Here is a 114,476-nt window from a genome sequence, read left to right as displayed (position 1 = left end):
TTAATGAACCCTGAGTCCTGGGTCTACTCAAGGGTTGAAATGCAGAGCTGCAGGGGGAGAGGAGGCTGTGGAAGGGGACACAGTGCTCCTGAAATACTGGCTCAAAGCTCAAAACCTTCCTGTTACCCACAGCCGCGCTTAGCGGGGAGAGGACGGAGCCGCCTTCTCAGACAGACTGCAGATTGAGGCTCAGAGATGGGCTGCCGGCAAACCCTGGCTGATACGGCTCATCTACAGCTCTTGGAAGCCCAGGACTCCTGTACCTGCCCCTGGCCATTTCCGCGGGTTGGTGTCCTATCCCACCCAATGCTGGGCTCTGCAGTCCCCACAGACGCGGAGACCCTGGGCTAGGAGTGCACAGAATCAACTGGGCTCTGCCTCCTTTCTCAGACTGGGATCTCCTAGGACTGGATGGCTTCTCTAGGAGTGCGCACCCCAGCACTGGCTTGGCTGGGCCTCTCCTCTAAGTCTAGGAGCCCCAGCCTGAGCCCCGCAGGCTCTACCAGACTCAGATACACAACTTGAGCAGCAACCACACACCGCTGTACTCCCCTCTCACAGATTTTTCTGGTTCTTATTAATGTAAATGAAATCTGCTCAGCGTCCTTAATGGAAAGCGTTCCTGGAATTTGTGCACACGTGGTGGGGGTGGGTGGGGGAGGCGGCACCCTGAGATTAACCCTTGTGTAGCCAGATAGAGATTCATGCCTGTATAGTGAACCCCCAGGCCTCAGGCTGGGGTGGGGCTTGGCGGAACCAGGACACTCAGCCCCTTCCAGAACTGTGTGCCTGCAGCATCAGAAGTGGCAGAGCACCATACATGATCTACCTTCTGCCCTGAGACCAGAAGTTCCCGTCCAAAAGTTTATCAGAGCCTGAGAAAGGTGGCCTTGACAGGAAATGCGGAGCCCTAGAAAGTCCTTGATCAGGGAGGGGCCCAGCCAAAGACTGGAGGGGGAGGGGGTGAGGAGGGGTAGCAGCTGCCAGCCGGGCTGCCCTTCCTGTGTTCCTCTAGCTCTGTCCTGAATTGGGAGGGAGGATCCAGGCAACAGACCCTGTCTGAATCTCCCCACCCAGCCGGGAGAAGACCCTGCCTCTGTGGTGACCGCCCCCCCGCCCCCAACCATCCCTCTTCCACCCACCTTACTTCTGTGATAGGACAATTATCTTCATAACTTGGGGGTGGGGGGCCAAGAGGGAAGCTGGAGAGCCCAGGGTAGGTGCCTAGAGAGGATCAGCTGAAGGGGTAGGGGGGCAGCAAAGCCCTGGCCTGGAGCCCACACCAAGCCCCGCCTGGCTCCCTCCCCCAAAATCTGGATGCTTGTTCTGGCACAGCCCTCCGCCCGCCGCCGCCGCTGGGCCCCAGTAGAGCTGTGTTTTACTGCCTTTCGTGGCCCGGACAGGGGTGTCTGCTTCATTGGCGGGGGTAGAGGAAGAGTCTAAGATTTCAATTTCTCCCAGGTGTGGCTCGGTCTGGAGGATGCCTTGGGGAGGCTGACTGAGGGGCCAGCACCTGGGGGAGGGCAGCACAGAGAGTAGGAGGAGCTCTGGAACAGGAGAAGGGCCCAGAGGGGGTCTCAGAGAGGAACAGGGGGCTCTGGAGGGTGGGTTGGAGGGGCGGGGGACTCGAGGAGGGGGTTGACGGGAAAGGGGTCTCGTCTTGGAGGGGGACTGGCTTCAGTGGGGGACAATAGACCGACAGTCTTCCCTCCCACCCACACCTGTCAGGCAGGCTGGGGGAGGGGGACTGACCCACTTAGCTGCCTCCCCTCCCAGGCTTCCCACTAATGAGCGCTCTGGGCTTTGGGAGGCAGCCTTCCCCCCAAGGCTGCGCCTGAGGCTGTCCCTTCCCCCCAGTCCCTCATTATCTACTGGGGGTGCTCACTGGCTCAGACTGCCCCCCTTATCTGCAGCTGTGCCTGCCTGTGGGCCCCAAAATGTACCCTCTCTGCCCCATCTCCCCTGCTCCCCCAGGGCTGGGGAGACAAAGGCTCCTGCTCCCTGCTGTGCATCTCAGCACTAGCAAAGGGCTTTGATTCCACCTGTGGGCCCCACCAGCATGCCAATGAGGGAGGCAGGGGGCCTCTGTGGCTCACGGGAGAGCTGGAATTGAGGCGCTGGCAGGACCCCTGGGATGGGGAGTCTGCTCTGCTCATCAGAAGGGTTTCCAGCAGCTGTGGTCAGGAGTCCTGCTTGGTGGGGAAGGCAGGCCCATGATGGGTGATGGCAGGAGGGGGCTCCTGAATGTGTGGAGAGCACAGTTCTGGAGGGTGGAGAATATGGAGTACCATTCGGGGTGGGCGGAGTGCTGCTCTCAATGATATTCTGTCAGAGGACAGTCCAGGGAGGAGGCTGCCATGTCTCTGGTACCCTTGGCTTCTTCTGAATCGTCCTCCCCCACATTCCTGGGGTGCATGGGGAGGTCTGGTTGCTGGAGCATACCCAAGTCCCCCCAGGCTCCCTCTGACTCTGTCCCGCTGTCCATCTGTCCACCCCGCTCCCCGAGGAGCCCAAGGCCCAGGTGGCACTCTCCCCTCACAGCACCCTCATTAGGGAAGGGCTTTGAGATCCTTCTAAAGCATCTGCCCCCACCCCCACAACCCCCAGCTCCGAGTCAGCTGCAAGCTCTAGCCCCTAGAGCCTGATAAATATTTATGACAAGATAAGTAGGATCTGTCAGGTCCTAGCCCAAACCTTTGTCCTGAGAGCTAGAGGGAGAGACAGGGTCAAAACCTCAGGACTTGAGTGTCTGGGGACCAAGCTAGGTCTCTGGTTCTGGGTGAGGACAGGCCTCCTGGGCTCCATAAACTAATGAGGTGGCGGGGTTGGGCTGCCCCTGGAGCCCTGGGAGCCTAAGGGAGCTTCCTCCAAGGTGCCACACTGGCCAAGGTCATTCTCCCCAATCCCAGCAGGTCTTATATGGGGGTGGGAGAAGGGTACATGCTGGTACTTGGGTCCCATTTACTTCCTGCAGCAGCGTGGATATCTCCTATAGCCAGGTTGGGGTTAAAACCATACTTAGGGGCAGTCCTGAGCTCAGGAATTCAAAGAAGCCCTGAAATTGAAGAGGGAATGAATGAGTGCCATTAATGGTTAAGTCCAATGAGACTGGGCATTCCTGGCTAAAGAGGTGGGGCCCAGGTGATCCAAGGGGTCACCATGGATTCCAGACCTGCCCAAAGGGTGTAAACCCAGCAAGGCAGCCAAGCTGGGCTTCTGGCTGGTGATGAGGGGGTGGGGGCAGCCTCAGGCTGGGGGAGGGGTCCCTACCCTACCACCTGCATTCTATGGCTCCTGCATAGTGGGGCCCCAGATTTTCTTCCTGGGAGCAGGCTGCCCTGCTGAGTTCTCTGAGACAAAGGCCAGAAGCCCAGATGAACCAGCAGGGATTGGCCTTTTGCATGTGACTCCAGGAGCTCCTGGGGCATCAGATACTGGCCCAGGGACACAGGAACTGCACCAGGGTGGAAGCGGGGGGGAGGGGGGGGCTGCTGGGGGCAAGGAAGGGGATGGAGACTGAAGCAGGCTGGGGCCTGCCAGTCTAGGGGGAGCTGGAGGGTCCCTGCTCTGAAGAGAGGATGGCCACCTTGAGAAAAATGTGTGGTGACAAGAGGTCCCAACGTCCCCAGCGGCCAGCTCCATTGCTCCTGTAGTTCCCGTGTTAGTGCCCAATGTGTGTAAGTGAGAGGTGCAGCCTGAGTGCCCCCCAGCTGCCGCCCCGCTCATGGCTCAGGGTCTGCACCCTCTCCCCACCAGTCCTGACTCCTGCTGCAGTGGTTTGAGCCGCTTTCTCAGCACTGAGTGGTAATCTCCCTATCTGACCCCAGCCAGGCACTTCCTACTCACAGTCTGACTGAGCAGGGCGGATGTGGGCTGCTACGGACTCCTGGAACCTTCTGGAGGGTTTTGTGCTTAACATCCGCTGTCCAGACCTCGGAATTCCTTAACCTGGGCCAACTGGGCTGGTGGGAAGGCAGGACCTTGGGCTGGATCTCTCCTCCCAGGGCTGGGTGGAGCAGCTTCAGCAGAAGTAGGACCCTTCTGGGCTCAGCTTTCCTACCTGTGAGATGGGCAGTTGGGCTGGGGGAGTGAGGAAAGGAATGCCTCTCATTCACCCAGAAGTACCCAGACTCCTGGAAGTCCAGGCCCAGGCAGCAGTGAGAAAGGGCAGGAGTCATCAGAGTGCCTTGGGTTCTGGCTTCTCCAGAGTCAGGAGGCATCTCTTACCTGCCTGAGAGGTGCTTTTCCCCTAGACAGATTCACTCTTCTTTCCACCCCCTGGTAGTCGCCTGGAGCTGCACAGCCTCCCTGATGCTCCAATGTCTCCTCAGAACTCTTGTGCCATGCTTTTGGCAGAAGGGAATTCTGGGAGTGAGTCTAGAAATCCAGGGTGTAACAAGCCTGCTTGAGGCTGAGACTGGGAGGGTAGACACCCCCACCTTCTTTGCTGACTGTCCTGCATGTGCACACACACACACACACACACACACACAGTAAGGTCTCCAAGGCCACAGGCAGCTCATATAATCTCTGAACTTGGCTACACTAATGCATTAATGGAAAAGCCTGAGACTCTGGGAGCCAAGATGCTCCCAGGTGTGTCTAACAAGCATCTTCTGGCGTCACTGAGAACCCCAGAGACCGACTCTGATGGTAGGATGTCAGGCCATAGGGCCAGTGAACCTGAGTGTCCAGTCTCTTGCATGGAGCCTGTAGCATGAGAGTCATTTGGGACCCAGTGGCTGCACAGGTCAGTCCTGAGCCCACACTGAGACCTATTAAATGGGACTTGTGCTTCTGGTTGCCAGGCTGTCCCGGGGTTCCTGAGAGTGTCCTCAGAGGAGCCTTTCTGTCCCTCCCTGAACCCTGACACTAACGCAAGTTTCTGTTGATAGGTCTGGAGTCCTGGAGGCTGGAGGCTCTTGGAGGAGAGGACTGTCACCTTGAGAAACCTACCTCCAAGTATGTGTTGTCATCTTCCAGGTGTATGTAGCAGCCCTCCAGGTATGTTCATTTGTCCTCAGGGTGTGTTACATAGTTGTCCTCCAGACCTCATGGAACTAATTCTTGGCCATACACTTTTCTTTCTTGGGGACCAGCGACTGACAGTCACTCCTAGACTGCCTCTCCCTAAGGTCAGGGGCCGACTTGGATGGTCTCTAAATCCCAGTTGTGCCCAGTTAAGAGCACAGTTAAGCAGGCTCAGGATCCCACTCGGGTCTCCTGCAGGTCAGAGCTATTTGAGAAGAGAGTGGGTGGTAGAGGTTAGGGGATTACTCCCGGCAGTATTTTCTGCTCTGATCCCACTGCCAGGAGAAGGCACCCAGCCTGGCCTCCTGGAAGTGTGGGGGGTAGGTGATCCCAGGCTGGATAGCAACACCCCCCTCCAACACAAAAAGTGCTCCTGCCTAGGCTCAGCTTCCTCCACCCACCCCCTCCGGCCACCTCCCAAATCCCCAATCCCAGCAGCAAACCTCGGTGTTTGCCTGTTGCCATGGCAATGGGATGCACCTTTCTGTTACCATGGCAACAAGCCAGGGGTTTTTAAAATTCAGTTGAGGTAATTTCCACCCCTCAATCCTCATCCTCAGACACCTCATTCTTCTCTTTTCTTCTCTGAATCTTAGAAGGGAGGGGGTAGAAGACCAGAGGGGCCGGTGGGAAGACTTGGGCCCCATTCCTCCCCGACTCCTTCACGCACCCTAGACCCCAGAAAAGAGGGCAGCCTCATCCCCATTCCCTGTCCAGATCCAGGTCTACAGTGGAAAGATGAGAGCTTTGCATGGCTGGGCAGGCAGAGGCCAGCACACTTGGGAGGCCTGGTTGAGAGTACAGCCTGTGTGGCTTTGCGGGAGCAGAGAGAGTCAGCTGGAACCCTCCCAGACCTCCCCTCCATGTCTCTAGGGCTCATGTGAGGATCTCAAGGCGCTGGGGCCCAGACCCCAGAACAATAGGGCACAGATGTTGTTTATACCGTGTCCTGGTATTAAGGAGCTTAGCTTAGGGAACCCTGTGCTGACTGGATTTGGGCAGAGGGCATCTGAGAAGGACCAAGGGAGAGGGATGCAGACACTGTCCAGTCCCTGCCCCTCCCCTCCCGCTAGTGTCCTCTCTGCTCAGGACCCTGCTTCATTAGTCTGGTCATCATAAATTCTTGAGGCCCCGCGTCCCCTCCTTGCCCCACCTGCCTCCTGACTGGGAGAAGAGGAGCCGACCATCCAGGACAGACAGGTGGTTGCCCCTCCGAACAGAGTAGACTGGGCCTAGGGGATGATGGGGCCCCAAGCCCCATGCAGTACCCCATCATGCCTCTCATTAGTGTAATTCCTTTACACTTTGACTTGTCTTTGTAGCAGATTCGTGCCCCACAGGCGGTGCCTCCCCCAGAGAAAAGCTTTCAAGGCAGAAGTTGGGGAGAGTCCTGACACAAGGCTGTCCTCCCTGCCTCCCCTGTGTTCTCCTTATGGCTGTGCTCCCACCCCATCAGTCATTTGGGTAGAGGGGCTCTTCTTCCCCAGGATGGATGTGGAGTGCCAAAGCCAAGCACTGCAGGGCCAGCAGATGGGGGCCAAGGCCAGAGGGAAGTCACTTCCATCTTACCTGTCCCTTGAGCCCAAGGGTTGAGACTGTATAGTAACAGCCCTTCAGAGGCCATAGATGGGCAGGCCAACCTTGGGGAGGCTACAGAGAACCCCCAGGAACAGTATAGAGGGGTGTTATGGCCAGCCCACCACCACCTGCCCACTTTTCTTTCAGTCCCTATCCTTTCCAGACTCCCAGATCAGGGAAGCCCCAGGCTAGGCTGGGGAGGAGAGAACCCCAGCCCAAGCCCTAAGTGACAATGAGGATGTCCCAGGTGGGGCACCTCCTCTCTATAGCCTGTGACCCCCCCCCAGGGTTATGACACCCAGACAGGGCCAGACCCCTCTCTCCCCCAGCCATCTGTGGCTCCTAGGCTCCTGAAGAGCTTCCTGGTATCAGGAAGCTGACACTGATCCTGAACCACACTGCACCTCTACCAAGCCCTCCACACTTGAGAGCCTGCAGCTAAAGTACTGAGGAGCAGGGCTACCTAAGGTTTCTCTTGTGAGCAGCAGGCGTCTGGCGAGCCCCACTCACTGCAAACTGGGGGCTTGGCATCAGCTATAGGACTGTTCAGACCCTCCAAGAAGGTCTGCTGGCCCTGGCAGGCTGGTGCAGCACCAGAGCCCCCATCCCGAGTCAGAGGAGGGGTATGGTTGAGAGGGGGACCAGCAGGGCAGGATGGGGTGTCAGCGGCATGGGAATAGAAACCACCCCACCCAGGACACCTGATGGCCTAGTTTCTAGGCACCATCTCTAGGGTCAGAAGCAGCACCCGTGTACTCACATCAGGCAGGGACCAGGCCTCATGCTCCAGAGATGGTGTGCCTGGACCAGTGTGATGCCTGAACATCAAAAGGCCCCGAATTGCCCTGCCTCGGTGGAGAGGGGTGCCTGGGGCTTTAGAATCTGGGCCTAGGAGCCTGACTCCCCAGAGGGTATTTGAAAGAGAAGCTGAGGAAATGCCAGCAACTATTTATAGCCTGTGGGATATACCAGCCCCATCTCCTCCTGCCAGCCACCTGCAAGCCATGGGGGTGAGCATCCCTGCTCTAGAGCAGGAGACCCCAAAGTTTCAGAGAGAGCAGACCTGTCTGAAATCCTACAGCTCACCATCTACACAGCCCTGGGAGCTGGGAGCAGGAGCAATGCCTAACCCAGGCTACAGTGTTGTAGGGGAAGGGATGGGGACATTTACTCAGAAGGCCAGGGCAGGGCGTTCAGCCCAGGCCAGGCTTGGCAGGCCTGGTCAACAGGAAAGGGTGGTTGAATAGGCCTTCTGGTAGGGGAGTGGAGTTCAGTTCCCTCTGCATGGAGCTAAGGCTGTCTGACTATCTATAGGGGTGGTTGCTAAGGATATGAATTGTCCTGTCAGCTGTTTAGGCGATCCAGCCATGGGGGCAGGGAGCAGGTCAGAGCTGGCAGTGTGAGTGTCATTGAGGCAGGTCCCCACTGCTGGCTGAGCAGGCTGGAGTTTGGAAGCTGAGGAAGCCCTCCCAACCCACCCACCTGATGCCAGTGCTTTCCACGGGGCCCCTACAGGAGGCACCCCCGAGCCCCAGCCTCCTAGCCCTCCTGGTCTCCTAATGCTCTGACAGCCCATGCACCTCGGGCTTCTGTGGGTTTCTGTGGGGGCCCAGGGTCGTGGCGCCTATTTCCTCAGTCCCAGACCTGTCTTCCAGGAGGATTCCAAGCTCCGGGCAGGCAGAAACCATACCTGCCTGATGTCTATACCCCACCTCACCCCTGCCACATTGGGTCCCATGAAAGAGAGGGGCACACCACGGGGCTGGTCTGTGTGTGAGGCGATGAATGAGTTTGTCTTAAAGTGTTGGAAATGCACCTGTACCTTGTGGTTAACTGGTTGACGGAGCTGTTATGCAGAGCTCCCAGGACCTGGGGACCAAGTGTACCTGAGACAGATGTGGGCTCCATCCTCCCAAAGCTCACAGTCCTGCGGTCAGGGAGGACAGTGCTGACCCAGAGTGGCTGGACCTGTGATGAGGAACACAGGAGACTGGTGATCCCCAGGAGGCGGGACTAGGCCATCTTCTTTGAGGAGAGGTCCCCGGACTGAGCTGGCCGGGTCCCGTGGTCTCAAAACTGCAGCCCTGACTCGGCGGTGGGGGAGAGGTATGTCAGGACCCAGGAATAACCCCCTCAGAGCTGGAGCTGTCTTGATTGGCTTTCCCTGAGACAGGTCTCCAGGGAGGTTGCTGATAGCGGAGATTAGAGGGGGACACAGGGGGCACCTCTTGTTCACAACAACGGATAGCCTGGGGACATGAAGTCAGCCTCAGGCAGTGGCAGGGCCTCGGGTCACTGCCTCTCACTGACCTGAAGGACAGGCCAACTCAGATCTCCTGGGCAACTGGCTCCATGCATCTGACCGGAGATGGAGAACCCTACCAGGAAGTGAGCTGGGACGTTCTGGCCTGGAACACTGGGGAGCAGACTATGGGGTTACTTATCCCCTCAGCCTTATTTGGTTCCTTCCCAGCAGGCACTCCTTTCCCAGGGACTGGTTTGTCTTTCCCAGGGCCTGCCAGGGTGACCCCCCACCCCGATGCACTAGCTAGGCAGACACCTGCCCCACCTCCCAGGGACACAGGGGTCAGTTGCCCCACATCTGGACAGGTGAAGCCCATTTTTCACCAGCCGCCAGACTGGAGCCAGGAGCCAGAGTCCTTCCTAGGAAACCATCTGCCCAGCTCAGGTTGCCTGAAATGGGCACCAGCATCTGAATAAACAGCCCTGAGTGGGGCAGGGCTAGGGGTAGTGGTGGTGGAGAGGCAGGGGCTCCAGCCCTGCCCTGGAGTTCACAAGAGTCCTGCAGCTGCCTTTGTCCCATCAACCCTGCTTGATGGCCATATGGACCTCCCACCCCTCAGCCCCGTGGCTAACTGCTGCCTGCCCGTGATCAGCCGGGCTGAAGCTCTCCCAGGCCCTCCTCAGACAACCTGTCTTCTCTTCCTGGCACGTGAACGGCCTCTGCTACGTTCCAGGAAGACCCTGCCCATGGCCGTCCTTTCCCCGCCACTACACCAGTCAAGCGGGGCTGTCCTTCCTAGTGTCCACCACTGCCCCAGTGCCAAGCCCAGGCTGGCACACAGTGGGTACTCAGTAAACATTGCTGCCCATGGTCATGACTGTGGGATGGGTGGCCCCAGGAATAATGCCTGAGCCAGCTTGGACCAGCAGTTCTTCCTGCTCCTCCAGCCCACATGGCTCGATCCAGCTCTGAAGGCCCGACCCAGACTTAGAGCTGGGCTGGGCCCCTAGTGGGAGCTGCCCATGGGAGGCCCACACTTAGTCCAACTGTCCCTGCTCCTGCCTACCTGGGGAAAGAGGGGACTAGCATGGCCCCTCCCACAAGCCCCCATCTACAGGCTGTGGGGCTGCTGGGGACACAGTATCTGGACGCTCCTGCCTGGCACCCCTCACAAGGCTTCAGCCACCACTTGCCTGCTGCCTAGGACTGGGGGCAGGGGGCGTATGGACCTTCAAGCATCTTTCCTGGGAAGGTCTGTCAGTGCTGTCTGTCTCCAGGAGGGGGACTTCCAGACAGTGCAGGGGCAGGGGCTCTGGGGTCCTGGGTGCCTGTAGGACTGCACACCGGGCTCCCCAGGGACCTGAGGGCACACAGGGGTCCCTAACCGACCTGACTATCCTTGCTATGAGATCTTGGGCCGGGGACCAGGGGGTGGGGTGGGGGCGGGGAGGTGTGCCAGCCCCTCCCTTTGGGTACTTCAAAAAGCAGTGCATGCATCCCCCAAGGTTCATTTTCCATTTCCTGTAGGTCGGATCTCAACCTGACAGGCATCCCCTCTCACCTCCCAATCACCATTCCTCCCACCCCCTCCCCCTGCCCCCTTTTCTATTACCCACCCCTTCCCCTACCTAATCAGAACACACCCCCACCCCCACAGAGTGGCTTCCTCTCTCTGCTGCGTCTGGTTCCCACTGCAGCCAGAAGAAGAGGCCAGCACCCCGACCCCCTGCCTTCCTGCAGTCCCTGTCGTCTCCCCGTCTCCCCTCTGCCCTTCAGGCAGCCCCCATGCCATCCTGAAAGAGCCCCCCCCCCGACTTTGGGATCCCCCTCCCCAACCTAGGGCCCCCACCCCCAGCAAACTTGGCTCCTTTCAGCTCCCCTCCCTCTCGGGCAGAGGCAGGGCGTTCAAGTCCATTTAATCTTGGCAGAATGCAATTTCCTGCTTCAGGGAGCTGGCGGGTTTAGGAGGCTTAATGAGGGGGGAGGGGGGAGACAGGGAAGAAGAGAAGCTGAGCGGGGCTGGGAGATGGAGACTGAGTCCCTGAGAAGGGTGGTCCAGGAAGCTCAGGGATGTGCCTGTGTCTTGGGATTGCCTGGGGGCGTCTTTGGGGGATCACACAGGGGTCAGCTCTTCAGCTTCAGGTCTGGGGCTCCTTTGCACACCTCCCCACTCCAACTATGTGGGGTGGAAATGGGAGAAGGGGAGGGGCCTCAAAGTGGCCCACAGAGTGAGTATGTGTGTGTGTGAGTCACGTCTCTGCTTGGCCGAATGGTGGGGGGTGCAGGTCACAGTGTGCAGATGGGGGAGGGGGTCCCGGGGAAAGCGTGCAGCTGGCAGGTCTCAGACCCCCAGGTGGGGAAGTGGGCAGCCGGGCTGGAATTTCAGCCCCAAATGGGATGTTTATCTGGATACTGCCACCTAGGAGGCAGAGAAGATAAGGGACAAAGGGGCCTCTGAGCTGCCGGCAGCCTCACACCTGGTGGGGGCAGGACAGCCAAAAGCCTGGCCTGCCACCCAGAACCCCGGGCAACCCTTGGGGATACTGAGGCTGGGTGTCTTCCTGCGGCCCCTGCCCTGCAGCCCCACCTGGGCCCCTCTCCCCACCCCTCTTCATCCCTCCTTGCCCTGGTTCAGGGGTTTACTTCCTGAAGAAGTCCTTGGAGGAGCCACAACCCATCAGAGTCCCCAGGCAGGGCTGGCAGAGCGGTGGTCAGGCAGGGGCGCCCACAGGAAGCAGGCCGGGGGAGGGTGGCAGGTATTTTCAGGAAAAAGCAGACAGTCTGGAGCCCTCCAGAAGCAGCGCCCTGGATGGGGAGGTCCTGCTAAGCTTGCAGCCCCTGGTGAGGGGAGAGAGCAAGGAGGGTAGAGAGGATCTGAGAGCTCTGGAAGCCAGTCTGAGCCCACTCTCTGCTAGGAATTCTCATTTATGGGGGCCTGGGAGGAAAGCTGATGAACACCACAGAGGGCTTAGCTCTCAACCCCTTGTGTGAGGCACTCTCCCTCTGGGCTGCAGTCTCACCATTCGTGAAGAAATGTAACTGGGGCAAGGTTCCCGAGGAGTAGCCCAGACCTCCTTTGGAACAGGTGGGTCCTGTCCAAGCCCAAGGGTCATCTGGGGGTGTCCTTGAATGGCAGTCAGGTGTGTAGAAGATACAATAGGGACCCACCTGTCACCTTTGCCCTCCCACACGTCTCCAAGCCTCCCAGCTGCTGCCCTTGAGTAATGAAAACAGCATCTTCTCCAGAGGAGGCAGCCTGTCTCTCCAGGGAAGCTAACACAAATCTACCAATAGACTATGCTCAGGGGCAGAGAGGTCTGCAGGCTGGAGGTCAACAGGAGCCCCCCCACCCCCAGCTCCTTGTGAAGGGCTGACCTGGTCCCCTGCATCTCTGCTTCCCCTCTGACTAGCTCACCAGCTGTCTGGGCAGCCTGCTGTCCTGTCACTGGGCCTCTTCCTGATTGACAGCTCCCCAGGGATTGTTCCCGGGTCCACATCTGCCCTCACTCTGCCTCTGCTGAGCTCAGCGAGGGCCTTCCTGGCTCATGCAAGGGTCAAAACGAAGCTCCTCTGCCACTTCTCCTATCCCTTGCACCAACACGCATCTCTAGTAGACTCCGACACTGATTCTGCTCAAGACAGCCCCATGATCTGGCCTCCAGGACACCTTGACAGGTCATGCCTCCAGCCTCTTGCCCAAGTTGTTCCTTTATCCTTCAAGCTGGGAGATCTCTGATTGGTTCCTTAAGGCCCAGTGACACTGTCACTTCCTCTGTGCGGCCATTCCTGAGTCACTCTCCTAGCCCTCCACGTATACACACCCGCTTGGATATCCCCTGGCCAACCTCGGAGCTGATCTGGGGCCTCGTCACCTTGCTGACCCCGAGAGCTCCTGGGTTATAGATGTTTGGAGAAACTGTGGGCTGGACACTGCCGTCAGGGCCAGAGGGAAGCTGGTGTGTGACCTGGGAGTCCCTGCTGTGCTATCACCGCATTCCTTTGACAACCCGCAGGCAGGCCTCTCCCTGGGAGGATGGTGTGGTTGCCTTTGCTGGTAGAGGCTCCAGTGGGGCAATCCTGTGTGTCGCCCTGTAGGTCCTGGATGTTTGAGGAGCTGAGGCAGTGGCTGGATATGGAGTGCCTTCTGCTGGCTGAGAAGGGTCCCCACTCTCTCCTGGGGCTCCAGCCCATGGCAGAGGAGTTCAGGTAAGCCCTCATGCCCCTGGGTCTCTCTGGCATCTGCTGGAGAGAAGCAGTGAGTCATAGCAAAGGTGACATGGGCAGAGAATGCCCTACATACCAGATGCTGCGCCCAGCAGTCCGCTCGTAGTGGCTCATTTCATCCTCCCAGCACCCCGAGATGAGAGACTAGCTCTCATTTTCCAGATGAGGAAACTGGTCTCCAGAGAATAAGCAAATGAATGCATGTGGGCCATGGGTGGGTAAGACCCTCAGGCAGCTAGGCTTGGAGTCAGAGGTTCCTTGATGGGGCCCCGTGGAGACCTTCCCACACTTGCGGTACAACTGCAGCCCCAGCCTTGCTGGCCCTGGTGGTTGGGTAGGCAGAGTGAGGCACGGTGAGATCAAAGAGCCCAGTGTCCCTGGCTGCATCTGCCCGTGTTCCCACGTCCATGGGAGCCCTGGTGGCTGCTTAGAGAGCAAGGCCCAAGCTGCACGGCCTCAGCCACCACCTAGGCTGCACGCTGGTCTCCACACTTCTGTGGGAATCGTGCTTCTCGACACCAGGCTGTTTCCTATCTGAGACCCATCTCCCAGCCCTCAGGGGGCCTCTCCAAGGGGTAGGGTCCAGGGCAGGCCTGGGCCCTGCAGGGACTTGATCCCCCAAACTCTGTGCCATTAGGGTCTCCTGAGGTGGCCCCTTTTCCTCAACCCCGGGCCTGTAACCCTAGCCTACCACTCCTTGGGGACAATTTTGTTGCTCAGTAGGTAAAGATGCTGCTTGCAATGCAGGAGATCCGGGTTTGATCCCTGGGTTGGGAAGATCTCCTGGAGTAGGAAATGACAACCCACTCCAGTATTCTTGCCTGGAAAATCCCATGGACAGAGGAGCCTGGCAGGCTACAGTTCACGGGGTCGCAAGAGTGGTTTAGTGACTAAACCACCCCCACCACTCCTTGAGGACAGTTTTGTTAAAACTTCAGCCCACACTGGGGTGGCGAGTCAGCATGGAAAGCTGGGATTTGGGCGCCTACTCACCCAATGGGCAGGGGCTCAGTGGCAGTCTGACCCACTTTTTGGCTGTGCTGGGTCTTCCTTGCTGCGTGGGCTTTTCTCTAGTTGTGGCTAGCTGGGGCTCCTCTAGTTGCCGTGTGTGGACTTCTCATTATGGAGGCTTCTCTTGGTGCAGAGAACAGGCTCAGCAGTTGTGGCTCACAGGCTTAGCTGCTCCTTGGCATGTGAGATCTTCCAGGATCAGGGATCAAACCTGTGTCTCCTGCATTGGCAGGCAGATTCTTATCCACTGTACCAACAGGGAAGCCCAGTCTGACCCATTTTGTCCATCCTCCCAGAACCAGCTCTGCACCCTCAGCTCAGAAGAGACTCCACCAGACCGTCTGAAGTTCATGGTCCAGAGTGAGTCTGAGATATGTGGAAACATTAGCCTCCATGGCCTGGCAGTTGGCACAGGGCAGTAGTAGTAGTGTGTTAGTTGCTCAGTCGTGTCCGACTTTCTGACCCCATGGACTGGAGACCACCAGGCTCCTCTGTCTGTGGGATTCTCCAGGCAAGAATACTGGAATGGGTGGCCATTTCCTTCTCCAGGGAATCTTCCCGACCCAGGGACTGAACCTCTGTCTCCTGCATTGTAGACAGATTCTGTGCTGTCTGAGCCACCAGGGAAACCCAAATATAATGTAACTGATGTGAATAGTTGAAGATGAGTGGAAAATTCAAGTTTTGTTTTTTGGAATTTCATGGAATTTGGGGCAGGGCACACGTGATACCTGCAGAATGAATATGTGACATTTGACCAAGACACAAGGTAGAGAGGTTGTCTCCTAAGAGTTCAGGGGACAGCGACTAGCTGGGCAGTTGGGGGGCCTTGTGGGAGAGACAGTATTTGAATCTGGGAACTACAGACCAGCCCTACCCACGTGGCTGGCTCTACCTGCAGAATGTGTGCTGGAATTTCTTCCTTGTTCCAGCCACCCAGCTCTCTGCGTGCCTCTTCTCCTGCAGGCAGGGGCTGGGTGCGCAGAGAGGAGTGGGGAGAAGGCTGCCTCATGATTGGGGGGGGTGTGGAAGGGCTGCAGCGGGGCATGGGGTGAAGAGAAGTCGGGGCAACTTGGTCTTGAAGACAGGAAATGCAGGTACTTTAGGAGAGGACATGGTGTCGGGCAGGCTGGGGGCCCCAGTTTTCCCCCAGGGATTGTGAGGAGACCAGCAACTGGGAAGGGGGAAGGGAGAGCAGCGACAGCCTTTTGAGGAGGAGATGCCCCTCTGTGCCCCTGACCAGCATCCTGGGGAGTCAGGACCTGACCAGGATTGCTGCCTGAAGAGTACAACTTGGGCCCAGAGACCCCTCCCTGTGAGCTGAGTGGATGTGACTGATGTAGCTGCAGCACACAGCAGGTGTTCAGACAGGCTGTGGACACCTGAATGCATCGCTCTAAGTGGCAGGAACAGGGTCCCTGCACATTAGTCTGGAGGTGCTGAAGGCAGGCAGGCCAGAGGGTGGAGTGTGGATTTCTGATCTCTCCCTAGGCAGGCCCTGCCCCTTCCCTCCCTCCAAATCCCCCTCCCACCTTATCCCCCCATCTAGGTTGGTCCCTGCTCCTTCCGGGCGGCAAACATGAGCTTTGCAGAAACTTGTCTTCGGATTAAAGCTTAAACCACTGTCTCAGGGGAGCGGGGCAGGGAGCCCGGCCAGCCAGGCCGCATGTGGAGGGTGTACGAGGCTAGGAAGGAAGCCACTTTCCCCATTCCAAAAGTCTGGGTCAGATCTCATACACAAAAGGGAAAAATGAGGGGACCCTGGCTGAGTTGAGCATACCCAGCAGCACTCCTAGTAATCTAGCCAGGTCCCTGTCCTCTCTCTTGATGCTCATAGCTCTCTTTCTGGCCCCCCAGAAGCCAGAGGAATCCTTTAAAATCTTAAATCAGACTCTAGTGCCCTTAGTACCCTCAGGCCAGTCCTAGTCTTTCCTCAATCAGAGGCTACACCCTAACATTCAAAGGGACCCTAGTCTGGAATCCTCAGACAAGGTTGAGCAGGCTCTTGCTCCTCAAGGACTCAGTATTCCCTTCTGTGAAATGGGTACACAGTGATGTTCTGACCAATGTGAGCCAGAGGCCCTCATCCTTCCTAAGACTCCACAGATAGCACAAGTGGAGCCCCTGATTCCTGGATGCAGGTTCAGAGGCCAGGTAAGGCCAAGGGGTCCACTCCACCCAGTTATGTTTGGAAATTAAACCCTCACAGGACAGGATGGCACCCTGTCCCAGGGTAGGGAGCGTAGGCTTGGCTTCGCTGCCCTGCCAACCACACGTGGAGCAGGGAGGTTCATCATTCTGGATGGAGTGCTTAGCAGGCACCAGGTTGGCCAGGGAAGGCCCAGCTCCCCACTGCCTGGCATCCGCCCTGCTACCCGACACTCCTCTAAGGCACGAGGCCATGAGCTGTAACGGGGAGATTCTCTGCACGGAGCCTTCCTCCTTGGCCAGTCCCAATGCTGCTGTGCCCCAGATGCCTTACAGCCCAGAATAGGCAATGGTGCTGGCCAAGATCCTCCATTTCCTGGCTCCTGGGGGATGGAGACCCAGATGGGATGCTCTGACCTTAGATCTCTGGTCTGAGGGTAAGGATAGCGGCCTCGTATTGTAGCCCTTCCTCAGGGAAGGCCTGAATCCAGGCTAAGGGAGGAGGACCAGGATGGCAGGGTGCCCAGGGTCTGTCTACCAGCCCCTCCCGCTTCGGGGGGTTGCCTTATCTGGGCCCCATTTCCCTGCTGGCAACGAGGGACCAGGGGAGGCCATGCCGCGGCTGTCACGGAAGGGACATTCCCCAGTCATTTGGAACTAAGTAAGTCCAGATCTCAGCTTGCAGGCCTGGCTGCAGGACCCTCCCTGGGCCCCCCTCCCCCAGGACTGTGGCCACACAGACACATGGAAGGGGTGTGTGCAGCAGATGTGGGCCTGGGAGGCAGCCAGAAACCCCACAGGATCAGAGCCCGGCGCACTTAGCTTGGTTGGGGGCCTGCCCTGGTCTCCCCTAGCTCTGAGACACACCTCTGCCTGAAGGACTATGCCTAACCCTGGGGGTCGGGGGGTGGCTCACAACTAGATTTTCCCTGCCTTTAAAGTCAAGGCAAAGTTGACCTTGAGTCTCTGGGACTGCAGCTGGAGACACTCTCTCCTCAGGCCCGCTCTTCCCTAGAGGAGGAAACAGCGCGCATGGGCACCCATCCCTGCCCTGTCCTCAGCTCCAGGGAGGGAGCAGAGGCCCAAGGATCAGGGTAGGAAGCAGCTCCCAGTCCCTGATCAGAGTGCAGAGGGGCCCCAGGCAGAGCCCTTCGCTCATTCAGCGAGGATGCTATATACCAGTCTCCGTTCTGGGTGCTGGGGAAAAAGGAAATAGAATAATTCCTGCCCTCTTGATGCTGATCGTCTACCAGGGGTAGAGAAAGGGACAATAAACAATAAGCAAAAAAAAGAAGTAAAGGAGGAGAAAAAGAGAGGAAGCGAAGGGAAAGTCAAGTGCATTGGGGTGGTGGTGACAGATACTACTCGTGACAGGGACTATCTGAGCAAAAATCTGAAGGAGGTAAGGGAGAAGTCAGGGGGATGCCTGCAGGAAGATCATCCAGGTTAAGTCAGTTCAGTCGCTCAGTCGTGTCCGACTCTTTGCAACCCCATGGACTGCAGCACACCAGTCTTCCCCCATCCGTCACCAACTCCCAGAGTTTACTCAAACTCATGTCCATCACATCGGTGATGCCATCCAACCATCTCATCCTCTGTCGTCCCCTTCTCTCGTCTTCAATCTTTCCCAGCATCAGGGTCTTTCCCAATAAGTCAGTTCTTTGCATCAGGTGGACAAAGTATTGGAGTTTCAGCTTCAGCATCAGTCCTTCCGGTGAATGTTCAGGACTAATTTCCTTTAGGATGGACTGATTGGATCTTCTTGCAGTCTAAGGGACCCTCAAGAGTCTTCTTAAACACCACAGTTCAAAAGCATCAGTTCTTCGGCGCTCAGCTTTCTTTATGGTTCAACTCTCACATCCATCCATGACTACTGGAAAAGCCTTAGCTCTGACTAGACGGACCTTTGTTGGTTAAGGGAACAGTCATTGAAGTGTGCCTGGTGTGAGAGGAAGAGAGCAAGGAGGCTGTAGCCAAGAGCAGGAGGACATGAGTCAGAGATGAGGAGGGGGGCTGCGGAGACAGCCACTGCAAGGACTTGGCTTTGACTCTCAAGGAAGTAGGAGCCATTGAGAACTTTGGTCAAGAGAGAGACGTGCCCTGGCTTCCATTTAAACAGGGCTTCTCCGAATCCTGGCTGGTTAGCAGCAGGCAAGAACAGAAGCAGGGAGCCTAGTAAGCAGGCTCCTGTCCCTGTCAGGCAAGAGACGAGATTGGCCACGGAGGTGGTGGCTGCAGAGCTGGCAGCCAGGGAGAAGGTAGGAAGTGGTCACCTGACATTTTGTATATTTTAAAGGTGAAGTTGAAAGGTCTAGATGGAGATGTGAGAATCCAGGCTGATTCAAAGACTTTTTGGCCTGAGCAGCTGGAAGGATGGGACTGTCTCAACTGAGCTGAGCAAAACCAAGGAGTGGCTCCACATCCGAGGTCTTTTCAGCCAAACTCCGCGCCCCCTACCCCTACCCAGTAGTCGGGGCTGCCCAACCATAAATGACCCTGGGCCCAGGCACCCAGAAAAAAAGGCCTGCGCCATGGGGGCAGGGGAGATGCAGAATTCCCATCTCAGTTCTTAGTAAAGATTCTTTTCTGGAGCAGATAAGGATTGAGCTCTAGGCCCAGGACCTGGGCTCCCCAGCAAGGGCTGGGCAGGCCCAAGTGGGTGAGGGATGGCTGTCTGGCCTCTATCTAAACAGGATGTGCTCAGGCTGGCTGATGGTCATGGGTCACTTGGCAGCCGGCCAAGCTTAGGCCCACCCGACCCCCACCTCCCTCAATATACAAACACACACACACAGAGTAATACAAACATGGGATGAGATGAGTATGGGCAACTCAGATCCCATGACTCCCTCTTTTGTTCACTCTGAATGTACACCGAGAAGCAGCGGCTGATGAGTCTCTCTGGGGCCCAGCCAGGAGAACACAGAGAGACCTGGGTGTCTCAGTCTCTGGATGGATTTGCAGGACCCCTAGGGCCTAAAGAAGGTTCTGACCCAAACATTAGGACTGGCTTTCAGGGAGGTCGTGTCTTCCCAGAGGCCTTTAGGATCTAGGAGGAAATAGGAAAGGCATTCCAGCACAGGGGATAAGCATGTGCGAAGACCCAGAGATGAGAGCAAGGGCAGAACTCTTCAAAGAGGCCTAGGAGGCCTGCGGGGCTCCAGAGTGGAAGGGGAGGATGAAGCTGCCTCAAGAAGGGAGCCTGGCCCCTTGTGCAGAAAGGGAGAGTATGTGGAGGGTGATGGAGGTGGCCACAGGCTCTGGGCTAGAGGAAACACAGGGCTTTCACTGGTACTGAAGAGCATTCTTAGCAGAGGGGACAACAGCAGAAAAGGCCTAGAGGCAGCTTTGGGGAGCAGCCAGGGAGGTGGGTCGTTCCAGCTTTTGATCGGCTTGGAGCCAGCCCCTGGGGCAGGCTGGGCAGGAGAAGGCTGAGCCGGGCGTGGGTGGGTGACTCCTCACCGCCTGCCCCCCTCCTGGTGCAGCAAGCACGGCCTTGCACCCCCTCCTGGGGGCCCCCTTTCCATCACTCCCCCTCTCTGGGATCCAGTTCCGGGCGGGTGGGGGCTGGGCCAGAAAGCAGGCAACGCCTGGGGCAGAGGAGATGAGAAAACCAGAAAGTGGGGAAACCTGAGCCAGCAACGCTAGGGTTGGGCGGGCCAAGGCTTGCTCAGCCGGCTAGGCCCGGGAAACAGGTTCCCCGGAGACCCAGCCAGAGGAGAGAGTGCTGGTTTAGTGGGCCACCTTCGTGGAGGGGGTATGGCCGGTCCCTGAGGCCCAGGCCTGCCTTGTCCAGCCTTCCAGATGCAGAGACCAAGAGGGCAGGTTTTCTCTCAAGTTTACGCACAGTGGAGGCCAGATAGAGGCAAATAATGCAGACAGAGGTTAGACAGGCAGCAGGAGGCCCAGGGCTGCACTTCAGCCCCCGACAGCACAGCCTGGAAGAGCAAGAAGGAAACTAACAGGCATGAGCACTGCCAGAAACAAAGTCTGGGCCAGGCTGAAGGCCAGGGGTGGCTGGGGGGAGACCTTCAAAGCTCTCCTGCCTGTTACCAGCACTATCCCCGTGGGTGGCGACTGGGACAAAGGGGGCCAATTCTTTCCCAATTGTAGCCCTCACTATCAGGCTCTGTGGGACCTCAGGAGCTCTGGGAAGCTGAGCCCAAGGCTGAAGAGCCAGGATGTCACCCCAAGGGCCTGTCCTCATGTAGGAAGGGAGAGGGCACTGCTCCAGGATGGGAACCCCAGAAGCTCAGTCAAGGTGGGGAACCAGACCTGGCTTAACCATCTCTGAACTTCATACCACCTTGCATGTCCAGACCGGCCCTAGAGTGGGCCATGGGGACTGAACATGCCTGGGGTCTGAGGAAGGAGGGACAGAGGTCAGGCAGGGGTCAGCCTGGCCTGGCCTCTGTTCAGGTGGCCCCAGGGGGCATCCTGGGTGGCTCTCAGGTGGAGCTGGCACAGCTGAGTGGCACTGAGACAGAAAGAAGGACTCACGGTGGTGGTGAGAGTGTTGGGTGGGGGCAGCCAGTCCAGAGGAGCTGGGTAGCAGACAGGGAGTTGGCTCCTGGCCTCTTGGCTCATGTTCCCTCTTGGATCTGGTGTTACAGGGATTTGCCCTCTTATTCATTTGATAAAGATTTATTGAACTCCCTAAGTGCCACGTGTGGCTCTAGCACTCATTGCCAGCCCCCCCACCCCCCCGCCCCCAGCACTGGTCTGCAGGCCCCTGGCTCCATGTGGGCCCCATGGCCTGGCCCTTCCCTCCTGGAGCCTTCCCATAGCTCCGGAAAATGCCGCCTTTCCCACACCACAGCTGGTGGTTACAGGCCTCACTCCACTTCTCCCGGTCTCCTCTTCATCAGCTGTACAATGGGGACAGCAGGACTTGCTTCTCAGTGGGATTGTGAAAGGCATGCAGGGCCTCCTGGTCGGGCATCAGGCTGGTTTCAAGGGGTCTTTGACCCCTGAAATTGGAGACAAAATCACCACAGGCTACGATGTTCCTCCCAATAATACATATTATATATAAAATAACATATATAGTGATACAAAGTGCTCATCCCAGCCTGACACACAATAGGACAAGGGTGCAGTGTGGATTCACTGCTGCAACTGTGATTGTTTTGATTTCTATTGATTATTCAACCTTCTCACAGTGATTACAAGAGAACTGGCATCATGCCACTATGTGTAGCCAAGCCCAGCTCTAACTCTCTTCTCTTCCGCTGTCCCCTTCCTCCCACCCCACTGCCACCAAAGGCCTCCATGTGCTGAGAGGCCTGTGTGTGTGTTGGAGAGGTGCTCCATGGATAAATCAGCTGAGTCTCTTTCCTTCCCAACCCAGTATCCTGGAGTCGTTTTTGCCCAGTCCCCACAGTTCTGCTTTAATGACCAGGATAATGATCATGCTGGTAGTGGTGACAGAGGTGGCCAGAGAGCTCGGGGAGGGTGGTGGAAGTGATGGCTTTGGAAACGCTCAGCCGTGATGGTGGCGTAGGCTGCAGTGGTAATGGTGGTGTAGTGGCAGTGACCTCGAGGGTGACCCTCGTACAGAGAAGGGAGAAATGAGGAGGAATGATTGACACAGTGTTTTCGAATGAGGCATGACGGCGAGAGATGCACAGGCGCTGTCACTGCAGCCACTGCATCTGCAGGCTGGTATTTGCTCACATCCAGTGGCCAGTCTCCTCTTGGAGCCTGTGAGCCAGCACTCCAAGTCTAAGTCTGAGTCAGGAGACTCTCAGCAGGATCCCTTACGTCCCTAGCCACCTACATTCGCAGTCAACCAGCCAATAGGTCAGAGTGAGAGATGTCTTGGGTGGGGGGTTAGCCAGGAAGAGAAGGCAGAGGAGGAAGAGAGAAAGGCAAAGAGAGTGAGGAGGAAGCAGACAAGGAAGAATAGGGGGAGAGGAAGGAGGGGAAAACAGCTTCCCTGGTGGCTCAGATGGTGAAGAATCTGCCTGCAATGCGGGAGACCTGGGTTCTATCCCTGGGTCAGGAAGATCCCCTGGAGAAGGGAAAGGCAACCTACTCCAGTATTCTTGCCTGGAGAATCTCATGGACAGAGGAACCTGGTGGGCTATGGGCTTCAGTCTATGGGGTCACAAAGAGTGGGACAGGACTAAACACACACGAGGGGGAAACGGAGGGGAAAAGAAAGAACAGAAAAGAGAAGAGGAGAAAGGGGAGGGAATAGGAGAAGAGGGAAGAGGGACAGGACAAAGAGGCCCATGCCCACTGGGACCTTGGCAAAGTGCATGGGGCAGGGCTGAGACTGTGGTCCTGGCTGGTGAGGCCATGGCCTTGGCCATTGCATGAGGTTGGGTGGAAGGTCCCTTCCTGGGGTCAAGGTGGACCGCAGCTCAGTTGCAGAGCCCTCAGGTCATCAGGAATCCATTTGAAAGCAAATGTCCCTTTCAGGAACCCCTATCTGGCTTCTCTGGGATGTGGAAATATAAGGGGTGGGTCTGTGGGGCTACTGGCTTGACATAGGGCTGGCTGCTGGGGAGCTCGCAGGGAGCCCTAGAGCTGTTGGATGGAGCTGTAAGGCTGACCTGGCCTGGGCTGGAGGCGGAGGACAGGTCCAGCAGTGTCAGCTGTCCCAGGGGCTGCACTGCCACCTGCTGAGCGGCCCGGGCAGTCCTGGGTCCTCAGCTGCGGAGCTCACGCGAGGCCAGGCGTGACGGGCAGCGAGTGGGAAGGACGGACACGGCAGGGGGTGCGCAGGTGAGCGCAGCCTCTTGCTCTCTGGCGCGCCTGCCCTTCCCGCCAGGGAGTTGAGTGCCCGGGTAAACACCAGGCGCGGTGTGCGCGGTGTATCCACGGAGAGACAAAGCCGGGGCGGGGCGGGGGCGCCGCCCGCGAAGCCAGGGCGGGGGCGCGGGGTGCAGGTTAGCCTTACCGAGCGCGGGCTGCCCCACCGCCTGGGAGCACCGAGCCCACCCCGCGGACAGGTGGAGCGGGGGCGGGACGGCGGCCGGGCGGGTCCCGCCCTGGGGGTGGGGCCGGGCGGGGCGGGCGGGGCGGGGCCGCGCTATGCAAATGTCGCCCACGGGCGGCCAATTGCCGGCGCTCCCCGGGCGGCTCTGAGCGCCCCGTCCCGCCGGCGGCCGCGAGACCAGAGCGAGCGAGCCAGCGAGCGAACGGCCGCGGCCCGGTGAGCCCCGAGCGCAACCCAGCGCGGCCGCCCGGCCCCAGTCCAGAGACCAGGCGAGCACAGTGCCTGTGGGCCAAGCCGAGCGCAGCGCCCCGAAGCCGAGCGCGCGCTGTCGCCCGCGCCCCGCGCCGGGGAATGCGCCCTCGGCGCGCCGGCCAGGGGGCGCCCGCAGCCCACCCGGGGGGAGGCGGCCCCGAGCGCCCCTGAGCCTTCCCATGGCCCGGGATGGGGTCCGGGGCCTCGACTGCTGACGCGCCCGAAGCCAGCAGACCCCGTTAAGCCGGGGCCGCGGCGCCGACCCCGGCTCAGGCACAGCGGCGAGAGGGCGCGGGCAGGGCCATGGCCCCGGGGGGCCGCTAGCGCGGACCGGCCCAACCGGGAGCCGCTCTGCTGCCGCCGCCGCCGCCGCCACTCGGGAGCCGAGGCCCCGCCGCCGTGGAAGAGGTGAGTGCGGCGGGAACCGGGAGGGAGCGGGCAGGCGGCCGGGCCACCCCGCGATCCCTCTGGGACCCGCGGCACTGCAACTCTGCGGAAGTGTCTGGGGCGCGGGGCTCGGAGAGGCAGGGGGCTTCCCGCGGACTCGAAGACGACAGGACTAGAGTGGGCGCTGTACCTGTCCGGGCTGCCCGGACCCTCAACATCGAAGCGACGTGGAGATGTGTGAAGGATGTGGCCTGCGGGGTCACCAGTGTGCAAAGCAACTTTTTCTCCGAAAGGTTCTGGGTGGGTGGGTGCTTCCATACGCCTCCTTGTTGCTGTAACTGGAGGCCTGATGCCCCATCCCCTAGCTGAGCTCTCCCACTAACGCCTCAGGCAGCTCTCTTCCTTAGTAGGTACCCCTGCCCTGCCTCAGTGTCGGAATCTGGGGATCGTCCGCTGGAAGGGAAGCGCTACCCTGGCAGCCCCCTCGTGGAGGGTCTCCAAGATCAGCCTGGGCAGGACAGCCAGCCCCAAGGCTTTTCTCCCAGCCCTGTGCCAGCCCCCTGACCCCCAGCTGCTGGTCCGTGTCTGCCTTCCAGCAGGCCGTTTTGCTTGGATTAGGGGCCCTGCTGTATGTGGGTAGTGAGCTAGCTGGGAGAGCCTGCAGTCAAGTCCCCCAAATCTGGCCAGGCTGGGGCCCAAGTGGTGGAGTGGGCAGGGGACAGTAGGAGCTTGGTGGACTTGCCTAGAACAGGTGGGACCAGAGAGTATCAAGGTAGCCCAGGAGGGCTCAGCTGGAGCTAGGACTGCAGGCCTGCCTGGATAAATAACTTCTGATTCTTGAGATAACTGTGTTAGGAACACCAGCCCATGAACACCTGGGGGAGGTGGGGTGTGAATCTGAAGCGCTAATGTGTCGGCTCTGGAGATTCAGGGTTCTTGTCCTCCTCAATTCATCCAGATTGTCTCCCAGAAACCCCTGTTCTAATTGCAGAGATAGAGAAACTGCACCCAGAGGTTGGTAGGCTCATGCCAGTCCAGGGGGTTGGATGGAGATGGAGCCTTTTCCCAGGCTGCACAGGGAGTGTGCCCGGACCCTTGGGGTAAGGTGTCCTGGAAGGTGAGGACACTGGGCATGCCTCCCCCCGCTGCTGCCCCTCAGTTCTGAAGGAGCCAGGCCCGGAAGTGCGGGGGTTGGGGAGAGGAGGGAATCCAGCCTCAGCCCCCTGCTGCTCTAGGCACACCTTGAGGGGGAAGATGGAGCCAAGCCCAGGTGACCTTGACTGGGAAACTCTGACCACGAAAGAGGGGTTTTCAACACCAGCTGTGCTGGGGTGTCTCTGCTTCCTGGTCCATAGGGTGTTGGGGGAGGGGGAGGCCAAGGAGTCAGGAAGGAGCTCTGGCCTGCTGGAGGGGGGTGTCGGAGGAGCTAGATGGGGGGTGGGGTGCTGTTAACAATTTTTCCATCATGTCCCCCCCGCAGCCTTTCCATCCAGTTCTCAGCTCTCAGGAGCCAACCTTCCTTCCCCGAGGCAGGCTGTCCACCCCCCTACCCGCCCCCCCCCCCCCCCATCCCAAGAAGTCTGGATCAGGCTGGACAATTTGACCTCCTAGCCCCCTGCTCCGCCCCCAGGTGCCTCCAGACCCCTTCGTCTGGCCGCCCCTTCCCTGTACCCCTTGCCAGCCCCAGCTCCTCGGTTCTTTGTTCGAACGTCTCTCCTCCGTCCCTCCCTCTCTCCTCCCTCTCTCCTCCTCCCTCCCGCCTGCCTCCCTCCCTTGCTCCCTCCCGCCAGCCTTCTTTCCTTCCTTCTCTGCTCTCCTCCTGGTGGGCTCCCAGGTGGCGGTGGCTGTTCCTTCTCTGTCCACCCACCTGGGCTGGACTCAACTGGGGGCTGTTCTGGGACTGGGGCTGAGTGGAATGCATCCAGGGGCTGGCAGAGGAGAAGCAACTATGGAAATGCCTTCCCCATCCCTATCTCTGTCCTCTTCCTCCTCCTCCTTCCTTCTCCTCCTCTCCTCCATCTCCCAAGCTGCCAAAGAGGGGGCCTAGACTTGGGTCTGTGGCCCCAACAGTTTTGAACATCCGCCATTCACCCCTTTAAAAGGCCAAAACATTGTGGAAGGTCCCTGTAGGGGCCCAGTGGAGCAGAGCCCTCCAGGTTTCTGAACTCCTGGGACTCCAACACTGTCCTTGGTGACCCTGACCTTGTCACCATGAAAATGGATGTAGGAGAAATGAGGTCACAGGGAGGAGGGGAGGCGAGTCACCCCAGCCCCTTGATACCTAGGATCAAAGCTCTCCAAGGGACTCAGCCTGCATCCAGCCATCCCCGAGAGAGCTAGAACAGCATCTCCCCACTTCCTCGAGCCCCACCCCACTAGCAGGTCGAGTTCTTGAACAAACATATGTATATATATGCTTGTAAGGACTAGTGCAGACATGTAAGTTTGGATGTGTGTATCTCCACAACTGTTGGAGGGGGCCTCCCAGGTGCACCGGAGAGTGCCGGTAGCTGCACAACCTCCCACACACACGCCCCCCATCAGGGCCTGCCATTCAGTCAGCTCCCGCTTTGTGCCCCAGCGGACAGGGGGCGGGGCTGGTTCTGATTCTCCCCTCCCTCAGCCAGCCTCCCTAGCATCTGTGATGGGAGGTCTTGATGGAACCTGAGAGGTACCGCAGGCACCCCGGAGAGGGTGTGCCCATGAAGAGCACTGCATGGGGAATGGGTCAGGCTGCTTGAAGCTGCACTTCCTGTCCGAGGAGTCACCAGTGGTTTGCTTGGCAGGAGAGGCCAGGGCTCAGGGGAGGGGGTCCCGGGAGGACATCGGGGTCGGTCGAGTGGGACTGGACAGTCTGATGTGGAGCCTTGCCTCGGTGGATGCCAGCCAGGGCAGGGGATTAGCAGATCACAATACCCCCTCACCCTCCCCTCCTCACCCCAGGGTCCTAGAAATGGGCCTAGGGTCCCTGTCTCCCATGGGAGAAGGAAAATAGACCTGGCAGTTCTGGGGGGTGGGGCTCACATTGTCATGGTTGCCCCCACCCACAGTGCATCTGGGTGGGGGGTGCTGGGAAGTTGGCGCTGGTTTTCGCCGGGAGGGAGCAATATGTTCTGACAACTGGTGCTGGGCTGCGTTTACCCAACAGCCAGCCTGCCTGGGGAGACAATATTTGAAAAACATTGTGTGGAAACTCGGGCCTGCTGGGGGTCTGTATCAGAGCTCTGCTGGGGACACTGAGGCTGGCTCAGACCCTGCCCCTGGCCTGCTGGCCACCCTTGCTCCCCTTCTTTGGTCTCTGTAGGCAGAGCTGGAAATGTCGCTGGCAGGAAGTCCTTCTGTATGTCTGACCCGGATCCCTCCTGCTGTGATTTCAGTAGAAGTAGACCCTGCTGTTCTTTGCCTTTCCTGGCTGCTGTCTCTCTCTCTAGGCCATCTATGTGTTTCTCACGCATCCTCCGCTCTCTCCTGCTCCCAACTCTAATCATCAGGTTCAGGTTTCCCTTTACTGAGAGGAGAGATTTGGCTGGAGCCTGCAGGACTGGACCCATCTCTTCCCCCATTCCCTGAAGTGGGAGAGGAAGGAACAGCCCATTTGGTCGGGGGGTAGGTGCATGGAAACTGGAGAAGGATGTAAGATCACCTCCTTGAGCTGAGCCCTGTGAACGGAAGTCTGGAAGCTGTGGTTGGGGAAGGGTTTGAGTGTCCACTGGCCCCTGTCAGCCCTGTTGACCCTAGGCAGCACCCAGTTGCTTGGTCTTCAGACCCATTGTTAGGGACAGGAAAGTATATGAGATTTTCATGTTACGGTATTCATGGCCCCAGGCTGAGGGTGTGAGCACAGAGGTACCCATCACCCTAGTTGTTCAGATAGGGAAACTGAGGTACCTTTGGCAGAATTACACAAGAAAACGTTGGTCGAAAAAAAAAAAAGAAAACGGTCGGACAGGAAACCTTGCTCTGCCTCATGTGTTTCAATCTTGTTCCTCCTCCCAGGTGTATAGACGGCTGCCTGACCCCTGGGCCCTAGGCCCCTTCCACAATGCCTGTCGCTGGTCTCCTCCTCTGGGCTTCGCTGCTCACTGGGGCCTGGCCAGCCGCCCCCAGCCAGGACTACCTCCCAGCCACGCCCCGGGTCCGGCTCTCATATAAAGGTAAGAGGCTCGCTTGCAGTTCCCCGGCATCCCCCTCTGTCCAGAGCATTTTGTCCTGTTGCACAGGAGAGAGAGGAGAGAAGATATTTGGGAAGGTGAGATATTTGTTCTGCTGATACTGCTACCATTCCCTGGTCAGAGGTCAGAGCAAGAAAGAACAAATTGTACAGCCACACGGCTCACACTGGGTGTGTTGTAGGGGTTGGGGGAGGTGGTGACTTGCTGGGAAAAGCTAGAGACTGGACTACTTAGACATTTAGAGAAGGGTCCTGAGTCTGGGCTGCTTCTAGAGCCAGAACGTATGGTCTCTGGGCTCGAGTCTGCAGGGTGTCTGTCCATGTGATAACTGGGGGAGACAGAGGTGTCACATCTTTCAGGCTTATGCTTGCAGAAGCCCTCCCCTGTCTCTGGTCCTGCCCTTGCCTGATCAGACAATCGGACAGACACTGAGGCCTCCAAAAGCTAGAGGAGCAGGACCTGCTCCTCTGGGGTGTGGGTGCTTGAGGAACCATCCTAGGGGTCTCCAGGTGGGAGGGGCTCCTAGGAATTGGGGAGGGGGCTCTTGTGCTGTGACTGGAGGAGTCTAGGGCCCCTGGTGAGTTCAGGGAGAACACGTGCTGTTGTGACAGGCCTGAGATCCCCAGTGAGCATTTTGCCTGAAATCACCGTAAGGTTTTTGGGCTTCCCTGGTGGCTCAGCCATAAAGAATCTGCCTGCAATGCAGGAACCGCAGGAGGTGTGAGTTTGATCCCTGGGTTGGGAAGATCCCCTGGAAGAGGGCATGGCAACCCACTCCAGTTTTCTTGCCTGAAGAATCCCATGGACCAAGGAGCATGGTGGGCTACAGTCCATAGGGTCTCAAAGAGTCGGACACGACTGAAGCCACTCAGCACGCACACACACAGTGGAAGGTTTTAATGATGAGTTGGGGTGTGCAGAGTGAGACGCTGGTCCAGCTCCATCACCTTTGCAGCTAACCAGCTAGGCAGGTGAATGCATCCTCAGACATACCAGTGGCTCACTCACTAGCCACTAACTCAAAGATGTGATCTAAAGAGTCTACCCTTGGCCTGAGGAAAGAGACAGCGACTATGCCTGGGGGACCTGGGGTCACTGCTGAGTTTTCAGCCTTGGCCCTCCTCTGACCCAGAGTGACTTTATTCAGCTGCCTGTCCTGGGTGGGGCCAACTCAGCCCTGGCTGACCAGATTTCCAGGTACACTTACTAGGGTGAGAAGTTGGGCCAGCCTTTCCTTCCTCAGCCTTGATGAGGCCCAGCCCCTCCTCACCATGTTCCCATGTCCCCTAGAAGAACCCCTCTCTTGGCTCCCATATCACTCCTGCAACTTGAGGGGGGGAGTGGGGCGTGAATTTCTGAGAGTGCTCCTGGGAAGAGTCCTGCGCAGGGCCTGAGAAATGAGCAAAAGAGTTGATCGCTTTGGGTTGTCAAAAACAACCCCTTTCCTAGGCCTGGGAAGGTGAGATATTTGTTCTGCTGATACTGCTACCATTCCCTGGTGGAAGTTCTCAGAGCATATTAATAAATATTGAAGGGGTCACATCCCCGTCTCACCCCCTTCCCAACCAAGGGTGCTGGCAGGGAGAATAGAGCACCCCCACCAACAGGGGCTGGGAGGATGTCTTGGTTTTCCAGACCCCTGGAATCCTGGAGCCCAGACATCCACTCTGGGTATTTGTCATCATCTTGGAGACCCATGAGAGGAAGTAGGAGGAACAAGACAGAGGGAGGGTCTCTAGACGCTCCTTTTAAACCTTCTTGGACTTGCAGGGGCAAAGGGACAAAAGATTTTGTTCCTCTTTTCCAGAGAGAGAAACTGAGGCTCAGGCGAGGGTAGGGCCAAGGTCAGGCAAGAGGCAGAGGCAAGGCCAGAAATAGAACCCTGGTGTCCTGCTGTCCTGGTCTTGCCGACGCCTGACGCTCACATCGGCAGGTCGATTCCCTCTCAATTAGCTCTGAAGCCGACACCCGCACCGACTAAAAGCCCAGCTCGCTGGCAGCCAGCCTGCGGCGCTGACTGCTGTGGCCGCCTGGGGCGGGGCTGGAGGCTGCCTGGGGCCACCCCATCCCTGGGCCTCTCTGCCTCCGCACGCGCAGGTTCTCTGTCCTGAATGACCTTTCCGTCTCCCACTTGAGCTCCTGTCCTACTTTTATGCGTGGATGCCACTTAGTTTAGTAGATACTTGAGTCCCTGCCATGAGCCAGGCCCTGTGCAGTGAACAGGGTGGGGCGCTCCCAGACAAAGTGGCTGAAAAGATAGTGGACACCCAGTTGGCCCAGGCTTCCTGGGAGCCCAGCACTTACTGTGCACCAGGCCCCAGGCCCCCTTCTCCCCCATCATGTTCGATGGTCTCAGCCAGGACATAACTATGGTGCGGCCCTCGGTGAGGGGTAGGCCCTCACTGAGCGTTTGTGGAGTGAGAATGGAGACCGACATCTACGGAGCCTGGGGGTCCTGGCCTGGCTGTGTCTAAGGCTAGGGGGACTGCCTCCTGCTGCATATACCCAAGGGGCACAGAGGGGGCTGCTGTTAGGAGCCTTGATGGTCGTGGTGGCTCCATGCCTCAGCTTCTCCATCTGTGGATGGATGAAAGCAACTGGCCTACCAGGCCTCAGGAATTTGGCCTAGGCACATCCCCTCCCCTCTTTGGGCAGTTGGGAGGCGCTAGTTCCAGCCCAGTCAGCCCAGACCCTCTAATAAACCAGAGGTGCTGGTGTGAGGGTTGGGGGGGGCGGGGGGGGGCACGCTGCCCAGGGAAGATAAAGGAACAAAGGCAGGAACTGGGCCAGGCTTGGGCTTGCTGCCTGCCCATCAGCCTGGGCGCCCCAGCCAGACCGAAAGCCTGGAGAGGGTGTAAGGAGAAGGGGCCCAGTTGGAGCAGGAGGACTCCTATGGCCCATCTCCTGTCCTGGTCCATCAGCAGCACAGCCAAGGTCATGCGGAAATGAGGGTCAAGTGGGGAGGTTTTCAGGAGCAGGAGAAGCATTCTTTGAGTGCTCATGGATGCTTAGAACTAGTGACCTGGCCAGCAGGACCTTCTTTCTTCCATCCATCCTTGCCTGGGCCTAGAGTCCTCTTAACCCCAGAGTCACTGGTCAGGTCTGGGAGGAAAAAATACCCTCCTTCCCCCACCCTGAGACCGTCCAAGCCCTGGGGTACCACCTCCCACTGCAGAGGGAGGTGTGAAGGCCCTGCCAGCTCCTTTGTTCAGCGTAGGGAATGTTTACTTTTTCCCAGGAAGCCACCCCCACAAGACACAGCTCCTGCCTGGGCTGGCTTTGGACAGGACTTGAGGTCAAGAGGTATTTGGAGAGGAAAAGGGGTCTTGTGATGACATGAGTTAGCTGGGCTACTGAGAAACTGAGGCAGGAGTCAGGAGATGGGATGGAAGGTCACCTTGCCAGGGGAGGTCAGGAAAGATGAAAATAATAGAGTAACAGTTGGTACCCGTGATGATAACCAACAGGAGTCCCACCAAGGCCTAGGGAGGAGGGCTGCCTGGGTTTTCTGTGAGGAATCAGACCCAGAGGCTTTCCCGGGTCACTCAGGAGCCAGACTCAGATGGAACGTGGCTCCGCCTGATGTCCGAGCCTGTCCCAAGACTGAGGCTGGGGGGCAGGTTGGGGAGGCAGGCCCAGCCCTCTCCCATGAGCTCAGGCTAAGCCTCGAGGACCCTGCAGTGCCGCCCATAGCCTGTCCAGGTTTACTTCCCATGGAAAGCGCTGGGTTCACACTGGGCAGGCTTCCTGTGCTCTCTCCCCCTGGAGAAACAGCATCTGGGTTTGCTCCTTTCCTATAAATCCAGTTGTCCATCACCCCAGCCCCTCCACTGATCAGAGTCCCCTGGGAAGCTGTCTCCCTTCAGAGAAGGAAAAGCAGAGTCCAGGAGAGGAAAGAGCTCCAACGTCCAGAGCAGCCCTGGGGTTCAGCCTTCTCAGACTGGGCGTATCTGGCTTGCCCGGTGGGAGGGACATGCTGTAGGTGGCAGGTGAACAGGTGGGTGCTGGTCAGCAGCCCCCAGCCTACGTCAGTCTAGACTCTGAGTCTTTGGAGGTAATGGCCCAGAACAGTGCCACCACTTACATCATTTGTGTGTGGCCGAACGAGAGTCGCCAGGCCTCCTTATTAGGAAATGAGGAGATTGGAGGTTAGGAAGGGTCACAGTCCGTTTACTTCACCCAAGGGAGAGTGAGTATAGGACTGAAGTGGAAGTGCCTCTAGCAAGCCTCATCTTAGCTGCCTTGACTGCGCAGGGGTGGGGGCAGGCCTGGGGAGCTTAAGGACCCTTCCTTGCCGCCTAGGGGCTCCCTGGTCAGCCAAGCAGGCTTAGAGCTTGAGATTGAAAGGGAGGGGTGAGAAGGAGCTTGGAGGCCAGGGGTGGCATCAGAAAGCTGGGTAGGTGGCGTTGACAATTACAGTGAAACTTGGCGATCACAAACTGGGGAGGGCTGAGTATTCCAGGATGAGCTGGACAAGGGAGGAAGGAAGACCCAAAGCATGAACTTGAGCCCAGATCCCTGCATCTGGGACCTCAGTTTTCCTGGAAATGGGAGCTACTCCCTCTCCTGAGATGGACCTTCAAAGTGGCCACTTGAGGAGTTGGGAGGTCCTGGGGGGCCAGTTGGCCACCCCTCAGCTGGCCATGGATCACCGTCAGAGAGAGCGGGCCAGGTCCTTGTGCTTGCCGAGAACCTGCCCGAAGCCCTGCTGGGGTCAGCCAGGCCAGGGCCAAGGGCCTCAGCTGTGGTCCTTCCAGGTCCCGCCAAGCTTCAGATGGGACCGCCGCTGGCTGGGCCTCCGCAGCACAGGCCTTGTCTCTGGGTGCCTGGCACAACGCCTGCCCCTCCCTCCCTGGCTCCAGATTCTCTTGGCACGGAGTGAGGAGCTGGTGCATGCTCAAGGAGTAAATCATGTTCCTTGGCAGCCCCCGCTGCTTCGTAATCGTAAAGAATTTAAAGAGAAACCACCAAGATAAAAATCTCATCCTGGCCCATAAAGGCATCTTTCACCCTGTGGCTTGGGAGGCAGCAGCCTCAGAGTGGGCTCCTGGCTGTCTGCACCTGTGTGTGCGTGCCTCCAACCCCGTGACCCCTCCAGAGGTGGTGGGGGGTCCAGAGGGATGTCTCTAGAGCTGTGGGTACTTGACTCCTGACAACTGGGAGACCTCCAGCTCCTCCCCCAGGTCAGGCAGAGTGGGGCACTTACATTTGGTAGAATGCAGAGGTGACGCTGTGCTGGTTGAGAGGGCTGGGCCCGGAAGGCAGACAGACCCCATCCTACCTTCTCAGCTCTGTGATCTCAGACGGGTAGCCTAAGCTTTCCCACCCCTGATTTCTCCATGTAAGGTGAGGATGGCAGTGGTCCCATGGAAGCAGCATCCGGACGTCTCAAGCTGCACAGCTTGCATCCTGGCCATGGGTAGACCTTACGTAGTGAAGTCCCTCTGTGTCCTGCTGCCTCATCTGTAAAATGAGGATAAAAATGATGCTGACCTCATTGTGTTTTGAGTATTAACTTTGTGTACAACGTTGTGGCACTGGTGAAAGGAAGTCTCAGAAACTAGGAGCTACTCTGAGGTTGGCAGACAGGTGAGGGCTAGTCCTGGGGGTGCCCAAGGAGTCTGCACTCCCTCACCTTTCCCTGTAGATTGCTACCCTGTGGTGAAGCAGACGGTGTCTGCAAAAGGCTGCAGAAGACGCCCTGAGCCCTGTGGGTGGAGTCGGGTCAGGAGGAGGAGGACTTCTGCTGTGAGCATCTGGACAGGCATTTTGGAGGAAGCTGTATCCCCAGCAGGGGAAGGGAGATCTCTAGAAGAACAGGAGCAGAGGCGGTGTGTGTGGTGCAGCACTTGGGGAAAGGGCAAGATGCGAGATGGGGCTCGCTCTCGGTGGTAGGGTATAGAGTTTGCATTTTCTCCCTCTGGTTTTTAAGCTCTTTCTTTCATGGCAGAAACATCACATACATACTGGGGAAATGACAGTGCATCTGGGGAGGGGATGCCCTGAGGGGGGTCTCTCCGGAGATGGGCGCCACAATCTGGTTTGTGCCCGTGATCATGGTGCCCATGATCAGCTGTAGTGACCCACCCCAAGCACTCTTCTGGCTCCCGCAGCTTGTGCTTGGGGGGACCAGACCTGGACTGCTCACTTGGGCATCTACACAACTGGGCCGAGAGCATGTTTGCTTAGCCTGACCTGGCGCTGTCCTGGGAATCTGAGCCCCGCCTCAAGAGAGAGAGAGCCCTTGGAGCTTTGGAGAAGCAGAGAAGATTCCTGCTGCATTTTTCTTAGAAATAGCAGGAGGGCCTTTGCCAGAGGCCTGGATGCCAGAAGGCTCCGATCTGAATCCAAAGCCCAGCTCACGTGGGTGCCTGAGCTTGGCAGCCCTGCAGGCCCCCACCCCCCCAGCTTGCCGAGCAGCCCCAGGGAGAGGGTGGAGGCCTCCTGGGCTCCAGACCCTGATCACTGATCCTGACCCGGCAAAGAATGGGGTCTGGGCGGTGGCTGCTGGCCTAGGTTCCAGGAGGCCGGCCTGTGGCCGGGGGGAGGCCCAGCTAGGCTGACTTGTGCTGTTCCCACTGGGGCTGCCGGCTTGCCGGTCTGCCGCATCTCTGCAGGGCAGGGACAGCCCCAAAGTAACAGCCCCCTCCAGGGACCAGGAGGCCTTTGGGGCTTAAGGCCTTGGCTCCACGCCCCCTCCCCCCAGTCTTCCTTCCTTCCTGCCCCCCTGTCCCCTCTTGCCTCCATCTCCTCGTCACCACCATGACCCCTGCTTGGCTTCCTACCCGGACATGCTCTTTCCTCTCAGGTCTCTGCACCCGGCCAAGAGCCTTGTTTCTTCCCATTTAGGGCTCCGTGCTGATGCCCTCATTTCCTTCCAGGAGCAGAGTCCACCATGTGGACCTGCTGGTCAGCCCGTGTGGGTGGCTCCTGTCCGTCTTACACTATAACTGCAGAGCAGCTGCTAGAATGTGGGGGCCTCATGGGCTCCTGCGGCATCCGGGATGGAATGGGTGGCACTCTGGGCTCCTCTACCCAAGGCTGCCCATGCTGTCATTTTGCTCAGCACTCTCCAAGTCCCAGCACCAGGCCTATGTGGAGTACTTGCTGCCTTTCTGGACTGGTGACCAGCTGAGTCCTGCTGGACTCCTGATCCAGCCTCACCATATGCCCCAGGGCTGACCCTGAGCACACAACTGTCTGTGCGATGATGCCTCAGCTTCCCCACCTGAATACTGGGGAGGGAGCTAAGACGGTCTGGGACCCCCTGGGAATCTCTGGGTGGGTGTTGTGAATGGGGCTGCAGGGCCGGACTCCAGGAGTCTGAGGAGGGCAGAGATGGGGGCGGGGCCCAGGGCAGGAGGAGGGTCTTGACACCCACCAGCCTGTTGGTCCCATCCTGGCCTGTCCTTCTGGTTGATTTATCAGAGTAAATGAGCCATGGAGAGTTTGTTGTCTTTTGCAGTCACAGAGGGGAGGAGGAGGTGGAGGAAGGAGTGAAGGGCTTCCGGGCCAGGTCTGGAATGTGGGAGGAGGGGTGGGCCCCCAGGCCTGCAGGACTGGAGGCTCCGATCTGCTTCTGCTGTAGCCACCTGAGAAGGGGATGGGTGCCACCCTCCCCTCAGGACCCGCCCCCTCTTCCCACCCCCTTCCCGCTTCGTGGGGCACATTCCAGTGTGAGCTGCTTGCCTGGCTCAGGCCCTCTCCTCCCACCCCAGGCTTGGGGGCTACCCTGCTCCTTCAAGCCTGCCTCCTTGACACTGTGTCTTTTCCAGGCTGGGCTAGAGCTCTGAACTTTGCCTGGCCCATGGATGCCAAAGGTGTCCTCCTAGGCACACCATTCAGGTCCAGGCAGGATGTCCTGGCCGCTGGAGCCACCAGCCCAGACCTAGAACAGTCAGGCACCATGCGGCCCTGCGGGCGGGCAGGGTTCGCTGGAGGCACCTCGATGGAGGGCCCCCTACCTGCTAGGACACAATGGTTGAAAGTCGTTGGACATGCTTTGCCGGGAGAGGCGTGGGACCAGCCTCTGCTGTCCTGTGTGTGCCAGAGAGTGACCTTGCTGCCGCTTCCCACCTGGTTTTTCCTGGGTCGGGATGAGCTGTGCCCCCAGCCTGTCTTCTCCTGGGTGGGGCAGGTGGGCGCTGGGGCGGAACGGGCGTGGGAACAGCATGCCTGGGCCTGCCGGGCCCCAGCCTCCAGCCCGTTGCCCCCAGAATGGGAGGGGAGCCCGCAGCAGAGTTTAGCCCAGCTGGGCTGCTCCAGCTTGGTGTTTACTGAGCAGCTGCAATGTTTACAGTAGCTCTTGAGAAGGGGCCCCTTGTTCCAGAGGATTTCCTATCCTGAGGGTCCCATCAAGGTCTGATCTCACCACCTCCCCATATCGCTGGGATAGGCATGTCAGGGAGCCAGGGACTGCAACCATCTCCACCCTCTCCAGGGCTGGGCCACTGTCCCGGTGCCTGCCGCTCCGCCTTCCACTCTGGCCTTGGGTCCCTCTCCCCTAGAGAAGCTGACATTCCCAGGAAGTGGCAGCTCTAAGTGGTGAAATACGGTAACAGGGTCCCCAGTTCAGACTTTTAAATTAAATTCAATCAGAGCCGTTATTGAATATAAACACGCGGAGTCATTTACATGTTAATTATGTTGAATGGACTACGAGGCCATAATTAGCTGCTAATTGGGTGAGAGCTGCTGTAATTGGTTTTGTTGGCACCGACCTGGCTCACCTGCCTAGGGGAAGAGGGGCGAGTCTGGAGGCTCCTGGGGAGGCCTGTGGGTCTCCGCTCTGGACAGCCGGACGCAGAGACGGGATTGGAGAGGACCGAGTTTGATGGACTGGGGGCTGGAGGAACCTGGATCCTGTCCCCCCCACCCCCCAGGGAGCAGACAGCTTAAGCCCCAGGCAAACTCTTGAGTCTGGCTTCTAGGGGTTCCCATCTAGAACAACCCTAGGGATGGTGGAGGGAAGGGGCTGGGAGACCCAGCCCCTGAATCAAAGGTGACAGCCTCCCCTGCTCAGCCCCATGTGGGACCTGGACCTGAATAAATGGTACATGCCTAGAAGAGGGTTAGCACAAGGCACATGTCACCCCGGTGTGTCCCTGGAGATGCTGGGAGCCTGGCATTGAGGTATGTGGGAGGTGGGGTGCTGAGCAGGGAGAAAGGTGCCTACAAAGGCTTTAGGGCTGCCCTGCCCCCCGCTCGGCCTGGCTGGAGCTCCAGGTTTGCAAGGCTGTGGCCAGGGGCTGAGGCCTTCCGGCTGGCCGCTCATTAAAAGAGGATTAGGCCGGGAGCCAGGGGGCCAGCCCAGCCCCTGGGCCTTCCTCTGGGGCCCCTCACAGCTTGGGGGAGTGATGAAGGGGCTGGGGGCCACCCCTCCCCAGCGCCCACGAGGGTGTCCAGGAGGGACCCTTCCCCTCCTGCTCCTGCTACCATCTCCTTGTCCACCTCAGTTTCCCTCCTCAGAAGGGCCGGAGGATAGAGTCCTAACAGAGACCCTGGTGCACCCGTGCCCCTCACCCTCCGCCTCATTTCTCTTCATCTTAGGAATTAGGGCTGCCCCAGCCCACATGAAGTCAGAGGTCACGGCTGGGCTGCTGGGACCTGTCCATCAGCTCGCAGTACCCATGCACAGCCCCGGAGGTGATAGTGTCAGTCAAGGCCTGCTGCTTTGTAGGGCTGTAACCAAGGGGGCGGGGTACCCATCTCTGCTCCAAGACCCCCCTCTTGCAGCAGCCCCTGCCTCACTGGTGACAGGCCTGGTGTCCTAGAGACGGGCAGCAGGGGTCGGGGGCCGCCCACTTGGGGTCTGCGGGTGAGGGCTGCAGACACGCCCCCTCAGCACTGTCCTCGCCCACCTCCTCCTTTCAAGTGAGGCATCAAGTGCTTTCCAGAGAGGAGGAAACAGAGACCCGCCCCCCCCCCCCAGGATTAGGCTCCTGTACACTGAGAAAGTTTCTGCCCCTGGACCTTTGCCAGGCCGTTCTGGGCCAGGACCCCAAGTGTCTAATGGCCATGGGAGACTGTCAAGGCTGGGAACGGCTGCGGAAATGAGGTGGCCGATGCCAGAAAAGGCTCTTCCTTCCCGATGACGGGAAAAGCCTTCCCGGATGTTGCTCCACCCAACCTGTGCCCAGCATGCAAGAGGGCCTGGGGGTGGGGAGCTCATCCCTGAAGCATCACCAAGGCACACCACCCTCCCTCCCTCCCTCCCCAAAATCAGAGCTCATCTAGACTTGAATCCCTGGCACCCACAGAGCCTTGGGTCGGGCTGGTTGTGCCCCAGCCCCTCCATCTGTATTGTCCTGGGGTTGTAGGGGGCGGGGGTGATCCTCCCACTATCAGAGCTGGGGACTGGCCTGAGGACATGAGCAGCCTGGGTCCATGTCAGCTCCCCCACATACACCCATGCCTGCTCAGGCCCCATGGGTGCCCTGGGCCCAAATCCCTGCCCCTCACTGGAGGGTTGGCAGCCCTAGGCTCTAGGCCTGCTGACGCTGCAGGTGTCAGAGCAGGATGCCCAGGGCTACTCAGCCACCACCTGCCTTCAGCTGGGCTTCTCGGAGGAGTGAAGAGCCCCTGTTCTTTCACCCTGTGGCAGAGGGGAGGTGGGGACAGGGTACCAGCTTCAGTCCTTGCCTGGTGACCTAAGGTGAGCACCACTCTCTCCCAGGCCTCAGTCTTCCTCTTTGGAGCTGGGGCTGCAGAGCTGACACAGGGACCCTTGTAATTCTTTACTACGATCTGGCATGCAGGAAAGAGCACTCGGTGACCCCAACTGGGCTTCTGAAGCCCATGCCAGGAGCCCATGGCAGGGTCAAAGACTCCTGGCCCCTGTCCCACCCCTTCCCTACCCTACACAGCCTTGTGGGGGTTCCCCACACCCGCCTGTTTCCACAGTGACCAAAACATCACATCCTGTGACAACAGAGCCATTGACGCCATATCCTGTGGCCACTGGGAGGGGTCCCGAGGGTCCTGAGTCATGTGCCCTGTCAGTGGAGGACGAGTCACCTTCCGGCCCCGGCCCTCCCGGCGGGCAGTCCCCACCACCACCACCAGGATGGGCTCTGCTGGGGCTGGCCCCTGCTTCAGTCCAGAAGGCCGCGGACCTGGGCGGGAATCCCACGCTCTGCACGCTCCGATGTGTCACCTCCCTGCTCTGTGCCTGTCCTCTGTAAACTGGATGGAGCAAGGGCTTCCCCCGTGATAGATACGGGATGACTAAGTGAGAGGCTCCCTCCATCCCCAGGGTTGTGAGGGAGGGTGTCAGGTCAAGGCCGCCCTCCTGCTCCTCCTGTAGGTCTGTTTCCTCATCTGCTGAATAGCCCTCTCCTCTCTCCTCACGGCGCTTTGAACTTGAGAGGGGGATTTGGAAAACTTGGGGAGTCCTGGCACTGTAGAGTGGGAGGATTTGGATTATAGGGGCCCATGGGGCTGGGCAGGGATGTAGGGATTATAGCCGGTTGCATCCCTGGGGCTAGATATTTGAAGTTCCCCCCCACCTTAGATCCCTGTGTCTGAAGGTGCCCACTTGAGCCTCACCTCCCTTCCCCCTATTGCCCCCCAAATGCCCCCTAGCCCAGCAGGATGGGTAAGGGCACCGTCAAGGCCATGCCCCCAGCCAGGGTATAAATAACCCCTGGCGGGCTGTCCCAGCCTGGGGGGGCTCTGCTGGCAGCCCCACTTCCTTTCTGGCCACTTCCTGGCCCTGGGGGTGGGGGAGTGTTTACTTTCCTGTTGTCACGATGGCCGGGTGGCCAGGCGGGGGACTCCGAGTGGCCCAACAACAGGTGCAGGACAGGTGCCCAGGCTGCCCTGCCCAGGACTTCAGAGGCACCGCTGACGAGGCCGAAGCCAGGCAGGGATCGGCCCTTTGATCCCTTGGCGTCCCTGCGTCCCAGCGGTGGGCCAAGGTCATCACCTGTATTCTCTTGTTGCCGTAGTCAGGGCTGGGCGGGGCACGGCCTCGAACGTGGCCTCCGGGTCTGCTGTGGGAGTCCCCTGGCTCCCTGCCCACCTCACACGCCCATCTCGGTGCATCCCAGAGTTCCTGCTTGGAGCTGCTCTCCCGCTCAGCCTCTCCAGCCCCCTTCTCAGCTCCCGGGTGCACATCGGGGGGCCAGGGTCAGCCAGGCCAGTCGGAGACAACTGCCCCAGTAGAAGGCGGCCTGGACTAATGGGAGGGAGCCCCCTGCTGGTTCCACCTTGAGGACCTCAGATCCCAGCTATTCCCCTCTCTCCAGGTCCTCTCCCTCAATTGCCCCACCTGTGAAATGGGTCACCAGCTGTGGGGCAGGGAGATTGCACATGTTTGATCTCCCTTGGTGGGTGCCTCATGTGGCATAGGACCCATATGTACATTTGTGTATACCTGGGCCGGGTGCATGTGTACATGTGTGTATACCTGGGGGCCGGGTGCATACATACATACTGTTTGTTCTGTGTGCCACTGTCTCGAGCCTCCCGTGCTGGTGAATATCCATCACCCTGGTTACAATCGCTCCTCTCTGGTGGAGCTGAAAATAGCTGGGGGGTGGGTGGAGGAGGGGCCTGCCGCGGGGACCTCTCGGAACTCCCTCTCCCAGAGGAGGAAGGTTCCCAACTTTCCTGGAGTCCTCTGTCTGTCGTTGGCCTATCACTAGCCAAGTTCCCTCCTGTGTTTCATCCTCAGAAAGGAAGCTTTCCCCCAGCAACATGTGGGTCCGAGGGCCACATGGAAGGGAAACTGAGGACTCAGATGGATGCTGCTTCTAGCCCCTGGGGGTGCTGCAGCCCCAGAGGGCGGGCCTCTTTTCTGGGAAGGACTTCCTGGCTGGTTCCAGGAAATGGCCTGAGGGTTCCACCATCAGCAACCCCATGGGGTCTGGGGGAAGCCCAAGGTCTGTTGGGCAGTTTGCTTCCAGCAAGGCTTTCCTGTGTCCTGGCTAACCTGCTTCCGATAAGGTGGGGACCTTGTGTGTGCCCACTTTGCCCCCTTCCTTGTTGGCAGATGGGGTGAGGACAGGGCGCCCTGGCTCTGTGACAGCGTCTTCGAGCTTCCCTTGATGCACCTGCCCCCACCCCTACCCCCTGCTCATTAACCCTTTTAGGCTCCTGTGGGAAGCTGGCCCCACCCTGAGCGTGGGAGCATTAACCCCCACCTCAGCAGAGTCTTTGATGCTGTCACGCGCCCTGGCCTGTGCCCACTGCCCTTTCATTGGAACCTGGAGACTGGCTGGGCTGCCGATGAATCAGGGCCCCAGCTTTGGGTGTGGCCCCTTCCCTGACTTGCCCACCCGTTGCCCCACTTTCTCCTCTGAGAATGTCAGGGACTCAAGAGGTTACCAAGTAGGCCCTGCAAGGGAAGCGGAGGGTTTAAGATGACCCTGGGGTGGGGCGACTGCCTCTGTCGAAGAGGGAATGGCTGGCTGGTCTCCAGGCGCCCTCACTGCTGCCCTGCCATCCGCCCACAGAGCTTAAGGCCACAGGCACGGCCCACTTCTTCAACTTCCTTCTCAACACAACCGACTACCGAATCCTGTTCAAGGACGAGGACCACGACCGCATGTATGTGGGCAGCAGGGACTACGTGCTGTCCCTGGACCTGCATGACATCAACCGTGAGCCCCTCATTGTAAGGGCCAGGCCAGATGTGGGGCGGGAGGATGAGAGGGGATGTGAACCCCAGGGTGGGGCACCCTGGCCGGCAGGCCCTCTGACCCCCATCTCTGGCAGATCCACTGGGCAGCCTCCCCACAGCGCATTGAAGAGTGTGTGCTCTCGGGCAAGGATGGCAACGTGAGTGTGGTGGGATCCACGGGTGGGGCGGAATGGGGTGGGCCGGGCGCACCGGGACCCCAGGAAGGCATGGGGCCAGGCAGGCATCTGGGCAGCTCCTTGGCTTTCCCTCCGGCCCCAGGGTGAGTGCGGGAACTTCGTCAGGCTCATCCAGCCCTGGAACCGAACACACCTGTACGTGTGTGGCACCGGCGCCTACAACCCCATGTGCACCTACGTAAACCGCGGCCGCCGCGCCCAGGTAAGCCCCCCACCCGGGCCCGGTGCCGCCCCGATTGGGAGCTGCCTTCCAGGGTCCTGACGGGAGCACAGGCCTGAGCCCCAGCCCTGCCACCTCCTGGCCCTGTGACCGTGGGTGAGTGACTTCTTCCACCTCTCAGAACCTCCGTTTCCTTACCTGAAAACAGGGCTCATAACTGCCTTTCTAACAGGTTGGTGTGGGAAGGAGGCAGTGAGCTGATGCTCTCAGAGCGCTTAGCACTGTACCTGGCGTGTAGTAAGCGCTCACTCCATCCCTGGCAGCAGGTCTCTTGGCTTTGCCTGTGGACGGTGCCCCTGCAGCCAAGCCAGAGGGCCTGGCGGGGGCCTCAGCGTCAGGAGGCTGGACGCCTGGGTCAGCTTCTGCCGCACGGCCTGGGGGAGAGCTGCCCCTTCCTCAGCTCTGCCCGCCCGCCCGCCTGCTTCTACCCGCCTTCATTTCCATGTGGGCGTGCGTGTGAGCTGGTGTGACCTCGTAGAGTGTGTGTGAGAGCGACTGGACCGAAGGGGCATGGGTGTGTGCAGGTGTGGCCCAGCTGTGCGGACGTGTCCTCACGGCGGTGCACGTGTGAGCCCGGGGGACTCAGGTGCGCCTGTGTGTCCCTGGCACATGTGGTGTGAGAGGCTGGCAGCCCAAGCCCGCTCCCCCCAGCCCCTGCCACCCCTGGCTCTAACCCGTGTTCCTCGTCTTCTCAGGCCACGCCCTGGACCCAGATGCAGGTGGTCAGAGGCCGAGGCAGCAGAGCCACCGATGGTGCCCTCTACCCGACGCCCACAGCCCCACGCCAGGTGGGCCTCATCCCTCCAGGCCCTTGCCAGGCAGTCCTGCCTCAGAACCAAACTCACCCCAGGCCTGGCCTTCCAGCCAGGAACCCGCACCCCAGGCCAGCCTCCGCAGGGTCTTCTGTCTGCCTGTGTGCCCCCTCCCCCGCCTTCCCCTGCAGCGCCCTCGGGCTCTGAAGGCATTCCCAGCTGGACTCGGGTCAGCCTCAGTGTGACAGGAAACCATGAAGTCACCAGTTGGGGAAGACAGGAGCCCCGGGGACGCCATTCATCCACCCTAAGAACACGTGTGTAGGCATGTGTAAGCACACACCAACACACGCGTGGGCACGTGTAGGGCACTCTCCGGCCCACACCGTACTCAGCACCCAGTGCGGGAGCATGGCACGTGGGTTCAACCTGACGTAGCTCTCAGGGCCCCGTGCCCCAGGCCTCCCCTGGGTCGTGGGTTAAATAACGCAGGTGTCCTGCACACCCCCATGCCCGGGGTGGGAGGCACAGAACTGTGTGTCTCCTAGACTTGATGGGGGCCACTGGGGGCCGGGGCTGGGGGGTGCCGGGGCTGGGCAGGGGCGGGCAGGGGGGCAGGGGCTGCCGGTGAGTGACAGAGCAAGTGGTCACTTGAGCTGGTGTGTCTGTGGCAGGGAGTGCTGAAAGGTGGGACCACTCAGACTCCGTGTATGTGCACCCAGGGTGTGAACAGTGGGTTCCGTGTGTTGGCTGTGACGCGTGACGCATTGTGTGAGCCCCGTGTGTGTGCAGGAAGCCATGTGTGTGCAGAGTGGAACTGGAAGCAGGCCTGTGTACACCTTCCCATCACCATCCCTGCCCCCTGCTGCACCTTCTTCCTGCCTCTTGCTTGTCTCTTCTCCTTCGCTTTATTTGCTCATGAGCTCATTCTGGCCTCAGTGCCCTCACCTAGCACCTGCAGGGATGGGCTGGGAGGCCTGGGGGGCTTTGTGAATTCCACGTGGTCCGGGCTAGACCCCTCAACTCCCAGCCCCCCGCAGAGACATGTGGGGCTGGGGGCTCTGCTGAGGGGCAGGGAAAAGGCCCCGCTCTATTAGTCTGTCCCAAGGACCACAGGTGGGGCACCATAACCTCAGAGCCCTCGGGCCTGGTGGGACCTGATGGCAAAGGACAGGACTGCAGGCCCCTGGCCAGTCCCCCTGTCCTGGTCAGGTTGGCAGCCCCTCTGTGGCCTGAGACCAGCAGCCACAGCTCAGAGAGGTGTGCCTCTGTGGCCCAGGGTGGGGTTGGGGGACCCTGGGCAGAGTCTCCCTGAACCAGTGGCATGGAGGGGCTTCAGCCCCCATAAGCCCACCACATGCCCCTCTCGTGGTCCCCAATGCAGAGTCCTCTGAGACCTGTGATTCCCAGGTCTTATCTGAAACCTGGACCAGGAAGCATCTCCCTGGGAACTCACAGCACGGCCATGCCCTGGGAGACCTGGCCAGATGGAGTTAAAACCCAGTGAGATCTGGGGAGGGAAGCAGGGTGGCTTCAGGGTTCCCCTGGGGGCTCACTGTCACCCTGGGAGTCTGGTGACCCTCACCTTCCCTGGCTGTGGGACAGCCTGGACGATGCTGCGCCCCTCTCTGCCCTACAGGATTACATCTTCTACCTGGAGCCCGAGAAGCTCGAGTCAGGGAAGGGCAAGTGTCCCTACGACCCCAAGCTGGACACAGCCTCAGCCCTCATCAGTGAGTGCCCTCACCCCGCCCCGGTTCTGTGGCCTAAAAGCGTGACCTCTGCCTCTGGAGCAGGGAGCATGGCCCCAACACTTATCTCAGGGAAGAGACTGTGAAATTGCCCTTTCTGAAACCCACCCCCTGCAGTGTGGCCTCACTTGGCAAGGGGAAGGGTACAGACCAGACCCCAGTAGCTGACGGGCAGAGACGGGCAGAGACGAGGTGGCATGAGCCTCCATCCAGCCCCTTGGATGGGGGGGCGGGGACAGGCTCGGGGGGCCAGATTCTACCCTGAAATCCACGCTGGGGTCCATGCGAAGGTCAGAGCCCTCTGGACTGCAGGCTTCCTTGGAAAAGACAAGTGGGATCTGCTATGAGGGCTGGTCCCGGAGTGTGCCTTAGATCATCTGGGAGACCAGGAGAGGCCCACAGGGCAGTACCAGTGGAGGGTGCTGGCCCAGAGACCGACGGGGAGAGTTGGTTTCTGGTCTGGCCAGGTGTCTGGGGCAGTTGGGAGAATGTTCTCGGAGAAGGAGTCCTGCCTGGGGCCTCAGGAGCAGCTGCAGCCCCCTACCCCCAGGTCGGGGAAGCCCCGTGCTGACCCAGGTCCCTGCACTCGGCCTGTTTTCTGGCTACCCAGCGAGTCTGCCTCTCAGCAGCTGCTGGGCAATGTGCCACCTCCAAGCCTGGGAAAGGCAGTGGGTGGGCTTTATCTTCCCCCATCTTGCTAAGAAGGTCCCTTAGCTGGATGGCAGGATCCAGACCAGGGAGTCTGATGGGGGAAGACAAGGCCTGCTGGGAGAACCTTAGAGGAGCACCTTGGAGTGGTGTGCTGGAGCCAGCGCACTTGTCAGGTTTTCTGTTAAATGTTCAGGTATTTTGTGGGCCAGCTATTAAACACAGGTAGTATTAAAAAGTCAATTATGTGAGTTTACAATTAAATTACTGTAAAAACAAAGGTAAAGATACTCCAAATTCATTACTTCCTAATTATTTTACTACATTTTATTATTATCTATACTCTTGAGATTATTTACATCTTCTGTGAATATCCGTGAGAAATTCTATCCACTGGTTTGAGCAGCTCTTCCCCACTCTGCTCAGTGACTCAGGGTAATAGCTTGAAATCAGCCCTGGTGGGAGCAGTCACACCACAGACACTGGCTCTGGCTGCTTATCAGAGCCAACTGCTACCAATCCCAGTCCTCCCCGAACCAGCTGTGAAAACAGTCCCCAGCGCCCCACTGGTGGTACGGCTACCTGGGAGAACCTGAGGGGGCAGACGGGCCCCTGCCCCGGAGGTCACCTGAGCTGGGCACCGGCCTCGGCCAAGGGCGTCCCCCTGACTCACTGGCCCACCTGCAGACGAGGAGCTCTATGCAGGCGTGTACATCGACTTCATGGGCACCGACGCAGCCATCTTCCGCACCCTTGGCAAGCAGACGGCCATGCGCACGGATCAGTACAACTCTCGGTGGCTCAATGGTGAGAACAGCCCGCGACCACTCCGGTGGGCAGCATGTCGAGGGTGCAGCATGGACACCATAAGGCAACACTCATGGAAAATTTGGGAGCCCTTGACTGGCTAGGGCAGGGGTGGCTTCTTATCCCGGGTTCAGGGAAGGGTTGGGGGTGTTCCTGCACTTGACCTGGGCAAGAAGCCTTGTCTGAGGAGGGCCCGGCCTGCTGACCCCTGCCTGCCTGCAGACCCTTCATTCATCCACGCCGAGCTCATCCCCGACAGCGCCGAGCGCAACGATGACAAGCTCTACTTCTTCTTCCGCGAGCGGTCCACAGAGGCGCCGCAGAGCCCTGCCGTGTATGCCCGCATCGGGCGGATCTGCCTGGTACGAGGCCCCTTTGCCGCCCCCTCCCCAGGCCCAGTCCTGGCTCTTATCAGCCCGGCTTTGGCGGGGTCTTGGGGCTGAGCGAGCTGATCTGACCCAGCGCCTGCCCCCCCCCAGAATGATGACGGCGGCCACTGCTGCCTGGTAAACAAGTGGAGCACGTTCCTGAAGGCAAGGCTGGTCTGTTCCGTGCCAGGCGAGGATGGCATCGAGACCCACTTCGACGAGCTCCGTGAGCACCCGGTGGCCACTGCAGGGGAGGGTGGCCAGATGGGTGGTCAGGAAAACTTGGTGGTCCCCCTCCCCGGAGTGGGCAGGGCCCTAGGGCTTCTGGCCGGGGTATGCTCTCAGCCCCCTCTCTCTGTCCCCAGAGGATGTGTTTGTCCAGCAGACCCAGGATGTGAGGAACCCAGTCATCTACGCTGTCTTCACCTCCTCGGGGTGAGGCTGGGGCCAGGGCCAGGAGTGGCGGGGGGTGGCAGTTTGAGGGGCTATGACTTGTGGAGGACCCCATCCTGGTGGGGAGCTGTGGGCCAAGGCAGGCCGGGGAGGAGCCCTGGGCCCAGGGTCTGCCCCACCCGCAGCAGCAACCTGCCCTGCCCGCAGCTCTGTGTTCCGAGGCTCTGCCGTGTGTGTCTACTCCATGGCTGACATCCGCATGGTCTTCAACGGGCCCTTTGCCCACAAGGAGGGCCCCAACTACCAGTGGATGCCCTTCTCAGGGAAGATGCCCTACCCACGGCCCGGCACGGTGAGGACCCCACTCAGCCCGCCTTTCCATTTCCTCTCTATGACCTATGCTGGGTCAGGCCCTTTGCAGACGTGGGCCCCACCACTGTGACACTCATAGCCAAGTGGCGGGCGGGGAGGGGAGGGTGGACCACACACATGTATAAACTCCCCATTCACCCGCTATAAAGTTGAAGTTAAAAAGAAAACTCCACCATTTACAAACAGTGTCAGGCTGTGAAAGAAGCCAGCTAGGATCCTGAAACAGAAATGGTGGCTGGGTGTGGCAGGCTGCACCCTCTGGGGGCAGGGGGTTTGTTTGGGAGCTGGAAGTTGTGGGGGAAGTCTTCAAGGCAGGCTGGAGGTGGGGGGGTGGGCAGGAGCCCCTGCAGGGAGGCGACCCACCTGATCTTGGTGTGACGGGGCCACCACAGGAGTGGAAGCAGGAACACACCATGATCCGATCACATGGCTAGGCTGGGGCAGGAGCTCCTGCTGAGCAGGGGGTGGAGCGGGGAGAGGAGCGGGGGGTCTGAAAGAGCAGTCAGACAAGTGGGTGGGGATGAGGACCTGGAAAGGCCATGCTCAGCTCTGCCAGATGGCTGCCACAAGGTCATGGCACGTGAGCTGGGGAGAGGGCCGTGGGATCTGGCTGGGTGAGACCTGGGGACCTCAGCTGGAGCAGGACCTGCAGAGAGGTTGGGTGGAGGGCAGAAGCCCAGATCGGGGGCGGCTCTGAAAAGCGGAGCAGGTGGAGACAGCAGGTGGGCACGGACAGAGGGGAGACCTCTTCTGGAGCGAATGGGCCCCGGCGGGCCCGGGGCGGGCTGGGCCTGACGCTCATCACCTGCCTGCAGTGCCCTGGCGGAACCTTCACGCCGTCCATGAAGTCCACCAAGGACTACCCTGATGAAGTCATCAACTTCATGCGCAGCCACCCGCTCATGTACCAGGCCGTCTACCCGCTGCAGCGGCGGCCCCTGGTGGTCCGCACGGGCGCCCCCTACCGTCTCACCACTGTGGCCGTGGACCAGGTGGACGCAGCTGACGGGCGTTATGAGGTGCTTTTCCTGGGCACAGGTACCCACTGCTGCTCCTGGCCCCTCCCACGCTGGGCCCACTGGGTGGAGGGCTGACCCGCAGGGCTGGGCCCTAACCTCCCAGGGGGTTGCTACAAGGTTGTCCGTGTCAGCCCTGCCACCTTCATCCTGTGGGGCCTTCTGCTACCAGGATAACTGAGAACGGGGGTGGGGAAACCCCATTCCCATCCCCATCTCTGGTGGCCGGGAGGATGGGGACCCAGGATGCCTGGGGACCCATGTTTGGGCAGGAAGAGGGAAGACAGAGGCAGGCACTTCTAGGACACCCGGGTCCAAGTACACATATGCTCTTGTGTGCACACGCAGACCACATTCACCACTGTCCCAGTAGCCTTCAACGCAAGGGAACACGTTCAGCCTGCTGTTCGCAGCTTCCTGAACGAGGGTCTGGGGTCAGAGGGGCAGAGTCTAGCTGTGGCTCCCTCCTTATGCAGGGCCAGCCCCCCGTAGCCCTCTTCCCCTCATCTGGGGGCTGCTCTTCCACCTTGGCACAGAGCACGCCCACTCCACTGCCCTTGGGGGGTTTGGGCCCTGGTGGGGAAGGGGCTGAGGCTGGTGCCCCTTTCCCAGCACCCTCAGCCCCGCTGAGGCCCTGCCCGGCCCGTTCCAGACCGCGGGACAGTGCAGAAGGTCATCGTGCTGCCTAAGGACGACCAGGAGATGGAGGAGCTCATGCTGGAGGAGGTGGAGGTCTTCAAGGTGGGTGTGACACCACCCGGGCCTGTCCTGCTCACCACAGCCCTCCTTGGTACCACCTCCTGACCTCAGACCTCCAGGTCAGGACAGGAAGAGGGGTCCCCAGGGTCGCACGCTAATGCCTGTTTTCTTCTAGGACCCAGCACCTGTTAAAACCATGACCATCTCTTCCAAGAGGGTGAGTTTAGGCGAGGTGGGCTGGGAGTGGGAGTGGAACCCACCTCCCCTTGGGGTCAAGTGCGTGGTAAAGAGAGATGGGGGATACCGAGGCACCAAACAGGAAGGGGAGAAGCCCAGCTCAACTGGCTCCTAAGGAAAGCTGGCTGCCAGGGGGGAACTGACCAGCCCCTACCCCTACCCACAGCAACAACTGTACGTGGCCTCAGCTGTGGGCGTCACACATCTGAGCCTGCACCGCTGCCAGGCATATGGGGCCGCCTGTGCCGACTGCTGCCTCGCCCGGGACCCCTACTGTGCCTGGGATGGCCAAGCCTGTTCCCGCTACACAGCGTCCTCTAAGAGGTGCGGGCCCTGAGACCTTGGGAATTCTGATCACCAGACCCGAGGCTTTGTCCTGGGGGTCTAGAGGTGGATGTGATATTGCCCTGCAGGTCTCTGTGGGTGAGGCATTCTAGCCTGGAGTTTTGGGGCCTGGTGGTGGGGAGTGGGGGAGAACAAGCTTTCTTGAGAATACTTCTTTAGGAGCTATCTTCATCTAGGCGGAGCCGCCGGCAGGACGTCCGGCATGGGAACCCCATCAGGCAGTGCCGTGGGTTCAATTCCAACGGTGAGTGTGCTGTGACTCATTACCGCTGGGCGCTCCTCAGCACGGAGCCGTGCGGCCCGCAGAGCCGCCCACGGGGCCCCCACTGCACAGATCCTCCCACGGTCCGTGGAGGTGAGGGGTTGGAGAAGGGACGTCCCTGGCCACCCCCTCCAGGAGTGGAGGCCTGAGGGCACAGCCCTGCCTGTGTATGTGGGGGTGTGTGGCTGCACGTGCCCCCCGCCAGCCCGCAGTCTGCCCAGAGGCGGAGCTGCTCCACGTGGCACCCTGTTGCTCTGCAGCCAATAAGAACGCCGTGGAGTCCGTGCAGTACGGCGTGGCAGGGAGCGCAGCCTTCCTCGAGTGCCAGCCCCGCTCGCCCCAGGCTACCGTGAAGTGGCTGTTCCAGCGAGATCCCAGTGACCGGCGCCGCGAGGTGACTTCCCGTGCCCCGCGGTCCCTGCCATGGATGGTGGCGTCCCTCATACAGTAGGAATTCCACGTGGGTGAAGCGTGGTATAGGAACCGGGAGTGGGGCAGCCCTCACTCTAAGAAAGTCCTTCCAAGCACCCTTCCCGGTGTGGAAATCACTTGGGTAAATCCAGTTATATGGAAACTCTATGGGGCTTCCATATTACATGGAAACTATTTGTAGGCATGCCTTTTTATGTGAGAGTTCCATATGTGTGCTGATTGGCAGTGTACCTCACTGTATGGAACTGTCACGTGGGTGGGTTCCAGCATCTGGAAATTCTATCGGGTAGCCCTCCTATTATGGAAATAGCTTCTAGGCAATCCTTTCTTAAACGGAAATTCTAGGAGGGTGCCCCAACATCTGTTTATTCTCATTAAACAGAAATTGTATGTGTACTCCAGAATTCTCTGATTGTACAGACTCCCCTTATGGTCATTCCTCCGGAAATGGAGGATGTCATATAGACACTTCCTGTGGGTTTTTCTTGCTCCACGGAAATTCCAGATGGGTGTCCCTCCATGGGGTGGCCACAAAGGTGCCCTGCAGCCCCTGAGTCCCACCCCCTGCCCCCGCAGATCCGCGCGGACGACCGCTTCCTCCGCACCGAACAGGGCTTACTGCTCCGCGCCCTGCAGCCTGGCGACCGCGGCCTCTACTCCTGTACAGCCACCGAGAACAACTTCAAGCACGTCATCACACGGGTGCAGCTGCACGTCCTGGGCCGGGACGCCGTCCATGCGGCCCTCTTCCCACCGCCAGCTGCGAGCATTCCACCGCCCCCGGGCGCCGGCCCCCCCACGCCCCCTTACCAAGAGCTGGCCCAGCTGCTGGCCCAGCCAGAAGTGGGCCTCATCCACCAGTACTGCCAGGGCTACTGGCGCCACGTGCCCCCGAGTCCCAGGGAGGCCCCAGGGGCACCCAGGCCTCCTAAACCCCAGGACCAGAAAAAACCCCGGAACCGCCGCCACCACCCACCGGACACATGAGGCCTGCTGTCTGAGCCCTGCAATGGGCCAGCCTCTAGCCCTTGTTCCTTTTAATATAAAAGATATATATATATATATATATATATATATATATAAAATATCTATATTCTATATACACCCTGCCCCTGCAAAGACAGTATTTATTGGTGGGTTGTAAATAACCTGCCTCAATGGCAGCATCGTCCAGAACTTAGACCCAAGCTGGTCAGAGACAGCAGAAAACAGAGCCCACCTAACCAGGCCCAGCCAGTTGGCCGGGTCAGGCCAGGACCACACAGTCCCCAGGCTCACCTGGGAGTCTACCTGCTCGACAGCCACCGGCGGGATCGACAGGACACAGGGAGACAGCAAGCTCTACCTGGATGGGGCACAGACTGTACACACACCTTTGCCAGTGTGTTCCGTCAGCCTGTGCTGTTGGCGTGCACGTGGAGGCGAGGACTGCTTTGGAGACTGGGGGTGGGGGGCGGGGGCTCAGATGCACTCAGAGAAGGGAAGAAGGGGGCGGCACAGGATGCCAGCGCCTGCCTGGGAGAGGGGCACTCAGCCAAGGCCAGCCCTTTCCTGGGTATTTATTCTCTATTTATTGGGGATAGGAGAAGAGGAGCCCTGCCTGGGTGGGGCAGCCCCTCCGGCCCCTCCTTCCCACCCTGCCTGGCCTCTCTACCTCCTCTTCGCTTTTTCTGTGCCACTGTGACTCGGGGGCTGGGAGAACAGGAGAGGGGCCAGGCTCAGGTAGCACTGAGGGGGGAGAGGGCCATGGCGGAGGTCTGGGGCCTGCAGGGGCTCCCCAGGGCTCCCTTCTGCCCACCACTTCAGATGATGGGTGTAAATAGCTCTGGGGGGCAGTTGGGTAGGTGGGTGGGGGCTCCTGGCAGCCCTCTGCTGCCCGGCCGCACCTGCCCTTGGGTTCCATCTTGCTAATAAACACTGGCTCTGGGACTGGACTTTGGCGTTCTCCTTGGCACAGGAGGGAGGGCGGGAGTTCAGCCCACACCCAGATTCTGTCCTCCTGCCCCCACTAATGTGGCTTGACCACCAGTTCCCCACGGTCTCCTTTGCAAGATCAGCTTTCATTCATTCATTCAGCCGTTTGATCGTTTGCTCACGCTGCTTTCTCACCTGGCTTTGTGTCTTGCCAGGAACTCAGGACTCAGAATTGGCAAGACAAAGCCACAGCTTTCACAATACAGCTGCCCCTGGCCCGAGAATCAGCAAAATTCCCATTCTTCCTGTCTCCTTCCTGCCAGCTCTCAGCAGAGGGCCCAGCACAAGCAAATGTCCAGAGGCAGGGAAGACCAGGATAAGTGGGGAGCCGCTGGAGAGGAAGTGGGGCTGGGGGCCCTGGGCCAAAAGTTAATGAGTCAAGCCTTGGTGTGCATGCGTGTTCAGTCATGTGTGACTCTCTTTGCAACCCTATGGCCTGTAGCCCGCCAGGCTCCTCTGTCTGTGGGATTTTTCAGGCAAGAATACTGGAATGGATTGCCATTTCCTTCTCCAGGGAATCTTCCTGAACCAGGGACTGAACCCGTATCTCCTCCATTGGCAGGTGGATTCTCCCAAGTGTTGGCAGGAGAAGTTAATAGCTAGGGAGGCTCAGGGATCCAGCAGGGTTCAGGGCCATACCTGGCAGGCAAGGGGAGCCAGGTGGGGATGAGGAGGCAGTGGAATAGTCCCACTTGAAGCAAACCCAATATGTAGAAAGCAGATTTTTGTTGGTTTTATACACCTGGGCCCCTGGGCAGTGTGTACAGGGCTACAGAGATTCCCAGGGCCCACTTGGAGCATGGTGGCAGGGTAGAAGACAAATGGAACCTAAAAGTTGAAGGTGGCACAAATAATCTATTGCTCCTGAACGGATCTCCCCTCACCCAGGGCAGCTGTTGAGGCCACCAGCTCCCAGCTCCCAGCACCAGTGTCTACTTCCCACACGTTTAGGGTCAGTGTGTGTGGTGTGTGTGTGTTAATTGTTTAGTTCAAGTATAGTTGATTTACAATGTGTTAATTTCTGCTGTGCAGCAAAGTGCTTCAGTTATACATTTATTTATACATCCTTTTGAAATATTCTTTGCTGTTACGGTTTATCAAAAAGTATTGAATTTAGTTCCCTGTGCTATACAGTAGGACCTTACTGTTTGTGCACCCTATATATAATAGTTTGCATCTGCTAATCCCAAACTGCCACTCCATCCCTCTCCCACACCACTCCCCCTTAGCAACCACAGTCTGTTCTCTATGTCTGTGAGTCTGTTTCTGTTTTGTAAAAGTTCACTTGTGTCATATTTTAGATTCCACATATAAGTGGTATCATACAGTATTTGCCTTTCTCTTTCTGACTTGCTTTATTTAGTGTTATAATCTCTAGTTCCATCTGTGCTGCTGCAAATGGCATTATTTCATTTATTTTTGTGGCTGAGTAGTATTCCAGTGTGTTTTTGTACCACATCTTCTTTATCCGTTCATCTGTTGACGGATGTTTAGGTTGTTTCTTGGCCATTGTGAATAGTACTGCTATGAATATATGGGTGCATGTATCTTTTTGAATTACAGTTTTCTACAGATATATGCTTGGGAGTGGGATTGCTGGATCATATGGCAACTCTGTTTTTAGTTTTTTGAGGAACCTCCATACTGTTCTCCATAGTGGCTGTACCAACTTACATGCCCCCCAACAGTGTAGGAGGGTTCCCTTTTCTCCACACTCTGTCCAGCATTCATTATTTATAGACTTCTTAATGATGGCCATTCTGACTAGTGTGAAGTGGTACCTCATTGTAGTTTTAATTTGCATTTCTGTAATAATTAACAATGTTGAGCATTTTTTCATATGTGTGTCGGCCATCTGTATGTCTTCTTTGGAGAAATGTCTAGTTCTTCTGCCCATGTTTTGATTATATTATTTGCTTTTTTGTTGTTGAGTTGCATCAGCTTTTTTGCATATTTTGGAAATTAAGACCTTGTCAGTCATCATTTGCAAATATTTTCTCCCATTCCTTAGGTTGTCTTTTCATTTTGTTTATGGTTTCCTTTGAGGTGCAAAAGCTTTTAAGTTTGATTAGGTCCCATTTGTTCATTTTTGCTTTTATTTCTATTGCCTCGGGAGACTGATCTGAGAAAATACTGGTACGATTTATGTCAGAATGTTTTGCCTACATTCCCTTCTAGGTGTTTGATGGTGTCCTGTCTTACATTTATGTGTTTAAGCGACTGAGTTTATTTTTGTGTGTGGTGTGAGGGAGTGTTCTAACTTCATTGATTTACATGTGCCTGTTCAGCTTGCCCAACACTAGGGACAATCTTCAATGCTCAGAATATCGGGCCCTGGCAGCCTTGTGTCTGCAAGAGTTGAGTGCTAAGGCAGCAAGTTTTCTGGGGAGTCCAGCCAGGAGGGGGCTGAGAGCCCAGGATCTGAGTCTTCTCATGGGAGGTGGCAAAACTCCAGAGGCTGCAACTCAACACTACATGCTCAGCTGAACCACTTCCACTTAGTAGCACACCCTGTCCCATCTGAACCCCATACAGACATCTAACCCCTAAGCTGAGGCAGGCATGCCCTGGAGATATCTCTAACAGGTCCCAGAGCACCCACAGGGGACAGAAGAGGAGTGGGGCTCATCCGCTCCTCCCCTGGGAGCACCAGACCTGCTCTGGGACTCAGTGTTCCCATCTGATAACAGGCCTGCAAGACATTCCCTGGAAGAGCCTGGCCACCTCTACAGGTCAGACTGCTGACCTCAAGTTTATGGGTACACACATGTGCAAATGTGCACACATACAGGCAGACACGTGCATAAATGTACGTGCACACAGGCAAATCCACACACATGCATTTCACATGTGCATGCACTTATACATTCACACACATGCAACATGAACCCACATAAGCATAGCAAGGTACACATATAAACATGCACATGAGAAGTGCACAAAAGCATCCATGCACACACACACGTGGTACATAAACAAGCGAGCACAGACATACACTTGTTCTCATGAAAGCACAGGCACATGTTTACACGCAAGTATAAGCAAGTTTACAAGCAAGTATAAGCAATGACATATGTCATTGCCTTGCTTGACACCAGTACAGGACACAGGCACACACACCCAAGTCTGTTGGAATCATGGAGGCAGGTAGAGGCCTCGCCCAGGTTGGATCCAGCCCTTGGTACAGGGCAAATGCAATGTCCACCTTTCCTTCTTGACTCCCTGTTGAGCATGGAACCCTGGCCTGGAGTCACCAGCCCTTCTCAACCACCTCCTGCCACGTGATCCTCTGAGCCTCCACTTCCTCATCGGTGCAGTGATGTGATACGCATCCGCCAGGCTGGTGTGAGCTCGGCAAGGAGCAGTGCTGAGCCCAATACTAGGCAGTGGGCAGGTGCTCCTTGCAGGCTTCTTCTCCCTGCTTCCAGGCCCACCCCCATCACCCCCACCCCCAGAACTGAGGCTCTCTCTTCCCCTTTCTGAGCCTGAGCCACCCAGAACTTGTCCCCCTGCTTTGGAGCAGGGGCTAGACTACCTCCAGGGTCTCTCCCAGAGGGTTTGGGGAGCGGCAGAGAGGGGGGTGCAGAGTCAGCAGTTGAGGGATTGGGGCCATGCCAGCCTGATTAGGAGGGCTGGGGGCTGAGCTGGATTCACCTGTCCTTGTCTCTGATTGGCTCCTGGATACCAACAACCCCCAAATCCTACTAAGCAGCCCCACCAGGGCCTGCACAGATCCGTAGACAGCCATTGGATTCCCAGTTCTGGGGTCAGAAGGGTGTCTGGGGAGGCCAGAGGCTGGCCTGAGCCTGACTCTGGGGACCCCCTCCATCCAGAAGAACCAACTCACCGCCCTCCTCCTTCACCTCCTGCCGGGACCATGGGGGCTGGGGCCAGCGCTGAGGAGAAGCACTCAAGGGAGCTGGAAAAGAAGCTGAAAGAAGATGCTGAGAAAGATGCTCGAACTGTGAAACTGCTGCTTCTGGGTAAGGGGGTGGGCTGAGGAGGGGCCACATCTGCCAGTCAGAGGCCTGGGGGCAGGCAGGTGGCCCTTCTGTGAAGCAGCTGTGATTTGGGAAACAGAATGAGCCTACATCCTAGCAACAAGCAGAGCGGAGCCCAGGCCAAGCAAGACCAGGCCTGATGGTGGTGATGCTCTTGGCTCCCTAAGGCTAGGTATCCCACAGAAACCTTCTCTAGAGGGCTCAAACCTCAGGCAACCTCCCCTCCCAAGATGTGTGTGCCAGTCACACTTTTTTTAGAGATGTGTGTTCAAGGCCCACTTTTGCCCTGCCTATGTTCCCTCAAACCCCAGCCTTTGGCTTGACGGGCCTGCTGGACAGGGCCCAGAAACCAGGGGCCTCGTTGGGAGCACCACAAGGCTGCTCCCTTGGGAAGGAGAAGGTCACAGTCCTCCTGAGAGTAGGTAGCTTCTAGGACCTCCCAGGTCCACACACAGTGGCCCTCAGTTTCCAGAGCTTTATTGCTGGCAGACCTGCAGGACAGCTAAAAGGTGTAGAGGGCTACTAAGGCCCAGTGGGGAATAGATAAAGCCATGTCATCAGTCTCATGGGTAGTGAGGGGAGATAGGACTGATCCAGTACTTCCTCCTGCCACCACCACCGAGGGAAGGAACTGTTTTGAGAAGGCACTGCAGGCTTCACCCAGGCTGTCCAGGGTTCAGCCAGACAGGTGAATGTGCTTAGAGAGACCAAACCAGAGTACCCCAGGGAAGACAGGCTAAGCCAGAAATCCCATTAACTGTGCCCGACACCCACACGAGAGCAGGCTCAGAAGGACTGTCAGCTCTGTCCTCTCCCCCAGCAAAAGTGCTAATTCCCTCTGAGCCTCTTGGGGACACTCCCTCCCACCCTAGGTGGAAAAGCAGGGGTTGACCTGGCTCAAGTAATCCCATGCCTGTAGTACCCTAAGTGTCCACAAGGTGGAGCTCCAGGTTTCTTTATTTTTGGCCTCCGAAAGAGAAAAAACAGCATACCAAGGTGTTGGAGGCTCCAGGACAGAGTTGAGGTTGTCCATTCGCCTCGTCAGCCCCCTTCGGTCACTCCTGACATTTAGATTTTGCCTCCTGGGGCATCAGGACCTTATTTTGGGAGTGTGGTAAGGAAACAGGTGGGATAGAGGGGATGGTGCGGTCTGCGCATCTCTGAGGCCAGGTTTCCATTCCAGGTGCAGGTGAATCTGGGAAGAGTACCATTGTCAAGCAGATGAAGTGAGTGCCCCTACCCTACCTGAGGCCCTGGGGGTGGGTGGTGCCCCTGCCCTACCTGAGGCCCTGGGGTTGGGTGTGCACTGGAGGTCTGTCCCCTGACCCACCCAAGAGGCGCTGACCCGGCTCCCATGGCTGCAGGATTATCCATCAGGACGGGTACTCACTGGAAGAGTGTCTCGAGTTCATTGCCATCATCTATGGCAACACACTACAGTCCATCCTGGCCATCGTGCGTGCCATGACCACACTCAACATCCAGTACGGAGACTCTGCGCGCCAGGTGTGCCAAGAGACAAGCTGAACAGGGCCTGAATCTGGGGATTCAAGGTGCGAGGCAGGGCCCCAGCCCCTGGTCACCACCAACCACTTCCCTGCCCTCAGGATGACGCCCGGAAGCTGATGCACATGGCGGACACCATCGAGGAGGGTACGATGCCCAAGGAGATGTCAGACATCATCCAGCGGCTATGGAAAGACTCCGGTATCCAGGCCTGTTTCGAGCGAGCCTCAGAGTACCAGCTCAACGACTCCGCTGGCTAGTGAGAGCACAGGCCAGGCGCAGGGGTGGGGGGCAGGTGGGGCCCTGGCACACCCATCTACCCAACCCTACCCACACCCCATGTCTCCCACAGCTACCTCTCAGACCTGGAGCGCCTGGTAACCCCGGGCTACGTGCCCACCGAACAGGATGTGCTGCGCTCCCGTGTCAAGACCACGGGAATTATTGAGACGCAGTTCTCCTTCAAGGACCTCAACTTTCGGTAGGGCACTGTGCCCTGACTCCTCCTCTGGCATGGGGAGACCTGCCCCCAAGTTCACTGCCTGAGGCCTGTCTGGTCGCAGAGGTCCCAGCCCTTCTAGAGATCCTGCCCCTTCTCCAACACCCCGCCGGCAGAGAAGTCCGGCCCCTCTGGATGCCAGGCCCACCTGGGTGCCTCCCAGCCAGCATTAGGAAGCCAGGGGATGCTTGTGGGCGTCTCCGGGGGACTTGATGCACGGGTTTCCGGTCCTCATGGCCCCGCAGGATGTTCGATGTGGGCGGGCAACGCTCAGAGCGCAAAAAGTGGATCCACTGCTTTGAGGGGGTGACCTGCATCATCTTCATCGCGGCGCTGAGCGCCTACGACATGGTGCTCGTGGAGGACGACGAAGTGGTGAGTGTCCGGCTGGGCCTGAGCGATTGAGCAGGGAGGAGGAAAGGGCAGACAGGAGACAGCGCTGCAGGCTCAGTGAGCAACCGAGAGAGGACGTTCCTCCTAGAGCTCTCTGGAGGAGGAGACGAGGCAGCCTCCTCATCAGGAGATGAAGGGAGGCTGGGTGAGTGGGGGGAGGAGGAGACAGTCTTGGAGCTGTCTGAGTGGGGACCCGGAGCCCAGAGAGCAGGCTGGGGTCGGCCAGTTGGTCGCACCCAGGTGGAGGGGGGTGGCGACCCCGGTCCCTCGGTGCCCGACAGCCTCTGCCCTCCTCAGAACCGCATGCACGAGAGCCTGCACCTGTTCAACAGTATCTGCAACCACCGCTACTTCGCCACCACGTCCATCGTGCTCTTCCTCAACAAGAAGGACGTCTTCTCGGAGAAGATCAAAAAGGCGCACCTTAGCATCTGCTTTCCGGACTACAACGGTGAGACCCTCGGCCTGCCATCGGGCGGCGCTCCAAAGCCACACTCTCGGCCTGCGTTCCTCCCGCTGCCGAAGGAGGCTTCGCGGCAGGGACTGACAGCGCCCCCCACCCTCCCCTGTCAGGGCCCAACACGTATGAGGACGCCGGCAACTACATCAAGGTGCAATTCCTCGAGCTCAACATGCGACGCGACGTGAAGGAAATCTATTCCCACATGACGTGCGCCACCGACACGCAGAACGTCAAGTTTGTCTTCGACGCTGTCACCGACATCATCATCAAGGAGAACCTCAAAGACTGCGGACTCTTCTGAGGTGTCTCCCCTGCGGGCCGGGATGCTCCTCTGTCTTGCCTCTTGACCTCAGTGCCCACCCCACACCCCCCGGGCCCCATCCCCATCTCCCCATCCCATCTTCAGGCCCCTCCCCAGCTTTCCAGATCCACTCCGCTGCCTGGCGTCTGGTCCCCGGACTTTCTGACCCTTCTGCTTCCGGGTCCCACCCTGGCTCCTCAGGCTCCACCCCTGGCCACAGGCCCCGTCCCTGGCCTCAAGCCCCACCCACTTGCTCTCTTTTGACTCCGCCCCAGTCCCTCACTCAGCTGGGACATTGCTTCCACGCCCATCTCCATCTGTCTCTCAGCCTGAACCCAATTATGTTGGTGCTTAGCGATGCTGACTCTCTTCCTTCTTCTCTTCACAGGTGCATGCGTCCCTGAGACCCTGCAGCCCTTGCCACCTTGTAGCCCCAATGCACATGACCCTATCAGTCCCCCAGGATTCCTGGGCCCCAGCCTGTGGCCCCACCAGCCACACACTCAACACCCTAAACCCTGCTAGCCTTGAGGCCCTATAACCCTCCCTCGTGGCTCCCAGGATTCTCAGGTCTCCAAGAGTCCAATGCCCCCAGCCACCCCAGCACTGCCCTTCACGGCCTGGCTGCACTGGCCTCCCAGACCTACCACAGCCAGCCCCAGCTAGGAGCAAGCAGGACTTGGGGCAGCTACAGCTCATGGTGACTCAGCAGTACCCCCACTGACCAATCTCCTGCCTCTCTTCTGCCCCAGGAGGCCCATGACTCACCTGGCCAGTCTGGGTTCAGCAAACAGCCCTCCCTCCCAGAGCTTTATGAAGGGCAGGGGGCAGGCATGGAGCCCTCCTCTGAGCAGGCCTGCTGCTTACCATCAGCCCGTTCTAGCCTTACCACCTCCATGTGACAGGGTCTGATGCCCATCTGCCCAGTGGCCAGTGACTGCCCCGCCCAGCAGATTCAGGAGTCCAAAGTCCAAGCCAGCTCTGGCCTGTGTAACTTGTACGGAGACGACTTAGTGAGCCAGGGCAAGCCTGGGGGCTCCTGGTACCAGGAACAGACTCGAGCTGGAAACTTCCCGTACCCTAGGCCCTCCCCCCATAGGACCAGAGTCATGTCCTACTCCCCCCCAGCCCACAGCACTCTAGGCCAGCCACTCTGTCGAGGGAGGGTACTGTTGACATCAGTTGTGGCCAATGGTCAAACTGTCCTGAGGGGTGGCTGGGAGCAGAGTCCGGCTCCCATCGATCAGCCCCAGGCAGAGGATTTGAGACCGGAAGGAGGCCCAGATTATGTCCAGAGGGGTCTGCCTCAGGTAGGGTCAAAAGCAAACCCATGTGACCCCCTTGTCCCTGCCAGCAGTTTCTCTCACTCTTCCCATTCAGTGCCCTGGTGGGAAAAAACAAAGGCCATGCCTGAACTATCCAGGACAGAGGCCCATGTCCCCTTACCCCTACTCCCCACTTCCTCATCAAGTACCTAGTCCTTGCTGATGCCCATGGGCCGGGGCCCATGCTGTAGTCAAGGGCAAGGAACATCCGTCTAACAAGGCCAGGGCGTAATTTGCATTCCCTTCAGCTAGATACACAAACTCGGCAATAAACCTTTACATCAGGCCCTGGTTGTCCTTTCTTGAGGGGAAGGGGAGAGTTAATGATCATGAATCATGCACATTTAGTCAATGCCCAGTGCTGGACTGGACATGAGTGGGGAGATGGTTCTTTCCAGAAAGAAGCAACTGACCTAACGTGGCAGGGGGCACTCTTGGGGGCATGGGATCAATTTGGGTGTCCTGAGAGGGATTGAGGGGGCAAAGGGGCCATGGGAAATGTTCACAAGGACAATCTTGGATCAAGAAGGGGTTGTGAGGTGGAAGCTCATTTTGGCATGGACAGTAGGGTGTGTATGGCCCAGGAATGTGGGCCTTTGGGTCACAGGAGTTGCGTGGAGCAGGAGCAGGGAAGGGAAGGGAAGATGGAAGAAGCAGCAGCAGGGAAGGCTGGACAGGTGCCACCCACCAGCCGAAGGGCCTATGCTTCCTGGGTTCAGGAAGCCCTTGAAGCTAGGATATAATCACAGGGCTGAGATTAGGGTGAGGCAAATGAGGCACTCACCTCAGACGTAAAACTTAAGGTGGTGCCAAAAAATTCAGTAATCAAGATAAATATTAATGCAGTACTTTCAAAAATCAAAATTACCTGCAAAAATCCATAATGAACAGAATATTAAAATTTTTCATCAAGACAAGATCCAAGAGAGCCTGGCAGAACCATATTGGACCCCAAAGCAAAAGGAAAAATGTCTACTCCTATTATATATGTTTTCATGTAGTTTTAAAGGTTAATTTTTTTTTTTTACAGAACATTAAAGTAGTTGAAGAAATGTCAGATAAGTTGAAAGTAGGCATGTTAAAATTCACAACATTACTTTAAGCTTGTGCATGCATGCTAAGTTGCTTCACTTGTATCTGACTCTTTGCGACCCCATGGGCTATAGCCCACCAGGCTCCTCTGTCCATGGGATTCTCTAGGCAAGAATACTGGAGTGAGTTGCCATGTCCTCCTCCAGGGGATCTTCCTGACTCAGAGATTGAAACTGTGTCTCTTATGTCTCAATCCAGGGATCAAACCTACATCTATGTCTCCTGCATTGGCAGGTGGGTTCTTTACCACTAGCACCACCTGGGAAGTCCTACTTTAAGCTTAAGTATTTTATTTATACCTAAAACAGTATTTATAGTGTTATATAGAGGAGATCCGGATTTGATCCCTGGGTTGCCATGATCCCCTGGAGAAGGACATGGCAACCCACCAGTATTCTTGCTTGCAGAATCCAATGGACAGAGAAGCCTGGCAGGCTACAGTCCAGGGGATCGCAGAGTTGGACACGACTGAGCAACTATCACTTTCACACTTTCACATTCTTGGCTTTAATGGGAGTAAAGTCATCAATGCTATTTTCCAAATCTGTTTCTGGAAAAAATAATCATAAAAATTTTCATAAAAGCATGTATATAGTGACACATGTTTTTCCTGGAGGCTGGACATGGGGGGATGAGAGGAGTGGGGCTGGGAGGCTCCACGAGGAAGAGATTTATGTCATTACTCCATAGGACCAACATCTGCAAGGAGTGGGACTCAATGACAAGGGTCTGAATTTGTATGGTGATCAAGTGCATGTGATACCCCCACCAAGCTGGGGCTGCAAAGGAGTGTTGAGAGGACTGAGTTTTCTGGACCTGTGGCCACTGCGGGGAGAGATCCAGAAGTCAGACAGATCCTTGGGACTGGACAGAAGGCAGCATGCGGGCAGCATCCTCAATGTCCAGGTGGAAGTGGCACAATGAGCCTGCGTGGGGCTAGAAGGGGAGCATGAGTGTGCGCAGGCCTGAGCATGGGGCAGAGGTCGGGGAACACTGGATAGGTTAGGGAGCCCAGGAAACATGTGGGTAGCCATTCTGGTGCTGCTTAGAGGCCTGAGGGGGAGAATGGGGCTGGGGCCAGTGTTTCAGGATCCCACTGGGTGGTTTGGGGCCTGGCTGAGCTGGGCTGCTCATCCCTGCTAAGGACCCTCTGCCCAAACAATTTACTGGAGTGAGGTAGGTCAGGGCAGGGTGATGGTGGGATTACATGGGGAGGAGCAAGGCAGAAGACAGAAAGCTTTGAAAGGCTGGAGGAGGCAGGCTTGAGACAGAGGAAGCTGTCGGGAGAGCTGGGCTCACGGAGAGGTCTCTCTAGCCACCTTGTCTTAGAAGGAAGGTGATGAGCTACCCAGCCTTCCTAGGCAAGAGACAGACAGGAGGCCAAATACCATGGAGGCGCTGGACCCCACACTCCAGGTTCTGACCCTAGGGGCTGGGATTCTGAGCCAACATTCTTGGATCCCACGGGCTGGGAACTCTGCCTGGCCTCTAGCTGCCCTGTTCATGGCCAACAAGTGGAGGGAGAGGGGTAAGTCTCCTGGACGGAAGCCTCCTCAGCCCCACTTACCACACCAGTGTAAATTATACCCTAGTGAGCAGCATCAATGGATGCCCAGTGGCTGATTCACAGTCCAGGGCAGAGGATCAGAGAGCTGGTCCAGAGTCAACATGTGGCCACACCCTCATCTTATAGGCAGGGGGTGTTTATTGTGGGCACCTCCAGCCACCGCCATCCCCGTTGACCTCGATGTCAAGGTGCCCCTAGGGGCCTTCACGGCCTTCGACTCTGGCTCTGGCGGGACGAACCTGGCCCAGCCATGGAAGAGAGATTAAACAGGCCTGGTGAACGGTTAATGCTGCTGACGTCAGGGCCTGGTCGGGTGGCCACTGGGGGCTTGGGCCCTCCCCACAGGCACGGGGGGCCCACGTGATCTGGGCTCATTAAGCCGCTTCAGTGGCCAAAGAAGCTGGGGGCCAGGTCTCGGGGGAGAGGGGGGGCCCTTCAGGGCTGTGGGGACAGGCTCTAACTAGAAGGTCACGAGCTCTGTGGATGCAGGCCAGGGGAGAACCAGACAGGAGTGTTTGCCTATGGGTCCGCTTTAGACTTCCACAGCCCTAAACCCCTGCTTGGGCCCAAAGGGGAGCCTCCCGGACACCAACCTGGGCAGAGTGTAGTCAGGAGCTACAAGTGTGGGTCCTCAACCCTGGGGTGTGGAGGTGAAAACCACTCTCTCCTCTAAGGCCTCGAAAGCCCCCGTCGTGACTCCAGGCCAAGCGTCTCACCCTGCACACAGCCCTCTGCCTATCAGTGCTAATCTCATACTCATTGACAGTTCCCTGTGGTTAAGCTGTTCCTTCTCTCCACTGTGCCCTCTCTTCCCCACCCTGGCAGGTGTCTTTCTTCCCCTTGGCAGAGCCAAGCCCACAGACTGCTTCTCCATCAGGCTTTTCCTGATCTGCATGCTCTAACCTGGCAGGAGCTTCCCTGCCTCAAGGACCCACACAGAGCGCTTGGAGACACTGGGGCTGCGGCTGTGTGGCGGGGTGGCAAGGGCTGCTGCCGTCGGTGTAGGAAGAAAGAGCTGGCTCTTCCTGGGGGCTCAGAGGTGATCCTTCATTTAGCTACTGAGGGACAAGCGAGAGTTTGCCAAGGACATGGGACATGATGGGGAACCAGGATGGCAGAGGAACAGGGAAGTGAAGGCTGGCATGTTCTTGGAACACCAGGAAAGAGCGTGGCCAGCTGGGCAGTGGGGGAAGTGAAGAGGCCAGCTGGGAAGAGTAGGTCAGGAGGGTGTCAGGGAGGCTAGCTGCGTGTGAGGCAGGTGCCTGCAGTGTGTCGGAGGAATCAGTGGATACAGATGCTAGGCTCTGAAGAGAGGGTTGGAGATGAAGATGGGGCCCCATGGTAAAAGAGAGTCTTGGGATGCTGTGTAGCCAACGTGCCAGGGGATGTGCTGACATGCTGAGAGGAGGCTGCCTAGCTGGAGGCTGAGAAGACATGGCTAAAGAGGGAAGAACAGAGCAAAGGGCTGTCGGGACCCTGCAAGAAGTGTTTGAGTGATGCTGGGACCCTACATTCTGCCTCATGTATCTGGCAGTTTCTTGGGGCTGTGTGTCAGTTTCTGGAGATGGGGGCTTGGAGGTAGGAGGCTGGGCCACAGGTTGAGATAAAGCTCCCCCCATCTTCTACTCCAGGTGACTGCCCCCAGCTGCGTGGATGGATATTCCCTCTAGCCTCTGCTAGAAGGTGCCTGGTACCTCTCAGAGCCCCGTAAAGACTGCCAGCTGTCCGGCCACTTCAAGCTGGGCTGGGAGATTCGGCAGGTGGCAGGAAAGGCCTCTGAGCTGTGTTTGCCCTGGCTGGGGCCCAGGCCTAGCATCAACAGGCAGCTCCTCCCCCAGCCGGGCCACAACTGGCCTGGCCCAGGGACCCCACACCACGCCGCCCTGGGGCCTCTCACAGCAGCCCAGCCCAGCCGGCCCCTGCTCCCCTCAGACTGGATTGAGGACCCTAACACCCACATGCCAGTGACCTTGAAGCCAGACCTGGCCCCTCAGGAACTGCCAATAGGAGCACCCAGTCCTTGGCAGCTGGCTTCTGTGAGCACCCAGGATGTGTGGAGGTGGGCGGGGGACAGAACTGAGACCCTGGTCAGCACCTCTCCTATTTGACTCTGTCCCATGGGCAGTCCTAAAGCCCCTCGGAGGGTGAGTTTTAGGGTCTCTCAGGAGCAAACTAAGCTGTGATCTAGGGATTACATCAGCCCCAGATTAAGAGGGACAGCCAGTCCCTTCCTGTTTTTCAGCCCTCCGCAGAGAGGTAGTTTAGATGGTTTGAGGTTTTCAAGGATTGCCACCATCCCAAGGCCTTTCTCTTTAGTCCACCAAGCCCCCTGGCCTTCCCAGTCAAAGCTGAGTCCCCTGTGCTTGATTCACAGCTTCCCCTTAACCCACTCCCTTCAGGCCAGGGGAAACGACAGCTATTTCCTTGTTACACAGAGGGAAACTGAGGTATGCTAGGGATTGGCTGTGGTGGTGCTATGAGTCAGTAGGAAGAGAATCCTGGAGTCCTGACTCCCAACCCAGGGCAGAGAAGGGGTGAGGCCTGTCTTCTGAGGGCATTCTCCCCAATACCAGGGAGGGGGACGGACCTGACACAGAGACATCCAGCTTGGCTAGGAACAGCAGAGGCCATGGATTAATCGGATCAGAGCCAGTGGCTGAGAAGTGAGGGACAGCTGTTCGCAAACAGTACCCTCTCCAGCTCACCCCCAGGTCAGGGCCTTCCCCAGCTTACTGCTGGTTACACCTGGGTGGGTGGGCCTTAACAGCCACCACGCACCTCTGAGCACTGAGGCCTTGGGTAAGAAGCAGGCAAGGATGGGATTAGGAGCCCTCAGCCAGGAACACCAGGACCACCCTGAAACCCTTTCCACCAAGGCACCAAGTCCCAGACCCCACTTTCCATGGGCAGACACAACTGTCTCCTACTCTTTAGAAATAAGGAAGTGGGGGTGGGGGCATGGCCAGGGAGATACAGGTAAGGATCAACACGAGCCAAGCCTTGCTCCACCCCCGTCCTCACTCTATCCTCAGTCTCTTTTGATTATCTGCAGTGAGGACAGAACTGATGCAGAGTCCCCGTCCTCACTCTATCCCGCCTCTGCTTGGGAAGGGTGAGGCCGGCAGAAAAGACATCTTGTGCCTAAGTGATGTCCGAAAGTCCCCCATGCAAAGCTTAACTTCACTGAAGTTAAGCATGGCTCTGTTGCCATTCCTCTTGGCTGAAGAGCCCCTTCTGGCTCGAGGAAAGTGAGGGCAGAGCATTTCAGGGGTTAAGGGGGCACTCGGAGACCTTAGAGAGAACCTGTCCTGGACGAAAGCATTCTCCCAACAAGACTCCCCCGAGCCCCTTCCGGAGCAGCTGCTGTCCTAGCTAAAGGCTTCCCCTTTGCTCCAGGCCTGCGGAGGGCCCCCGCCTCTCCCCCGACCGGCCCCTCCTCCCGCGAGCCGCCCAGGATTGGAGGGCCGGGGGCGGGCCGGGGCGGGGCTGGGCGCCCTTCATCCCGCGCCGCCGAGCTCCGCCGTGGGCAGAGCGGACAGTACCGACTCGAGCGGAGCACCGCGCGTCCCTCCCGCGAGGCCAGGTACCGCTGGGGGCGCCGACCCCCGCCGGGGACACCGGGCGGCCGGAACCATACTGTCCACTTTCGCGTCCGGATCTGGACTCCGGGCAGGTCCCCTCACCCGCCCTGGCTCCGGGCAGGCGCCCCAGCCTCTGGGAAAGCAAAGCTCGGAGAGCTGCAGGCTCTGGGGACCCGCCAGCTCCCAGCTTGAACTGGTGTCCCGGGAGGGGCACCTCGTCGTTCCGGGGCCTCTCGCAGGGCCGGCGGGATAGCAGGAGGTCGGCGGTACCCGGAGCCAGGGTCACGGGACGCCTTGTTAGGGGCTGGGTTGGCGCGCCGTGGGCTGGCCGAGGCACGGCCCACGGGGACGGGCTCGAGAGGGTCCCGGAGGGGGGGCCTAAGAGGGCCCGGGAGCAGGCCCTGGAGCGCTGCCCCGTCGGGCGCCCTGACAAGCAAATCGGCCCGGCTGGCAAGCCGGGCGTCAGGGTATATTTATCCTGCTGCCTTAGGCAGGGGCTTGAGGGCAGATCCGGCCAGGCTTCCTGAGGGGCTACGGACACACGTTGGCCCCAGAGCCCGTGCCATTTGCAGCCAGGCCAGCGGTTACGGCGGGTACTGAGCGAGTGTGGCTCCCGGGACTGAAGGCGGGGCTCGGTCTGCGCTCCTCCCCGCCACGCGCACTGGGACCGAGGTGTGAGAGCTGGCAGCGCGCGCAGGGGCGGAGGGGAAAGACTGGGACTAGGTTCGCAGGAGCCCGCCCCCGCCCCACGGGCCCCTTCGATTGGCCACAGCAAGTGCGTGCGTTTGTTTACACCCGGCGGAGGGGCCAGGGGCGGGGCTTATGGGAAGCCTCCCTCTCCACCCGGGCCCCCACCCCCACCGCAGTCACCTGAGCCTTGAATCCAGGTATAGGCTCTGCCACAGGTCTGAGGGCGACTACGTGAAAGGTCCTCACACCGTGGGGGACACCTCGACCCAGGCCATCCTTCCTTCAGCCTGCCAGTCCTGTCCTTCCTTCCACGACTGCCTTGGGCCTCTGTGCTGGCCCTGAAAGAAGCCCTGCGTCTTTAATGCACAGTATGGCATGGGGGCTCACTTTCTTTTGGAAAGGAAGCAAATCCCTCAGAGGTTCTCAGTCTGGAGCATAGAAAGCTGGCGGGATTCAAGGACAGGTCCATTTTGAGAGGGGGAGGTTCTACACAATCATGGAAGGCTTCCTGCAGGAAGAACCAAAGATGGGAGAAATCAGGAGTGGATGAGGCCAGACCTGACACATCTCCAAGAGGCCTGGAATACCTGTAAGGAGAATCTTTGACTCCTTGAGGTTGAGCTGTATGTCTCAGAACTTTATTCCGCTTGGGCTCATAGAGCCCCTGTCCTCACTGGCTTCTCAATCCACCTTTTGTTCAGTACTGGTTCTTTGGGACCATGTCACAAACACCCGCCATGAGGCTCCAAGTGGCAAGATCTTGAGAGCTGGTTGCCCCTGTCCTAGTGCCTGCTCCCTAGCAAGTATCCTTGGTGGTTGTTGTTTAGTTGCTCAGTCGTGTCTGACTCTTTTGCAGCCCCATGGACTGTAGCCTGCCAGGCTCCTCCGTCCACGGAAAGAATACTGGAGTGGGTTGCCATACCCTTCTCCAGGGGATCTTCCTGACCCTGGGATTGAACCCGCCTCTCCTCCGTTGACAGGCAGATTCTTTACCACTGAGCCACCAGGGAAACCCAAGTAGCCTTGGAGCCCTGGAGAGATGGAGAAATTGAAGTGCAGTAGGACAGACCAGGTGGTTTATGGTGCTTGGGTGGGGGCAGGGAAGGTTTTTTGAGCTAAACTGAGTGCACCCTGAAAGTCTGGGCTGGGGAGGGGGCAGGCACCCAGTTTGAGTTGGGAACCGTTTTAGAGGAATGGTTGGCTGTAGAGAGGTACAGTTGTGGCATCTGTGCACACAGAAAGCTGGGGTGGATTTGCAGCCTGTACCCACTAGGAGAGGGGCACTGCAGGGGGATGTTCCCAGGCAGACATGGCTGGGGAACCAGACGCCACCTGGAGCAGGTGAGATGGGCTGGAGGCTTGCCAAAGACTTTGAACCCATTTCGCACATTTCATATTTACTGAGTACCTACTGTGTGCCCCCTGCACACTGTCAGGTGGGTGGAGGGCTGGACTTTGACTCTGGATAAGAAGACTGATGCAGGGTGGGGGCTCTTAGAGGACCAGGCGGGGTTACTGGGGGCCAAAGGGAAGGACCAGCTGCTGGGCAGGAGGGACTTTCCGGCCTGCGGCCTGGGGTGGCTTGGATTTGAATTTCCGCTCTGCGGGCCACGTCCTGTACACAACCTCTCAGCCGGCACGTCTGCACACGTGCGTGACTGCTGAGGATGGGGTCACTCCAACTGATGGTTCTCTCTTGTAGCTTTCCTGTTGTGCGGGTACACAGGCCATGGGTGCTGGACTTGGGGGCTCTGAGCTTTCTAGCTTGTCCTGGCCTGTGGCTCCATCCTCTGAATGTCTCCACCTGGCTAATGAGGGCATAACCTGCCCTAGTAAGAATCCAGAGATGCTGTGGCGTCCCACTGGACCTGCTGCCCCTCATCTGGGCCTCTGGCACCGTCCACCTCTTGCTCCTTCTGGGGCGCTCTGTCTGGTAATGCTGGCTCTCTGTCTCTTTCTACATCTGGCTATCTCTAACTGATTGGCCATCTCTGTTGATCCATCTCTCACCTATCTGGTTGTCAATCTGTCTCCCTGTCTGAATGTCTACACACCTATCTCTCTGTATTTTTCTCATTTTGTGTCCCTCTGTGTGTGTGTGTGTGTGTGTGTGTGTGTGTTAGTTGCTCAGTCATGTCTGACTCTTTTGTGACCCCATGGACAGTAGCCCACCAGACTCCTCTGTCCATGGAATTCTCCAGGCAAGAATACTGGAGTGGGTAGTCATTCCCTTCTCTAGGGGATCTTCCTGACCCAGGGATTGAACCCAGGTGTCCTGCATTGCAGGCAGATTCTCTGCCATCTGAGCCACCAGGGACGCCCTCGTGTCCCTCTGGATCCATCTGTGTTTCTTATCTCCCCACGCCTCTGTCTGTCTCTTGGTCTGGATCTGTTTGCATGAGCGAAGATATCATGTGTGTGTGTGTTTTCTCCCTCTCTCTTCCCTTCCTCCAACTCTCCCTGCTTCTTCCTGACATTGGATGGTGCCTCTCCTCCAGGCTGATCTTGTCTTTTGCTCCACCCCGCCCCCCGCCCCCTACATCGGGGTCTCCAATGAGTCCTGAGCTGCCCCAGGCCCTGGCTCCAGCTTTCTTTGGGGCCAGAAATCCGGCTGTCCAAATATTTGGCCGCCTCCAGGGGATTCCGGGTCAGCAGAGAGGAGGATGGCTGGCTGGCTCGGGGTCTCCCCTGCCCCTGGGGGGGCCACAGGCACGTGATGTCCTGTCCTTTGCCTCAGCTGAGCCTCGGGCTGCACGTCCTTCTCAGCAGGCTGGCAGTGGGGTGAGGGGGGCTGCTGCTGGCTGTGGCCGAGTCTCGAGCCAAGAGATTCTGACCACAGCTTCCACTGGGTTGGGGGGCAACCTGAGCGAGGAGGGTTCAGGGTTAGGCAAGAGGGGAGGCCTAGGTGTCTGGGGATAGGCCCAACGCTAAGCATCTGTTAGGTGTTTAGAAAGTGTACCCTGTCACAGGAAAGTCCACCTTCCGGCCCCAGCGGGGGCCTTCAGATCCTCCTAGACGGTTCCGGATACCCAGAACACGGAAGCACAGGGCCAGGGAGCTAGGGGGTGAGGGTTGGTGTGGCCGGCACATGGCTGTTCTGCACCACTTGCCTTCCCCTGGATGTGGCCCATCCTGCCTGCCACCCCCTCAGTACCAGCCGGGGGTTAGCCACACAGTGGTCACTTACTCAGTGTTGTTGACAGTGAGGGAGTAGAGGATGGAAGACTAGATCCGCTGAGGTCAAAACCTGGAGTTGTGGGTCTCGAGGAGGGGCAAAGTACTTTTTTTTTTAAGCATCCTCTCCTGTTCTAAACATCCTCCCACTTGCCCTGTCCCTAGACCCCTGACCTCAGCAGTCGGCTTTGCACCAATCGCCGTGGCTTTGCCTTGAGAGCATACAGTCCACATGTGTCCGGCAAACCCAGTTTTCCTGTTGACTGATGTCTGGTCCGAGGAGGTTGTTTTCCTTCTGAAGCCTGGAGAGGCAGGTGGATACTAGGCTGGGAGGGGCATCTTCTCTCAGACAAGGAGGGAGGTTGTAAGGACCCATGAGCTCGAGCTGGAGGCAGCCGTCACCCCTGAGCCCCCAGGGATGAGCACAGTGGAGCCGTAAGCCAGGCCCGCTGCCTCTGCCCTGAGATCTGAGCTGAGGTGGGGGCTGTCCAGGCACAAGGAACCAGGGGGCCATGGCAGCCAGCTCCGTGGTTTCAGTGCCTCCACCAGCGCGTGCAGCCACAGGACCGAGGGAAGGACAGTGTGGATTCTCCCTGTAGCTAAGCCGCCACGGCAGACCCACTCGTGTCCCTGAGCATGGGGGAGGAAAACTGGGCTCGGAGCCGTGGTGACTCCCAGGACCTGGATGAGGGCAGAGAGACACGCTTCCCATAGCAGCTGACGCAAGCAGTGGCCCCACGGTGGCCTGGATTCCTGGATCTTGAAATCTTTAATTAGCCAAACTCAACGCCTGCCGAGGAGGTGTGCCTGACGAATTCTCACCCTGTGATGTCTGCGTGGGCGGACGTTACCTGCTGTGTGACCCCGCGGCTTCTGGCCCCCGGCTCCCCCCTCCACCTCGGCCCTTATCTCCCAACAGAGCAAACAGGCCCCAGGGCAGTGGCCTGGACCATCGATTTACTGCTTGAACTCATGCTACACCCATGACGGCTGCTGTTCTGTTGATCTGCTCAAGGTCGCTGTGATCTCCCCACCCAAGAGCCTGACCCCTCTCTGGGGGCCTGTGGTCTGCTCCAGGGGCAAAGTCCTCTGGGAGGCGCCTCACTCTGTTCCCACCTTTGGTCAAGCCTCACAGAACCCCTGGAGGACAGGAGGATACTGAGGTCCTGAGTGGGGAATACTCTGTCCATGATCCCACCGTGAGGCAGGGCCAGGTCAGGCCTCAGACCCAGAGTGTCCGCCCTGGGCTTCCCCTGCAGTGGGTCAGAAGCTGCTGGCTGCTTTCCTCAGTCAGGGCTAACCCCTGAGTCTACCCGGATGTCTGATGCAAAGAGGCCTGGGGATATGGCAGGCCTGAGCGATGGGAACAGTCAAAAATGAACTGCCAGCCTCAGGGAATGGTTAGGGGTCCACATGTCAGGCCAGTGCTAATCTCTACCCTGCCCCCACCTCCAGCCCTTAGTCCTGCCTTAACTGAAGTCCAGGCTCCTTGACCTCAACTTCAAGGCCCTGTCGGGCTTGTCTACAGCCACCGAACCTTCATACTATCCTCACAGCCTGCCTCAGGGCCTTTGCCCATCTGTGCTGTGCATGCTGCTTGAGCGGCTCTTTCCTGTTTCCACTCCTTGGGGGCTACCGCTGGAATTTCAGAACTGGCTCCCTCACCTCCTCCTCCAGGAAGCCTTCCTTGATGCCTCTCTCTCTGTCTCCTTTTTGGAGTCCCAGCACTGTGTGGCTTCATTACAGCAGGAGCCATCGGGTAGGGGATGGGGGGTGGGGAGTGTGTCCCTTCCAGACTGGAAGCCACTTGAGGAAGGGTATTCTGTGTCCTCTCTGGGATCTCAGGCCAGCCTGTGACTCAGCACTGACTGATCATGAGTACTAGGCAGGACCTGAAGGTCTAGGCCTCAGGTCCTGCCGAGGGGATGGGGAACCTGAATCGAGGGCCTCGGGCACCTTGGCCGTGACTGTGCCAGGCACTGTGGTCTCCCTGGAGGCAGTGCTTGGCTGCTAGGGAAGAATATTAAGGCAGAGAAGAGTGCTTTGTCCAGTCTGCCGACTCAGCACACCCTGAGGGCCTGTCCCAGCCTGCCCAGGGCAGGAGGCCCGGCAAGGGTAACCCCAGCTGGGAGCCGGGGGGCACTCTGGAGTGACTCTGGAGATCAGGTGCGGGTATCCTTGGAGGGGTGCTCTCAGTGAGGCTCAGGGCAGGGGCATGAGGAAGACAGGCCGACCTGGGGGACTCTGGCAGGGGAAGAGGGCATGAGAAGAGATGCTCAAATTGTCATGGTGCTGCATGGACAGGCAGGAGGAGAGAAAGGTGTAGGTGCCAGCATCAGAGGAAGGAGAGGCAGGGTAAGTGATCCAAGGGTGCCAGGTATGGAGTCTTCAGGACCAAGGTGCCTAGGATCGGAACTCTGTGTTGGGGCTGCGTCGGGCAATCACAAAGAGGTCCTTTGGTCAATTCCATGTGGTTTCTGCCCCGAGGACACCAGGGCCTGCGGCCTGAGGCTTGAGTCCTGCGCTTAGCCTCCCCTCCCCACCCTCGCCCTGAATGCTGAGTCTGAGACCCCTGGTGCTCTAGTTTTAAGAGCACACTTGACACCATCAGGATCTGGAGGTTTAGGGTGGGATGCCAGGTTCCCAAGCAGAGGGACTAGTCAAGACTAGGCTCTGGCTGACCTGCCTGGCAGTGCTGCAGCCTCCCTGGTCCCTGCCCTGGCCTTCTGTCTGGCCTTCAGTATGTCCTTAGAGATGCTTGGGGGCACTATGCCCAGGTACCTTCTAGACATGGGGTGGGTGGCTCCCAGCCCCAGTGATGGGAGAGGGGCCAGCGAGTTGTCTGGGCAACAGGCAGAGTTGGGCACGGGGAGGAGGGGATCCCTTTGAGGTCCAGCAAAGCATAGGGAAGGGAAGACTGATCCAGTGGTCCAGTCCCATCTACAGCTGGCCAAGGCCCCGAGCTCCTGACCTGGGGCTCCAGGCGGTGGGGAGTCTGCTCAAAGTGTGGGCACCTAAGGGTGGGGGCTTCCCCAGCGGGGGATGAGAGGCTTGAAAGAGAACATGGCCCAGAGGCCAGGGCTGCGTGGCCCAGAAAACTGGGCTCTGGGGGCTCCCATTTCCTGGAAGGCCATGCGGGCACTTTGCAGCCGAGCGGGCAGGGCCCAGGTGTCCAGCCACCCAGCACCGCCTCAGGCCTCCTGACTCTGGGGGGATAGTCTCTGCGCCTGCCGTTCCCAGCGCCAGCTCTCAGCCCACAGAGGGCCTTTTGTTCTGGCTGCCAGCAAAGCCCGCCGGGCGGCTGGGAACAGGGCCCACAGCCCTCGCCCTGTCCCGAGGCTTCCAGCCGTCGGGCAGTGCCGTTCTAGGTTGGCTCGGAGGCCCCTGGCACACAGGGCACAGGAAACCGTCTCCCGGTATTAATGTCAGGGAGGGGGAGTCAGCCCAGGGCCCACCCCCAGAGAGGGGTCTGGAGGCCTGGGACTCAGCACCCTCGGGTTGTGGCAAGTCAGGTCACGCAACTGACCCTTACTTCACAGATGGTAAAAGCAAGGCCCCCAAAAGACTTGCCTGGGCCGCTATGTCTATGTGGCGGTGGAGGGGGGAAGCGCTAGGTACTGGCCGAGGTGTCCCCTCAGGATGGTCTGGGGGGCTCAGGGATGCCAGCTCTGCCCCTCAATGGCAGCTTCCAGGGACGCAGCAGGCAGATGCGAGCGGATATGTCCCCAGTGAACTGGGAGGTGTGCTACAGAGCAGACTTTCTGCTGGAGTCTGGGCCACAAGCCCAAGGAGCGGGGATAACCAGAAGGACTGTCTGCTTTGCAGACGTCTGACCGCATCAGTGTGTGAGCCGGTGTTCCCGTGGCAGTGGTCCCGGAGCCATGGAGGCACCTCTGCAGACAGAGATGGTGGAGCTGGTGCCCAACGGCAAGCACTTGGAGGGGCTCCTCGCAGTCACTCCCCCCACAGCTGGCGGCCAGAGGTGAGCGCAGGACCCCGTCATGGCATACAGCAGGGCGGGGTGTGGGGAGCAAGAGGCTAGAGCTAAGCTACGTGCCCTGGCCTGTGCCTGCAGGGTCGAGGGGCCCGGACGGAGCTGTGTTGAGGGCGAAGGCTTCCTACCAAAGAGCCCCAGCAAGGAGCCACACTTCACCGACGTGAGCAGGGGCTGCAGTCAGGGGCTCAGGGGCATGGGAGCAGTAATGAGACGCGCCGGGAGGCTGAGAGACAGTGCAGGAGGGAACGTTGGCTTGCCCTCTGCAACTCGCTGACACCCCACCCTCCCGTCTCACTCTGGTGCCCACAGTTCGAGGGGAAGACATCGTTCGGGATGTCAGTGTTCAACCTCAGCAATGCCATCATGGGCAGTGGCATCCTGGGGCTCGCCTATGCTATGGCCAACACGGGCATCATCCTTTTCCTGTGAGTGTCCTCAGCAAACCTTCTAAATACAGGAGCCCCAAACAGGCCACCAACCCTGACCTCCCAGGACCTGCCAGTTTCCTATCCCAAGACCCAGGCTGCAGTGGGTGGGCACTTACACTCGCCCCAAACCACAGCTGGAAAAAAAAAAAAAAAACAGCCCTGGCCAGACAAATATACCTCATTTCCTGGTAAACTTGCTGAGATGACGACACGGGGCCAGCCAAACAGGCCTGAGTCTGTCCTACCACATTTAACACGTGATGGATGAATCCAGTGGCCAGGCTGTATGTGGGTACACGTGTCCTTACCTGGGAGCTCTGCCCTGCAGCCTAAATAGAAAATATGTTTGCTCTGAGATCTCAGCGGGAGGTGGTGCTTAGAGGGTCTCTTCTGAGTCCTGACCACCCTGGGTCAACCTGGGTGGTGTTCGCCACCCCTGGGGACTGTCAAGTTTGCATCCACATATGTTGGGGGTCCAGACACCTGGGTTGCAGACCCTGCACACCCAGCCCCTCCCCAGAGCTCATCGTCCCCTGCTTGCCAGGGGAGCCCCAGTAGCCTCTTTTCATCCGCCTTCCCCAGGTTCCTGTTGACGGCTGTCGCCTTGCTGTCCAGTTACTCCATTCATCTGCTACTCAAGTCCTCAGGGATCGTGGGTGAGCCCCAAATTTGGCCCTTAGCAGGGAGGAGTGGGCTGGGGAGAGCTCTTCTGACTGTCCTGGTTCCCTGCCCCCATAGGCATCCGTGCCTATGAGCAGCTGGGCTACCGTGCCTTTGGGACCCCAGGAAAGCTGGCAGCTGCCCTGGCCATCACGCTGCAGAACATCGGAGGTGAGGCTGATGGACAGGCCAGCAGTGGGCGGTGGGCAGGCTGAAGGCTGGCTGGTTTGGCTGACCTGCCCCTCTCCCTGCAGCCATGTCCAGCTACCTGTACATCATCAAGTCCGAGCTGCCCCTTGTCATACAGACCTTCCTGAACCTGGAGGATCGGACCTCGTGAGCCCCAGGGTGGGGCGGGGCTGGGTGAGGGTGGGAGGCTCTGGGCTACCCCCACTCCTTGCCCACCACTAGCAGAGCTCAGGCTGGACTAGTGGGAGAGACCAGCCAGGGTGGAGTGGGGGGCAGAGAGCTGCTGGAAAAGCTGAAATCCAGTGCATAAGCATTTATGAGGCATCTTGGGGAACCTTCCCAGGAGAGCCTTGTGGGGCTGGGAGGTGTGGTGAGGCTGAACAAGCTGGCCCCGCCTAGCCCTGGATCCAGCCCATGAGCACGGAGGACCTGAGAACCTTGGGCTTAGCTCTAAGCTCCTGCTATTCCTGACCATGGCTTGGGTGTTAGCTTCCCCCCACCTCGCCCCAACCGAGAAATTAAGCCCACAGTGTCCCAGTTGCCTATCATCAGTTTAGCCAGTACTGATGGCATAGCCATGTTTTGTGGGTAAGAGCAGAGAAGATAGTCAGGCCCTGCCCTTGGAGACACAGCCCCAGCAGGCAGAGCGGCCGTGTGGCTGTGAGCAGCTCTGGGTGGAAACAAACAGCCAGGATTCGGTGCCCAGGCCCTGGGGGCCTCTCCTGCGGAGTTGGCCTTTGGACTTGCCCTGGAAGGAGGTTCTCTTTCCTCATCCCTCTGCCCACTGTCTATTGAGGGTGTGGGCCAGATGATGTAGGATGAAGGTCCTGGGGGTACCGCAAGGAGCTCAGGTGGTTGGCAAGTCCCTGAGACCCCCATGGAAAATGCCTCCCCACCCCCAGACCCAGGTATTTTCATCCCACCTGCTTAGGGCTACTTCCTGGGCCGGCTGGACCCAGATCTGTGTGTCCTGGGAAAAACAGCCACAGTGACTGTAATCGTGATGGTTACCAAGTGGGAGCTGCGTGTGTTAGTCCTCACCCTGCCCCGGAGAATGCTGGGAGTGGGCCCATTTTGCAGATGGAGATAGGGAGACTCGGAGGTGGGGACGAGTATTCAGAGGTCGCTGTGTGGCATCCCTCAGTGGTACCTACCGCTGACCCCGACTGAGGGCGAGCCAGCCGCGCCACCCGAGGCTGAGTGACTAACTTGGCTCCCCACTTCTGCCCCTGCAGGGACTGGTACATGAATGGAAACTATCTGGTGATCCTGGTCTCTGTCGTCGTCATTCTGCCCCTAGCCCTGATGCGGCAGCTTGGTGAGCGTGGCGGCGCCAGGGCCTGGGGCCTGGGGCAGGTGTGGGAGGACCCCTCCGACTCACATGCCCCCTCCCGCACCTCACAGGCTACCTGGGCTACTCCAGTGGCTTCTCCCTCAGCTGCATGATGTTCTTCCTAATTGCAGTGAGTCACCCTCCACGTGGGTTCAGGGAGTGGGCAGGTCTTTCTGGGCAGCCTGGGTCAGGAGGGCAGCTCCACGCCTCCTGATCTGCACGTGGCTTCACAGTGGCTTCCCAGGACCCCTGCCTGGCCCTGATGCCCTCATCCTTTCCCCGCCCCGCAACTACCCACCTAGGTCATCTACAAAAAGTTCCACGTGCCCTGCCCGCTGTCCCCCAATGTGGGCAACATGACAAGCAACATCAGCCTTGTGGAGATCGACAAAGACGAGGCAGGGCTGCAGGCCAAGACGGAGGCCGGGGCGTTCTGCACCCCGAGTTACTTCACGCTCAACACTCAGGTTGCAGCAGGCCAGGGGAGGGGCAGCAGGCCTGGGGAGAGTGTGGGACCAGTGAGGGGGGCGGCCTGTTCTGACATAGAATCCGTGTTTCCTCAGACAGCATACACCATCCCCATCATGGCTTTCGCCTTTGTCTGCCACCCTGAGGTGCTGCCCATCTACACAGAGCTCAAGGAGTAGGTATCCATGTATGGGAGAAGGGGAGGTGGTCCTCCCTGGAGTGAATGGAGGTGGTCCTAAGTGGGGAGGAATGTCAGGAGCCAAGTCATTTTATCCAAGGTCTCTATGGCTGCCAGAGGGGCGACTGGGGGTGAGAAGGAGGCTCCTGAGCTACCAGATGGTGAGGGTGTGTTGTCAGAGAGAGACCCTAGGACACCCGGGGTTTCCCAGTGTTGCCCAGCTTGGCACCAACCCCCTCCCCTGCTGCCCCATAGCCCCTCCAAGAGGAAGATGCAGCGGATCTCCAACCTCTCCATCGCCGTCATGTATGTCATGTACTTCCTGGCTGCCCTCTTCGGCTACCTCACCTTCTACGGTATGGCTGGACCATGGGGGGCAGAGGCAGAGGCCAGGCTGGGGGGCAAGGGGCTGGCCAGCGGCCACGGCAGCCTGCGTCCTGTAGGCACTCATTAGGTCTGAGATGCCTGTCTGTGCCCTGCGACTGTGGAGGTGAGTCGGTTGCCACTCCCCACAGTGTCAGGGTCAACCCAGGCTCAGAGCCCAGCCCCCTCCCGGGACCTCCTGCTGACCACCCTCCCTGCCTGCCGCAGACGGGGTCGAGTCTGAGCTGCTGCACGCCTACAACCAGGTGGACCCGTTTGATGTGCTGATCCTGTGCGTGCGCGTGGCTGTGCTGACAGCAGTCACACTCACAGTGCCCATCGTTCTGTTTCCGGTGAGCCCGCGTGCACATGGCCAGGACCCTGGCCGGGGCGGGGGGGTGGGGGGGGGTGCGGGGGAGGCGGGGCGGACTGAGGCGGAGGCTGACCGAGGCGGGGGCGGACCGAGGTGGTTGACAGATTGATGACTCTCCCCGCCCCCGCTTCCCAGGTACGCCGCGCCCTTCAGCAGATGCTGTTTCCTGACCGCGAGTTCAGCTGGCTGCGGCACGTGCTCATTGCCGTTGGCCTGCTCACGTGTATCAACCTGCTGGTCATCTTTGCCCCCAACATCCTGGGCATCTTCGGGGTCATTGGTAAGGGGTCTGGACCTCCTGTGAATGGAGGCAGGGTGCTGCCCCAGGCAACTTCCTCTCTGCAAACCCTGGCAGATTCCTGAGCTCGGACCCTACATTTAAGAGATGGCTGCCTGCCATGTGCAAGCTTGGCCTCCCATCTGAGATTTGTTCTTAAGGGCCTGTCTCTTAATCCATTTTGAGGGCTCAGAACCACTGGGTCAGTTACCCTTGCTGGAGGTGTTGGGGGATGGGGTGGAGCCCAGGGGTCAAGGGGCCTCCACAAAAGATTTCATCAGGCCTTGTCCCCACCCCACATATGAGGAAGTATACAGTGATTAAGGGAGGGCCATATAGCTATTAAGCGGAGAGCCTTGATTCAGCCCCAGGATCATGGAACCATAGATTTGGGCTTCTGTCCAACTGTCCCAGTTGGAGCTCTGAGCGGGAAGATCAAACAGTTCTGATATCTTTGGGGTGACTCAACTCAGGGAACTGACTCTTCAACTCTGTAAGGACCAACACACTGACCTGGGGATTGAGTAGCATTTATATCATAGACAGTATTCTTGGTTCTATATGTCTGAAATCTGACTCAAAGTGAATTAAGCATAAAGTAATGCAGGGGCTCAGTTGATTGAAATGCCTGCAGGAATAGCTGTATCCAGCAGTCCAATATCCTCAAAGCTTTGTCTATCTCTTGGCTTGTTTTTTTGCTATCTTTCACTGACAGATTCTTCAGATACCAAAAGCCCTAGCCTTCTATCCTGGTGGATGGAGAATAAGGGGAGGGGCTGATGGACTTTCCAGAATCAGGCAGAGTTCCCAAGTGGAGTTTCAAGATGAGACTCCCTCATCAAGGAATGTTGGATCTCATTAAAGTGTCCGACCCCGAACTTTAGCCAGTAGGTGGAAGTGGGCCAAGAGTTGTGATCTTCGGTCGCTCAGTCGTGTCCGACTCTTTGGGACCCCATGGACTGCAGCACGCCAGGCTTCCCTGTCCTTCACTGTTTCTCAGAGTTTGCTCAGGGTCATGTCCACTGAGTCAGTGATGCCATCCAACCATCTCATCCTCTGTGAGGAGCCAACAGTGGCCATGTCTTTGCAGGTGCCACATCTGCCCCGTGCCTCATCTTCATCTTCCCGGCCATTTTCTACTTTCGCATCATACCCACCGAGAAGGAACCTGCAAGGTCTACCCCCAAAATCCTGGTGCGAAGGGCCTGGAGGTCAGTGGGCTGGTGTGAGACTGAGGGGGTCTGCCCCAACCTCAGGCCTGACCCTGACTTCTGATCCCACAGGCCCTTTGTTTTGGTGCACTTGGCATCTTGCTGATGACTATGAGCCTGAGCTTCATCATCATGGACTGGGTCTCGGGCACCAGTCGGCACGGAGGAAGCCACTAGGATGACCTCCGCATCTCCTTCTGTCTCCTCATCCTCATCTTCCTGCCCAGACTCCTCAGTCCCTGCTCCCATCTAGTGGCCAGTCGGTGGGGGGAGGAGAAAGGCGTGCTGAGCACTGGCATCTGGCCCTGCCCAGTTTGTTAGCGCCAGGACCAAGGCCCTTGGGCCACTACCCCACTGAGCTCCTGGGCTGCAGGGCTTCCTGAGCTGGGAGCAGGGTGGGGCTGGACCCCTGCTCCCTTCCTGTTGCCTCAGATCCTACCCAAGCCCCTTACCCTTTCTGCACAGGTGCATAAAACTGAGGTCCAGCGGCTGCCCCCTCAGGTCCCACAGCCTGTAGAGGCCACACAGCTGAATCAGCCTGCAGTCACCCCCCACCTTGCTGCCGGGCCATGGTCTGCACCCTGGGGCCTCATCTCCCTCAGCCCACTTGCCTTTCCTTCTTCTGTCCCTGAGGCCCCTTTCAGGCACTGGGGCTCAGGCCTTTGGATAATCTAGTCCTCTTTGCCCATCCCCCCAACCAAGAGCAGACACCCCCCTGGCCCCCGCAACTCCCCTGCCGGCCTCACCCTATCCCTGAGGCCAGAACTTGGTTTTCAATTGAGGTGGGCGTGGGCACCCCCAAGGGAACCTCTTCCTTGGCCCTTTGCCAGTCCTGGGGAGGCTGGGACTCCCCCCCCACCCCAAACCCAGGCCACAGTTCACATTCCACTGCTGGGAGAAGAGGCTGGGGCCCAGAGCGTCTGTGCCCCTAGGAGCCAAAGACCCTGGGGGCCAGTCTGGGGCAGGGGTGGAGAAGCTGGCAGCCCCCTTTTATAAATATTATACATAAGACCAGCTGTGCTTTATATTCTTGATCTCCAGGGTGCCTGGGTTCCTGGAAGGTGGGGTGGGAGCCGGGACACAGATGCTGATGGAAGCCCACCCTGCCTGTTTCCCTGGGATGAGTGTGGGACAGGGTGAGTCCTCTACCCCATCCCATCCCATGCCTCCCAAACCAAGCAGTGGCGTGCTGAGACCCAGTGCTGGGCCTGGGCCAGGCTTAGCACAGACCTGCTTTCTCACGGGGTGAGGTGGGGAGGAATTAATGAGGCCCCAGGAAATGGGACAGAGAGAGGCCTCCGGAAGGAGGCAACGTGAGGTGCATCCTCAGCAGCTTCAGGGAGGGTCTGAGCTGGGGGCAGCTGAGCCCTGCAGAAGCCCCGCAGAAGGGCCCGCTACCCTCCCTGGCTGCCATGTCAACCCTCTCAATGGCTTGCGTCTGGGGACAAAAGTCCTGGGATCCTGGGCCCTGTCTGGATCTTTTATTACTAGTAAAACCTGCTGCAAATAAAGGTGGGTTAGCAAGTGCCTGTATGTGGGGCCTGAATTCTGAGAGGGGGAGTCCAACGCAGGGCAAGAGTTCCAGGGATGCAGAGTGGCCCCAGGTGCCCCAGCCTGGGACAGGGGGCCGGCTGGGGAGCTGCCCATTGCCCGGGGCAGGCCTGAATCAGCTGGAACTCAGCAGGATGGAGCTGCCCAGGCTTTGGCATCAAACCCTCATTAGGAAAGACCCCGTACCCGGCTAGGTGGCTGGGGAAAGGGGCAGCAGGAAAAATCCAGTTTGAACTGGCAAGGCAGCTGCCAGCCTGAGAAACCCCTGAAGAAAGAACTTCCTCAAGTCGGTGGCTGCTAGGCCCATGGCAGTGCCAGCTGATCAGAGGGGGGCTTCCTGAGTCTGGTTCTCATCAGTCCCGGGCGCCTGACTCCAGCCTGGGGACTCACCCAGGAGCCCTGTGGCCCCAGGAAAGAGCTGGACACTGGCCTAGAGGTGGCCGCAGCCCAGAGTACCCCCGGGGAGCAGGGCTACCCTCTGCATGGGAATGTCTGGCTTCTTCCTCGTCAGCTGGGGCCATGGCCCTGCCCGAGAGCCTGGACTCCTGGGGAGTAGGAGGCAATAAAGGCCAGGGTCCATCCTGCTGATAGACCCTGGGAGTCTTGTCTCATACTCCTTCCATCCAAAGAAGGTTGCAGGCCAGAGCAGCCACAGGACTGCCTAGAATCCCTTAAGACCCCCAGGCCTGGCTTCAGGCCTCTCAGATTAGTAGCTCCACCCAGCCCTCCCACCCACCACCCTCAGACACCCACCCACATATAACCATATGGGGTGGACCAAGGCCTCTGGCCCATGGAGGCCATCTCTGCCTGCCTAGCAAGGTCTCCTCCAGGCTGATGGGTGGGCAGTGGCTCCAGGGGGAAGGGGGCAGGCAATGTGGCCACTACACTATATCCAAAAGTCAGGTGCCCACAAGATGGTTTGCAAATGACCTCTTTAGCCCTGGCTGTCGAGTTCTAACCCATTCAGCCTTTGTGAAGATGGGTCTGCTGGCCCTTGGTTATCGCTAAGCACTTTTATGTGTTTGGAAGAATTTCTCAGGACATTTTTCTTCTTTCTTGCTTTTTAGAATTGTTCTGAAAAAAAATTTTTTTTAATCTGAAGTGTTAACAAATTAGCAGGAATTCCCTGGCGGCCCAGTGGTTAGGACTCCATGCTCTCACTGCCGAGGACCCGGGTTCAATTCGTGGTCCTTGGTCAGGGAACTAAGATCCCACAAGCCATGAAGCACGGCCAAAAAAAATTAGAGCAGCACAAAGGTCGTCTATATTTCTTTCCACCTCTTTCCTTATGACTTCTTGCAACAGAAAAACAAGATGATATAGATCAGGAAAAAGGGCCAAAGCATGGGCCTTGGTCTCCCTGACCAGCAGCTGCCTCTGCCTGCACTCTTCTTGCCTGTATGCACATGCACAGATTCACCTAACAACTGAAAAAGAATCCACTGTTCATTCATTCGACAAGTATTTATTAAGATTTCCTATGTGCCAGGCACTCTTCCAGCACCTATTCATATAGCAATGAACAAATTGAAGAGCCCTGCCTTCCTTGAACTTATATTCTAGGTGGGGGATTAGATTCAGACTAGAAACATGAAACATAATCCGTTAAGTTATATCATTTGTTAAAAGATGATCAGTAGTATAGGGAGTAAAGATGGTGTGGTAAGGGCAATGAAGAACAAGGCTTGGGGAACTTCCCTGGCAGTCCAGTGGTTAAAATTCCACACTCCCAACGCAGGGGACACAGGTTCAATCCCTGGTCATGGAACTAAGATCATGCATATTATGCAGTGGGGCCAAATAAAATAAAATTTAAACAGTTAGGAGGAGGATCAGGTGGGCCTCACTGAGAAAGGGACGTTTGATCAGAGCTTGGAGAGGGAGGAAGCCATGCAGATGTCTGCAGGGTACATTCCAGCTAGGAGGATCAGCCAGTGCAAAGCCCTGAGGCAGAATATGCCTGGCATGGGAGAGGGGCAGCCAGGAAGCCATGGAGACTAATGCGGAGTGAGGTGAAGGGGGGCTGAAGAGACGAGTGGTGGCTACGGAGGGGATGTTGTGGGACCTGGTCAGCCACCATAAGACTTTGGATTTTTCTCTGGAAAAGGTGAGAACCAAGGCCAGGTCATGAACAGAGGAGGGGGCAGGATCTGACTCAGTAGCAGCTCTAAGTTTTAAATGGATTATTCTGGCTGCTGCATTGAGACTAGACTCTGGGGTGAGGGACAGGGAGCAAAAGGGTGACGGGGACACAGGGCTATTACAGATGGTCCAGACGGGCATGTCAGGCGTCTCAGCCCAGCTAGGGGCACAGTTAGGGCGAGAAGCTGGGCATGTCCTGCAGGTAGAGGTGGCAGGGTTCTCCGATGGCTTGGGTACGTGTGTATGAGGGGAAGGACAGAGACAAGTCCAGGGCGACTCCAAGCTTCTCCTGTATGTGCTGAGGGAGGCTAGAAGAACAGGAGTCTTGGGAGGGAGATCAGTTTTGCCCATGAAAAGTTTAAAACACTGACTGGACATCAAAGTGGAAATGCCATTTTTATGCTAAGGTGTGTGACTCAGGTTCAGTAGAGTGACCAGTACTGGGGCCTTGGATCCGGGAGGCAAAGAGAGTGGAAGCCAGGTACTTGAAGCCAGGTACTTGGTACTTGAAGCCAGGGTTCTAGATGTGATGGGGAGGGACAGTTTGGGTTTGGAAGGAGGAGGGGAGCAGTACGGACTGAGCCCTGGAACATTTCTCTGTTGGGAGGTAGGAGAGATGAGGTGAAACCTGCAAAGAAGCTGGTGGGAGCAGCCAGGAGATGGGAGGAAACCCAGGAGAGTGTGGGCTCCTGGGAGACAGGCAAGCATCAGCTGCTCAAGGAGTTGAGGGTGGAGCACAGGCCAGTGGGTCCAGCAACGTGTAGGTCACTAAGGACCTTGACCAGGGATTTTTTTGGGCAGGGAAAGGCAAACCTGTCTGGAAAGGGTAGAGGAAGGAGAGGTAGGACCTGGAAATAACAATCGTAGACAATTTGTATGAACTTAGAGGGGCAGGGCTGACAGAGACATTTAAGGAAGTCTGGGAAGAAGCAGCAGTTATTGAGGGTATGAGATGGGAAGAAGCTGGCAGGGTGGTGGGCTGGAGGCAACGGAAGGACTTCTGGGCCAGAGCCCTGGAAGACAGCACATGGAGATCGGACAGTAGCATCAGGGGGCACTCAGCGTGGCCAAGCCAAGCGCTGCTAACAAGGAGCATCCTGGGTCCAAGATGGAGCCAGGGACCTCGAGGAACAAACACATGTGCTTAGTCGCTCAGTTGTGTCTGACTTTTGCGACCACCAGGCTCTTGAAGCCCACCAGCTTCCTCTGTCTATGGAATTTTCCAGGCAAGAATACAGGAGCAAGTTTGCCATTTCCTACTCCAGAGGATCCTACTCCCGACCTATGTATGAAACCCATGTCTCTTGCATCTCCTGCCTTGATAGGTGGATTCTTTACCAGTGGGCCACCTGGGAAGCCCCCACAAGGAGCATATGGAGGGACCCAGAAGACTCACTCAGGTCTCAGCCTTGACTTCTTTTAAAGTCATCCAGCAACCAACTAACTTTCAAACATCGTCGCTGCTGCTCAATTGCGTCTGACTCTTTGTGACCCCATGGACTATAGCCCACCAGTCTCCCCTGTCCATGGGATTCTCCAGGCAAGAATACTGGAGTGGGTTGCCCTTTTTTTTTTAACCGTGGAACAGTAATAATAGACTGAATGCTACTTAGAAAGAAAACGTAGCCCTGGGAAATATCGGAAAGAACAGAACTGCTTTCAAAACCATACAAGGCTGCAAACCTGCCCTGCCACGCGCAGCCGAACCTAGGACTGGATTAAGTTTAACCCCCCACACCCATCCACTCCCGACCCAGCGTGTCCATACAAAGCGGCCTCTGCTGCCCCCTGGCGGTCAACGGTCAGAGTCTGGGCTGTGCGGTGACTCAGCCCACACACTACAGAACCTGGTGGTGGGGACGCTCAGCTGCATGTGCAGGGAGCCCTGAGGTTCCAAGGCTGTCCAAGAAAAAGTCCTGGCTGGCGCATGGGAGGGGCGCAAGCAAGAAGGCTTCGGGCCGGCCAAGGGAAGGGTGGGGGCTTCATTCACTCAACACTGAGTGTCTTGGGCAAGTGAATAGCTGCCACTCTCACGCTTGGCCAGGTCATTAGGGAACCAGGCCTTGGTCCTTTCCTCCATGAGTTGCCTGACCTTGGAGGGGTTCCTGGCGCAGAGGAAGGGGCTGGAGTCCCAGACTCACCCTTAACCGTGTGTTCTGAGAGCCCCACGAAGCATCACCCCGTTCATCTCTTTATCCTGTCCACATCTCTCCTGGGGTCAAGCTCATCAAGGCACCCGGAGCCCCCAAATCACACCCGCCCGCGGCCCCCGGCTTAGTTTACAATATGGGCACTCAGACACCCCAGCCGTGGGAAGCAGGGACATGCCCACCAGGATAATCAACCAAAATCAGCGTCTAATCTTTGCTCTGAGTTTGGAGGATGGAGGTTAGAGAGCATTCTAGAACTCGGGGGGGGGGGGGGGGGGGGAGATGCCGGGACCAGAAGAAGCAAGGCACACGTGTCGTGGCACATTCTGTGGCTGGGCGGCTAAGGCTGGAGGCAGGCGGGGAGGGCTGGGGTCAGAGCGAGGTGAGGGCCTTGCGGCACCACGGACCGCTCTGAGCAAGAGGACGCCGAGCGGCTGCTGCCCTAGGAGGGAGAGCCTTGCTGGCCACTGAGTGGGCAGATCGACGGAGGCAGGGGTTCAGGGCTGGAGGCAGAACAAAACCGAAGGCAGGACTGATGCTGGCGCGAGCGGCAGTCAGAAGACTAGAGGACCGCTGGGAGGTGGGGGCCCTAGGCCAGCCTCGGCTCCCGCGTTGCGCTAGAGAACCGCTAGAGGGCGCTGCTGTCCCGCGAAGTCGTGCTCGGTCTCTGGCGCCGCCCAAAGCCCGCACTCCCGCCTCGAGAAGCCCCGGAAGGGGCGGGGCGGCGCGCTCCGGGGCCGCTTCCGGCTTCAGTTCACACCGGAGGCGGGGAAGTGGGGGGGCGGGGTGGGGAGATAGGGGTGCGCAGGGAGTCAGGAGGGTTTGGGTTCCGAAACTTGGGGAAGATTGTCAATAAGAGGGAGAGGGAAGTGTGCGTGGAAGCCGTGGTGGGCCGAGGGCAGGCAGTGTTGCGGGGTCGGGGTGGGGAACAGTGTCAGGAGGCCAAAGGGGAGGGACGACTCTGGTCTGTAAGGCTGCACCCTTCATAGCTCTTGGCCCCCGCACCTAAGCCTCCAGCCTTTTCCCTTGTGAAATACAATCCTGGAGCTCCTGGGAGGCTTGGCGCTGCCCAAGACCTGAGGGCAGGGCAAGGAAGGCTTTCCAGCAGTGGAGTAAAAAGGTGCTCAGAGCTGGGGAAGCAGCTTGAGGCGGCTGGGGAAGCCTTTCAGCAGATTTTCTTTAAATGTTGGAGCAGTGTCCGTTTGGAGAAGAGGCCAAGCCTGTGGAGAGGACTAAAAGGGGACTAGTCAGCCCAAACCTGCTGGAGGAAACTAGCTCAGCCCAGTTATATGTGCCCTGCCCCGCACACGTCCCCAGCTACCCTCTTCTAGAGGATGTGGGACAGCCCTGTCTCCATAGGTTTCACTCCATCTCCCTCATCTCCTGCACCACGTGGTGGCCACCCCATGCCTTCTTTCCTACTTTCTCTCGTTCACAGCAGCCAGAAAGAACTTTATTTTTAAAAATAATTTTATTGGTTTTTGTCTGTGCTGGGTCTTCCTTGCTGCATGGGCTTTCTCCAGTTGCAGTGTGCCAGCTTCTCAGTGAGGTGGCTTCTCTTGTAGAGCGCAGGCTCAGTAGTCGTGGCTCATGGGCGGGATCTTCCTGGACGGAGAATCAAACCTGTGTCCCCTGCATTGGCAGACAGATTCTTGACCACTGAGCCACTAGGGAAGCCTCCCATGGGGAACTTTAAAATAGCAGATCTTGTCACCCATTCTCAAAAATCCTCCAGTTGTTTTTGGGGTTTTTTTGTTTGTTTGATTTTTAAGCTTACGCTGCTTGTGGGATCTTAGTTTCCTGACCAGGAATTGAACCTGGGCCCCAGCAGTGAAAGTACTACGTCCTAACCACTGGACAACCAGGGAGTTCCCTAAAAACCTCCAATTGTTTCCATCACATTTGGAATGAAATTTGGACGTCTTCCTGCCCTGTGGCTCTGATACCCCGACCTGTCCTTACTCTCTGCTGGCACTAGCCCACAGCTGGGACTGTGCTGGCCCAGAGCATCTCAGAAGTTTTTCTCCAACAGCCTGTCGCCATCCCCAACCAGGCTTATTCCTCTAACTTTGTCTAGGTGGCTTCAGTGGCAGTATTTGCTCTCTGCAGTTCTGCAGAGCAATGTCTCATGCTCTCAGGGCCCAGTGACTAGCATCTCTCTCAGGACAGGTCCCGTTCCTCTTCCCCCGCTACAGCTGGTCACCATCTACAAGAAGCGCCTGAGCCTTGGTGGCTCGGCCTTGGAGGCACCTCATGGGCTGCTTGCTGTTGCATCACCTTCATTAGGGCTGTTTTTGATTCTTCATTAAATTAAATTCCAGGAAGCGGTGCTAATGAAGGCCCTAACGAGTCGCAGGAGAAGCTTCCAGCTCCAGCCTTTGGATAGCACTGACAGGGAAGGCAAGGCAACAAGGTGAGCAGAGGAGTGGCTCCTGGGGATAAGGCTGATTATTATTTCCCAGGCCCTCTTAAGGATCCTGGGTTTCCCAGGGGAGGTGGCCTATAGAGGCCACGTAGGTGGCAGACACGGGCAAGTTGGACAAGAGCTCTTCAAGGACATGGAGGGGGTCTCAACTCAGTCCTGGACCCAGAGCCTTGAAGCCTCCCTCGATCCCCTGGACAGTTCTCCCCCAGTCATATCAGCAGCACCCTGTGAGTGCCAAAGATAAGTCAGATTTTCAGGGCCAGACATGAGGCTTGGAGATGCTGGGATCTGCTACAGCCTCATATACAGTCCTACCTCAGCATCTCTTAGGCACTTGGGAACTCCCTGCCTGCTCTTCACCTCACTGATGCCTCATAGGTGTCCTCTCTCACACCACAGACCCTCTTGCTCTGGCAAGGCTGGCCTTTTGGTTCCAGGAACACCCAGGCCCTTCCCGCCCTGCCCCAGTGTCTTTGCTGTCGCTTCCGCCTGTTTATTACCCTCTTCTCTTAGCTTGTCACATGCTTGGTCCCTTCTCATCGTTCAGAGTTCCCCTCCTTGGGAACAAGTCACTGTTCCTCATACATACACTTCCCAGGGGCTCCGTGTCACCCTGTTGAGTTCCTCCGAAACCCTGGAGTTCATTTCCCTGTTGTCGTGTTTGGCATGTGCTCCTGAAGGGCAGGCTTCCAGCTGCCTCCCTCACCCTCAGGTTCTCAGCACACAGTCGTTGAACGAATGACTCCTCCTCTGAGAGCCTCCTGCCTCTGTATCAGGTGGAACCCCCTAGCCTATCAAGCAACTTTTTGGCATGGAGTGCTGGCGGCCTCAGTTCTCCAGGTGCCAGAGCCAGTGGAAGGAAGGGGACCCTGACCCCAAGGCCTGCCAGGCTTGGGATTGTTTCTCTAGGGGGAGGGAAGAGAAGCCTGGGAATGGAGGTTTGGAAGAAAGGGGCAGAGAGGACGAGGTGGCTGACTCCAATCTCAGAAGTGCTGCTGGGCTCAGAAGCAGGAAAGAGGAAGTGCCGGGGGTGTACCAGGAGGTGGAGCCTGGCTAAGGGTTGCAGGGAGGGAACCAGCCCCGGCCACTGAGATCTACAGGCAGAAGTTCGCTGAGACTCTTTTATCTGTAAAGCTGTGATTTAATGGTAGAGTTTTGCTGGCGACTCCCTGCCATCTGTGAGCCATGGAGGTGGGGTGGCCAGAATCCTGGACTCGGCATCCCTGTGGGGCCTTGGCTGTTCCTGGACTCTGGGCGGGGGCAGACATGCCTACCCCGAAACTGCCTTTGGGGAAGTGCTGGCAGCTTCCCCTTCCTGGAGCCCGTGGGCTGGTATGTCACGGCCCACTAAGGGGGTCTCCATTCCTCACCCTGTTCAGCCTGGTGCATGACAGGAACTCAGGACAGAAGAGCTGCTCTGTGGCCTCTGGCGAGCCCCAAGGCTGTCCTAGCTCTCCAAGGGAGCCAGTAGCAGGCCCTTCATTACAGTTGGGGTGCTATCCTCATTTCTGCTGAATGTCATTTCACTGTCCCTTACAGTCTAGTTCGTGGGGTGCTGGAGCAACGTGCAATGCAGAGAGACAAGTCATGGCTCCTCTGGTGCCCAGGAGGCCCTGGCTGGGCAACCATCCTCTGCCCCCAGAACAGCGTCTCATGAAAGGATAAAAGAACTCCTGGGTTCCCAACTGTGAAGGAAGCAGCATGCCTGTATGTCCCTCACTGGACCACTATGGATGGGTCCCGACCCCTCTGGGTCTCAGTGACCTCAGCTGCAAACCCAGTCTCTAGCTCTGACCCTCGATTTTCTCCCCACCTCTTCCCGAACCCCCTTCCCAGTCCCTGTTCCCTCTTCCTTCAGTGATCTCCCTCTAACACTGCGCACACCACCTCCACCAAGAAAGCTTCCCAACCTTCCCATGTACCTTGAATTTCTCCCCGCTCTCCACAAACAGCTATGGCATATTTTTTTTATAGCAACAGCAGGATTAATTGTTAACACTTCTCCCCGATCCAGGGTGGGGGAACCCCTGGAAAGGGTGAATTAAAGTTTATGCGATTCATTGATTTCATTTAACAAAGATTTACCTACCGGCCTCAAGGATTAAGCTGTAAGGGGTCTGGAATCAGAGATCTGAGTGGGGGGAGAGACTCACTACCAGGCCTGTTAGGATCTGTTGGGGGAGGGGAGGCCCCAGGACAATAGGAGTCAGAGATGCCCAGTTTATAGCCAGGGAATGAAAGATAGGGAGGAGGGAAATGGAGGAAGGGATAAAGGAGAACATGCAAGAGGGTGGGGATAGCAAGGCAAGTCAGATGGCTGGAGTGCTAGGGTGTCACAGGGAGGGAGATGATTTGGGCCTTGGTGGGGGACAGCTCCTACAGGGCCTGGCAGAAATTACTATTATAGCAAGTCACCCGTACTGAGGGTGTTCCATGTACCATGCACATTCTGAACATTTACCTACATTTCCTCCCTTAGCCCTGATCTCTGCCAGTACAATGGGTAGCTATGACTGTTAGGTCCACTTTACTGATAAAAAGACCTGAGACCCAAGGAGTTTCTGGTACTTGTCCAAAGTAATACGCAGCCAGGCAGTTTGCAGACTGCTCTCCGGAGAGTCCTTGCTGTCAGCCACCACTGTTGCATTTGTGCCCCTGCACGGTCCAAAGCAATGTGTGTGGGCTTTATTCTCAGGGTACTGGGGAGCCACAGAAGGTTTGTGTGCAAGACAGTGATGTGGCTTCTTTGAGTAGGATTCCCTTGACTGCAATGTAGAGGATGTATTGTAGAGGAAACTGGAGAGCCAGGGAGAAGGCTGGAGGCCTAGAATAAGGGACAATGGGGCCATATTTGAGTGGGTGTTCAGGAGGTAAGGAAGAAACTGACGGGGTGTAGGGATGCAGAGGAAGGATGATGGCTCTGGCTGGTCACAAGGCCACCAGGTGGAAAGTCCAGGAATAGGGATTATTGGGGGTACTTGAAATGACTGGGCTTCAGAGCAGTGATGAACATGGGGCTGGTGATTCAGGGAGAAGCTGGGCTGGAGATGGTCCTGTGGGGTTCTGAGCCCCAGAAGTGGTATGTGACAGGAGGAGCAAACAGAGGCCTCTTTCCAGTAGCCCTGGGGCCCCCATGGAGAAAGCGAGGGAGCAGCCAGGAGCACTGGATGCAGAGGTCGCTGGACTCTAGGAAGAGCACTTGAAAGGAGGGACTAACTGGTACAAATACCACAAGAACTGGCTTGGGGCCAAGGGGCCATGCCTCCCAGTGGCTCTGTCCTGCCTGGCCTCCATTGATTGGGGTCTGTGTCTGCCCACCTCTGGTGAGCCTGGCCTCTGAGGGGCTGACAGGTTCTCCTGTTGCCTGGCAACTGCAAGAGCTGTTGGCTGTTGCTAGGAGCATGCTGGGGAGGCCTGAGGAGGGAGGATCAGCTCTCAAGTGAGGGGCGGGGCTGTTGAGGGAAGAGGCCCACCTTGGAGCTGGGTTTGTAGCCTTTGTGGACAGGCTGTGTTCTCGACTGTGTGCACCCGTGTTTACAAAGTGTTCTGTGGATTTGAAGCATTTTGGAGGTTGAGCCTATGTGTGGATGTATAGAGCATATCTCAGAATGTCTGTCCCTGGGTGGGTATTGTGTGTTTTCAACAGGTTCGCTGCGTGCTTGTAGCAGGCCCTGCCTGCGCTTTGATTCCAGGCAGGAGAGAGTCCTGGGGGAACCATTTGAGGATTTACAGGCCAATACCTCCTCAACAGGGGAGCCATTCAAATAGGGACACACAGACATTCCAGGGAGAGCAGACAGCTTGAGAACTGGGAGCGGAAACAAGATGTGTGTCAAGGTGGTAAGGAGGGAGTCTGTGCTGAACGGGACTGTGGGTGGCCAAGCATTGCTGGCCAGCTCGCTTCCTGGCTTCGTGGACTTTCCTTGTCTTTGGACTGAGTGAGCCCTCCCCAGCTCAAGGCACATAGGACACCTTTCTGGGTAACCCTTCGCAGACTTTTTAACTGTCCAATAGAGGTCGGGGCTGTGGGCTTCTTATGGAGAAGAGAATCAGAAAGACTGAAATGTCCTGCTAGAAATGCTGCTGCCTACCTGCCCCCCGCTCCCCCCCCCCCCCCCCCCCGCCTCCACCTTTGTCCAGCCATGGGGTTGCAGCCACTGTCCAGTGATGACAGGCCATGAGATCATGGCCACTTATGTTTCCAGAAGTCTGGTGGCACCTTTTTCTCTTCCTTGATCATGGTTGCTGGGTCCCAGGCTGGAGCCCAGAATGGCTCCCTGTTGAATGGCTCCCTCCTAGAAAATCAGAGAAAGATAACTCTTGGATGATTAGAGAAGGTACCCCCAGCTGAGGGAGACAGCCTGGGCAAAGGCATTGAGGTGGCAATAGAATTTTTTCTTTTTTAACTTCAAATGTGAGAGAGAAGGGGTCAAAACCGCTTTAAGACGAAAGAAGCAGTCCAGAGAGCCTCCGGGGCTCTGTGGATCCCGAGACGAGTTTATTGGGTTCATTAACTTTAAGACACGCCTTTTCTGCTCTGCTCGCTCAACTCAGAGGACTGGTTCCTGCTCGGCCCCTGAGGTGCACCGGATCCCGGTCCTCAGGCTACGAGATCTGCCCGCCCCCGCCGTCGAGCAACGGGGCTCCAGGCGCTCTGCACCCAATCGGAGCCCGGCCCCGCCTGCAGCCCGCCCTCCGCCCAGTCCTTCTGGGCTAGGCTCAACCCCTGCAGCTCTCCCTCGGCGTGGCTCCGCCTCCAGCCCGGGCCGAGCTTGGGCTGAGCCTAACTTCGCCTTCGTTCCGCCCTCCAGCCAATCAGCGGCCCCATATCTCCTATGGCCCCGCCTCCGGCCCTGCCCCGGCCCAGTCCCAGGCCTGACTCGCTCCGGCCCCACCCCCGGCCCGCCCTGCCGTCGGTGCGCGGCGGCCTGGAAGGCACCGCCCGCAGACGCTCGGAACTGCCGACTCGGGAGCTACCCGTTGAGGGCCGGCGGCGTGAGCGGAGTGGGGTCGGGCGGGGCCGAGCCGGGCCGGGGCCTTGTGGGGGCCGGGCAGCGGCCGGGCCGGCGGACGGCGGGATGGGCTGCACCGTGAGCGCCGAGGACAAGGCGGCGGCCGAGCGCTCCAAGATGATCGACAAGAACCTGCGGGAAGACGGCGAGAAGGCGGCGCGGGAGGTGAAGTTGCTGCTCTTGGGTGAGGCCGCGCCCTGCGCTAGGACCCCCCGATTCCCCGTCCAAATCCCCAACTTTGACCTGTGGACTAGGGCTTCGAACTCCCAGACTCGGCCTGGATCTCCACACCTGGACTTGAACCCCCAGACCCGCCCGGCAAAGACATAACCAAAAAAATGGATCAAAACTCTGGGTTGGCGGAGACCTCTGATCCGTAGCCCTTGGGCCCCATCTTCAACTCATCCCAGAGCCCAAACCCCCAAATACAGCCACCAGTGCCCCAACACCCACTGCCCAGAACTCTGCTTGACCATCCACTCTTACTGTCCAGCCTGACAGACCCTCAGAGCCCCCTGCCTGTCTTTCCATACTTCCCCTAGACTTTACCCAACCCCCTACCTTCCCACTCAGCCCCCACCTTCAGGCACCACCTGTTCCCTCACTTCTCCCCCTATTCCTATTGGGCCTGAGTATCTCCAGGGCCCCTCCCAGGCCCCCACTCCCTCCCTCCCATTCTGTGCCCCATCCCTACTCTGGACCCTGTATCCTCCACCTGTGCACCTTGATCCCAAGGGACTTCTCAGGTGGAATTTTGGTTTGCACCTCTCAAGTGGAATGACTGCTTAGGAGATCACCTTCCAGCCAGAACCCCCAAACCCTTAGAGACCCCTGCTCCCTGCATCTGGCCCACCAGCTCCCTCTTTGCATGCATCTCTCCTCAAACCCTGGGCTCCCCTGCTCTTAATTTCTCTCCCACACTCTAGCCTTCTCTAGATTTCCCCACCCACCTCTTGCACCAGGTGGGCCGGTCTGAAAGGACTGGCCTTAGACACCCTAAAGACTCCACTGGTCATGTTGGGGGAGGGGACCAGGCCTCAGGCTGCCCAGGGAGTTCTGCTGGCTATCCGTTTCCCAGTTTCTAAGCCCTGTCTGGGCCAGCGAGGGGGGGTCTGGGGTTAGGAGGGAGTGTGGAGGAGTTTGGGTTGCGTCGGCTCCAAGGCCAGGAAAGATGGTGGCTGCTTGAGGGGTGGGGGGAAGTGGAAGTGGTGAGACAGCCGACATATTACTGCCCCCGGCGGGCGGGCGGGCCAAGGAGAGCCGCTGATGGGTGCTGGGCTTCCCGCACCCTTTCTGGGCCCAAAGGCCTAGGATGTGGCTTCTGAGAGTGGGTGGGCCTGCCGGACCTTGAGGCCCTGCGAGGGGGGAGTGGTGGACCAGCTGGTTGAGTAGCGGGGGGCCTGCTACGGGGTGGGCATCTGAAGTGGACTTGTGTAGAGGCTGGGGGCCTGGTAGTTGCCCCAGTCCAGCCTCTCACTGGGAGCAGGTGTGGTGCGCCCAGTAGCAGCCTGATTGGGGGGTGGGGTGGAGTTCAAACCTAGTGGGGAAGGAGGCCCTCGCGGCAGTGTTGGGGGCTGGACCATGTATGTGGGGGGGTGTGGCCCCTCAGCCCCAGAGCTGCCCTGGGGTCCCCAGGCTGTGAAAAGTGGAGCTTTTCATGGTGAGCGTGTGGCCGAGGGGACGGTGTGTCTTCCATCCTGGGCCCATCTGTTGACTGTCCCTGGGGGCCTGGCCTCAGGGGCACAGCCCCGGAGGTTTCAAAATGGCATCCGCTGCCGCTGCGGGGAGGAAGAGAAGGGGCGGGAAGGGGCGGCGGCCCAGCCTCCTGGGCTGTTTTGCGTTGGGCGCTTGCCTCTTCCTGTCTCTGCTGCGAGTGCGGCAGCGGCAGCGAGTGGGTGTCGACGCGGCGGAATGCCCATTGATGCTGCCCGCTGGGCCTGGGAAGGGTGCTTTGGGTACTGCTGCCTCCCAGTGCCCAGCCAGGGGGTCACTAGCCAGCCCCTTCCCAGGCCGATCGCAGTTATGGTTGTGCCCGAAGAGGTGTGGGACTGGGCCATGGGCCTGGGGCACACAGGGCCCCTGGCCTGGTTCTGTGTGCTGACCCCATCCCACCAGTCTTGGAACCCGGCTCAGGTTTGGGCCTGACGACCCTTCTCATACTGAGCTGGCAGCAACCAGGGGTACAGAGTCCCCTAGAAATGCTTGGCACTTTGTAGGCTGGGGAGTCCATCTCAGCATCCTGTCCTTCTGGCCTTTGCTTCCACTGTGAAATGGGCTTCCTGGGTTTGGGCCAGAGAAGTGCCGTGCCCAGGATGGGGAGTGGGGGCTAAGACTCTGCAGAGGATGCACTCACTGTAAGGGGCTGGGAGACCAAACTTTGCCTGAAATTGAGGACTCAGTCTGTCCGGACTGTCCGGAGAAGGGTCCTGGCTGGCTGTCCTTTGCCTGTCCAGTTACGGGGGAGGTGATGGGAGCCCAGCTGAGGCAGCTTCAGAGAGCTGGGCGCCTGTCCCACGTAGCGGAAAGACTGTCCAGGCAACGGGACTTGGGCTGGGCAATTGCCAGCCTTCCCTCCCAGCCCAACCACGCCTGCTGCTCCACCCGCATACTGGCTCCTTCCCGTCCTGGGGAGCCCTGCCAGCCGGCGGGCATAGTCACTGTCCCTGGGGCAAAGGCAGATGTGGTACACACGGGGGAGAGGGGTGTTCCCTGGCAGCTGGGTTGGGGGAGCAGAGCTGCTGATACTGGCTCTACTTCAGAGATACCCCCACCCAGTTCAGCTTGCTTGACCTGCTGTCCCCTGGTAGAATCTGGGGCCTTGGCGTGGGCACTTTGGGTAAAGTAAGCCAGAGTGTGTGTTTAGGGGGTGACTGATTTGTTTGGGCTTGTGTGGGCAGTCTACAGAGAAAGGAGAGATGGCTCCAGGAAGGCTTCATGGTATAAATACAACAGTTCCTCTTGCCCCTGGGACTTTGCATCTGTTCCCTTCACTTGATGTACTTTCCCCGCATTTCACTCCTACTTGATTGCTCTTCAAGACTCTGCCCAGGGATCACCTCCCAGGATCTTTCCTGACCCCCTTCTCGAAGGCTGGTAAATCACCTCCTCTAACCCCCCCACCCCCATGCCCCCCCCCGAATTAGAGCGCGGTATTTGTCTGTGTCACAGCTGCCCTCCTCCGTGGCTGGAGCAGAACTGTGTCCTGTTCATTTCTGAGCCTTCTATGTCAAGCATGGAGCCTGGGAACTATTGTCTGTTTGTTGAATGAAAGAAGCGCTACTGGTGTGAACTTGGTCTTGGACATGGGTAGATGGAGGAGTAAGATAGCGATCAGTGAGCCATCTCCTGCCATATGGGCAGGTGGCAAGGACTGTGTAAGGCCAATGACCAGGACTCAAGAGGAGACTGAGGGAAAAATCCTTCAGGCTGTTTGCTTGTGGTCTCATCATGCTCTGCTGGCACCTCAGTGCATGCTCAGTCACTTAGTCCTGTCAGACTCTTTGCGAGTCCATGGTCTGCGGGCCACCAGTTGCCTCTATCCATGGAATTCTCTAAGCAAGAATACCATTCCCTTCTCCAGGGGATCTTCCCAACCCAAAGATCCAACTCAGGTCCCCTGCATCCAAGACAGATCCTTTGCTGTCTGAGCCAGGCTCCAGAGACAGCCCTTATCCACTCCCTGCAGATCACATAGTAGGGACTCTAGCTGTTCATATGGGAAAACCAGCTTTGCATTCTTCCTTTTAGCTCAGGCTGTTTGGGGACTGTTGCAGGCCTGCTCTCTCTGCTGCAGTGGAGCCTGTCTAGCTCTTAGGGCTGGAGCTGCTCCACAGCCATGGGGCTCAGACCAGCACAGTGCTGTGGGAGTTCTTGGCCTGGCCAGTGCGGAGACTGGACATTGAGGGGCTCAGTGAGTTTTATCAAATGAAAGGAAGGGTGTTTTGTGACGCTAGTCCTGTTTGTCTCTCACAAGGGGCCTGGCACACTGTAGGTGCCTATTAAGTGTGGAAAGAATGAAACTCTTTGCACACATCCCTGAACAGGGATAAGTAATTCTCAAGCTGCTGCTTGGGGCTTGGTGTAGCAGGAGTTAGTGGGAAGGGCTAGCCTGGGATCCTGGCTGGCTGGGTGATAGGTAGAGTCTAGTGATGCGGGTGAATTTCGGGGGTAGGGGGAATAGTCCTTCCTGGGAAGGGGTCCTCTGAGTTAGCCTAGAAAAATTAGCAGTATTCGCCAGGGTCAGGCACTGGGGGCAGAGGGACCCACTCAGCATGGGTTGGGAAGTGGGAAGGCCTGGCCCGGGGGAGGAGGGCTCACACACACCTAGGTTCAGATCCCTGCTCCACCTGGTGCAGCAGCCGAGAAACCCAGCGACAGGTGAAATCCTGGTAGATGCTCTGCTCTCCGTCTACAACCTGGGATGGGGTGCCTGCCTGCAGCCACACGTGTTGCGGGGATGGTACTCCCAAGACCTGTGGGTGTGAGAACAGGAGAGGGACTCCCCCTGCTGACTCCTGCAGAGCTGAGAGTTTGATGGGGAGGAATCTCCCCAGCTCAGAGGTTGCCTAGCCTTAGTATGGAGGCCCTGGGAACCCTGACCCTTGCCCTTGGGCCGCTGCTCACAGCGAGTTAGAGGTTGAGACTTGTAGATATTTGGTGGCATCTGGAGTGACACACTGCCCTAGGGACCTTATGCCCAACTTTGGGGGCTGAGCCACCTTCCTGGGGGTGCTTAGGGTTGGGGGTTTGGCAGGGCCCTGGGGTACCAAGTGGGCTGGTACCCAGGCTGGCCTCCAGCCTCCCGGTTCTCCCCACCACCTTCTCCATCCCACCGTCCCGCTATTCCGCCATCCGGCTGGAGCTCATTAGCACTTGAATGGGGGGCGGGGCAGCTCGAACTGGCGAGTCTCTTCTTCCCACCCCTCCCCCAGGCGAGGCCAGGCTTTGTCTTCCTGAGTCGGTAGCTGCACTGCTGGGGCTCCCAAGCTAGGGAGTGAGTAGGGGGTCTAAACCATTTCTGACTCCCCCTCTGCCTGCCCAGTCCCCCTGGGCTCAGCCCCTGCCTGTGACCCCAGTGTTGGTGCGGCCCACGAAAGCAGTTGTACCTCTAGGATAGGAATGAAGCTGGGTCCTTCAGGGGCTACCCCTGAGCTGGGAGACTGGGTGAATCAGGGCGATTTTGCAAGGGAAGTGACCCTGGAGCTCAGCTGAAGACATCCCAGGAGGGGTTGGAGAACCCCAAGACAGAGGGCAGAGCAGGTGGTAGGGACAGAGGGAATGCCTGCCCCTGTGGCTGGAGGTGGAAGTGAGGCCAGCTGGGGCACTCAGGCTTCCATGCCAGGCCCTGAGGCAGCGTTGAGCCACCCACTGTGCTTGAGTTGGAGCCTGTGCTGCCAGATGGGGACTGGCACAGTCAAGGGCCTCTTCGGGTTGGCCCTGGGCTGGCCTGAGCTGCAGGATCATTGGCTAGCATCATAGATATCCTAAGCCTGCTAACAGCAACCCAGCAAGTGACCGCAGGTAGTGCTGGGGGTGGGACCTGATGGGATCCCAGCGAGGTTCCCAGGCTCCAGCAGTGCAAGGGCTGGCACTTGCGGCAGCTTGGGCCACAGGCGGGGGCACTCAGGTCCTGCACACCCTGTCCTTGATGTCCGTCCCTGGCTGTCTCTCTCAGTCTCCATCTCTAAAAGCCACCCATTCTTTAGGCAGGAACAGGATGGAGGAAGCTTTGTCCACTTAAGCTCTTAGCATCTGAGGGTCCAAGGACTTGGCCTCCCTCATCCCCAGCAGAGGATGAGACAGTCCAAGCCAGAGCCTGAGTACTGTCTCCAAGGCAGGACCCAAGCCAGCTTCTAATCTCATCTTTCCACTCTCTCAGGGGCAGGAGTCATAACCTAAAAGGTCAGCAGGGGAAAGGGGTTAATGGGTTCTGGCAGACCACCGCTGCTGTACCCTGCCTAAGAAGGCCCTGGGAGGGCAAAGGACTGGGCCCCTCTGATGATGGCCCTAGTACCTGATCCTCTCAGACAGCTTCTCGTCAGCCACAGGTGCAGGGTGGGGCTCCTCTGCCCAGCCCCACCCAGCCTCTCTGCCTGGAGCTCTTGTTCTTACTAAACCCGAAACACTCCACCCTCACCCTTAGGCTGCACCGTGGGGCTCTGATGTCTTGGTGGCTGGGGGAATAGTCTCCCTGGAATAGCCACACACTGTCTAACCTGGGTTGGCCCTTCAGTGTTGGCCTCCTGCGTACACTTCCAAGGCTTGGCAGTAAATGCCAGGCCCGTTTGAGCCAAAGCCTAAAGGTGGGATCGTACAAGGCTTGTGCTGAGAAGGGTGTCCTTGTGGCTCAGAGGATTCCGGGGTGCCAAGGCTGCTACAGCCTCAGATCTCCGGTTTGTGGGGGGGGGGGTGTATTGATGGCAGCAGGTACCACGTCCCGTGGTTGGAGGAGGGGTGGTGAAGTCTGCACGGCAGGGCTGGGCCTCTCGGGGAAGTGGTGTCCACACCAGAGGAAAAGGAGGAAGAAGCTGGAGGAGGAGGAGCCCAAAAGAGGAAGAGGCCAGAGAGCCGCTCACACTGTGCACTGGGGTGGGGAGTGTGAGGCAGTTCAATGGGGGGGGGGCGGGCTTTAGAAGGTGAGCCCCACCTGTGAGGGGGCCCCGTGGGCTGCCCCTACTGGTGGTCCCCGGGTTGGAGGCAATCCAGACAGTTCTGTCCCTTGTCCTGTCCCAGTGGCCACTGGGCCCAGGATCTCAGAGAAGGTGGCGCCTCTGAGAAGGATTCCAGGCTCCTTCTTTGGCCACAGGAAGTGGTGGCTGGAAGAGGGACGCTGGCGGAGGGGGCGGGGGGTGTAGCAGGAAAGCAGAGGGCTGCTCCCATGTTCCCGAGCCGCCATTGCCCTCCAAAGCCGGAAGGCCGGCTGCAGGCCCAGATGAATGCCCGGAAATGGAGCAGCAGCCCTGGGATTAGCTCACTCTGGGTTTCCCCTGCCTGGAGGTAGACAGAAGGGCCCTTGATCCAGCCTAAGGATTTCCCCCACCCCACTACCCACTGGGCCTGGGTAGTGGGTGCCTTCACTGGGCCTCAGTTTCCCCTCCGGTGATAACAGTAGCTACCTCAGATTGAGCTGTGACCATTGCACAGGGCCGGTCTCTTCATGTTTAACCCTGTGGAGCTGGGACTGACAAACCCATTTCACTGATGCAGAAACGGAGGGTCGGGAACATCATGTGACATACCCAGTAAGTGGAGACACCAGAGGACAACCCAGGCGGTGACTCTGAGCACCTGTCCCCGGCTGTTTTCTCCCCACAGGATTCTATGCCCAGTTGGCAAGAATTGCTCAGTCAGGGTGACAGGCAGGTGCTTTGGGTGTCCCCATGTCCTGCATATGCCTGAGGGCCTTGATTCTTCTTTTAGGGGACTCTAAGGGGACCATCTATTCTAGAGAGTGGGACCCAAGACTGCGTGAATCTTTTTCCAGCTTAAAGCCAGAAATCTGCTGTGTGGCCATGGGGTGACCTCGTCCCAATACAGGTGCCCCCATTTTCGCTTCCCACTCCCCCTCCCAGCCCGTGTCCCCTCGCAGGAATGCTCAGGTCACTGTCAGGCAACTTAGGGTTTTGCTTTTCCCCAAACATGTTTGTGCCTCCCACAACCCCTGGGCTTGAGAGGACTAAGTCCCGGCCTGAGGAAAGCTCGGAGGCTGTCAGGGTGCGGTGTGGGGGGACCCTGAGCCTGGTCTGGAGACTGGGGCTTGTCCAGATGAGGAGAAGGGAAGAGTGGTCCTGCTGAGGGTCCCCACTAAGAGCAAAGGCTGCGGTGGGCTCCTGTATGGCGACTCATGTGTCCATGGTATGGGCTGGCCACAGCATGGGAAGACGACAGCTGGTCCTCATCCTTCTTGGCCTCCGAAATCCAAAGTTCAGTTGCCTTGCCCTTCCCTGCGGAGTTCCCAGGGTTCTGCTCTGACTTGTCAGGCCAGGCCCTGGGGAACTGAGGAGTCTAAAGGACCTAGGAGAGAGCAAGGACAGAGGTGGCAGAAGCATCGAGGCCAAACACAGAGCTGAATGAACATGGCATCCTCATGGCCAGTCCAGACTCCAGGTCCCAGGGCGCCCTCTCCCCCACCTTCCTCACTGTGTGCCCTGAGACTGGCCGCCCCTGTCGGTGCCCAGGGCTGGGTCCTGTGACGTCACGCTTCTCAAGCCTGGTTCGTGGCTTGTGGGCACGCAGACACACTGCCCGTGTGGGCTGGACCCCGGGGTGGAGTTTGGGGTGAGTGTGAAGACCCAAGGGAGGCTGTTCGGGGCGGGCATTGAGCCTGGCACACTCCCTTGAGCAGTACATTTCAGAGATGGGGACACTGAGGCCCAGACGTGGGCATCTCACCCTGGGTCTACCACAGTGATTCAGACTCTTTGAAAAGAGCAAGGCGATTTCCTCCAGTGAAGAAGCATCAGGAAGAGGGCTGTGCCAAATGGCCCGGCTCCTTGTACGACCTGGGCCCCGTCTAGCAGTGCCTGGCAGTGGAGGGTAAGACCTGTATGCAGCCTCAGTGGCCGATGAGGGACAGGTCTCAGGGCCTCCTCTCCTCCAGCGTGGCCTGCTTTACCCGGTGCCTCAGTTTCCCTTTTTTCGGTGGGCAGGGCCCCACTGCAGGAGACACAGCCCTGCCCTGCAAAGCCCTCTTCGTGCCTGGGAGAATCCGAGGCCTGTTTCCTTTGCAACGAAGAGCAAAGGCTTGGCCAGGCCCTGGTCCTTAGTGCTTCCCTGATGGGTGTCAGGAAGCCGCTGGAGGCTTCCCAAGCGGCAGAGACTGGAGGGAGGGAGGTTCCGGCTTTGCTGGAGCACCTGGAGGAAGGCGAGGCCACGCATGTGGGTGGGGTGTCACCCGGGTCCGTCCAAGACCCTCCCCCCACCCCCGTGCCAGACCCCTGCTGAGCCTCCTTGGAGTGAGTGAAGCGCAGCACCTGGAGGAAGGAAGAGACGCCAGGGGCGGGGCTTGGAGGGCCTTTGTCTGGCGGGGCCCTCTCCCCCTCCCCGTCGTCCCCATTGTTCCCTCGTGTGCCGCGTCTCTGCAGGCCGACGGCTTCCCAGGCTCGGGAGGGGGCCGTGGGTGAGGCACCTCCCCCAGCTGCCCCTCGCCGCCGCCGTCGCTTTCCAGAAACAGACGCTCCTCCGCGCCGCCCAACCCCCACCTCCTCCGCTGGGTCCCTGGCGGCCGGGCTCCCCCTGGTGGTGGCGGGCCGGGGACCCTAAGGCTGCAGGGGCGGGGCGGGGCGGGAGAAGGGGGGAGCCCAGAAACGGCAGGCTGGGCCGGAGGCTGGAGACGTGGCACCTTCCTGAGATGAGAGTGGGAGGTAGTTCCAGGGGTGGCGCCTTTGGGGTGGGCTTCCCAGGGTGCACCCCAGCCTTCCCCCAGCGGCCCACCAGGGGAGGCCAGTGAGGGGGGCGGGGAGCTGTGCTGGGAGGCTGGCAGTGGGGGGCGGGCCCGGCTGTGGGTTTGAGCTGGGCTGCTCCCCACGTCTACCCTGTGGTCCGAGCCACGGCTGCTTCTGAGAATCTCTGCCCTCAGGCCTGCCACGTCAGCTGGCAGCTCTCCCCGGCCCCACATGTTCCTGGGGAGCCCACCAGCTCGAGAGCGTCTGCAGGGAGCCCTGCTCCCCGGCCTTCAGGGTGCGGAGAGAGCCAGGGATTGGTGTCTGCAGTGAGACCTGCTGGGCGGGAAGGAGTACCCTGCCCAGGTCGGAGTGCCGGGTTGTGTGGAAGGGAAGTGACGAACTGAGAGCAGAAAGCCAGCAAAGGAGTGCGTGGCTCTGACTCCGGTCCCACGTTATACAAGTCCCGGCAGGGAACCACCACCACTGCTGAGTCAGCCTCTCAAGCCCCTGGTCACTGCCCTGGGCTCTGCTTTTGCCTGAAAGTCTCAGAAACTCGCCTTCAAAATGAGATGGCCACGGCAGGCTCCTTTGCAGGCTGTGGTCACAGTGACCTATGCAGCGTGGTCACTGTGGGTTGCAGGAAATGAGAGGTTTGGGGAGCTTTGTCCTCTTCCGAAGGGGAAAAGAAAACAGCGATGATAACTTTGATCTCAATGCTCGCGGTGTGCCGGGCACTCACCCGTCTCCTAGGATGAGATAATGCTGGTATCCTGTTGCACAGATGAGGTGCCAGAGCCAGGACAGGATCGGGCAGCCATTCTTGGAGATCTCAGGGAGGATGGAGGTGGGCACCAGGGCTGTGGTGGGTCTGGACCTCCCTCTGGGAGAGGATCTGAAAACGTGACATGGGCCCGCTGGCCCCTCAAGGCTTCGTGGCTCCTGCAGAAGGGAAAGTGGGGCCAGCGAGGAAAGCAGCACGTCAGGGCCTCCCAGCAGGACAAAGCCATGTCTGGGAGGTAGAGGCTTCAACACAGACAGACCACAGCGGAAATGCAATGCAGGGACTTGGGATCAGCATCACGCCATTGGACTGGGGGCTCTGTCTTGCTGGCAGAGGCCCTGCTGTCCTTGTTCAGGCAGGTGGAGCCGTTCTTCCCCTCCTCTCCCCCCCCCATCTGTTCCCTCCTCCCGTTGGGGCCCAGGGCTCCCAGAGTGGAAGCAGATGTTCCAGTGCAGAGCAGCCGCTGTCGCCCTGCACATCTCGGCAATTACTGCCTGCCCGTTGGGGGCCCTGCAGCTGTGCCCCGAGGCAAGGGCTGCAGAGGCTTCTTCCTTGGTGGTGGGACGAGGTATGGCCCAGTGGGAACACTGAGGGCGCTGCGGGGATCCTTTGTAGGTCCCTCTGGTCCCACTCAGCTGGAGAAAGGAGCGCCCACTGGGCCCGCCGTGGGTACAAGACTCCTGACGCCTTCTGCTGGCTGAGTCCGCCACCCCCACCCCAGCACCTCTGCAGCAATCTGGATCGAGCTAGTGATGCCCCCTTCTCTGAAGGGAAGGTGCAGGGCTGGGTGGGGAGAACTGGGTACCTAGGATCAGCAAGGTACAAGCAAACCCCGGGCCAAGTGCCAGCCTATCTAATAGGGAAGCGTCATCAGGCGCCAATGGAAAAGGAGCTCCTAGGACACCTCGCTTGTGGGCTGCCTGAGAACCAGGGTGTCCAACTGGATAGAGCCCATGGCCCCACCCAACTCTGCCCCCAACCCCCATGATCTGTGGTAGCTCCTCCTGGGCCGCGCCTGTGATTCTGTCCTGGTGCTCTCCCCTGCTTTCTGCTTGGCTGCTAGCACCACACCCCTGTCCTGCCACTTAACTCCTTCCCTCTTTGAGTCACAGCTGTGGGAAAGACTAAGGGACTGCTCTGAGTCCAGGGATGGGGGCTCTGTGACTTTGTCCACCTGTCCCCTTGCTGGGGGCAAAGAATATGTCCTCCTCTTCGGAGGGAGAAGAAGCGAGACTGAAGCTCAAAGGGGACAGGGAAAGGGCCCTCAATGTCTGCCCAGTCCACTGCTGCTAGGAAAATCAGATGCAAAGCAGGTTTGTGCTGGCATCCTCATCTCTGGGCAGGGTCACGGAGTGGTCCATGCCTTTTACCAAGAGAGTAATCACAGGACTAGACCTGGAGGCTGGTGCCTCAGGTGCACTGTGGTCCCCAAATCACCCCCACCTGAGGTCCCCTGTGCCCCGGAGAGCTGCCCCCTCTGAGTCTTGGATCACCTGACTCAGGACAGCGTGATCCATGTGACCCATCACTTCACGCCCTCGGCCTCCGTTCCTGCACTGGGCCGCCAGTCCTGGCTGGGACTCGTGGCTCCTGGGTCTTCCTTTGCCCCAGGCTGTCCACCCTCCCTCCTGCTGTCTGGGAGCAAGTGACTAGGTGGGAAGGAAAGTCAGATGTCACCTGGCCTTCATTCGTGGTCAGCCAGTCCAGCGCTGTCCTCCCTGCCCCGTGGATTTCTGGGCCTTGGGGGAAGAGCCTCCGTGATTCGGCATCACCACTGGGCCTTCCCAGGCCCTCTCCCCTTGGGCCCACTCCACAGGTGGGGGCTGTTAAGTGAGGGGTCCTGTCCTGGCCGCTCCCCTGCCAGCCCTATGGAGAGGAATGCTGCCTCTGACCACAGCCCATGCCCAGGGGAGATACACTAGGCCTGAGGCCTTCAGTGCCCAGGGGTTGAACCAGTAAAGGGGCTCACACCCCAGCCTGCCTATTTGTGCTGCTCCCCCCGCAGTGCTCCCCAATCCTGGGAAGCAGGCCTGGGACAGTCACAGAAGCCCAGTGATTCCAGGCGGCATTTGTGAAGCGTCCTCACAGAGGCCCCTGGCTTGTGGCTGCAATCCACACCTCAGTTTCTCCTGGTCAGTGTGGGTGTGGGGTGGGAGGTAGGTTGGATACAGGTGGGCAAAGACCTGGAGTTGGCAAGTAGGGTCTGATGCTGCTTAGAGGGCAGTGCGGAGACTTGGACCTGAGACACTCTGGGCATGTGGGATAGTACTAAGAGGCAAGGTGGGCCACATGCAGAGGAGCTGTAACCATTTGATAGCGGTGTCTCTCAGTTTCCGCCCCCCACCACCACCTTTTAAAAAAAAAATGTTTTGGCCATGTCCCACAGCATATGGAAACTTAGTTCCTCGATCAGGGATCAAACTCATGCCCTCTGCATTGGAAGCGTGGAGTTTTAAACCACTGGACCACCAGGGAAATCCTTCAGTTTCCTCATTTGTGAGGTGGGGATGAGGGTAGAGCTGACTTATGCCCGGGGCTTGCTGTGAGACCACCTAGCGAACGGGGTAGTCTTAGAATAGCGACTGACATGTAGGGGGCACGATTCGCCGCTGTGCTGAGACCATCGTTGCTGACATTCATGCTGCTCGTGGCAGTGTGTGTGTTAGCCCCTTCATCCTCTGAGATTCTTAACCATCCCTGAGGGGTATATGGGGGCCAAGAGTTCCCAAGGGTGACTTCCCCCACAGACCCCACCGCCCACCCTGCTGAGCTGGTCAGAGAGACAGACCCACCACAGTGATCAGGAGGGTTGGGACACGTGTAGGTGGGACATTGGGCAGGTATGCCCGGCAGAGAGAACTCCTTGGGCAAAGACCTGGAGTTGGCAAGAGGTAGTGCCTGACAGTGCTGGGACAGAGCAAGGGTGCAGTCTGGGCAAAGGCTGGGGGAAAGCTGGGCTCAGCTGAGGTGCACTCTCCCTGGAGCTTAGGACAGGGAGCGGCCAAAGGGAAGAAGTAAGGCCCTGTCCCGACCCCTAGCCAGGACAGGAGTGGCCTTCCTGGTCTCACACTTCCCTGCACAGACTCCCTTGGGGAATGCAGGTTTCTGGGCTGCACCCCTTGAGATCTGGCTCTGTGTCTGGGATGGAGCCCGGGAAGATGTTTTGTTTAAAAAAAACCCAAAAGACATTGTCCTGCAAGATCTGAGCCATATTTTGAGTAGGGCTGGGCAGGTCAGGCATCATTATCCTACATACCTCCTTGCTCTTCTGAATCCTGGCTACATGGTCTTGGGCCAAGACTTTTCTGAGCCTCAGTGTCCACATCTGTAAAATGGTAGAAATAGTACCTGTTTTGTGCGGCTGCTCCGACAGTCACCGGAGCGAATTCCTCAGCATTGGTCGAAGAGAAATACAAGATGGGGCTCTGCCAGGCTGGGGAAGAAGCATCATGAGTCAGTACGTGTGTGTCTGTGACACTGCCTGTCCCCCAGGTCCTGGTGTCTTTTCTGCTTAGAGGAGAGCTCGGCCCCACAAGCAGGGTGCTGGGCCTCAGCTGTGTCTGGAAGGCAGGAGTATGACACCATGCCCGGACCCAGGCCCCACGGCAGCTGCGGCTCACGGTGTAGGGAGAAGAGTAAGCAGGGCTCCTCTGCCTGCTATGGCCCGGTGCCACGTTGGGGAGCACTGTCCGCAGAGTGGCGAGCCTGCATGTGCGAGAGTGACAGGGTGACTGCTGAGCCCCAGGTCTCCAGCCAAAGCCCCTGGACTCAGCCAGGGCAGCGGGGAACCATGTTGAGCAACAGGCCTTGTGGGAAGCCAAGGCCTGGAGTGAGTCCACCATGGGGTCCAGGTGGCCTAGATTGTCTTCACCCCGTGGCCCTGCCAACCGCACCCCCGGTAGCTCTGCTGACCACCAGACCTGACTGCTTCCATCTGCAACTGAAGAGAAGAATGGGTCCTGCCTCCCGGGCCACATGGCCGGGCCGCTAGTTGCTGGCCTTTGTGTCCCCACTGGGCCTGCTCCCTGAACCCCCGTGTCCTTTGTTCCAGGTGCTGGGGAGTCAGGGAAGAGCACCATTGTCAAGCAGATGAAGTAAGTGCTGTGTGCGGGAGACAGCCTGCAAACCTTGGTTTCCCCTCTTCTTCCTCGGGGTCTGTACCGCCCCCAAGTGTAGGCCCAGCCCGTGTTAGCCAGGTCCAGCACTTTCCCAGAGGCCACGTTCATCCTCTGCTCCCCAGTGGTTCAGAGGCAGTCTCCTCCTGTCTGAAGTAGCTACTGCAGGCCCCCGTAGCTCCAGACGCCCATGTGGGGGTCCCCGTGCCCGATACATCCTAACCCTGGCCCCCTGGCTGCCAGGATCATCCACGAGGATGGCTACTCAGAGGAAGAATGCCGACAGTACCGGGCAGTCGTCTACAGCAACACCATCCAGTCCATCATGGCCATTGTCAAAGCCATGGGCAATCTGCAGATTGATTTTGCCGACCCCTCCCGCGCGGTACGTGGACTCCCCAACCCCTGCCTGCCTCCCATAACGCTTCAGGGCAAGCCTTGTGCAGGGGGAGCTGAGAACACCCCAGTCTGGGCCCCCTTCCGGAGGCGGCCTCCCTGCCTCTGAGTAGTGGGGTGGGTGTGTGCTCCTGCATCGCACTGACCGCTTACCACTGTGCCCAGGACGACGCCAGGCAGCTGTTCGCATTGTCGTGCACGGCTGAGGAGCAGGGCGTGTTGCCTGAGGATCTGTCCGGCGTCATCCGGAGGCTCTGGGCTGACCACGGGGTGCAGGCCTGCTTTGGCCGCTCGCGGGAGTACCAGCTCAACGACTCTGCCGCCTAGTGAGTACTCATTCCACGGGGCCGGGCCGGCGGTGGAGAGGGGGGAGGCCTGGACTATAGCCTGAACCCAAGGGCCTGAGCACCCTCAGGAGGATACGATGAGTTTCTGCCCTGTCAGCCAGGGTCTTGGTCGTTTGGGTTTGGCCTGGAAGAGGGATGTGGGGAGACATCCATGGGCTCTGGGTGGGCTCCCCCCGGGGAGACACCCATGGGGTCTGGGTGGGCCCCCCCGCCCCCAGATAGGCTGAGGGCCCTGTATTCTCACCTCCCATCTCCTACCTCTGTGTAAGCCAGTTGCTCTGTCTGAGCAGCTTTCCCACTCTCACTGCACTTCCCATCCTGAGCCCACCCAGAGAGGGGCTGGACCTCCGTGAAGCTGGGTGGGAGGCCGGTCTTGCCTGGCCGTGATTCCTGAGCCCTGCCCCAGTCATGTGGACAGCCTCCCACCCTCCCTGCAGTGGCCTGAATGCACTTGCAAGAGCATGCTCCCCCATAGGAGCGGCGGAGTCACAGCCACACACGGTGGGGTGGGGGGGCTGGGGGGGTTTACTCCCAGAGGTCATAGGCTCAGTGCCAGCAGAGCTTGGGGTCCTGTGGGCAGGGAGTGGTGGCTCCTATAAACCCCTGTCATCTCAGGGCCTGGGATACTCAAGGAGGTCCTGTTCACGACCACCCTCCGGCCCCTTCCCACTCCTGTATCATCCGTGTCCTTCATTCCCCAGACATTAAACACCCACTGCGTGCCCAGTGCTGTTCTGGGTGTGGGGATTCAGCAGTGAACATGGGCCCTGCCCTCCCAGGCAGGTTTATGCTGCAACGAGATCACCCAGGGTTGGGGAGCAGATTGGAACACTCCGGGGTCCAGGGATCCTCCAGCCCCTCCTCACAGCAATCTTCCAAGGCTGCCCTGGGGCCCTGGGGCCCTGGGGTGAGCCCCCCTGCTGCAGACAAGGGAAGAACTGGTGTGGTATTCACCATGAGGCTGGAGGCTCTCCGTAGGGGGTGGGGTAGAGTTTGCAGGTCACAGCACATGCGTCACGGTTCCCCATAGCCCTTCCTGTTTTTCTTTTCGGTCTCTGCGTCTCTGAAGTCATTTCCCTCTGGCCTAGCTGCCTGTGGGGGAGCCAAGCACTGGCCCCAGCAGCCCTGCCCTGAGAGCAAGACATTGGTCCTGGGCAGTGACTGGGAGGCCTAGACCCAAACCCCGAGGGCACAGCCAGGATATTGAGGCAGGCAGCTGAGCTAGTCTCAGGGCTAGGCCAGGGCGGCATTGGTACTAATTAAGAGAGCTGGTAGTGGGGAGCCCCTGGGACCCCTGCCAAGCTAGTGGTTATGCCCTTCCCCTGAGGAGCCCAGATTTTGCTGGGCTCTGGGCAGAGAGCCCACTGGGCCTGGCAGGCCTCAACCTGTCCAGCCCCGCGTCAGGAGAGTGCTAGGCTGCTCTGCGGCGGGTGCTGTAATTGCGCCGATTAGCATCCTGCCTCCCTCCCCGAAGGACGAATTCGCCCCCTCCTGCCACCCTCGCCTGCAACTCTACCACGCTGGATCCTGTGTGAGGCTGGCCTGCCTCCAACCTGGGTGCTGGGGCTTGGCTGGCTGGCCTCAGAGCTGCCCCTCAGCTGAGCGGTAAATGCAGCGCAGGCAAGGGTTAAAGAGTCAGATAGCCAATAGGAGTTTGCTGTAAGACCCTAGGGAACCCAAACCTGGGGGCTCAGTAACACCTACAGGGGTGGGATGGATGTTCAAGTGGGAGGGGACATGGGTAAACCATTGGCTGCTTCATGTTGATGTTTGGTAGAAACCAACATGATACAATAAAGCTATTAACCTTCCATTAAAAATAAATAAAGGAGCTATGCCTGAGATATAAAGGGACGGAAGGGCAAGGGGCCAGTTGGCCCCCACTGACATCCTCCCCCCCCCGACCCCAATACCCCTTCGCAGCTACCTGAATGACCTGGAGCGCATCGCCCAGAGCGACTACATCCCTACGCAGCAGGATGTGCTGCGGACTCGAGTGAAGACCACGGGCATCGTGGAGACGCACTTCACCTTCAAAGACCTACACTTCAAGTGAGCGGGCCTGTGGGCTGGGTAACAGGGTTAGGAGCAGCCAGCCTTGGGGGGTGACAGGTAGAGATCCTCACACCGGGGCCTGCTGAGGGCTGTGCTGGGCAAGAAGGTTCATCTGGGATTCCCCAGCCCCATTCTGAGTTCCTTAAGGCTGTGTGGTGGCCAGCACCTCACAGCCTCTGCTGACCCGGCCCCGTGTGGCAGCCACCTACCCTGCTGACCAGCCTCACTCACTCTGCTGGGCCAGAACTGGCGGGGAACGTGGGCCAGTGTGGGTGATACCGTGGAGGCAGCTGCCTGACCCTGAGCAGGCCTCTGACCTCAGTCGGTCAGCCTGTGAAATGGGGCAGGGAGCTTCTCCCAGAACTCCCTTCTCTGGAGCTAAGACGCTGTGTCCGCAGGATGTTTGATGTGGGCGGTCAGCGGTCCGAGCGGAAGAAGTGGATCCACTGCTTTGAGGGCGTCACAGCCATCATCTTCTGCGTAGCTCTGAGCGCCTATGACCTGGTGCTAGCCGAGGACGAGGAGATGGTGAGAGACCCAGAGGTCACGGGGAAGGGAGGACAGGGGTGAGGGGTTGGGGGGTGGCTGGTGCTGAAAGCTCTGTCCTGCCCCCAGAACCGCATGCACGAGAGCATGAAGCTGTTTGACAGTATCTGCAACAACAAGTGGTTCACGGACACATCCATCATTCTCTTCCTCAACAAGAAAGACCTGTTCGAGGAGAAGATCATACACAGCCCCCTGACCATCTGCTTCCCTGAGTATACAGGTGTGGGGTCTGGGCCTCTGGGGAGGAGCTGGTGGTGACCAGGTGGCCCACGGGCGCCCCCCGCTGGACAGAAGGGTAAACGGCAGGATACTCACACACTGCCTCATAGGCTTACACACTTGTGTCTGTACACCCCAGGGCTCTTCTTAACACACTCGGGCACGTACCCCATACATGTCACTGGGCGTCGTCCCTCACACAATCAGGTGCCCCTCTTTGCACTGTGCACTCTCACAGTTGTCACACATACATGCTTGTTGGTTCACACACACAGAACCTTCTCTGTCCTTGTGGGATGGGCCCGCCTGCCGCACATGTTGCAGGAGTCCTCACCGTTTTGCCTCACCCCCCAGGGGCCAACAAGTACGACGAGGCAGCCAGCTACATCCAGAGCAAATTCGAGGACCTAAACAAGCGCAAGGACACCAAGGAGATCTACACGCACTTCACGTGCGCCACCGACACCAAGAACGTGCAGTTCGTGTTTGATGCTGTCACCGATGTCATCATCAAGAACAACCTGAAGGACTGCGGCCTCTTCTGAGGGGCAGCGGGGCCTGGCAGGATGGTGAGCCAGAGGGGGCCGGGCAGGGAGGACCAGAGTGGGGCCACTGAGCCCAGCGAAGGGACAGGGTTGGGGCCAGAGAGCGTCCAGCTGCGGGTGGTGAACTTGGACACCTGTAGAGACCAGAGTGCGGGGCGGGGGGGGCACAGGGCGTTGAGTCAGGAGGGTGACCGGGTTGGGCACTGAGCCTGTGGCACAGAACAGCCCGGGCTCCGTTCTGCCCAGTGGTCCAGACAGTAGAAGCTCCGGGCTGTGTCCTGGGACAGAACTGGAGGGCTGTCCCCATTTTCCTTGGCGAAAACTCACGTTCCCACCCGCCAGGCCACTGGCCTGGCCTGAAGCATCGAGATGACAGAGGGGGCCCAGCCGCCCTCCACTCAGTACGACCGGCTCTGCTCACCCCTGCCATCTTTCCCTCGGACCCATCTGAGGGTCCAGGGCTGAGGCTGGCTTCACCAGCCCTGGGAGCGGTGGGTGGGGAGGGCTCTGCCAGAGCTCCAGTCTCCCCTCCCATTCATTCTTGAACAGGGGTTACAGTGTGTGTGTAACCTAGCAACACACGTTGGCCACCATGTCCCTGGTAACAAGTGGGTGGGGAAACTGGAGAAGGGTCATCGTCTAGGGAGGTGGGCAGAGAGACCTACACTGGCTACCTCCGTCCCGACCCACGCCCTGACTGTCCCCTACCTCCAGGGCCACCGCCGACTCCGCTACCCCAGCCCCTGAGGAAGATGGGGGCAAGAGGACCACGCTCCCCGCCTGTCCCCCTGGCCGCTTTTCCCCTCTTTCCTCTCTGTTCTTGGCTCCCCGCTGTCCCCGCCCTCAGCTCCAGAGACTTGGGGGACGGGCTGCCACAGGCCTCCCTGTTTGAAGCCTGCCCTTGCTCCAGGTGCAGGGAATGCCCGTAGCCCCTCCTGGCCTCCGTTGTGGTTTTAACCATTGTTTTGTTCTGTGATGGGGGAGGGGAGCCCATGTTGAGTCTCCCACGGCCTGTGTTTGTTTGGAGGGGCACCACTTCTCCAGCCTGGGACCCCTGGCTTCGCCCAACACCAGCCCCTGACCCAACCCGAGTCCAAATGTTTACAGGGAGCCTCCTGCCCACCCCCACAACCGCCCCCCACCCACCCAAGCCACTCGGAGGCCCCAAAGGAAAAAGCACAAGAAGCATGAGACGCCACCATTCCTGAAGACCACAGTCCACCTGCTCATTCTCGTAGCTTTTTTTTTTTTTTATTAAAAAAAGAGAAAGTCAAAGGGGAAAAAAAAAGAGAAAACTGCAAACCTAGAAAACTTTTTAGAAAAAACTATTTAAAACTGTCAGATCCTGACCAGCACCCACCCAGCCCCTTTCCGGTGATTCCGTGCCTTGAGCGTGTCTACGTGTTTACACCCATCCCTCTGCTGGTTGCCCCCTGTGCGGGTGGCACCCCGACCCTGCCCTCCACAGAATTGGGTTCCAAGGGCTGTTCCAGACAACTGCCAACGTCACTGAGGGTCCCACCCCAGTGGCCCTGGGCCCTGGCTCCATTAACCTAAATGTAGCTCCTTAGCGCTAACCTAGGAACCGCCGCTGCCTGCTGAGGGGCCATGCCCCTCATGCCCTCGCCCCAGGCCCGGGTCCTTCAGCGTTGAACACTTCCTTGCTTTTTTCACATGTTTTAATGGAATTGTTCACCTGGTTTGAAATAATAAAACGTAGAAAGAAAAAAAAAAAAAATTCCAAGACCTGCTCGCCATTCTTTTCTCATGAGGGCAGAGACCCAGGTTTAGATGGGCTAAGGTGATAGTGGTCTGGCTCCGGATCCTCACTAGTGGCAAGGCCCTGGGTACTCAACTGCCAGGTCATGCTGAGGCCCAGTACTCATCGCTTCAGTTTTCCCCCTTGGACTAGTCATCTTAACGTGTTGGGGCCTCTAGGTCTCCCCCTTGACCCCCAGCGCTTCTGCAGTCTTAGGTCTGGGGGAGCTTTCTGGAACAGTGGGGCCGATTTCTTAAGGAGTTCACCTCCTAAGGGATTCTTCCACACTGGGAGAAGGAGGAGTGTCCAGTGAGTCTCAGAGGCTTTCATGAAGCTATGGGAAGTGCTCGTGCGTTTCTGGAGGAAAGGCAGATGACAGTGCTTGGGTGGCTGTGGGAGAGCCCCGAGAGCCAGGCAAGGTGCCTGGACTTCTCTGCCCTGGACCACGGGGGAGCCGACTTAGCCCGTGGGGAGGGGTCGGTGAAAGGCCCGCCTCTTCCGGGCGGGGCTCGTAGATGAGCTCTTCCACCTCCGGCCGCCAGAGGGCGCGGCGGTCCGCGCTCGGCCCCGCCGGGCTGGTCACGGAGGCTGACGTCATCGGGTCCTGCGGAGGCCGCGGGCCACAAAGGCAGCTTTGTAGGGCGGCGGCGGGACAAAGCGGCCCGGGCCGGGGTCGGCGCCTCCGAGGCGGGGAGGGCGGGGCCGGCGGGAGGACACCGCCGGGGACCTGGGACCCCGCCTCCGCACACCTGCCAATCCCCTCTCGGCCTCCGGGCCCCCGAGTCCTGGCAGGCGATGAGAGGCTGTGGCCGCCCCCCTCGGATGGAGTTCAGCGGCCCCCCAACTCCTCCCCGGTCCCTCGGGCCTTTCCGCTACCCTATCTC

The 114,476-nt window shown here is 58.5% G+C and overlaps 4 protein-coding genes, 2 long non-coding RNA genes and 1 other non-coding gene across 11 annotated transcripts; 5 read left to right on the top strand and 2 right to left on the bottom strand.

Moving 5' to 3' along the window:
* Positions 1–23,739: 23,739 nt before the first annotated feature.
* SEMA3F (semaphorin 3F) lies at positions 23,740–52,051 on the top strand. 2 transcript variants are annotated; one of them, XM_061128546.1, is made up of 19 exons: positions 23,740–23,843; positions 27,819–27,976; positions 41,452–41,612; positions 41,714–41,776; positions 41,898–42,017; positions 42,731–42,823; positions 44,427–44,520; positions 45,874–45,993; positions 46,216–46,355; positions 46,473–46,587; positions 46,727–46,796; positions 46,962–47,106; positions 47,942–48,164; positions 48,795–48,883; positions 49,017–49,058; positions 49,245–49,402; positions 49,600–49,667; positions 49,946–50,079; positions 50,694–52,051. In XM_061128546.1, exons 2-19 carry the CDS (start codon positions 27,865–27,867, stop codon positions 51,102–51,104), a joined length of 2,358 nt encoding a protein of 785 aa, XP_060984529.1. In that variant the 5' UTR covers positions 23,740–23,843; positions 27,819–27,864; the 3' UTR covers positions 51,105–52,051. The 2 variants fall into 2 exon arrangements, with proteins under 2 accessions (XP_060984529.1, XP_060984530.1); XM_061128547.1 differs by lacking the exon at positions 42,731–42,823.
* Positions 52,052–55,649: 3,598 nt separating this feature from the next.
* GNAT1 (G protein subunit alpha transducin 1) lies at positions 55,650–60,029 on the top strand. Of its 3 annotated transcripts, XM_061128551.1 has the most exons (9): positions 55,650–56,074; positions 57,276–57,318; positions 57,457–57,598; positions 57,700–57,857; positions 57,951–58,079; positions 58,343–58,472; positions 58,788–58,941; positions 59,064–59,255; positions 59,643–60,029. In XM_061128551.1, exons 1-8 carry the CDS (start codon positions 55,969–55,971, stop codon positions 59,252–59,254), a joined length of 1,053 nt encoding a protein of 350 aa, XP_060984534.1. In that variant the 5' UTR covers positions 55,650–55,968; the 3' UTR covers position 59,255; positions 59,643–60,029. The 3 variants fall into 3 exon arrangements, with proteins under 3 accessions (XP_060984534.1, XP_060984533.1, XP_060984532.1); XM_061128550.1 differs by lacking the exon at positions 59,643–60,029 and having other exon boundaries at positions 59,064–59,429; XM_061128549.1 differs by lacking the exon at positions 59,643–60,029 and having other exon boundaries at positions 58,788–59,285.
* Positions 55,961–60,145, bottom strand: LOC133045916 (uncharacterized). The gene is made up of 5 exons (XR_009690374.1): positions 60,023–60,145; positions 58,812–58,885; positions 58,246–58,490; positions 57,483–57,632; positions 55,961–57,287 (listed from the first exon to the last, which is right to left on the bottom strand). It is a non-coding gene; the product is annotated as an uncharacterized LOC133045916 (long non-coding RNA).
* Positions 60,146–66,714: 6,569 nt separating this feature from the next.
* SLC38A3 (solute carrier family 38 member 3) lies at positions 66,715–81,669 on the top strand. Of its 2 annotated transcripts, XM_061128544.1 has the most exons (16): positions 66,715–66,821; positions 74,509–74,665; positions 74,759–74,840; positions 74,990–75,105; positions 75,691–75,764; positions 75,847–75,939; positions 76,023–76,104; positions 77,193–77,275; positions 77,362–77,420; positions 77,593–77,757; positions 77,854–77,933; positions 78,192–78,292; positions 78,528–78,652; positions 78,808–78,952; positions 80,040–80,143; positions 80,233–81,668. In XM_061128544.1, exons 2-16 carry the CDS (start codon positions 74,565–74,567, stop codon positions 80,335–80,337), a joined length of 1,515 nt encoding a protein of 504 aa, XP_060984527.1. In that variant the 5' UTR covers positions 66,715–66,821; positions 74,509–74,564; the 3' UTR covers positions 80,338–81,668. The 2 variants fall into 2 exon arrangements, with proteins under 2 accessions (XP_060984527.1, XP_060984528.1); XM_061128545.1 differs by lacking the exons at positions 74,759–74,840; positions 74,990–75,105 and having other exon boundaries at positions 80,233–81,669.
* A 5,243-nt stretch (positions 81,670–86,912) lies between these two features.
* LOC133045912 (uncharacterized) lies at positions 86,913–90,495 on the top strand. Its single transcript, XR_009690373.1, has 3 exons — positions 86,913–87,126; positions 88,328–88,419; positions 89,971–90,495. It is a non-coding gene; the product is annotated as an uncharacterized LOC133045912 (long non-coding RNA).
* TRNAE-UUC (transfer RNA glutamic acid (anticodon UUC)) lies at positions 87,803–87,874 on the bottom strand. The gene has a single exon. It is a non-coding gene; the product is annotated as a tRNA-Glu (tRNA).
* Positions 90,496–93,448: 2,953 nt separating the features above from the next.
* GNAI2 (G protein subunit alpha i2) lies at positions 93,449–113,571 on the top strand. The gene is made up of 9 exons (XM_061128543.1): positions 93,449–93,627; positions 107,659–107,701; positions 107,966–108,107; positions 108,284–108,444; positions 110,389–110,517; positions 110,919–111,048; positions 111,136–111,289; positions 111,643–111,857; positions 112,548–113,571. The coding sequence occupies exons 1-8, from the start codon at positions 93,510–93,512 to the stop codon at positions 111,831–111,833; spliced, it is 1,068 nt and encodes a 355-aa protein (XP_060984526.1). The 5' UTR covers positions 93,449–93,509; the 3' UTR covers positions 111,834–111,857; positions 112,548–113,571.
* The last annotated feature ends 905 nt before the right edge of the window (positions 113,572–114,476 follow it).

This window comes from Dama dama, chromosome 24, assembly GCF_033118175.1.
Source record: "Dama dama isolate Ldn47 chromosome 24, ASM3311817v1, whole genome shotgun sequence".
In the NCBI taxonomy this organism is placed as follows: domain Eukaryota; kingdom Metazoa; phylum Chordata; class Mammalia; order Artiodactyla; family Cervidae; genus Dama; species Dama dama.
The sequence above is the reverse complement of the archived record's forward strand: the minus strand, read 5'-3'. Positions and strand labels throughout refer to the sequence as shown.

What these genes read in the sequence shown, in the direction of transcription:
- GNAI2 (XM_061128543.1), top strand. Translation starts at nt 93,510, where the DNA reads ATGGGCTGCACCGTGAGCGCCGAGGACAAGGCGGCGGCCGAGCGCTCC. An exon ending in TTGCCGACCCCTCCCGCGCG is followed by an intron (nt 108,108 to 108,283) that starts GTACGTGGACTC and finishes CACTGTGCCCAG; the next exon opens with GACGACGCCAGGCAGCTGTT. An exon ending in TTCAAAGACCTACACTTCAA is followed by an intron (nt 110,518 to 110,918) that starts GTGAGCGGGCCT and finishes CTGTGTCCGCAG; the next exon opens with GATGTTTGATGTGGGCGGTC.
- SLC38A3 (XM_061128544.1), top strand. Translation starts at nt 74,565, where the DNA reads ATGGAGGCACCTCTGCAGACAGAGATGGTGGAGCTGGTGCCCAACGGC. An exon ending in CACGCTGCAGAACATCGGAG is followed by an intron (nt 75,940 to 76,022) that starts GTGAGGCTGATG and finishes CTCTCCCTGCAG; the next exon opens with CCATGTCCAGCTACCTGTAC. An exon ending in AGCCCTGATGCGGCAGCTTG is followed by an intron (nt 77,276 to 77,361) that starts GTGAGCGTGGCG and finishes CGCACCTCACAG; the next exon opens with GCTACCTGGGCTACTCCAGT.
- SEMA3F (XM_061128546.1), top strand. Translation starts at nt 27,865, where the DNA reads ATGCCTGTCGCTGGTCTCCTCCTCTGGGCTTCGCTGCTCACTGGGGCC. An exon ending in GCTGTCTTCACCTCCTCGGG is followed by an intron (nt 46,797 to 46,961) that starts GTGAGGCTGGGG and finishes CCCTGCCCGCAG; the next exon opens with CTCTGTGTTCCGAGGCTCTG. An exon ending in GGTGCTTTTCCTGGGCACAG is followed by an intron (nt 48,165 to 48,794) that starts GTACCCACTGCT and finishes GGCCCGTTCCAG; the next exon opens with ACCGCGGGACAGTGCAGAAG.
- GNAT1 (XM_061128549.1), top strand. Translation starts at nt 55,969, where the DNA reads ATGGGGGCTGGGGCCAGCGCTGAGGAGAAGCACTCAAGGGAGCTGGAA. An exon ending in TTCAAGGACCTCAACTTTCG is followed by an intron (nt 58,080 to 58,342) that starts GTAGGGCACTGT and finishes ATGGCCCCGCAG; the next exon opens with GATGTTCGATGTGGGCGGGC. An exon ending in TCGTGGAGGACGACGAAGTG is followed by an intron (nt 58,473 to 58,787) that starts GTGAGTGTCCGG and finishes TGCCCTCCTCAG; the next exon opens with AACCGCATGCACGAGAGCCT.